The sequence below is a fragment of the Salvelinus sp. IW2-2015 genome, linkage group LG19 (genome assembly GCF_002910315.2).
Source record: "Salvelinus sp. IW2-2015 linkage group LG19, ASM291031v2, whole genome shotgun sequence".
In the NCBI taxonomy this organism is placed as follows: domain Eukaryota; kingdom Metazoa; phylum Chordata; class Actinopteri; order Salmoniformes; family Salmonidae; genus Salvelinus; species Salvelinus sp. IW2-2015.
In genome coordinates, this window is record NC_036859.1 from 22,445,976 (window position 1) to 22,590,154 (window position 144,179).

Sequence of the window (144,179 nt, forward strand, 5' to 3'; positions counted from 1 at the left end):
GTCGGGCACTGATGTTGGGTGATTAGGCCTTCAGCATTGTCATGCTGAAACAGGAAAGGGCCTTTCCCAAACTTTTGCCACAATTTTGGAGCAACAGTATCGTCTAGAATGTCTTTGTATGCTGCAGCTTAAAAATGATCCTTCACTGGAACTAAGGGGCCTAGACCGAACCATGAAAACAGCCCCAGACCATTATTCCTCCTCCACCAAACTTTACAGTTGGCACTATGCATTCGGGCAGGTAGCGTTCTCCTGGCATCCTCCAAACCCAGATTCCTCTGTCAGACTGGCGAGGCGTGATTAATTACTCCAGATAAGGCGTTTCCACTGCTCCAGAGTCCAATGGCGGAGAGCTTTCCACCACTCCAGCCAATGCTTGGCATTGCGCATGGTGAACTTATGCTTGTGTGCGGCTGCTTGGCAATGGAAGCCCAATTCATGAAGCTCCAGACGAACAGTTCTTGTGCTGACATTGCTTCCAGAGGTAGTTTGGAACTCGGTAGTGAGTGTTGCAACCGAAGACAGACGATTTTTACTCACTACACGCTTCAGCACTCGGCGGTCCCGTTCTGTGAGATTGTGTGGTCTACCTCTTCACCGCTGAGCCATTGTTGCTCCTAGATCTTTCCACTTCACAATAACAGCACTTAGAGTTGACCGGGGCAGCTCTAGCAGGGCAGAAATTTGAACAAATGACTTGTTGGAAAGTGGCATCCTATGACGGTGCCACGTTGAAAGTCACCGCACTCTTCAGTAAGGCCATTCTACTGCCAATGTTTGTCTAAGAAGATTGAATGACTGTGCGCTCAATTTTATACACCTGAGCAACAGGTGTGGCTGAAATAGCTGAATCCACTAATTTGAAGGGGTGTCCACATACTTTTGAATATATAGTGTATGTGTACTTCGACAACGTAAGTAATTTATGTCAACAAAGTCTGCTGAATTGAGAGAGAGAAAGAGATGAGATGCCCCATGGTGTGATTGACAGCTGGGTCCTATTTTCTCTCCCTAAAATGGAATATAATGATGTTCTCAGGCTGTGACTCCGGGGGACTCTGTAAGCTCACCCACAGAGAGGCGGTGCTACATGAAGGACTCCTGAGGAGCATCTTCAAGCACACGGTCCACTTTAAAGGATTGCAGTAAGTCCACTCTATAGGGTTGCAGTAAGAGAGGAGGATGGCTGTTACCATGGTGCTGCATGGGGAGAAAATTGAGCTAGAAGAGCTGTGCTGGAGTGGAATGGTGGAAAAATCGAAAAATATCTGATAAAAGGGATAGTCATGTGTTACATAAGTTAATCACCTTCTGATAACTGACAATTGCTGACTCTTATACCAGCAAAAGAAAGAATCTGCTCACTCAGTTAATAATTTAAGTTACAAGCCATGGGAATTGAGGGGTAGAACTAAACACGTACAAATAATGAATTAGAGTCAAAGTAGGATGAAACGGAAAATGAAATTATTTTCTGTATATAATACTTAGACAGGAACTCAAGGGGTGACAATGAAAACAGTCCTGCAAATAACTAATGTTAAATTCATTGTTCAAGGAAGCTGTCCCATACAAATTGTGAAGATATCAAAGTAATCAAGATAAGACGCAACTGTGAAAGTCAGGGAACAGACTACTTAATTTCAGTCTTACGTTCCTCCTTTTTAAACCAAGAATAACTCAATGCAAAGAAAGTTCTCTGCAAATAATTTATTTAGGTATACAAATACAGAACATCTCTTGGTCATTTCTCAGAAAATAGGTACATCTTGGCATTCTAGCAAATCCACTTGATTTCATGTGTTGGACGTGTTCTGGTTGCAACATGTATCATGATTTAATACAAAATGAAAGTATTTTGGAGACAGGATTTGTATTATCAAATACATGTTCACTGACAAAAGAGAAATATACTGTAACATGAGTGAAATGTCTCGAAGTCATTAGTCAATCTTCCATTGCATTTTCAAACTCAAAATTCTTGACTCTAGCCATGCCACTGAAAGCTTGATTGCAGAAAGAAAACAAGTCCAGTTAAAAGATGTTGCCATTGCTTGAAACATCAAACAGTCTAAACATAGGGGTAAACCAAAGACTATTGAAAAGGATGACAGATGTATACATTGGGTTGAAAATGCATTCATACAATGAGTTATTTTGCATTTTATTTTGACTTGTGCTTTGGCCTGCAACTTAGCTTCTTGCTGGATGTACCTCTAATGAAATACATTTAACAAGTTTATTAAAAAGAACACATATCAATTAAATTTCAAATCATGTTAAGAGATGTTCTATTAGTCATTAACTTTATTCAAATAGAGGCTTTCAAAAGATGAATCTACTTTTGTGCAGAAAAGCCCTCAATCTCATTCTGAATTACATACATCCACAATCCTAGTGTATGATGTACTCAAAGTCTTTTCCAAAGTATTCTTGCTCATTAAAATCAAATGACTTTGGTTTTATTAATTCTCCCAATCTGGTAAGCACCTCAGATCTAGAATTGCAAAGTTTCTATTTGACCAAGAACCTATACGCTCCAATCCCCGGACTGGCCATGAAAGAGCCGTAGTTTCCAGAGGCTTTGATGAGATCTGATGGACCTTAAACAAGCTCAAGTACCTATAGAGAGAGAAAAATACAGGTGAGCAGAAAGAATAAACCATGTAGCCCACATTTTTCCTAGGCTGAAAAACCTGATACACTTCACGCAGCCACTCCAAAAAATCCAATGACAAACTTAATGACGTCCTCCAGTGATTTTTTAAAATGTTCCTGTTGAAAAGTGATAACCCAAGTATACATACAGTAAAGTACGCACACTAAAGGGTAAAGAGCAAAATAGTGGTTTTTAGACTAACTTCAAGTAGGGCATTCACYAGTTGGTTTGATGGGAAGTTGTGATGTCAAAGAGGAGCAATAGAGTACAAAAGAGGAAATATATTTTGTTCTTCTGTATTAGGCAATGTCATCTCTAAACCTCCCCTCCCCCCAGATATGTTTATTGCGGATCTACACTGATCTCAAAAACGACCTCTCCAGAATCCATATGACAGAAATCCGTCGCAGTGACGGAGATCTTTAACCCCCGAGTTCCCAAACTAGAGAAAGACCATGCTAAATACATTAGCAGAGTCCAGGGCCCGGTTTCCCAAAAGCATCTTAAGGCTAAGAACCTTAGTAGGAGCATCGTTAAATATCCGAGATGGGCCATCTCTTTGTTATCCATCTCTCTGTGACTGCCAATAACTTCAGAACAAAGTTAACAAATGTTGCCAATGTCTTCGCAATTGATATAAACAAGCAATGTATTATAAAATGATAATTCAAATGAAAAATGTTAATGCAGTCATCTTGAATTAACAGTTGACTATAGGCCTATTTCAATCACATTGAAATACATTTCATGTTCAATCAATTGTTCTATTTTGCTATATGGAGGCTACTGTCTGCAATTTGTCTTAACATATGTCATGAAGTGTAGCCTAACGTGTGCAATGACGTGCCAAATTGGTGATTAAGTGCACTATTATAGAGTAAGCATTAGAATAAGCCGCCTGACTATTTGCAGCTGTAGGTGATATCTAGGAGCTGATCCATCGTCAGTATTGTGAAATAATTCTAATGTTAAAGGTAAGATTTGAATGGAGAAAGCTGATCTGAGAGCAGCACTCTCTTTCGATCCCAACAGTATCAACTCATGCTCCAACAACGCACTTAGCGACCATTCTCTCTGCATGGTGTTTTGGGAAACTCATGTTACATCTTCAGCTGTCTTCAACACTCGTAAGCTTAAGTTCATCACTATTGGGAAACTGGGCCGAGTAAAATACAATCACAAAACAAACCTTGATTGTTCCTTGACTGTTTGCAGCAATCAGCACATTGGACTCCTACAAGAGAGGACACAAACCATGAAACTGTTAAATTGGTACTCATGGTTGATTGACACCATTATTATWAAATTTCTTGATTATGCTTTTACTAAATGACAAATGTGGCCTTAAAGAGTCTGTATAAATGTATCCATAACATTCAAACGATATCATCTGGTAATTAACTTCTCATTTGGTGGATAACATTTTTTTTAAATTCAGTACAAAGAGAAAGGAACGATGTTGCTACCTCACTCGCCAAACAAGGTCCATGAATTAAGGAGTAAACTGAAGAGGAAATTCAGCTACTCTTGGAGAGGTCGTTATTAAAATGCTTCATTATTGCTGAAACCAACGCGTTTCGACCCATAGCCTTCATTAGGGTTTTTCAAAAGGTGGTTAATTTAAGCAYTGACAGTGTATGACTGTTGCCAGGTATTTCAACCCTGTGTTTTTCTATTTACCAACCATGGAAATTGTAGGTGAGTTGATGCGTTTGGGATTATGAACATTATTTTAGACCAAACTGTTTGTGTTTTGAGCCATTCTTGTGTGGCAGTTACTTGTCCTTGGGTGAGAGAGTAATAACATGCTCCACTGGACAGTGGTGTCCTTCTGCCTGGAGGAACGCCCTAGTTTCTTATAGACCCTAGACTGGGACCATTATTAAGGTCACAAGAGAGGCATTTGTTGTCAGAAAATATTTAGTTTGCAGCCATTTCGAGAGGCGTAACCGTAACGCAGACATATAAAGAGGATATCAGACATGAATCCCCACTGATCTGACTGACACACAGTTCTCTCACTCACCCCGTCAGGCATAGCTCTCCAGCATACAGCGCTGACAAACTCGTTGGTGTCATCCTCTTTCTTGTCTTTATCCAACACACTCTTCACAGTGTCAAACTTGAATGTCAGCAGTGTCTTGGACAGCCCCTTGTAGTAGAGATAAAGTGAGTTGTTCTCACTTCCTGCAGAGAGAAGAATGATTGAACTCCAAAATCTGGCAGTATATCAGATCTTTTAGTACCATATCATATCAAAGTACTCACTACATTTGAAAGCACCCAAAATGCATTCTTAAACAACTGAACACATCCACGATTGGTCAATCAATAGACTGTCCACAAACACATTAAATCTAAAACCATATATGAATGTCAATCTGATTGTGTCAATCTGAGTAAAAGCATTTTCACATCCACTGAAGGACTTTTCCAGCACCACACAGCATGCTGCTGTCAATGTGGTCCCACTTACCACARGCAACATAGTCTCCATTGGAGGCAAGGCCAACAAAGTTCTTCTCATTGATGTGGCCCTTGAATGAGCGCAAGCAGTGGGGCTTGTTTACATTCCACAGCTTTAGCTGGCTGTCTGTTGAGCTGTGTGATACAGAGGAGGAATTATGAAGGCAGAACAGCAGAACATGCACTTCGACTACCAAATATGGTCTTTATCAGATCAGGGACCTAATAGGAAAATGCTGTGACATTTTGGGGAACATTTACAATATGGTCAAATGTAAAGTGTGACATCTCTGAATGTAATTTGATTGAGTTGACTTACGCAGATACAATTTCCTCTCCGTTGACAAACTTAGCATAGGACACAGCTTTCCTGTGACCTTTGAACACCATGATGGGCTGTTTAGTGTTGCGGAGGTCGTAGTAGTGGACACAGTGGTCTGTGAGAAAACACAGAAAATGACAGTAGTAAAAAAAATCAACATTTTTTTACAAAGTGCAATGCATGTTTCAATTCATCCTTCACCCAAATCAAGACCTTGGAAAAGGTTTGGAAGAAGAAGTAGCATCACAGATCAACCGACCTGCACATCCAAAAGCAAGGTGATACCTCGATGTCGGACTGAACTTTACACAGCACACATTTGCTTTGGCCTCGATGCTGGCGACTGAATTGTCAAGGTTGGTAGACCATAACTTCACTGAAAGAAACAAAAACCAGATGCAAACCTAGATTAATAACAAAACACCAGAGATGTTGAGACTGGCAATATGTTCCCTTTAAACCCAGCAGGCATCTTGTTTATTAGGACCTTGGGAGAAGTGCAAACAAACAACTGCATCGTTTCAACATTACCTTTCGCATCATCAGAACCAGAGGCTAGAAGCTTGGGATCCATGAGGTTGAAATCGACACTCCAACATCTTTTCTCATGCTCCTGGAGGAACATCACAGGTGTGAAACAAACATAACTGACTTTTATAACTGAATAGATTTCCATCTATAGAGCAGTGTAAATTCCACCATAGCTAAAATCTCACTAGCCCAAGAATACTGGGGTACATACTTTAGCAAAGGTTTACTTTGAAGACAGAGTGGATGAAATATGTATTTCATACAGTACATCTGCAACAGTGTCTGTTTCCATTTAGTAATGGATTGAGTGTAGTGTCCAAAGAAAATCAAACAAAGGTAAAAGCTTCTGGGTATAGTAGGAGGCCTTAGCAGCAACAATATCCACAGCTGTGGTTTGTTTGTTCCATTGTATTAGAGTAGTTGTATTTGAAAGGGGGGAACCTCGGGGAATGAGCGCGCCAGGTGCATACCTGATAGACCTTTGACCTTTGGCCAGTGAAACCATCCCACAGGATGACTGTTCCCTCGTAGTCGCTGCTAGCCAACAGATTCTTGTGGTAGCTGCTCCAGCTGATACAGCTGAAATACAAAACGCATGGGGATGTAAGAGCCGAGACCTGTTCTTCCATGTTTCTATGAGGATTAATGATTATCCTAGATAAAGAAAACAGATCCATAAAATCTATAACAGCATTTAAAAAAATACCCAGAATAGGGAACCCACTAAGGTAATGAACATTGTTTAAAAGTGTGTCATTTCTAGTGTAATACAGAGATGGTAATTCTCAACGTTAAGACAGGTTGAAAGGTCACCTGATTTTGGAGTTGCACGTCATTTCATTGACAGGGTAATGAATGTCCACAGCATCCTGGATCACCGTTCCATACTCAAACACCTTGATTTTCTTGGTGACGCCAGCGATGGCAAAGTAATCACAGTCACGATCAAATTCAATGCTGCAGAAACAAGAGCGCAAAACATCAACCTCAATAGCCAATAAGAAGTCACATCAAACAAGTAACAATGGTGAATTTAGTTGCGTGCAATGTAACATTATTTCATAAGAAGCATGGTAGCATCTTAAATGGCCCCCTATTCTCTATAGAGTGCACTACTTTTTACCAGCACTATATAGGGAATGAGGTGCCAACTGTGAACCACACTAAGTCTCCCATCAGATTGCATTAGTACTTTTCCATAGAGATAGAGCTAGCAACAGACACCGTGGTGCCTTCTGCTACACTCTGGTAGCAAATGGAAGATGTATTGTGATACAAGAGCGCTCTCTGTAGGTCAAATTGGATACTAACCATTAGGATGGTGCTAAATCTAACAAAACAATAAACGCAACATGCAACAATTTCAAAGATTTTACTGAGTTACAGTTCATAGAAAAATCAGTCAATTTAAATAAATTCATTAGGCCCTAATCTATGGATCTCCCATTTGGGAGCCAGGCCCACCCAATCAGAATGAGTTTTTCCCCACAGAAGGGGTTTATTACAGATAGAAATACAACGTTGGAGGCAGCTTATGGTAGAGAAATTAACATTTAAATCTCTGGCAATAGCTCTGGTGGACATTCCAGCAGTCAGCATGCCAATTGCACGCTCCCTCAAAACTTGATGGATTATCTTGGCAAAGAAGAAATGCTCACCAACAGGGATGCTTTTTGTGCATATAAAAATCCCAGACATTTTCCTTCTGTTGTTTGTTCATGAAACCAACACTTCACATGTTGCATTTATATTTTTGTTCAGTATAATTAGCTAAGCCATCAAAGGCTTTGTGTTTGACAGTTGAGGGTTGACGTTACCTAGAGACAATACTGGAGCCGTTGTAGAGATCACTAGCATAAGACAGGGTCGCCAACGGCCGCACAGAGTTGTACCGTGTGAACTTTGAGAGACACTCCATGAAATCATCCAGTTGATTTAGGTTCCTGCTGTCATCTAAAACAAGACATGACAAACAATAACTATCTAACCCTGAACACCATTAGAAAGTAAACCATGTTTTAGTTGTTTATTATCAGATTCGTCCTTATGTCTTGCGAGCGCCATGCAAGTCAGCCAGAGGGCAGGAGCCTCAAGCCTAAAATAGATTCTGCAAGATAATGCAGCTCAGTCAGCTAAAAGTTAAACCTAGAGGGTTGTTGTTACGGTAATTTGTGGAAGATGCCATCACCCTTCCTCTTTTGGAATACAAGGACATTACTTTACCCAGAGAAGCCTTTTAAGTAAAAGTCGACGTAAACCTAGAGGGTACCTGTTAATCGGGTCATCCGGTTAGAGAAGTAGCATTGCTCCAGATCTTCAAAGTGCGCTGTGAGCCTCTTTCTGCGTGAAGCCAGAGTACTGTTGTACCACGTTTGCCTCTTACCCTTTGGTAAAATAGAAAAGACACAGACAGACACTAAACACATGCATCTGCAGAATGTGAACCTGAACCACCAACATCAATGATTCACAATGGCTGTGTCTCGATTCTCCAACCTTCTCCCAAAGTGTAAACTTGCACACTTTCTTGCATGGATTTAACAACACACCACCCAATGCTTACACCAATCCTATGCTTTTAAATCCATGACTAGAAGAGTGGAGAACAGGGATGCAGCCTATGGCTCAGAAAACTAAAGTGGGTCAGACTTACCTGGGAAGTTCCACCAAAACCTGGTGGTTGACTCACATACTCTGTCGAATCGATAAGACTACTGTAAAGGCAAGAATTTGTTCGTTACCGTAAATATATATCAGTGTCTCCTGTAAAAGCTCAAACTTTTCACAACGTTTAAAGGAAATTCCTACAAAGATCCCAAATGTATATTCTGAGTCAGATAATTACTTTGGTCCTTTCACAAGACTAACTAAAGAACAGGACAGAATTTTGTTTTACCTGGGTGCAGGTGAGGGAGCCTCGAAATTGGGCACAGTGCTGTCCAAGTTACGATCCATGTCACTCATTGGTGAGTACAGTCCACTCATTTCCTAGAAAATGCACAATGTATTTCGTTTTTTTTTTTTACTCCTCAACAGACAGCCTTTACCTGCATTTCTGAGGCCGTTTTTCTGGGACACAGAGTTTTTGTCCAGGACTAGGCTTAARCTGTGTCAAGGAAACCAGATCTCTGACTTCTAATCCATTTCAGGAGGACAGAAATGTTAGGATAGCTAGCCATGTATATTATTTTACCTCAACACGCTTGATATCCTCCTCCAAAAAGTTTAGCTCCTTCTGCAACTGCTCCAGTTGCTGAATGGTAAAACACAATGTCACTCAATAACTAATGGTTATTTCCTCACATAGATTACTACTGTAAGTAAATATTGAAACATTAAGATGAGATCCAAAACAGATATGGGGCACACCTCTCTTTTATTTCTTCTTGCTTCTTTGAGGAATTCCATTAAGATCTGACGTTGAGCAGCTTGTGATTCCTATGGGAATAAACAGACAGAGTTAATGGTCAATCAAGGTATGACTACAAAACCACTTAATAGGATTAATTAAATGTAATGTTATGAATAAACAAAAGAAAGTGTATATTTGATCTGCAGTTATTTTTMGGGGGGTTCAAGTTTCAACTTTATTTGTCCCAGAGGGCAAATGGTTTTGCAGCAAGGAGCGCATTAGAAGAAATACCTTGCTGCTGGTCGCTGCACGAGCATGSACACCTGGGTTCGATAAGGGGCTATGTTATGGTTAATGTGGTATAGTTTCGGTGAGGTTATGGTAAAGGTTAGGGAAAGGCATAAAAGTTAACATTMGGTGAGTGTCCCGCTGTCCGCCCACCATTCATTTTCTGCTGGTTAAATATATAGTGCTTAAACAAAATATGCATACCGCTTCCAGCTGTTTCTTTTTCTGAACAAGGAGTTCCAGCATCAAGTTGACATTAGCAAGATCTAGGTTTTCTTGGTCTGTGCCCAGGACGTCTTGAAACACTTGCCATCTTGACCCATTCTAAAAACAGGAGAAATATACAATTAGGCAGGTACTTTTGGGATATTGGGTTAACTGTTGGGTTCCTTCACTATTAGACCTCATACACACCAACAACAATTGCTAGGGTAAAGTTAATGGCAGTTTCCTGGACAGACTAAGCAGAATCCTGGACTACGAAGCTTTTTCAATTAAGATTCTCCATTGAGCTTGCTTTTAAATTGAAGACCAGGCTAAATCTGTGTCTGAGAAACTGGCCCATAATGTTGTTGTCTGCATTTTGTACTAACATTTGACCCAGGTCTGGTTTCTTGTGCAAGTGTGTGTGTATGAGACCTGATCAGCTGAAGCACTTACCGGATGGTCCATCTTCAGACGTTTTTCATCTGATCTCTGTTTTTGTTTGAGAATAAGTTCATTGACTGTAACAAATCAAAACAAGAGTTAGAATTACTACTGAGGAGGAGTGATGTATTGGAAAGGTTCAAAGATGACTTTTGACCAGGGCCCATACAAAAATAGTCCACCAAATATGGAATAGGTTGCCATTTGGGACAAAGCCGGTGACAAGGCTGTAGGGAAGCTAGCTACACCACAGCCACCAACATATGTAGGACATTGTTTTGAAATCTAATCTATATCAAGAGACAAACCTACCAAGAAAGTTTGGATAGAGCTGATCCACGTTGTCAATGATGTAGTTACATTTTGGGCACCTATTGCTGTCCTCCAAACTCTGGCGAATGCACTTGTAGCTGAACAAAGAAATAGAATGGGAAAACCAGCACAGGGAAAAATGATTGATGCATTGGTGGAGGATACCAAAGGCACTAGTTAATATTGATGAATGGTACTAAAAGCTATAGAAATTAAATGGATGTACTGTAGCCTTGCCAATGTCATCAAGTTTGCTTACCAGAAACTGTGTCCACATTTTGTCATGTGTGCCTCCTCAATCATTTCAAAACAGATCGGGCTATAAAAAAAAAAATCAATGCAACATAATTTGGTTAATTAGGAAAATTAACCTTACTTTTACAGTGTTCAACTATTGAAGTGAGAATAAATAAGTGCGAATAACCAATGAGTCTGGTTTACTGATATGCATTTCTGAGCTTTTGTAACTACCAGGCTAGCTAGCTGCCAAACAGACATTGTAAACAAGAACGCACTCAAATTGAGCTAGCGAGCGACATATAATTAGCAACCTAGACAGCAAGCTATTTAGCTAAACAAGTTCGCCAAGTAGCTAGCATTTTGCAGGAAAACTCACCACACAAAATCGTTGCTTTTATCTTCGTAGGAATTCAAGAGACCATTGTAGAGAGGTGCTTGGTGGAGAGGACGTTTTCTGCTGGTGCCAGATGAGGATGAACTGGGTCTGCTAAGTGTGGCTAAGCTTATTGGAGACTGGACAGCCGCTGCAGGTACGAGCAATCCATCGCCAGTTGTAGCCAGAGTCCGTGAGGGCACAACATTTGAAGAATTGTTCACATTCGCACTGTCGTTACTGCCTACGCTGGTGGCACCGTTAGCATTGGTAGTGCCACCGGTACTGCTGCTACTTGTCCCAGGCCCCGCTCCACCGCCAGTTTGCTGTTGACGGTTGCTTGACATAATTCAAGCCTGATGCCCAACTCTTCCAAGGCCAAAGACTTGTTGTAGTTCACCGCATCCGGGCTCAGCTATTTAGTTAGCTAGCTAGCCAGCTAATGTTAGCTTACTAGCTAATGTGTGCTAGCGAGCTAAGATAAAATAACAATGTACGAATACACACAAGCTCGCTGTTAGCTAACTGCTTTAGATGCAATTGTAAGCTTTTGTCAACAAGTCGACCATAACAAAGTTGCAAGAATTATACAATCTTCACCGCTGTCTGTCTACGTTCAGGGAATTAGAAACCATCTCCTGGATCTCCTCGGTTACCCAGATGTCTGACACCAAACGAACCTACATTCCTGGCAAAGATTCATTACTGCCCCCTACTACGCAGGAGTAGTGCGTTATAGCTGCGAAGGTGAACCCTGCCTGCATTGAATGAATGCACCCACACCAATAAAATAGGAGATGCAACAAAATGTAGAAAATCATTTATATCATGTTTTGTACTTACATCTAGGATAGTATTGTGTTTTTGTGAAGTATGTAATTGACTTTTTATTATTTTGTATACGTACAGTACCAGTCAGAAGTTTGGACACCCTACTCATTCAAGGGTTTTTCTTTATTTGTACTATTTTCTACATTGTAGAATAATAGTGAATACATCAAAACCATGAAATAACAGATATGGAATAATGTAGTAACCAAAAAAGTGTTAAACAAATCTAAATATATTTTATATTTTAGATTCTTTAAAGTAGCCACCCGTTGCCTTGAACTCTGTGAAGCATTTACTTAAACTCTGTGAAGCATTTATTTGGACTGCAAATTCTGAGGCTGGTAACTCTAATGAACTTATCCTCTGCAGCAGAGGTAACTCTGGGTCTTCCTTTCCTGTGGCGGTCCTCATGAGAGCCAGTTTCATCATAGTGCTTGATGGTTTTTGCGACTGCACTTGACGAAACTTTCAAAGTTCTTGAAATGTATCGCATTGCCTGACCTTCATGTCTTAAAGTAGGGATTGACTGTCGTTTCTCTTTGCTTATTTGAGCTGTTTTTGCCATAATATGGACTTGGTCTTTTATCAAATAGAGCTATCTTCTGTATACCAACCCTACCTTGTCACAACACAACTGATTGGCTCAAACACATTCAGAAGAAAAAAAATCCACAAATGTACTTTTAACAAGGCACACCTGTTAATTGAAATGCATTCCAGGCCATGAAGCTGGTTGAGAGAATGCCAAGAGTGTGCAAAGCTTTCATCAAGGCAAAGGGTGGCTACTTTGAAGAATCTCAAATATAAAATATATTTTGATTTGTTTAATAATGTTCTGGTTACTACATTATTCCACATGTGTTATTAAATAGTGTTGATGACTTCACTATTATTCTACAATGTAGAAATMAGCAAAAATAAAGAAAAATCCTTGAATGAGTATGTGTGTCCAAACTTTTGACTGGTACTGTATATACTTTRCACAAAAATCAGTCTGTAAAAATCTGCAAAGGTTAGATATTGACAGTGCCTAGAGAAAGCATTCACATCCCTTTACTTTTTCCATTTCTTTTGTGTTAAAGACCCCATTTGAAATGGATTCAATTGAGATMTTGTGTCACTGGCCTATATGAAATACCCCATAATGTCAAAGTGGAATTATGTTTATAGACATGTTGACAAATTCATAAAAAATGAAAAGCTTAAATGTCTTCAGTCAATAAGTATTCAACCAATTTGTTATGGCAAGCCTAAATAAGTTCAGGAGTAAAAATGTGCTTAAAAACTCACATAATAAATTGCATGGACTCACTCTGCATGCAATAATAGTGTTTAACATGGCTGCAGGTAGCCTATTGGTTAAGAGCGTTGGGTCAGTAACCGAAAGGTGGAAAATCAGTCGATGTGCCCTTGAGCAAGGCACTTAACCCTAATTGCTCATGTAAGTCGTTCTGGATGAGAGRGTCTGCTAAATTACTAAAATATAAAATGTAAAAGGATTTTTGAATGACTACCTCATCTCTGTACCCCAAACATACAATTATCTGGAAGGTCCCTCAGTCAAGTAGTGAATTTCAAACACAGATTCAACCACAAAGGCCGGAGAAGTTTTCCAATGCCTCGCAAAGAAGGGCACCGATRGGTAGATGGGTAAAAAAAAAGCAGACATTGTATATCCCTTTGACCATGGTGAAGTTATTAATTACACATTGGATGGTGTATCAATACACCCAGTCAATGCAAATATACGGGCATCTTTCCTAACTCAGTTTACGGAGAGTAAGGAAACCGGGCAGGGATTTCACCATGAGGCCAAAGGTGACTTTAAAACTGTTACAGAGTTAATGGCTTTGATAGGAGAACTGAGGATGAATCAACAACATTGTAGTTACTCCATAATACTAACCTTATTGACAGAGTGAAAAGAAGGAAGCCTGTACACAATAAAATGTAGCAAAGAAATTAACTGTCCTGAATGTCCTGAATACAAAGCATTATACAGTATATTTTGGCAAATCCAACACAACACATCACGGAGTACCACTCTTCATATTTTCAAGAATAGTGGTGGCTGCATCATGTTATGGATATGTGTGTCATCGGCAAGGACTATGGAGTTTTTTATGATAAAAAGAAACGGAATAGAGCTAAGCACAGGCAAAATCCTAGAGGAAAACCTAGTTCAGTATACTTTCCAACAAACACTGGGAGGCAAATGTACCTTTCATTAGGACAATAACCTAAAACTCAAGTCCAAATATACACTGGAGTTGCTTACCAAGATGACATTGAATGTTCCTGAGTGGCCTAGTTACAGTTTTGACTTCGGCTTGAATATCTATGGCAAGACTTGAAAATAGCTGTCTAGCAATGGTCAACAACAAATTAGACAGAAGAATTTAAATATTGCAAATATTGTACAATCCAGGTGTGCAAAGTTCTGAGAAACTTACCCAGAAAGACTCATAGCTGTATTCGCTTCCAAAGGTGATTCTAACATGTATTGACTCAGGGGTGTGAATATTTATGTAAATGTATTTCTGTATTTCATTTTCAATACATTTGCAAAAAATGCATGACATTTTTTTCTCTCCACTTTATCGTTATGGGGTATTGTGTGTAGATGTGTGAGAGATTTTTTTTTATTTAATAAATGTTGAATTCAGGTTGTAACACAATAAAATGTGGAATAAGTCAAGGGGTATGAATACTTTCTGAAGGCACTATATGTTTTTTGGACGTAAAGTTGTCTTGACAAGTTGTGGAGTTAGTGGTGGTGACCATACCTGCCTCTCATGAAGTTCTGACAGCACACAGCAGAGGGCATGATCACCTCTGTCACACTCCTCATCAAGGCTCATTCACGTGACAAGCAAACCATCTCTGTCCATCCACGCTTTATACTAAAATCTCTTTATTCATTCATCTATTTTCTTATATTAGAAGCAATTGGTGTCCCTGTTTTTCCATATCTACTCTCATTCAGTCAAAGTGGAGTATTGTGCATGTAGGCCTGCACAGCGTTCACAGCAAATAATGTTTCCAGTGTTTTCACTTGTGGAACAGATTTATGAACAGTTCCCTGTGTAATTCAATTAAGATGGAAAAAGGCATACTCAGGCAGAGGAAAAATACTGGATATCTTGTAGAATACATTCGTTTCTCTCAAGGACCACCATGGCAAATGTTTATCCTTCCCTGTTCCTTCCCTTTCAAAACAACCTATCTGATTTGTATGTGCATTCATTTATCTCTATTTATGATATTTTTGTATATCACTGTAGCAAATTCATGCCAAGCAATGTTTTATTGTTAAAAAGGTTGGGGAAAATCCCAAAACAGAGGCTAGAGGTGCAATTATTTAATTTTTTTGCCATGATGCTTAAAAAGTGAAAGGTACAAAAGTGCATAAAGTGAGAAGGTGCTTAGAAACTAAAGTTTATGTTACTTAATCATCATCAAGATAGAACCTACTCTCCGTCATCTCATACAAAAACAATATTAGTACCTTATTGTTGTTCTTGTGTCCTTCTTTCTGCCATAATTAGCATTTGAAACACAACAGAGACAGTATACCTCTCTGAAGTAGCCAATTCTTAATTACAACAAACAGCCAGAATGCATTCACTACTCACACAACAACAAGTAGCCCACACCTGCTACACATGTTTTATCCCTTTACTGTTGATTTCAATGGTTTGTCACTTGTTTTGCTGTGTTTGCAAAGCAACATTATAATTTCACTTGGTAAATTCCCTATTAATAAAGGCCCTGTGCAGTTAAAAACATGATTTCCTGTTTTTTTTGTTCTTGATGCTATTTCCACACTATGAGGTTCGAAATAACACTCTGAAAATGTGAAAATGATATATAGACCTAAGATTGTTCTGCAATTAGGCAAACGTTCTATACATAACTTTTTTCAATTTATGAAAATGCTYTCAATTATTTTTGTTTGAAGTTGGATTGAACAGTGTAAAACAATCAGAATGGAGAAATCCCCATTGAAATCATGTATAATTTATGTTTTGCAACCCTAGGGCCATGCACTGCTCATAAAGCATATTTTATTATTAAAAAACATAAAATACCGTCAAATAACATTATACCATCAAAACTGTGAAAAATATCACCCTGCTCTATCCCCAAATAATTGTTTTACCTTTGACTGTTGATTGGGTTACCACTTACCAATATTTTTTCTGTCACAGCATTCTATAATCACAAGGTAAGGTGGGAGAGGGCAGTGAATATTCCGTTTCAATCTAGCAAATTATGGTATAGATATCAACGTTTTTCCGATGTAGTGCAGCTCATATTTTGTTTGTCTGTCCATTTCTTTCTGCAGACAAGCTCCCCAACCCATCCAGGATGGGTTCCCTGGGCATCCCGGAGCTGGACCCTAATGTACTACACAGACTGCAGTACCACTCTGTTCTTACGACCCAGATAGCCCCAGCACCAACTGACAAAGGTCCTATAGGTCAGATACCTGTAAGGACTACCAATGTCTTGTTTTGGTCATTCAGCCAATCACAGATAGATGAGTAGCCCCTGTCAATTGACAACTCCTTATAAATCTTTCAAAGGGCATGATTTAGCCACCACATGTACTGAAAAAGAGTAATATACTGTATAGACCCAAGATTGTTCTGCTATGGGAAAAAAGTTGTATACAGTTGAAGTCAGAAGTTCACATACACCTTAGCCAAATATATTTAAACTCAGTTTTTCACAATTCCTGACATTTAATCCTGGTAAAAATTCCCTGTTTTAGGTCTGTTAGGATCACCACTTTATTTTAAGAATGTGAAATATCAAAATAATAGTAGAGAGAATTATTTCTTTCAGCTTTTATTTCTTTCATCACATTCCCAGTGGGTCAGAAGTTAACATACACTCAATTAGTATTTGGTAGAATTGCCTTTAAATTGTTTAACTTGGGTCAAACTTTTCTGGTAGCCTTCCACAAGCTTCCTACAATAAGTTGGGTGAATTTTGGCCCATTCCTCCTGACAGAGCTGGTGTAACTGAGTCGGGTTTGTAGGCCTCCTTGCTCACACACACTTTTTCAGTTCTGCCCACAAATTGTCTATAGGATGGAGGTCAGGGCTTTGTGATGGCCATTCCAATACCTTGACTTTGTTGTCCTTAAGCCACAACTTTGGAAGTATGCTTGTGATCATTGTCCATTTGGAAGACCCATTTGCAACCAAGCTTTAACTTCCTGACTGATGTCTTGAGATGTTGCTTCAATATATCCACCTAATTTTCCTTCCTCATGTTGCCATCTATTTTGTGAAGAGCACCAGTCCCACCTGCAGCAAAGCACCCCCACAACATGATGCTGCTACCCCCGTGCTTCATGGTTGGGATGGTGTTCTTCAGATTGCAAGCCTCCCCCTTTTTCCTCCAAACATAACAATGGTCATTATGGTCAAACAGTTCTATTTTWGTTTCATCAGACCAGAGGACATTTCTCCAAAATGTAGGATCTTTGTCCCCATGTGCAGTTGCAAACCGTAGTCTGGCTTTTTTATGGCGGTTTTGGAGCAGTGGCTTCTTCCTTGCTGAGCGGCCTTTCAGATTATGTCGATATAGGACTCTTTTTACTGTCGATATAGATACTTTTGTACCTGTTTCCTCCAGCATCTTCACAAGGTCATTTGCTTCTGTTCTGGGATTGATATGCACATTTCGCACCAAAGTACGTTCATCTCTAGGAGACAGAACGCGTCTCCTTCATGAGCGGTATGATGACTGTGTCGTCCCATGTTGTTAATACTTGCGTACTATTGTTTGTACAGATGAATGTGGTACCTTCAGGCTTTTGAAAATTGCTCCCAAGGATGACCCAGACTTGTTGAGGTCTACAATTTGTTTTCTGAGGTCTTTGCTGATTTCTTTTCATTTTCCCATGATGTCAAGCAAAGAGGCACTGAGTTTGAAGGTAGGACCTTGAAATACATCCACAGGCCKACCTCCAATTGACTCAAATGATGTCAATTAGCCRATCAGAAGCTTCTAAAGCCATGACYTAATTTTCTGGAATTTTCCAAGCTGTTTAAAGGCACAGTCAACTTAGTGTATGTAAACTTCTGACCCACTGGAATTGTGATACAGTGAATTCTAAGTTAAATAATCTGTCTGTAAACAATTGTTGGAAAAATTACCTGTGTCATGCACAAAGTAGATGTCCTAACCGACTTGCCAAAACTATAGTTTGTTGACAAGAAATTTGTGGAGTGGTTGAAAAAATAGTTTTAATGACTCCAACCTAAGTGTATGTAAACGTCCGACTTCTACTGTAAATATGACTTTTTTCAGAGAGTGTAGTAGTTGACCCATGCCCTATAACCAATTAGTAGGAATTGTCAACGGGCAGGGCTATGGGTCTATCTGTGATTGACTGTATGACAATGTCAAAACACATTTGTACAGTGTGTAAGGGCAGTGGTCACCAACCATCCTCCTGGAGATCTATTCTCCGGTAGGTTTTCACTCCAACCATCACATAGCACAACAGATTCCGCCAAGTAAGTTCTTGTTAAGAAGCTAAGTGTAATTATGTGGGTGCAATAAGTATGAAATACTAACTCTTCCATCTTTCCTGTCACAGGATGTGATTATAGTTGACTATAGTAATGTCAGTGTTGGAGAAAGCTTGTGATGACGATGTAAATAAAACCACTACTGGTTTCTATTTTATACCATCGATGACTACTTTGTTGCTTCTCTATACCTCCTATTCGATTATGTTTAGCTAACACCCTCTTACTTTCACCATGATCTGTTTTCCTCTCAAAGAAACACCTTGAGCACATGTAAAACAAATACTTACAAACTTTCATTCTAACCTTGTTTACGGACTGTTTATGATGTTATGTAAATAACTGACAAGAGAATGTATCTTGAATGACAACAACCTTTCATTGCAGTCTGGTTTCTTTGTTCAACCTTCAGCAGAAAACATTTAAAAAATTGTAATTGAAGAGTGTTTACGCATATTTTTTTTAAATAAGTTAAAATCTCCAGTATCATCACAAAGTTTAATTCGTAAAATTATTAAATAGACTTTGTGATGATACTGAAGATTATACCATATAATCTGCCGTCTATTCATTGCAGAATGCAATGAGTATAGGCCAGGATGGTCCACCATGCAAACAGGCTGTTCTGGCCCTGCATCTTCTGGTGATCTATTGAAAACTGTACAACAATGATATAGCAAATTAAGATGCATTATGTATGCCTTCTGTAATGATGACAAGACAAGGTAGCCAACTCACCTATGGAAGTTTGTTGTTTTCAGGGTCCAATTCCAGCTCCAACTGACAGGTAGAATACGATGTGCCTTTGTTGTTGTTTTTTTTGAAGGGTTGGGCTCTAGACCATCCTATCAGCCAATCAGGGCTGTGAATGTAAATATCACATTTCATATTCAAATGTTTTTCCTAACAGACTGAGCAGTTCAGTGGCTCAGAGATGATGATTAAACATATATTTTTGAGTTATATAAAAAAAAGATAAACACACACAATGAATTATTAGACATAAAGTGATGATGTAACAATAGAAAGACTGCATGGGGCTTTAAGTTACATTTGCCTCCAAACAATTGTGGGCCCCCTCTTTCATTTTCTACCAATGCTCTTGAAAGGGTCCCCTCCTCCCTCTCTCCATTTGTCCATCCAGCACATCAGGTTGGATTTTCCCCCATTCCTTTTCTGGTCACTCAGATAGGGGTTGGGGTTGGGCAAGCTCAAATGAAGGATAATCTCCTAAAGGTCCTTTGCAGTGGGGGATGAGGCCCGGCAGCAGCCATTCACTTTTTTTTACACCGTTGCAGCTGGATCTCAAAGCACTTCGATAAAAAGCGGAATGTTTTGCAGGCAGATCCTCAGGCTGGTTGCGGAATTCTTGCCTCCCACTGTTAGGAACCTTTTTACCCCTTAAGGGGCCCCTGCCATAACCGCCAGTTGCTTCTAGCTGGGCTGTTTGCAAATTGAACCTGACAAAAACAGTGGGGGTGAAAAAATGGGTGCATTTAGACGTAAAACAGCTGCAAATCTACGTTTGATCAATAAAGAGGTATGATTTCTAGTAAGTTAGTTACATGAGTGATATGGTCCAAATTCTATTACTTTGTGAGCTCTGTTGGACTGGTAGCACACACACCTGCACAGCTGAAATCTTTTATTATTACAATGGCATTGTTCACTGTGAAAAAATACATTATAGCCGAATCAGTAAGAATCTCACTCAAACTAACTTGCAAGGCTGCATGCAAGCTGGCTACTACGTGTTTGTTAACCAATTGCTTAGTTGCAGGAAACATTTAAATAAGCAGAATTGAATAAAGAAACTGTAACAAAATGAGTTTGTTCAAATCTAAAGACACATGTCACCCGCCCCACGCAATATTAGTGTTCTAAGTGTCGACAGGTGATCGTGATCAGGTCACGATCAGATMTGAGCATGGAGAGATGGTTCAGGGACTTCCTATAGCAGTCCCGTGGTGTCATTCCTGAAAGATTGATAGTAGAGTGGACCACAATCCCATCAATATGGCCAATGCTAAGCAGCTTCAATATCCAGATACAATTACAGTAGGCCTATTTACAACAGTTTTGAAACCATTATCATCTAATTTGGTAGTTACTTGGTCTTATCAAAGTTCTAAAGGACAGTTCATTCCTGGACAACAGGGCCATGAGAAGAAAACCCACAAATTCAACCACACATAATGGCAGTAAAACAAATTAAGGAAAAAAAGTTAAGGGGCCAACCCACATTTAATAATATGTACAAGTCCATTTTTGTAGTTGAATGTCCTATCTCAAATATTATAATAATATTTTTGTACTAAGGCAAAGTCATCAACACAGTTACCTTTAGAGAGACTCCCACATAAGATGATGCATATATTTATCATTAAAGTTAAAGCCCTTCTTACACTATTACCGTGGCAACAAGCTAATTCATTTAAAGAATGGGGCATGGTTTATATAAGGCAAGTTACAACTAAATGCAAGTGGTATTTTCTATTGCAATTAGAGTTGACTTGGCAAATAAATCTCAAGATCAGAGTAAAATAGTTTTTTAAATCTTATGTATTAATGCTYTAAAAAAAAGAATAAGTAAAAAAAAGCTCAGGTTTCTGCTGTAGAGGTTTTCAAGCATCCTCAAGACCCCCAACTCTGGTTTGCTCAGTTTGCAGGTGCATCACATTATATAGCACTAGTGATTCCAAGCATGAGAACCCCTAGTTTTTATAATACCAACTTTACCTGCATACATAACAATTTAGGCTATGTAGGCATGCTCGTTTTTATTCCAATTAATTAAATACATAGGTTTATCCTTTGTGTCTGTAAACTACTTTTCTCATGTGTCAAACAGATGTGTCGTGTGTGAGAGAGTGGTGTTCAGATGGTGTGAGACTCAGACAGAATCACTGTTCAGTGGCTGTTGTGCACTAGCCTATTCATAAAAGTGCCTCAAAGAATACGGTTAAGGAGGACGGACAGTGCATACAACTCGACGTCAACTGTGTGTAGAGTGACTGCCTGAATAGAGAGGTTTACTTTCCTCACTTACTGTATGTGTGTAGGGGCAGGGTTAGTGATGTCAGTCTGAAAGTAACATATAAAACGTTTCAGCGCGTTGTTTTGATCTTGTGAATAGGCTGTGGAAGAGGGCGAGACTGGCGGTTCATCAGCGCAGAAAATATATTAACAATTTCAAATGGGGATACAAGAGGACTTTACGCGCGCTTGAAGGTGATTTAACGAACAATTTTTCTTTGGAAAGTCTATTACCAGGATCAGCATTTAGTCTGATTCCCATTTACTTGCACTCATCTCTTGTCTCATACCTTGTATTGTTACTTTGCAACTAAATGCAGAGAAAGGAAATAGCAAGTAAAAGAACAATAGACAATAGTTTATGGCTAGCTTACTTATATTTCTGCCATTGTGTCGCCTAATGACTGCATTTCATTTAATTTCACCTGAGGTTAATATTTCAATAAAGCTTATCTTTACTGTATATGACTTTACAGTATAGCCCTTGAATTATAAATATTGTCTTAAAAGCATCAGCCAGCTTGTTCATTATTTTTGGCCACCCCTGCATCCTACTCACTGGGTGAATGTTAGGTTAACAACAACGGACACTATCGAAACAGCGCACAAGGGGGAGATTGGTGGCAAGACCTGAAATAACCTTTATTTTGCCAGGTATGGATGAAAACATTGAAAGCATTACTTGAATGGGCCTATACTGAAAGAAGATAAAGAGAAAACCCACCAGTGACAATAGAATTCCCACTGAATTCTTTGGACAAACACGTCGACATAGTAGACATATTWAAAAAATTAATTCCAAATTCTAAATTGATGCTGCAAATACAGTAYCCTAATAACAATAGTTTCCTCATTTGTGTTCAATCAGGCGGTATCATGGCAGGCTGCTCTGACCGTCACTTTCCTTAATAGGCATGACCCGTTTACAGTGTAGCAGGTTTCAAAGGCGAGTTGATGTGATGCGCGCAGGTGAGGCTAGATGTGAGTCAAGTTGACGTTTTCCTTTGACCGGTGAAATAGCCAGAAGCTTTTATAAACCAAATATAAGTTGAACCTCAATATGCAATAGCCTAAAGATTTTGCACTGTCAACGTCACATACTGCTACAGTTCCGCCCTTTGAGTGCACTCTATTTAGCTGCGTTTTGAAGTCGAGAAGTAAAACTGGCATCTGAGGAAAATAGGTGTGACAAACCTGCCTTGTAAACACATGTGAATTAAAGTGTTAGTCTAAGTAAATGTTTAATAAAGGGCATTGAATGCAGTGCACTAAATAGACCAGCCCAAACCAAAATAGGCAATTGCTTATGCAAAACATAGGCTACCTGCTTAAAAAGTTTTAATCCTTGGATTTATTATAARACTATTATTTTAGAAATATACAGAGTTACCCAGTTATCATTTAATGGGGAATATGTGTTTTAATCAAATCAGATCTTGTTGCTAGTTTATTCAACTTTTATATCTTAGAAGGAATAAACTAAAAACATTCCAAAATATCAATTCCAAATCTAAACTCCAAAATGTTGTGTCTCAGACTACTGGCTGTTGTCCTCATAATGATCAACACATGGTTGCTAAACTCTGCTCAATCAGATCATATCCAAAAGTACAAACGCACATTGGCTCAGAGAGCTGACAGTGAAGTGGCTCACTTAGCAAGTGAACAGTGCAGGTCCACTCGACAGCCGAGACAAGTAACATACTCAGCATCAGTTCTACATCTCCCTCCAGTGGCTCACCCAAGCAGATACACCACAAGGCAAAGAGGTCTCTATCATATAGGTCCTCTTGAGAAGTCCTCTTGTTCAGGTGGGTGCAATTCTGATGCTAATTCTAACCCAGGACTGCATAGTGCCTCTCATTGGGGCAATGGTGAGAAGAAGGTTAATCGGGGAAACTCTGAGGCAGTGCTACCCAAAGACAAGGAGGAGAGACATGTTAAGAGTATGGGGATGGTCAGTTCTCCTCACCTCGACTCCAGTAGAAAGCCTCCCAGTCAGCCTGAGATGACAGTGGATTCAAACATTGACAATGACAAACCAGAGGTTGATGGTGTGCGCTCTGAGGGCCAGGACAAGCAGTTGCCGCTCAAGAAGCAGCAGAGAGTTCCGACTGACACGCCCACCTTCCACAGAAGGGTCCGCCGTAGCCCGGCAGTCTCCAATGGTGAAGACAGTCGGGCAGCTTTCCCTGAAAGCATAGTAAACTCCCGGGGGATATTCTCTACGTTTCGACAGCTCAGTGACTATTCTGCTGAGAGTGAGGACTACCCTGGGGATCAGGAGGGACCACCTAACCCCGGCCCCGCCAGAATGTTGTGGGGTGCCCAGATCCCAGATGTCCACCCTAAGTGGATGTCTGCTTTGTACTTTAATGGACAGAAGGAACAACTGAGGGTCAATCCAACAGCTGGTATTGAGCTTCCTCGGGCTAAGTTCAGTGTTGAACTGTGGGTCAAACCAGAGGGTGGGCAGACTAACCCAGCCATCATAGCAGGTGAGTGATATTCCACAACATTCTCTCTCTCTCTCTCTCTCTCTCTCTCTCTCTCTCTCTCTCTCTCTCTCTCTCTCTCTCTCTCTCTCTCTTTCTCCGATACACTCAGCACAATTTTAGTCTTGCATTGCACACTTAACATGTCTGGGTTTGTTTAATTCATCATTCATATATTAATTTAATGGTTACATTTAATTGTTAAAAAGGATCAAATTCAGTGTGAAGACCACACATGACATGGTTGGGTAGATGAGAGGAATTGGGAAATCAGCCGTTATGTGGTGGAAATGGGTTATTAAGGGGTGAAATTCCGCTGGGCACACCACGTCATTTTAACTTAGAAATGTGGGTCATTTTTGGTTGAGACATTGATCAATGAGATTTGAACTTTTATTCACCACTCAATAAGACAGCCAGAAGTTTGTTGAATTCTCAATTTGTTATCACTATGCTTTCAACCATCTAAAACCACAACCAAATTGCAATGGGAATTTTTTTATGTGTTAACACTGGACTTTCAACCWTTTCAAAGCACAAAAAAAGTTCAAATGGGAATACAATGTCAGATATTTTGTATTTATACAGCAACTTAATGTGTTATTACTGTTCTTCATCAAATAGCACAAACAAATTACATGGATTGTAGTTTACATTAAAAGTACATAGTGCAAATGATCAATGCAGTTCGAGATTCTACACAGATATTTATATTGTGTAGATCTCAGTGGAGGCTGCAGAGGGGAGGARAGCTCATAATAATGGCTGGAATGGAGCGCATGGAATGGCATCAAACACATGGAAACTATGTGTTTGATGTATTTGATACCTTTCCACCTATTCCGCTCCAGCCACTACCACYAGCCCGTCCTCCCCAATTAAGGTTCCAACAACCTGTGGTAGATCTCCACAGACCTGCAACCTTTGCATGCTATCTTGAACATGCACGCTTTCTATAATTACATAATAATACTTTTCTAGTTACAGTTACCTCAACATGTGGCCATGGATGAGTTACTAATTTTAAGGTTAAATACAATTTGTTTGTAAGATAGCCTTAACTATAGGCTATTTACTGTATTACATGTATTACAAGTCTTATCAAAATGTTAGGTTGACAATGGAACCAAATATCAAGATTTAAAGGAGATGTATCTAATGCTTGGATAGTTTAATCAGAGCCACTGCCTTAATCCTATTCTTTAACTTTTATTTTTGGTTTAGTTGGGGATGTGTATAAAGTTAATAGGCTATTTACCGTATTGAAAAAGTGAATGTGAATTGTGTTTGGTTGTCAACACAACCAAATATTAACGTTTTAAGGAGATGTATATTTTGTGCCACTGACTTAGTCTGACTTTAATTCCAGTCTACAAATGAATAATTGATATGTTGGAATCGCATCTCTATCTCAACCAAAAATCTAAGTTAAAAAATAGGACTAAATCAAATCAAACTTTAAAGGCACGTTAAATAAAGTTTGATTTGATTTAGTCCTGTTATTTAACTTAGAATTTTGGTTGAAATGGAGACTTGAATCTAACCTATTCATTATTAACTTGAAGATTACATTTGACATCAACCAAAACTTTAGGCCTATATGTATTGTCTATTTTTAGTTGAACCCTGGGTTGAACTAAAACAATAGCTGTTGATAACTTTGCAAATGTTAAATAGGCCAAAATATTATTATTATATATGACTTATAGAGTATAGTTACATTTCATTTGCTCAGTTAAACCTACCATTTTGGAATGACTTCGATAGCAACAATGGATCTATTTAGTTATTATGAGATCTCTCAATAATCATTCTCACGGTATCACATTGATAGCAGTCAGTGACAAATATCACATCTAAGTAGGGCTGGGCTTGGTTACCCTGGATGGGAAACTAAATGTAGATAAATCAACTCTCCAATAGGAAGTGCTGCCCAGCCTATAGTTTTTTTTCTGATAATGGATATAACTTTGACGTTCTGACGTTGTTTCAAAGGTACAAATTCAACATATTTTATACCAGGTTTGTATATGTTGAAAATAGGTTACCACGATGACATAATTCTGTGGTTGAAAGTTCACACTCAAAACAACAGTTGATGACTTTTTGCAAATCCAATGTATTTTCCACATACTGTAGATTCCATGTCACAATAAGTTGACAAATGACGCTGAAACAACATTAGTGGCCGCCACCTGCAGGCTTGTTGTTTTGATATCACGTTTTGAGAGGGTTAATGCTTAGTCATAGACTACCCAGCAAGTAGATCCATTGCCACATGTGATGAAAAGTTCAATTAATACATTTTAAYTTATCCCAATCATTGGATTAATATCAAAACTAAATTCCTTTTTACAAGCCGTTTCCTCTGCTGTCTGTGAGGTGGGATAAATCAAAGATGTCTAGTCTAGTTTAAAACTTCAAAAAGGAGGAGTAAACTGAATTGCAAGGTTTATGTGGAGGTTCAATTTAAATAACATTGTTATTGATAGTGTAATCTCCTCGTATCCTGCAGGCGATATACCCACTCTAGTCCAACAGCAGAATAAGGCTAAGGGTTGAAGGCAATATGATATAGGCAATTAATTATTCATTATTTCACTGCATGAATGTAGAAAATCAAGAAAAGAATCACAGTATTATTTGTATTGGGATGTAATTTATTGAATGATGTGGGAAATAGCCAGGATCAATGATTGAACCAGGACTTCTCATATGTTAAACTAACATGCTACTGAAGGGGGTTAGGCAACCACAAGTCCACAAGAGCCACAATGCCTGCAGGTTTTCATCCTTGTCTTTTAACCAGGACTGGAGGAAGCAGCTGTGTACAATTGCTCAATTAAGGCTAGGATTCAATCCGATCGCGCTTTGTCGGCTATGTGCCATTTAAAGGTCATTTTCCGGTTGAACCGGCATATGCAGCGTTTACCGTGAATGCGGTCTCCGCGAACGCAGGAACAGTGCCTTTAAAAAGTGCATAGCCGACAAGTGTGATCAGATTGAATCCCTGCCCAAGAATCATCGAGAATAGAACCCCCCTTACCAACCCCTCTATCTATGCAATTGCAATTCTGAAAATAGCCACACTTAATAGTTGTGTTTAGTAGGACTGTAGATACACTCTTAGATAAAATGGTTCCACATGGGTTCTTCGGCTGTCCCCATAGGATAACCTTTTTTTATTTTTATTCCAGGTAGAACCATTTTTGGTTCCAGACAGAACCCCTTTGGGATCAATATAAAAACCCTCTGTGGAAAGCGTTCTACATTGAATCCAAAAGGGTTCTACCTGGAATCAAGAGGGTTCTCCCTGGAACCAAAACAGGTTTGTCAAAGGGTTCTGCTAGATAGCACCTTTTTTGCTAAGAGTGAAGCTACACTACTCATTTGGGAATTGCTCATGTTTCCACCTCCTTTTAGTTTCCCTTTTTATTTTATTTGTATATCCTCGTCACATGTCACTTATATTCATCATGACCTACAAGCTTTGGCCTCAATCTTTAGTGACCCTTATGTGACATTTCACAAATTAGTTTATTCCACAATTATATTATAACTTTTTTTTCTTCTATTAAAATAATGAATTTCTGAACTGGGTTTGATTGGCAAAATTAAAATTTTAACAGATAAATTACAGACTAGTTTAATCTCTTATAAATCTGCCTCTCTATTGTTGCCAGATAATAATACAGTATCAAGACTTTTACTTGGCAGAGATGCTGTGTTCTAACCACTACGTTGAGTGAATTAAATGCTTAACCATGATATTGGCCAACCCTCCTGAGGGATATTTTCATACAATTTCCCAGCTTTCTTTTCAATATCCCAAAAATGTCACGTTTTTGTGTGTACAGTGTGTATGGAAGGAAGGTGAAGGGGTTCCCTGACCTTTAGCTGTCCCGGCATAGAGCATCTGGAAGCCAGATGTGAGTCTCTCTTTTTGAAAAACAGCTGGGAATCAGTGCCTTGTTTAGGGAAATACCTTCAACCCCTCAACTCTCTGGGTAATTTGGCTTTAATTACATTGGAAGAGGATGCTGAATGTTTATGTCTTTTTACAAAATAATATTTGTCTTCCTTTTGTGTAGGGGTTTTTGACAACTGCTCCTACTCCTTAAGTGAGAAAGGATGGTCAGTAGGTATTCGGACAGTAGAACCCGGGGGGAGAAAAGATGCCAGATTCTTTTTTACACTTCGTACCGACCGCGCTCCCAAAGCAACGACTATCTATGGGCATCAGCGCTACCACCCTAACTCCTGGACTCACCTGATGGCCAGCTACAATGGTCACAATATGACCCTCTACATAGATGGTGCCAAGGTTGCGGAGAGCCGTTTGCAGTCTGGTAACCTCTACAGCCCATTCATGGAGACCTGTCGAACACTTCTTCTCGGTGGGGACCAATCAGACCTTGGGCACAACTTCCGAGGGCACATCGGAGGTATTGTGTTATGGGTGCTTCCTCGCACTCACGAGGACCTCCTGAAAGGGCGCTCTCAGATTGATAAGAGGGAACCAAACCTCGCTCTCTGGGCTGACTTCTCTGAGGTAGAGCAACATTGGAGTCCTCATAAGGATGGCTACCACCCGTCCATAGTCATTATCCCTATCCCTGAGCTGGAACATGTGTCCCCCTTCGTGCCCCCTCCCTGTGGGTTAACAGCCTGTGACAACACAGACATCATCCTCGGCTACAATAACCACTGGCAGCTGCGCACAGAGAAGAGGATCAGCTACCGCATTGTCAACATCTGTAACGARGACGGAAGTCGTCCCACCGTCTCCCAGGCCCAGATCCAGCAGCAGCACCAGGCACTTGTCGAAGCCTTCCGTTCCCACAACATCAGCTTGGAGCTGAGCACGCATACCATCCAGAACACATCTCTACGCCAGCGCTTCATCCTAAGCAACTGCCGGATCAGTAAGATTGGTAACAGGCACTGTGATGCGGAGTGTGACCACCCACTGACGGGCCATGATGGTGGGGACTGTCTGCGCCTGGGGCCCTGCTACAACTGGAAGAGGCGGGACGGGGTCTGCAACACAGAGTGCAACAGCATCCACTATGACTTCGATGATGGGGACTGTTGTGATCCGGAAGGCACGGATGTCCTGAAGACCTGCTTCGACCCAGAGTCCCCAGACAGGTGAGATATTTTCTTTCAAAAAAATTTGGGGCAGGAATCCTCAACCCTGCTCCTGGAAATCACTGGTCTATGAGTTTCTCCTGTAAAACTTTACATTAGGTGCTCTTATACCTGTGCTCTTATATCTGTAATTACTTTAGTAAGTAGGGAAAAAATATGAATAGTTTCTGCGTTGGGCAGTTGTCCCAATCGTTTAGACATACAGTAGTAATGAGTCACAAACAATACCTTTATGCATTTTGGGGTCCAGAGCAATCTTCTATCTAATATCAAATTAAATTAATCTGTTTATAATGATGTTCTTTACTAGTACTGACAAAGAAAAAAATAGGTTTTGTCTCTGTCATCCTTAGCCTTCCTTAGCTGCCGCAACCAAAAAAAGTATTTTGCTGCCTGCCCCTGTAATTATTATGGGACTTTGTGCATGTTGTGAGTTTTTAACGATAATGGCGGTAATGATATTGAGGTTCTACAGAGACCTTGGGAGCTTAACGCCTAATTAGCGATATCTTGATTTACTAAAGAGGCCTTAAGTGTCTGTCTTCAAGGCACACAAATTTAAACTCTGGAACAGTTTCTGAAAGCAAGTGAAACTGGGAATGGAAAGAGAAGCCAAAGTATACAGTTATTATGGCTAAACAATGAAAGCAGAAGTCTCCTCCGCTCCGTTCTATTCATTTTGACAGGCAGGCTTATTTGCGTTTCAAACAAAACACATGATGTATTGCCATAATATCTTTTTTGCTTAATAGTGCACAGCATGTAGGTAGAAATACTAAACTTGAGTATGTTGTCTGATCCATTTCACAGATGTGAGAGATCAATAGCCCATCTATATACATATAATGTTTGGACAACCCTACTCATTCAAGGATTTTTCTTTATTTTTACTATTTTCTACATTGTAGAATAATAGTCAAAACATCAAAACTATGAAATAAAACATACGGAATCATGTAGTTGGTTACTTAATACACATATGGAATTATCGTGTAGTAACCAAAAAAAGTGTTAAAAAAATCCAAATATATTTAATATTTGAGATTCTTCAAAGTAGCCACCCTTTGCCTTGATGACAGCTTTGCACACTATTGGCATTCTCTCCACCAGCTTCACCTGGAATGCCTTTCCAACAGTCTTGATGGAGTTCCCACATATGCTGAGCACTTGTTGGCTGCTTTTCCTTTACTCTGCTGTCCAACTCATCCCAAACCATATCAATTGGGTTGAGGTCGTGTGACTGTGGAGGCCAGGTCATATGATGCAGCACTCCATCACTCTCCTTCTTGGTCATAGCCCTTACACAGACTGGAGGTGTGTTGGGTCACTGTCCTGTTGAAAAACAAATGATAATCCCACTAAGCGCAAAACAGATGGGGTGGCATATTGCTGCAGAATGCTGTGGTAGCCATGCTGGTTAATTGTGCCTTGAATTCTAAATAAATCACTGACAGTGTCACCAGCAACGCACCCCCACACCATCACACTTCTTCCTCCATGCTTCACGGTGGGAACCACACATGCAGAGATCATCCGTTCACCTACTCTGCGTCTCACAAAGACACAGGGTTTGGAAGAAAAAATCTCAAATTTGGACTCATCAGATCAAAGGACAGATTTCCACCAGTCTAATGTCCATTGCTTGTGTCTCTTGACCCAAAAAAAGTATCTTCTTATTATRGGTGTCCTTTAGTAGTGGTTTCTTTGCAGCAATTCGACCACGAAGACCTGATTCACGCAGTCTCCTCTGAACAGTTGATGTTGAGATGTGTCTGTTAACTCTGTGAAGCATTTATTTGGGCTGCAATTTCTGAGGCTTGTAACTCGAATGAACTTATCCTCTGCAGCAGAGGTAACTCTGGGTCTTCCTTTCCTGTGGCGGTTCTCATGAGAGCCAGTTTCCTCACAGRGCTTGATGGTTTTTGCGACTGCATTTGAAGAAACGTTCAAAGTTCTTAACATTTTCCGGATTGACTGACCTTCATGTATTAAAGTAATGATGGACTGTCATTTCGCTTTGCTTTTTTGAGCTGTTCTTGCCATAATATGGACTCGGTCTTTTACCAAATAGGGCTATCTTCTGTATACCACCCATACCTTGTCACAACACAACTGATTGGCTCAAATGCATTAAGAAGGAAATAAATTCTACAAAATAACTTTTAACAAGGCACACCTGTTCATTGAAATGCATTCCCGGTGACTACCTCATGAAGCTGGTTGAGAGAATGCCAAGCGGGTGCAAATCTGTCATCAAGGCAAAGGGTGGCTACTTTGAAGAATCTCAAATGTCAAATATATTTTGATTTGTTAAACACTTTTCTGGTTACCACATGATTCCATGTGTTATTTCATAGTTTTGATGTCTTCACTATTATTCTACAATGTAGAAAATAGTATGAATAAAGAAAAACCCTTGAATGAGTAGGTGTGTCCAAACTTTTGACGGCTCTGTATATTTCAGGAGGTTGGTTGCACTTTAAATGGGGACGGGATTGTGATAATAGCTGGAGTGGAATGGGTAGAATGGRATCAAATACATGAAACACATGGTTTGCATGTGTTTGATGCCATTCCATTTACTCCGTTCCAGACATTATTATGAGCCGTCCACCCCGTCCACTGATTATATATCTTGATATACTGTGCATTTCCGAGCCTCCTATGCGTTGCAAAGTATCATAGACTGCTTAAAATGAGCTACAATTTCCTGTAGATTATTTACAGTTGAAGTCTGAAGTTTACATAGACTTAGGTTGGAGTCATTAAAACGAATTTTTCAACCACTCCACAAATTTATTGTGGTTAGGACATCTACTTTGTGCATGACACAAGTCATTTTTCCAACAATTGTTTACAGAGAGATTATTTTATTTATAATTCACTGCATCACAATTCCAGTGGGTCAGAAGTTTACATACACTAAGTTGACTGTGCCTTTAAACAGCTTGGAAAATACCAGAAAATTATGTCATAGCTTTAGAAGCTTCTGATAGGCTAATTGACATCATTTGAGTCAATTGGAGGTGTCCCTGTGGATGTATTTCAAGACCTACCTTCAAACTCAGTGCCTCTTTGCTTGACATCATGGTAAAATTAAAAGAAATCAGCCAAGACCTCAGAAAAAAATTGTAGACCTCCACAAGTCTGGTTCATGCTTGGGAGCAATTTCCAAACGCCTGAAGGTTCCCCGTGCATCTGTACAAACAATAGTACACAAGTATAAACACCATGGGACCATGCAGCCGTCATACCGCTCAGGAAGGAGACGCGTCCTGTCTCCTAGAGTTGAACGTACTTTGGTGCGAAAASTGCAAATCAATCCCAGAACAACAGCAAAGGACCTTGTGAAGATGCTGGAGGAACCCGGTACAAAAGTATCTATATACCCACAGTAAAACGAGTCCTATATCGACATAATCTGAAAGGCCGCTCAGCAAGGAAGAAGCCACTGCTCCAAAACCGTCATAAAAAAGCCAGATTACGGTTTGCAACTGCACATGGGGACAAAGATTGTACTTTTTGGAGAAATGTCCTCTGGTCTGATGAAACAAAAATATAACTGTTTGTTCTTAATGACCATTGTTATGTTTGGAGGAAAAAGGGGGAGGCTTGCAAGCCGAAGTACACCATCCCAACCGTAGAAGCACAGGGGTGGCAGCATCATGTTGTGGGGAGCTTTGCTGCAGGAGGGGCTGGTGCCCTTCACAAAATAGATGGCATCGTGAGGAATAAAAATTATGTGGATATATTGAAGCAACATCTCAAGACATCAGTCAGGAAGTTAAAGCTTGGTCGCAAATGGGTCTTCCAAATGGACAATGACCCCAAGCATACTTCCAAAGTTGTGGCAAAATGGCTTAAGGACAACAAAGTCAAGGTATTGGAGTGGCCATCACAAAGCCCTGACCTCAATCCTACAGAAAATGTGTGGGCAGAACTGAAAAAGCATTTCCGAGCAAGGAGGCCTACAAACCTGACTCAGTTACACCACCTCTGTCAGGAGGAATGGGCCAATATTCACCAACCTTATTGAGGGAAGCTCACATTCTTAAAATGAAGTGGTATTCCTAACTGACCTAAAACAGGGAATTTTTACTTGGATTAAATGTCAGCAAATGTTGAAAAACTGAGTTTAAATGTATTTGGCTAAGGTGTATGTAAACTTCCGACTTCAACTGTATATGTTAAATTGGGGCTCCTTTCCCAAACTGATTGTTGGGGTTTATATTTTCATTTGAAGCAATATTGTTGCTGAGATTACTTGGGCACTAATAATACATTTGGAGTGCAGTCAGTCAGTGTGTTGTTTTGCACAATGAGGGAGTGATGGTATTTGTACTTTAAAGAGCAACAACAGCAGCTAAAAAGCCAGGTCCCTAGACAGATATAAAATTAAGTGTGTGGAAGGCATGAGCGTAGAACTGACTTCTGATTTATAGCTTGCAATGATGTAATCTCTCTTTATTACTTGCCAAAGTTTTCCCTACCTCTTACCCTTCACGAAAACTGTATGAATTGCGAATCCACCAGAGATTCAAATGCTTCATAAAACAGGGCTCTCTGGAATATCTGCAGCGCAGGTCTTTAAAAGGCTCTTGACCTGAGCTGGTTGGAAAAGTGCAATCTGTTGACTGCAATCCAGAGTTTTAGAATAATTAATGCAGGGATGACATTTTGATGGCATCTGTGGAGTGTACAATTTTATCTTTGGCTCTGGGATTTTTGGTATTTTTCTGTTTGAGTTACGGTCCAGGTATCTGCAGCTCGGCAATAGAACTCAATCCCTAGCCAATTGCTGTCACTACACAAATGGGTTGTTCAAGCAGACAGAGAGACAGCCATGAGGAATGGCCAGGTACATGAAGATTTTGGCAACATAAGAAAGTGACAGGAAAAACGAGGAGGACATTTTAGCCATTAATGCTGGGATATTCCCCTGCTGCTGAGGGGATCCAGAATTGGTGGTTTGAATCTGTTTGCAAGGCAAACTGGGTGGTTCTCAAAAATCACTTTTTCTCCAACAATGAAAGAATCAGGGTTTAAATTAAGCATGAACAGAATGGAAAAAAGATACATGGCCTTTGAGTACGGTTCTACAGTCCCAGTTCAGATTATCCAAGAAACACAGACGATTTTGAACATAATTCTATAAAATTTGTGCGGTATAACACTTTTTAAAGGAAGTAGGCCAGATGTATTTTTTTGGAGTGCCAGTGTTGTAAGACGTTTGTTTATGAATATTAGACTTCTCAACAGACTGAATGTTGTCCAAAGCTATACTGAATGGATTATATCAACCAAAACAGTGCTTCAACATGTAGAATTCAACATAAACAATCAAGGATTTATTAAAAACAATCCATCTGTATTTCATATGTTATGAATATGCATTATGAAGCTCATTTGACTTAWTGATAAATTGGAGCAGATTGGCACAGCTTTTGCTTGTTTAATGAAACTTGAATGTAAGGCAGGCTACACTTGGTCAGTTCTTGGGTGGTACACATCCAAGAAACAGTAGGTGGTTCAATTAATGGGCTAGACTATTTGGCAGGTTTCGAAAGGGCATTTCAAACGAATGGGCCAGTGATAGGTGCAAAGGCTTTCCAGCTATAACAGCACAAAATAAAAATTACGTGACATATTCTAGAGTAAGGATTGTGGAAACAAACTGTCAAATTGACCCAGATTAAAAGCAGGGAATGCAAGAAAAAAAGAAATGCTAATGACATATACTTCTTCTCCCTGCTGCAGAGCCTATATGAGTGTAAAGGAACTGAAAGAGGTGTTGCACCTGAGCAGCACAGACACCCTCAATGTTTTCTTTGCCAACAACTCAGCCCGTGAAGAGTTAGCAGGGGCTGCAACCTGGCCATGGGCAAAGGAGGCCCTCAACCATCAGGGTAAGCTACTGCTATACCCCTTCCTTCTGTCTTTACCTGAATCAAACATAAAAGTAATTGAGCTACACAATCCCTTCAAAATGATATGCATGCTAAAACATGCCAAACTGGATTACATTGACGTCCACTTGTGGTCAGTAAAAATTACACCAAAGTAAAAAGCAGAAGAGGTGCAGGTAGGCATTGCCCTTGTCTTCAAAATCTGGTTATGATTCTCTCTCTCCCCCTCTCATTCTCACTCTCCCTCTCTCCCTCCCTCCCACTCATTCACTCTCTTCCTTCTTCACTCTCCCCCTCACTATCCTCATCTCTTGCCCTCTACTCTTTGTTCTCAGTATTAGCCGTAACAAGATTAATGAGCCTTAATCCGGGGTATAAAAGAAAACACTTGTAGCGTGCATAGATTTCCCGGCAGATTGCCTCCTAATCATTAGGGCTTTCCAGTGTAAAGACAATCCCGACAACAACCAAACAAAAACCAGAAATGTCAGGGTAATGCCCTTTTGCCATTTATACATCGCTGCCAGCCCATTTGACTGTTTAAGCACTCGTTAAAGCTAAGAGTTTTCTCCTCACATCCAGCTCTTTCATAAATCCAAACTTTACCTGAAGTGGGAAGGTCTTTTTCTAATTGGTTTGGCTGGTATTATTTTGGCTGTGTATTACTAAAGAAATTGCTCTACCAAATAAAAAAAGACTGTACTATGTTACAGTCAAGTTGCTTCTTGTAAATTATCCTTTAGTCTTCTATTCTCTTCTGTGTATTCTCTTCCATCTACTGAAGAGCTTTAAATCACTCACAAAGAGTGCTTGGCCGGGGAGTGAAACCCCTTTAAAGTATTATTCTCTGTTCAATCAGGTTTGTTGTTGTGTTCCCTCTGGGTTGTGTCTTACCTCCTGGCACATTCATTATGGGCCCTGGGGATGGCGTGCGGAGCATTCCAGCACAGATGTCCTTTTCTTCGTCCTCAGAGTTGAACTGCATCAACAAGCCAGTCAGTGTTTTGGGCTGGGCTTTCTCTGATGTGTCCCTGATGGACCGTTGTCTTGCAGGTTTCCCTCCCCTCTTTGAACCCCACAGCTCCCACAATTGAGGATATTTCACTCAAAGCCATGAATGATACAGGGAAAGACGCAATGGTGCCATGACTGTAAGAGAGAAGAGAGACTTTGTAGTGTCAGTTGTGTAGTTACTTTTCACAGTCTTATTTTGTAACAAATTGTCAAGCTTGTATATCAGATGACACAGGAATATATATAGTGGGGTCCGAAATGATTGACACCCTTGATAAAGATGAGCAAAAATTACTGTATAAAATAAATGATTAAAATACTGAGCTATATTGTATGCTCAAAAAATTGGGGAAATTGTATACTTTTATACTTGTTCAATTGCTCAGAGAAAGAGGTTTTGTTTAACAATACTTTTTTCTCTCAAAAAGGTAGGGTTCAAAATCATAAAATGAATTCCCTTCAATACCTCAATACCTTGTGAGAATAAGGGCACTGAGCCTTGTTCTAAAATGTTTTATGAGTTGGAGAACACAGTGGGAGGGATCTTAGACTATTCCTCCATACCGAATCCTTCCATATCCTTGATATCCTTTGTCAGCACTTATGGACTGCCCTCTTCAATTCAAAGCACATGTTTTCAATGGGTATCAAGTACAGAGACTGAGATGGCCATTGCAAAATGTAGATTCATTTTTTTTTTTTTACCAATTAACCATTTATTTGTGTATTTTGATGTGGGTTATTGTCTTACTGGAAGATCCACTTACGGCCATGTTTCAGCCTCCTGGCAGAGGCAACCAGGTTTTTGGTTTAAATGTCCTGGTACTGGGTAAAGTTCATGATGCCGTTGACCTTGGCTCCAGGACCAGTGGAAGCAAAATAGCCCCATAAGATCAAAGTTTCAAATCCAAGGTGAGATATTGAAAGGCATTGAAAACAGGGGTGTCAATCATTTTGAGAAAAAAGTATTACTTATTGAACAACATCTCATTCTCTGAGCATGGTCCACATTAGTATGTATTAGTATAAAATCATTTCCCAATTTGTTTTGCATATAATATAGCTCAGTATTTGAATTATTTATTTTGTAAAGTCACTTTTGCTCATCTTTATCAGGGTGTCAATCATGTCAAGGCCACTGTATGTTTACCCAGACCTGATGATTTATGTCTGAGGACAAACCATGAGAACCTTTTTAATGAGTCCTATCAGAAGTCTTCATCTGACAAGAGGATCCTCTACCAATTAACTTCGATTGTACCAGAAAATATTCTCCACCGAAGTGAATGTTGAAGCAGAACCCTGAAATACATCTGTCAATATTTACAGGCTATAAATGTGCTATTAAAGTGAAGTTGTCTCAACGGGCCCAGCGGAAGTCCTCACAAATTGAATAGTGTTTCTAATTAGAAAACAAATAGCATTTGTATTCTATTCCAGCTCTTAAAGTTAATAATGAGCAATAACCACTGCTTCCATATTCCATAAATTACATCATAAGAAATTATGCAAATTATTTCTGGGGAAAGCACTATACTTGTTTCTTACATGCTGAGTTAAAACTGCTGACGGGTTGCCTCATGTCTAAGTGGTTATAAATGTCACATCGTTTAAGGTTTTTATGACATTAGTTGGTTATAAAACCAAGTGTTAACATGGTATTATTCAGAAGCTTGTCAGACAAAATGTGTTCGACTGTTTGCTTGAGATGGCAAGCTTGACTAGCTAGTCAAGAAACACACAAAAAACATTGACACAGTCAATGAAATAGACATAAATAGAGATTGTGTCTGATTCATCTTCGCCCCKAAAAATAATGTCCCACTGTGATCATGGAGCTAGATCGTCTGGGATAGAAGTTATTTACGGGCTGTAAGAAATACCACCTAGCTATTTGGGAAGCAACAAAGGCAGATTATTTCAGCTATCTCGCCACCTGTTGAGTTCTGTTAGAGTGGTAACATGACAACGATATCATCCGATCCTATCCACAGGTGGAATGGTCCTCAATCCATCCTACTTTGGCACTGTCGGACACAATAACACAATGATCCATGAGATGGGCCATATCTTTGGACTGTATCATGTCTTCAAGGGGGTCAGTGAGCGGGAGTCCTGTGATGACCCCTGTCAGGAGACTACTCCCTCCATGGAGACAGGAGACTTATGTGCAGACACGGCTCCTACACCAAAGTCAAAGGCCTGCCATGACCCTGGCCATGTAAACGACACCTGTGGGATAACGCTCTACCAGGACACACCGTACAACAACTACATGAGTTACACAGGTAGGTCTACTGTAACCTCTCTGCAATGCTGTCAACATAAGCTAGGCTGCATCCCAGTTCATCCCTTCATAGTGCACCACTTCTGACCTGGGCCCTATGGGCCCTGGTCAAAAGTAGTACACTATAAAAGGAATAGGTTTCTGTTTGGGACGCATCCCTAGAATGAGGCTGTGGTGCTGTATTCCTACTGCAAGACCACAAAGGTCTACTGTATATACAGTATTAAGTTACGTCCAAGTGTATTGCATTTGGACTAGGGATTGCATAGTATTGATAATTCATCCACATCAAACTTGAGTGATCAAGATTCTCTTGGCTGTTTAATGATGATTTCCGCTGGGAACATTGACTCTACTCTACTTTCACTTCTTCTCCTGAGACGATAACTGCACCAACCATTTCACACCAAATCAAGTGGCTCGGATGCATTGTTATATGGATCTAGTCTACGAGAACTGGCTGAAAGGGAGAAGGCCCACCCCCATCCCTCTCAAGCCCATGGTGATTGGACAGAGCTCAGACTCGGTCTCCATTCATTGGCTTCCACCTGTAAGAGGGCCACTTCATCAAAGGTAGAATAATTGTGTAGCTACATTTTTTCCTCATATCAACAGTAATGAGATAGGATGCATCCCAAATGGTTTAAATCCCTATATAGCTCACTACTTTTAACCAGTGCCCATAGGGAGCCCATAGTGCACTATAAAGGGAATAGGGTGCCATTTGGGATGCAGACATAGATATTCATGAATGATCATGACAATTTCAAATATTTTCTGATACTTACATTTGAGCACCTCTATTGACAGTTCTCCTACAGTGGATAGTGTAAACTGCAGGGACTGTGAGGCAGATGGTGTGTTCCATCAGTATGCCTATGAGGCCACATCGCCACGGGTCTGTGACTCCTCCGGATACTGGACACCTGAAGAGGCTACTGGTCAGTATTTTTCTTTAGCCACTCATGGGCCTGTGTGACTCAGATTGGTGGCACATGCCACTTGCAACATCAGGGTTGTGGGTTCAATTCCTGATGTGGCCATCCATAACAAAATGTATAGATGCACCTCTGTAAATACTTTTGTATAAAAGTGTCTGATAAATGGCATATACTATGATAATTACATTGGCCACTAGTAAACAGTCTAGGAAAGAAGTCTCAGAGATTGCACACTCAGTGACATGTCTCTGACACCCCAAACACATAATAAAGTAGACACGTATTCATTGTCTGAAAAAAATGACTGATTTTAGTGTCCGTTTTGAACATACACAAAACATTCAGTTACAGTTTAGTTTCTGCCTTTCTACCAGGGGGGTCCCCTGTTCTCCTGTGGGTAAGGTGCGTGCAAGGATAAAGACTGTCTGGAGAAAAATACGATAATCATTAAATGATACTTGCCAGGCTAAATAACTTATTTTGTTTTAGCCATAAGAAAAACACGGTGCTTGGCAGGGTCAACTTTTGGTAATGTTGGGTGCTGTGGAACATTAAACTGTCATAAAAACAATGTATCCTGTAGCGCTTTGAAACCTTATGCTTCATGTACCAGTTCCTTATTATCCCAATCAAGATTATTTGAGTGTACAGAAGACCAGTCTTTTGACATGACGTGTAAAACGTTTAGAAAATTCTACGAAAATATTTGGAAATTCTCAGATGGAATTTATGCTTTGAAAAGAGACAGAGAAATCAAAATCAAGTTCAAATTAAATCAAATGTTATTTAGCACATGCTTCATGAACAACAGGTGTACACTAACAGTGAAATGTTTGCTTACAGGCCCTTCCCAACAATGCAGAGAGAAAAATATAGAAAATATTAACACTTGTAATAAATACACAAAGAGTAACGATAACTTGGCTATATACACAGAGTACCTGTACCAAGTCTATGTGCAGGGGCACGAGGTAATTGAAGTAAATATGTACAGTATATATACTGTAGGTAGTGGTAAAGTGACTTGGAAACATGATAGATAACAGTAGCAGCAGCATATGTGATGAGTTAAAAGAGTTAATGCAAAGAGAGTCAATGCAGACAGTCCAGGGAGCTATTTTGTTATTATTTAGCAGTCTTATGGCTTCGGGGTATAAGCTGTTCAGGGTCCTGTTGGTTCCAGACTTGGTGCATCGGTAATGCTTGCCATGCGGTAGCAGAGAGAACTGTCTGTGACTTGGGTAGCTGGCGTCTTTGACAATTTMTAGGGCCTTCCTCTGACACCACCTGGTATAGAGGTCCTGGATGGCAGGGAGCTCGGCCCCAGTGATGTACTGGGCCGTACGCACTACCCTCTGTCATGCCTTGCAGTCGGATACCATGCAGTTCCCATACCAAGCGGTGATGTATCCAGTCAAGATGCMCTCAATGGTGCAGATGTAAAACTTTATGAGGATCTGAGGGCCCATGCTATATCTTTTCAACGTCCTGAGAGAGGAGGCATTGTCGTGCCTTCTTCACAACTGTGTTGGTGTGTGTGGACCATGTAAATCCGTTAGTGATGTGGACACCAAGGAACTTGAGGCTCTCGACCCCCTCCACTACAGCTCTGTTGATGTGGATGGGGGCGTGCATGGCCCCTCCATTTCCTTTAGCCCACAATCAGCTCCTTTGCTCTTGCTGATGTTGAGGAAGAGGTTGTCTTCCTGGCACCACACTGCCAGGTCACTAACCTCCTCTCTATATGCGGTCTCATCGTCAGGCCTACCACTGTCGTGTCGTCAGCAAACTTAATCATGGTGTTGGAGTTGTGCGCGGCCACGCAATTGTAGGTGAATAGGGAGTACAGGAGGGGACTAAGCACCCACCCCTGAGGCGCACCCACCCCTGAGGCGCACCCACCCCTGAGATGCCCCCATGTTTAGAGTCAGTGTGGCGAATGTGTTGATGCCTACCCTCACCAACTGGGGACGGCCTGGTCAGGAAGACCGGAGGATCCAGTTACAGAGGGAGGTTTTCAGTCCCAGGGTCCTGAGCTTAGTGATGAGCTATGAAGGCACTATGGTGTTGAACGCTGAGCTGCAGTCAATTAACAGTATTCTCACATAGGTGTTCCTCTTGTCCAGGTGGGAGAGGACAGTTGGAATGCAATAGAGATTGTGTCATCTGTGGATCTGTTGGGGAGGGATGCGAATTGGAGTGGGTCCAGGGTGTCTGGGATGATAGAATTGATGTGAGCCATGACCAGCATTTCAAAGCTTTTCATGGCTACAGATGTGAGTGCTATGGGGCGATAGTAATTTAGACAGGTTACCTTGGCATTCTTGTGCCCAGAGACTATGGTGGTCTGCTTGAAACATGTGTAGTTGAAGTCGGAAGTTTACATACACTTAGGCTGGAGTCATTAAAACTTGTTTTTCAACCACTCCACACATTTGTTGTTAACGAACTATAGTTTTGGCAAGTTCTTTAGGAGTTCTACTTTGTGCATGACACAAGTAATTTTTCCAACAATTGTTTACAGACAGATTATTTAACTTAGAATCCACTGTATAACAATTCCAGTGGATCAGAAGTTGACATACACTAAGTTGACTGTGCCTTTAAACAGCTTGGAAAATTCCAGAAAATTATGTCATGGCTTTAGAAGCTACTGACAGGCTAATTGACATAATTTGAGTCAATTGGAGGTGTACCTGTGGATGTACTTCAAGGCCTACCTTCACACTCAGTGCCTCTTTGCTTGACATCATGGGAAAATGAAAAGAAATCAGCCAAGACCTCAGAAAAATATAAAATAATTTAGACCTCCACAAGTCTGGTTCATACCTTGGGAGCAATTTCCAAATGTCTGAAGGTATCACGTTCATCTGTACAAACAATAGTACGCAAGTATAAACACCATATGGACCACGCAGCCGRCATACCGCTCAGGAATCAGACGCGTTCTGTCTCCTAGAGATGAACGTACTTTGGTGCGAAAAGTGCAAATCAATCCCAGAACAACAGCAAAGGACCTTGTGAAGATGCTGGAGGAAACAGGTACAAAAGTATCTATATCCACATTAAAATATTGACATAATCTGAAAGGCCGCTCAGCAAGGAAAAAGCCACTGCTCCACAACCGCCATAAGAAAGCCAGACTACGGTTTGCAACTGCACATGGGGACAAAGATTGTACTTTTTGGAAAAATGTCCTCTGGTCTGATGAAACAAAAATAGAACTGTTTGGCTATAATGACCATCGTTATGTTTGGAGGAAAAAGGGGAGGCTTGCAAGCCGAAGAACACCATCCCAACCGTGAAGCACTGGGGTGGCAGCATCATGTTGTGGGGCTGCTTTGCTGCAGGAGGGACTGGTGCACTTCACAAAATAGATGGCATCACGAGGATGGAAAATTATGTAGGTATATTGAAGCAACATCTCAAGTCATCAGTCAGGATGTTAAAGCTTGGTTGCAAATGGGTCTTCCAACTGGACAATGACCACAAGCATACTTCCAAAGTTGTGGCAAAATGGCTTAAGAACAACAAAGTCWYGGTATCGGAGTGGCCATCACAAAGCCCTGATCTCAATCCTACAGAAGATTTGTGGGCAGAACTGAAAAAGCATGTGTGAGCAAGGAGGTCTAAAAAACTGACTCAGTTACCCCAGAATTGTCAGGAGGAATGGGCCAAAATTCACCCAATTTATTGTGGGAAGCTTGTGGAAGGCTACCCAAAATGTTTGACCCAAGTTAAACAATTTAACGGCAATGCGACCAAATACTAATTGACTGTTGGCAAACTTCTGACCCACTGGGAATGTGACGAAAGAAATAAAAGCTGAAATAAAAAACTATTATTCCGACATTTCACATTCTTAAAATAAAGTGGTGATCCTGACTGACCTAAAACAGGGAATTTTTACTAGGATAAAATGTCAGGAATTGTGAAAAACTGAGTTTAAATGTATTTGGCTAAGGTGTATGTAAACTTCCGACTTCAACTGTAGGTATTATGGACTGGGTTAGGCAGAGGTTGAAATTGTCAGTGAAGTCACCCGCCAGCTGGTCAGCGTATGCTCTGAGAACACGTCCTGGTAATCAGTCTTGCCCCGCAGCCTTGTGAATGTTAACCTGCTTAATGAAAGGTCCTATTCTCATCGGCTACCGAGCGAGCGAGATCACACAGTCATCTGGAACTGCTGGTTCTCTCATGCATGGTTCAGTGTTTCATGCTTCAAAGTCAGCATAGAAGGCATTTAGGTTGTCTGGTAAGCTTGCTTCACTGGGCAGCTCGCAGCTGGGTTTTTCTTTCTAATATTTGATAGTTTTCTAGCCCGGCCACATCCGATGAGCATTAGAGCCGGCGTAGTAGGATTCTGTCTTAGTCCTGTTTTGATGCTTTCCCTGTTTGATGGCTCATCGGAGGTTGTCATAGGATTTCTTATAAGCGTCCGGATTAGTGAGAACTCTCCATGCATTACTTTTAATAACGATAAATACAATTACAGCATTAGCCAGGAGAAAAGAGTGGAATCTATAATTCTGGGGGAGACACACAGTCTGTTGGCTTTTGTTGTGTACTGTAGTGTAGTTTATGGGAGAGAGTTATATTACCTGCTTGTCCATGTTTAAGCCATGGAGTTCATTCATGGGCCTTGAGAACTTCTGTTGGAACAGGAAAACAAAAGTTTTACAAATTAAAAAATTTAAGAGGCTTTTTGTACACTGAGTGTACAAAACATCATCATATTGAGTTGCACCCCCTTTGCCCCAGAACACCCTCAATTTGACAGAGCATGGCCTCTACAAGGTGTTGAAAGTGTTCCACAGGGATGCTAGCCCATATTGACTCCAAAGCTTCCCACAGTTGTGTCAAGTTGGCTGGATGTCTTTTGAGTGGTGGACAATTCTTAATACACACAGGACACTTTTGAGCATGAAAACCCCAGCAGGGTTGAAGTTCTTGACACACTCAAACCAGTGTGCCTGGCACCTACTACCATATCCCGTTCAAAGGCACATAAAACTTTTGTCTTGCCCATTCACCCTCTAAATGGCAGATATACACAATCCATGTCTGAATTGTCTAAAGGCTGAAAAATCCTTTAACCTGTCTCCTCCCCTTCATCTACACTGATTGAAGTTGATTTAACAGGTGATCAATAAAGGATCATAGCTTTCACCTGTATAACTCTTTTGAATGCCGAAAAACATTGGTTTTACATTTAACAATAAACTTGAACTTTTCTCCAAGAGTTGCTGAATTTCTTCTTCACTTCAGTTTGCTCCTAAATTCATACACATTGGTTGAAGAGCGAGGTCACTGTGTTTCCTTCCCTTAACTAGGCAAATTCTTATTTACAATGACGGCCTACTCCGGCCAAACCTGGGCGATGCTGGACCAATTGTGCGCTGCCCTGTGGGACTCCCAATCACGGTCGGATGTGATATAGCCTGGATAAGGTTGATTAGTTATACTATACAGCCGACAATGCGGTTGTTAAAGGCATTTTCCCAGATGCAGAGATCGCATTCATGGTAAATGCTGCGTATGTCAGGTCACGCATAAATTACCTTTAAAATAGTTCGTTGCGCTATAACGCTCCTTACATTAGCAGCCAAGTCTTAGAGCAAAACGTATTATATTTTACAAAAATCCTTGCTACTCCATTAGTATGATATGTTACGTTTGGTATGACAGTAGGTTACCTAAGGCAAAAACTAAAGGAGGGTGGTCTGGCGGGATTGATGGGTAAATGTATAATGTGAATTTCTAGCAACCCAAAGGTTGTCTGTTCAAATCTCATTATGGACAACTTTAGCATCTGAGCTAATTAGCAACTTTGCAACTACTTACTACTTTTTAGCTACTTTGCAATTACTGAGCATGTTAGTTAACCCTTCCCCTAATCCTAACTTTAACCATTTATCCTAACTCTTAACCCTAACCATAGCCCTAACCTAACGTAGCATATCATACTAATGCATTCAAACATAATATATCATACTAAAGCAGTTGAACATGAAATATACTACTAAAGCAGTCAAACATAATATGTCATACTAAAGCAGTTAAACGTAGCATATCATATTATACAAATGACAGCATTCGCACGAAACTGAAAGCGCGAACCACTGCTTTTAACCAGGGCAAGGTGAAATATAACCGAATACAAACAGTGTAGCTATTCCCTCCGCAAGGCAATCAAACAAGCTAAGCGTCAGTATAGAGACAAAGTAGAGTCGCAATTCAACCGCAGACACAAGAGGTATGTGGCAGGGTCTACAGTCAATCACAGATTACAAAAAGAAAACCAGCCCAGTCGCGGACCAGGATGTCTTGCTCCCAGACAGACTAAACAACTTCTTTGCTCGCTTTGAGGACAATACAGTGCCACTGACACGGCCCGCTACCAAAACCTGTGGACTCTCCTTCACTGCAGCCGACGTGAGTAAAACATTTAAACGTGTTAATCCTCGCAAGGCTGCAGGCCCAGACGGCATCCCCAGCCGCGTCCTCAGAGCATGCACAGACCAGCTGACTGGTGTGTTTACGGACATATTCAATCAGCCTTATCCCAGGCTGCTGTCCCCACATGCTTCAAGAGGGCCACCATTGTTCCTGTTCCCAAGAAAGCTAAGGTAACTGAGCTAAACGACTACCGCCCTGTAGCACTCACTTCCATCATCATGAAGTGCTTTGAGAGACTAGTCAAGGACCATATCACCTCCACCCTACCTGACACCCTAGACCCACTCCAATTTGCTTACCACCCCAATAGGTCCACAGACGATGCAATCGCAACCACACTGGCCTAACCCATCTGGACAAGAGGAATACCTATGTGAGAATGCTGTTCTGCGATTACAGCTCAGCATTTAACACCATAGTACCCTCTAAACTCGTCACTAAGCTCGAGACCCTGGTTCTCGACTCCGCCCTGTGCAACTGGGTCCTGGACTTCCTGACGGGCCGCCCCCAGGTGGTGAGGGTAGGTAACAACATCTCCACCCCGCTGATCCTCAACACTGGGGCCCCACAAGGGTGCGTTCTGAGCCCTCTCCTGTACTCCCTGTTCACCCACGACTGCGTGGCCATGCACGCCTCCAACTCAATCATCAAGTTTGCAGACGACACTACAGTGGTAGGCTTGATTACCAACAACGACGAGACGGCCTACTGGGAGGAGGTGAGGGCCCTCGGAGTGTGGTGTCAGGAAAATAACCTCACACTCAACGTCAACAAAACAACGGAGATGATCGTGGACTTCAGGAAACAGCAGAAGGAGCACCCCCCTATCCACATCGACGGGACAGTAGTGGAGAGGGTAGTAAGTTTTAAGTTCCTCGGCGTACACATCACGGACAAACTGAATTGGTCCACCCACACAGACAGCGTGGTGAAGAAGGCGCAGCAGCGCCCTCTAGCTTTGGGATGTTGACCCCTGTCACAGTGCTGTCCTTCACGACATCAGCAATCTCAGACAAAGTGTTCACTCTGGTCTTTCTGAAGCACTGCTTGATGAGGCCAAAGCACCAGCCGTGGGCAAACTTGGTGTGGCCTGTGATCAGGAAGTGAAGGTCCAGACTGTGGTGGAGCTTGTGCGTGGTCTGCCAGGCACAATACCAGAGCACAAACTTGTTCTTGTTTTGGCCACTGCAGTTATCACAATTCAGGGCCACAAGTGCTTCCCTAACTCCGTAGTTGGTGGAGAAATGGTGCATGTAGTTGAGGACTGCGCTGCTGCCTTTGCTGGATGACGTGCCTTCATCAATCAAGTAGTTGACTTGTTATGGTATTCCTTCACAGCAGACACCAAACAAGCCACACTTGCGAGGAGTTAAAAAGTAGATGGGACCTGGCTGCATAGGGTCAGAAGGATAGTGCACCTTCAAATAACAAAATAACATTAAGATATAACATTAAGATATATCATATATCATATAATTTTTTTATAAATCATTATCAGGTAACTTTCATTTACCTACAAATGTGCAGAGCAGCAGCACTGCATACAGAAACATCATCTTGGAAATTGGAAGTTAAAATGATAACACACAGCCCGACTACACGTACCTCTGGAAAATACAGAAATAATGTAAGATCAGGAAAAGTAGTGCCAATCATGTTGTAGGTCAATTAAATAATCAAAACGTGTTGTTTATGCTTTACATACCAAGTGTTGTCATCGATTCCTTGTAGAGATGCCACACTGCTGCTTTTGTCACATGGGATGGCAGCAGCCTTCCACCAAAGTGTTTGTGTCCTGGTAATAATATTGCATTATCCTCTGCGTAGTTGTTGATGAAGTTCACCACTCGCTGCAAGTCCTCATGCTTCAGGTGTAACCTGTGCTTGCTTGGGCCATCTCTCTTTTTGATGGGAGGCATTAGACCATTCTCCTTATATGACTGGTGGAGGACAGTCAGGCGTGTTCTACTGATGCTGAAAGACAAATTCCAAATACAAATATTTTGGCATTATTATACAATAGATAGCCGTAATCGCCGTCAGACAAACCTGGCTAACTTGATGGGTCATGTGATCATCTGGCGAAGTGGAGTCTTTTGTTAAGACATGCTAGCTAAACAATGAACCATAATCCTAATCCATAGAGCACTAGCAATACAAACCGATTGTCAAAGCTAGCTAAAGTTAACCAATTAGGTTCAATATTAGTTAGTTAGCTAGCTAACATTAGGCTATAACTAGCCATGCGAAATGGCATTCTGCGATAACATTACTACACACAGATCATAAACGTAATGTTAGCCAGCGAACCAGCCATCTAACGTCAGCTAGCTAGCTAGCTAACAGTAAGCTTTAACTTGCAATGAAAAACACTTTCTGACTAAATTTGAAAAATTCTAAAAGTATTTGGTTTTAAATATACTTAAGTATCAAAAGTAAAAGTATAAATCATTTGACATTCCTTATATCAAGCAAACCGGATAGCTCAATGTTCTTGTTTTTTTTATTTACAGATAGCCAGGGGCACACTCCAACACTCAGACATTTACAGATAGCCAGGGGCACACTCCGACACTCAGACATTTACAGATAGCCAGGGGCACACTCCGACACTCAGACATTTACAGATAGCCAGGGGCACACTCCAACACTCAGACATTTACAGATAGCCAGGGGCACACTCCAACACTCAGACATCATTTATGAACGAAGCATGTGTTTAGTGAATCCACCAGATCAGATGCAGTAGGGATGACAAGAGATGTTCTCATGATAAGTGTGTGAATTGGACAATTTTTCTGTCCTGCTAAGCATTCAAAATGTAACAAGTACTTTTGGGTGTCAGGAAAATGTATGGAGTAATAATTTTCTTTAGGAATGTAGTGAAGTAAATGTAAAAGTTGTCAAAAATATGAATAGTAAAATAAAGTTCACACTAACCGTGTGCAATGCCATAAGAATCATCTTAAGCTTTAACCCTCATCCAAACTCTGACCATTTTACTCGTCCTAGCAGAGCTGGTTAAGCTGTTTTCATGTTATCCAGAGTGTTGGTGGTTGTAACTGTGCTCCTGGCAACAATTTAATTGCTCTTTTTTGCTGACGTTTACTGACACCAGCCATATTCAACCGGTGTTGACCGTTCGTAAATTCATCAGTTATTCTGCGCTCTGGCACACTCAGACGAGAGGAACATTTATTTCAGGTAAAATACTGTATCTAGGCTACATKATTCTTTTCACAGAAACATATCCTTCCTTTGATGTGTTCCTCCACTGAAACCCAAGCATTAATTTTCAGACCTGGGGAGTCTATTTCATCTTGAGAAAGGGGAAAAGTAGTGACATGGTTAAGTTGCTGAAAGTAGGAAGGATGATACACTAAGATCTTGAAGCACTAGGCTTTCCTACTAGGCTTTCCTGTGGGAGCCGTTTGCCACATCTGATACAGTGATTAATCTGGGCCTGTGTTGAGGCCTTTCTCTGTTTATCTGACCACTTTAGTTTTATGGTTTGACTTGGCGTGCTGATGTTTACCCTGTACAAATCCACACATGTGAAGGAGCCACATTGGGTGCAGATAGCAGAAGCTGGGGAAGCTGAGGACGCTCAGGCATTGGCTGGCTGGGGCTACTGCTGCAGGCTCTCTCCCTCTATCCCTCTCCATTCGGCAGTTTATTTCAGTGCTCTGCTGAGACACACGACCTGCTCCTGTTCCTCTTTTACCACCAGGAAATGAACATGCTTTATAAATTGTTTTGTGAGCCTGTCTGTCCCAATTAAGAAATTGATTCCTTTCCTGTGTYAAGTTGCACCTGGGTATGTTGTGTTCTAGAGGGTGGTTAGGAAAATACCAGTCCAGTCCAAAACCAGGTCATGTGATTTTCCCAGTCTCTCTCTACTGTATGATTCTCCCTCAGAACATAGCTTGTACTCTCTACTAGCCCTCTTTAATAATAGTACAGTAATGGTTTTTCAGTGATTCAAATCATTTCACAACTTCAGTAAAGATACTGCACTAATTAAAGACAACAGAGTGCCTACCTTTGAAACCAATGAATTCTAGCTCTCTGCATTTTATCAGTGTGGGTGGGAAGGTACTGTGTATGTCATGAGTTGAGAAGGCTTAGATGTAGAAAAAAGTTGTAGGCCTATCTGCTATATCTGTTGTCACTTTTACCTTTCTTTGGTTGCATTCCAAAGGGCACCATATTCACCAGACCCCTATGGACCCTTGTCAAAAGTAGTGCAATATAAAGGGTATAGGGGGCCATTTGGGACGCATGTACAGTAGGTGTATATATTGTAAGACCAGTGTGTGTGTGTGTGTGTGTGTGTGTGTGTGTGTGTGTGTGTGTGTGTGTGTGTGTGTGTGTGTGTGTGTGTGTGTGTGTGTGTGTGTGTGTGTGTGTGTGTGTGTGTGTGTGTGTGTGTGTGTGTGGTGTGTGTGTGGTTGTTTGCGCGGGCGGTCGTGCGTGCGTGCGTGCGTGTGCGTTTACAGGCCCTCCAGATGTATACCAGCCATGTGAGCCCAGCCTACAGGCCTGGAGTCCAGAACTCAGCCTGTATGATGCCAACGTGACGTCTCCCTGCCCTGAAACCGAGGGTTGTGTCCTGATGCTGCGCTTCCTCCACCTTGTGGTCCCTGACAGCCTCACTGTGTGGGTCACCTACATCTCAGCCGGTGGGTCCCGGATTCATTCTAGTGGTCTCCAACAGTGTACATTTAGCATTACTGAAACTCTCCACAATACAAGCCACACGTTGTGTCTACCTGAATGATAATGCTTTGGCTATTCATCTGAGCAGGTAATGTGAAGTTACACCAGTTATTTGTCCTAGGTATTTATGAATAAATAAATGGCCAAGCATGTGCACTACTCTGGAACTGCTTGATTATACAGCTTATATCCACCATGTTGTCTCTACAGATAACCAGGTGATTACCAACATCGAGCTAATAACAGACACAGACGAGTCTCTAGACATGGGTCCACAGCACGTCTTCTGTGATGTGCCCCTCACCCTACATGTGCACACCGAAAAAAGGGTGGCAGCTGTCAAACTGAGCACCTTTGATGAGAAGATGGAGATTGACGCTATTCTGCTTACTTCTGGCCCCCATAATCCTCTCTGCTCCAGTTGCCAGCCTCTGATCTACCGAGTTGTCCGGCAACCGCCGTTTTCAGGCGATCTGGTCCAGCAAACTCTGCTTACATTTACAGACAGGTACAGTAATATTTACATTGACAGATATAGAGTACCAGTCAAAAGTTTGGACACACCTACTCATTCAAGGGTTTTTCTTTATTTTTACTATTTTCTACATTGTAGAATAATAGTGAAAACATCAAAACTATGAAATAACACATGGAATCATGTAGTAACCCCTTTGCCTTGAACACAACTTTGCACACTCTTGGTATTCTCTCAACCAGCTTCATGAGGTAGTCACTGGGAATGCATTTCAATTAACAGGTGTGCCTTGTTAAAAGTTCATTTGTGGAATTTCTTTCCTTAATGCATTTGAGCCAATCAGTTGTGTTGTGACAAGGTATGGGTGGTATACAGAAGATAGCCCTATTTGGTAAAAGAACAAGTCCAAATTATGGCAAGAACAGCTCAAATAACCAAAGAGAAACGACAGTTCATCATTACTTTAAGACATAAAGGTCAGTCAAGCTGAAAAATTTCAAGAACTTTGAGAGTTTCTTCAAGTGCAGTCGCAAAAACCATCAAGGGCTATGTCTCTCATGAGGACCGCCACAGGAATGGAAGACCCAGAGTTACGTTTGCTGCAGAGGATAAGTTCTTTAGAGTTAACTACATCTCAGATTGCAGTCCAAATAAATGCTTCACAGAGTTCAAGTAACAGACACATTGCAGCATCAACTGTTCAGAGGAGACTGCGTGAATCAGGCCTTCATGGTCGAATTCTTGCAAAGAAACCACCACTAAAGAACACCAAGAAGAAGAAGAGACTTGCTTGGACCAAGAAACACGAGCAATGGACATTAGACCGGTGGAAATCTGTCCTTTGGTCTGATGAGTACAAATTTGAGATTTTTGGTTCCAACCGCTGTGTCTTTGTGAGACGCAGAGTAAGTGAACGGATGATCTCTGCATGTGTGGTTCCCATGGAGGAGGTGGTGCGATGGTGCTTTGCTGGTGACACTGTCAGTGATTTATTTAGAATTCAAGGCACACTTAACCAGCATGGCTACCACAGCATTCTGCAGCAATACGCCATCCCATCTGGTTTGCTCTTGGTGGGACTATAATTTGTTTTTCAACAAGACAATGACCCAACACACCTCTAGGCTGTGTAAGGGCTATTTGACCAAGAAGGAGAGTGATGGAGTGCTGCATCAGATGACCTGGCTTCCACAATCACCCAATTGAGATGGTTTGAGATGAGTTTGACAGCAGAGTAAAGGAAAAGCAGCCAACAAGTGCTCAGCATATGTGGGAACTCCTTCAAGACTGTTGGAAAAGCATTCCAGGTTAAGCTGGTTGAGAGAATTACCAAGAGCCAAAGCTTTCATCGAGGCAAATGGTGGCTACTTTGAAGAATCTCAAATATTAAATATATTTTGATTTGTTTAACACTTTTTTGGTTACTACACGATTCAATATGTGTTATTTCATAGTTTTGATGTCGTCACTATTATTCTACGATGTATAAAATAGTAAAAATAACAACAACAAAAAAATTAGTAGGTGTGTTCAAACTACTGTACTGTATGTAGCCGCACACTCTGGAATTCGGCAAATACTTTGACCTTAGTCTGGAAATTTCTCCTGTGTGGACACAGATGTATTGTTTTGAGGTCATGTACCACTGCTCCAAGAAGTGGACCTAAGAATACACACACACACAAAAAAAATCACGATCAATGTATAATTTATGTCACTTACAAAGACCATACATAATCGTCTGTAGCCCCAGAAACTGAGATTTGTGTCATTATCAAGTATTTCGGTGTGGCACAGTTTTCGCAACACAGAACCAACTGTATTCAACATTCCCTTTAGCACTAGCCACTGATACAAATCAACATCAAGGGCATTATTTCATTAAAAGTTTTCAGAGGATTCCGGCGTACGTCAAACCATTTTAATCTCATGCAGTGAGAAAAGGTGTTAAATTGATTGTCTGCATCCAATTTTGCATTACACATAACATAAGTCAGTCCCCTAAACATTAAGATATTTCCCATGTCATATACATTTTTTAAATTCTGTTCCAGCTTACTTTTATTCATTAGAGTCAGCTTGTATTTGGTATTAGTGTCATACACATTTTTTTGTGAATGATTTTGTAATTTTCCACTAACACTTTCTGGGATATTGTTGCTTTTCAAGCACTTGCAGGAGTAGGTGGATGTGCTTAAGAGGTCACATTGAGGAATACATTTGGTTTCATCTCTAAAAGTTRCACAAGTGGCTGTAAGTGCAAAAAGATGTAAAAACCAAGGGGAATTCAGTTATGTGGAGGGAAGAGGAGGGCAGAGAGGTTGTGTTTGGGGGAAGGCAGTCTCTGGAATATAAACCAAATTTGACCAGCAAAAACAGTAAACACCTGTGGCTCTTTGGAGCTGTTGCTCAGCCATTTCCTCTTGCTGAAGGCTCTGTACTGTATGCTCATCATGGTTAGTATATGATAAGTGAGAGGCCTGTCATTTGGAGGAGGGGGTAAAGAGAGAGAAGTGGAGTGCATTGCAGGAGAGAAATGAAAGAAAGGCTTAGAATTGTGACTGTGAGTCTACACTGCCACCAAGAGGTATAGCTGGCAAAACAAGATGGTTTTGCACTTGATATCCTAATCCTTAAATATTTGACTCTCGTTTTTGGTCTATTAGGAGTAAAAAAAACACCTTTGGGGTATGTGTGAAATAGGTGTAGGATAAAGTTATGTTGTTAGTCCATGGACAAGGATGTATTATTTTCCTCTGACCCTCATAGCCTAGTTTCTGCTAACTAGTGGCTCATAAACATTTGACTTGTACATTAATAACTGATTGTATCATTCCCAAAACTACCCTAAGTCTAAGCCCTCAAAAAAACACACAGGCTCCTCCGGTGGTATGCTGGATAGAGCGGGCTCTTAGAGTTGATCCATAATTGATAAGGGTAATTTGTAGTGGGAGGAAATCAGACACGTCTGAGAGAGTAGAGGATGTGCATTTTTGTAGGCATTCTTTACAGCTGGCCGGAGACAATGGTAATCTAGGAGGGCTGCCGGGAAATCAAAGGTAGGCTCTTTTTATAGTTTGGAGCTGACTCAAACAGATCAATAGCTCTGGGACAGGAGGTATGATATCACTGTACCCACCGTACCTCCTGTTTAGGTTTAAGGTCACGGCTTCCTACAGCAAGCTTAGATGACTAGGTGACTCTGGACACAGATACACAAGAGCAATCTGTTTCTTATTGTGTATCTATGTGCACTGTCGTTTCCATATAACCTTGCTGTTCAAAATGGTTATTTGACAATAATAGCTATCGGTTTAGTTTAGTCATTTGTATCTCTATGCAACAATTCCACCTGGAAATAATCTGAAATGTCAATTATGTCTTTAAAACTAAAGGAATACAATTCCATGACACAAAAATGCTGTTTATACTTGAATGTTACATGTTTTGATGTGTTCATACAGTGATATTGAAAAGGACATGGAGTACCAGTACAGAGTTCAGGTGGAAGCAGACGGTCTTCTCAGTGAGCTCTCCCCACCTCTCCTCTACACCCATGGAGCTGCCTACTGCGGTGACGGACTTCTCCAGGGGTCAGTCAGTTTACACAGTATTCACATCCCAGATGAAGTGCCTTGAGAAAGTATTCATACTCTTTGACTTATTCCACATTTTGTTGTGTTACAGCCTGAATTTAAAATGGATAAGAAATTTAAAAAATCTCACCCATCGACACACAATACCCCATAATGACAAAGTGAAAACATTTATTTAGACAGTTTTCCAAATTAGGTTTACGTCAAAACTGTATCTCGGCCACTCAGGAATATTCACTGTCTTCTTGGTAAGCAACTCCAGTGTAGATTTGGCGTTGTGTTTTAGGTTATTGTCCTGCTGAAAGGTTAATTCATCTCCCAGTGTCTGGTGGAAAGCAGACTAAATCAGGTTTTCCTCTAGGATGTTGCCTGTGCTTAGCTCCATTCAGTTTCTGTTTTATCCTTAAAAACTCCACGGTCCTTAACGATTACAAGCATACACATAACATGATGGAGCCACCACTATGCTTGAAAATATGGAGAGTGGTGTTCAGTAATGTGTTGTATTGGATTTTCCCAAACATAACACTTTGTATTCAGGACAAAAGTGAATTGCTTTCCCATATTTTTTGCAGTATTACTTTAGTGCCTTTTTGCAAACAAGATGCATGTTTTGAAATATTTGTATTCTGTGCAGGCTTCCTTTCATTCACTCTGTCAATTAAGTTAGTATTGTGGAGTAAATACAWTGTTTTTATCCATCCTCAGTTTTCTCCTATCACAGCCATTTAACTCTGGAACTGTTTTAAAGTCCCCATTGGCCTCATGGTGAAATCCCTGAGTGGTTTCCTTCCTCTCCTGCAACTGAATTAGCCTGTATTTTTGTAGTGACTGGGTGTATTGATACACCATCCAAAGTGTAATTAATAACTTCCCGATGCTCAAAGAGATATTCAATGTCTGCTTTTATTTTTATTTTTACCCATCTCCCAATAGGTGCCCTTCTTTGTGAGACATTGGAAAACCTCCCTGGTCTTTGTGGTTACATCTGTGTTTGAAATGCACTGCTTGACTGAGAAACCTTACAGATAATTGTATGTGTGGGGTACAGAGATGAGGTAGTCATTCACAAATCATGTTAAACTCTATTATTGCACACAGAGTCCATGCAACTTATTATGTGACTTGTTAAGCACATTTTTACTCCTGAAGTTATTTCAGCTTGCCATAACAAATGTGTTGAATACTTATTGACTCAAGACATTTCAGCTTTTCATTAAAAAACTGTAAAAATTCAAACAAAAAACAATTCCACTTTGGCATTACGGGCTACTGTGTGTAGGCCAGTAATTCAAAAAATCTAAATTTCATCCATTTGAAATTCAGGCTGTAACACAACAAAATGTCGGAAAAGTCAAGGGGTCTGAATACTTTCTGAAGGCACTATATGTTATTTTTTCTGTCATCCATTGTAGACCACACCAACAGTAGAAGGAAAATGGCCATAATATTATGCATTCATTAATACTATTAATTGATATACAGCAATATTGTAATCATGGTAAACAAGTCCACTTTCATTACTCTGGACAGTTTCAAATACAAATACAATTGTCTATATCAAAGGAGGATTTTAAATGAACATTTTACAATGAATGGATTCACATACAAGGCATAAAGCTTAAGTTACAAAGCATTAACAAGCATTAGAAAGCATACTTCTGAGCCTAACTTAGAAGACAAAGCATGAACAAAGAGATGCCTATTAAGCCAGAGGCTTAGAAGCCCAGGAAGCCTGGATACAGGATGAGAGAGAACAAAGGCATGTAATAAAATGTATAACACCTGAAGGTGTAACCTTTCAGCCCAAAACCAACCACCATTGACCAACCAAGTTTACAGAGTAACCTGACCACCATGGCCCAATCTCCACAGGGTGTCACAGAAATAAAGGCTTGTGTCGGGTATGAGACCAACGTAAATAAGACAGAATTCCTGGAAGACAATAAAACCTTCTTGCATAGAGTAATTCAGAGGTCACCCTGTACAGATACAAGTTACCACATATATAATACATCCATATAGATAGCATCAGAGTTATCCTCAGTGAACAACTTTCAGATAGAATAATACTATAGTATCCATGTTTGATTTCTATCATATTCACTAGTCAGTCCTCTGAATACTGTAATAGACAGATACATTTTGGCCACTCAGAGGGCGAAGGGCTGACTAGTCCTTGGGCATTGTTCTTTGTGCACTCCTTGTGTTCCTGAACCACTTGCCATGCAACTCCCGGTAACAGAGAACATATAAATTAGGGCAGAGCCTACAGTACATTATCAAGTGTGCAAGTGAAGCCAAACTACAGTATACTCATATAGGTCATAGTTATTGGTCTCTCTCAGTGGAGAATGTAGTGAAATCAAAGGATATGTGTGTTTGTAATGAAAGTGTATGGACTATGGAGATGACTGATCCTTGCCGTCTCTGTGTCTGTAGGACAGAGGACTGTGACGATGGCAATCTGTTGGATGGTGATGGCTGCTCTAAGAAGTGCCACATGGAGTCAGGCTTCAACTGCAATGGTGAGTGAAGAACAGACAAGAGCACTCTCCTAATCCTGGTCTCAGTCTACAGTCTGTGGAATGACCACAACAGAAACTCACCTAGACCAGGGGTGTATTCARTACAGTACGTCTTGCAACAGAGACAGGTCACAACTTAAGTAACTAAGTAACTAAGTAAAGAGTAATCACTTATCACACACATTAATTGTTATTTTATCTAACATATATACTGACAGGGAGTTGGATTGGATTCTGTGCCTCGACAGAATCCAGTCTCGGAGCTCTACGGACAATTCCTTCGACCCAGTGGTGGAAAAAGTACCCAAATCTCATACTTGAGTAAAAGTAAAGATACCTTAATGACTGAAGTAAAAGTGAAAGTCACCCAGTAAAATACTACTTGAGTAAAAGTCTAAAAGTATTTGGTTTTAAATATACTTAAGTATCAAAAGTAAAAGTATAAATCATTTCACATTCCTTATTTTAAGCAAACCAGATAGCATAATTTTCTTGTTTTTTTTATTCACGGATAGCCAGGGGCACACTCCAACACTCAGACGTCATTTACAAACAAAACATGTGTTTAGTGAATCCACCAGATCAGGCACCATAGGGATGACAAGAGATGTTCTCTTTATAAGTGTGTGAATTGGAAAAATGTTCTGTCCTGCTAAGCATTCAAAATGTAACGAGTACTTTTGGGTATCAGGGAAAATGTATGGAGTAAAAAGTACATAATTTTCTTTAGGAATGTAGTGAAGTAAAAGTAAAAGTTGAATATTCAAAAACATGAATAGTAAAGTAAAGTACAGATACCCCAAAAAACGACTAGTACTTTAAAATACTTTACACCACTGCTTCGACCTCATGGCTTGGTTTTTGTTCTGACATGCACTGTCAACTGTGGGACCTTATAGACCAGTGTGTGCCTTTCCAAATCATGTCCAATCAATTGAATTTACCACAGGTGGACTCCAATCAAGTTGTAGAAACATCTCAAGGATGATCAATGGAAACAGGATGCACCTGAGCTCAATTTCGAGTCTCATAGCAGAGGGTTTAAATACTTATGTAAATAAGGTATTCTTGTTTTTTTGTATTTTATCCCCTTTTTTTTCACCAATTTTGATCTTGTCTCATCGCTGCAACTTCCCAAATGGGGTCGGGAAGCTAAGATTGTGTCATGTGTCCTCCGAAACATGACCGCCAAACTGCGCTTCTTAATACCCGCCTGCATAACCCGGAAGCCAGCTGCACCAATGTGTCGGCGGAAACACCGTTCAACTGACAACCCGAGATCCACCTACAGGTGCCTGACCCGCCACAAGGAGTCGCTAGAGTGCGATGAGCTAAGTAAAGCACCCCCCGGCCAAACCCTCCCCTTACCCGGACGACGTTGGGCCAATTATGCGCGCCCTATGGTACTGCCAATCARGGCCGGTTGTGATACAGCCTGGGATCGAACCCAGGTCTGTAGTGACACCTCTAGCACTGCGATGCAGTGTCTTAGACCGCTGCACCACTCGGGAGGCCAGCTGTTTTTTTATTTGTAATACATTTGCTAAAAAAATCTAAAAAACTGTTTTTGCTTTGTCATTATGGGGTATGGGGTGTGTCGATTGCTGAGTATTTTTTTTCATCTAATCCGTTTTAGAATAAGGCTGTAACGTAACAAAATGTGGAAAAAGTCAACAGCCTGAATACTTTCCGAAGGCACTGTAGATGGGAGCGGTTGAGGGTAGCTGAAGGATGGGATTAAAAACAAACAAAAGATAACTATTGTAAAATACATTATTTCTGTAAAATGTACAGTATATGGTATGTATAAGCTGGAAGTAGAAGCCTAAGTGTTGTTGTCCATTAGTTTACTCCAATTAGGGGAGGGGTGGTAGGGTTAGGGGAAAATAATAAAATAAGATATAAAATATATATATATATATATATATATATATATTCACTAAAAATATATATTGTGGATTGGAAATAATGTAGACAATTACATTGATGGAAGCTACAATCTATCTGCAATATAAAGCTGATCTACCACTTTAAAACGGGTTAATGAAATAAACAAAATACTGTCATTGTAGTCATTTTGCGCTTAACCATCTCAATTTATCCAAACTATGCATTATGCATACATTAATCTAATATAATTCAAAACAAAATCATATGAACTCAAAGACTAAAGCAACACTCACCCAGAGATGTGAATTGTGAAGGATATTTTTCTTTCCTGAGGTAAGTTTACTACAGCTAGCTTGTTTTGATTTCCACAACAAAACAATGCTGTCAAGCTGACACTGCCTTGTCTCTGGTTTTCATTCAGAGACTTGGCATGCTAAAAGTAGACATTGCACAGTAACACCAGCAAATGTCAACCTCATAGTTGTGGTGTTGCCTATAATTTGATCCACCATGCTGGGGGATTCTTTTGTACACTTCCTTTATCATCATGCTCTTAGTTAAAGAAACGTGTTTTCTTAATAGAAAATGTGTCATTTGAAACACAATATAAATCACAAGGAAGTAGGCCTAACGGTTACAGAGTAACTAAAATAATTCAATGGGATTTACATGATTTATTCTCACATACTGTATTTTAGCAAGTTGTCAAAGTAAGTGAAGGGACACATTTTGAGTATGTCCAAAATGACAGCCTATTCTCTTCATAGTGCACTACTTTTGACCAGAGTAGAGTAGGGTAGAGTATTACTTTAAATCCCAACTTGGGAAATTGTTTCATCACCTCAAGCATCATCAATGATTTTGGAGACAAGACAAGGATAAATTATTATATACATAATAATTAATACAAAAATGAAGCAGTGGATTATAAAGTGAATAGGGTGCCATTTGGGATGCATATCTTGGGAATCTATTACTTAGCTAGTACGTCAACACCCCCTCAGTTTTGTCAAGGGAGAAATAATGAATCTATTCCATGAAGGTTCAGAGATGCCGTGACTGAAAGTGTTATATTTTCTTTGGGAATAAAAGGCATGACTAGCAGGAAAAGAACTTTGGCAAAAAAACAGATTATAAATTGCAATTTATAAAATGGAATCATTGCACCATTCAAGATAGTGCCTCATTCTCACTCAGTCATGCACATATTTGCTTCCATGTTTGGGTATTCTGATGCTTGACAAGTTAACTCCTACAACACAAGACTGGATCATGATGTCAATGTATCTGAAGCATGAACATCAACTCGTATTATCCTGAAAGTGATATTGCTTTGACAAACAACTGAAGTAAAAACACATTTATCATTGTCACAGGGGTTGTTGTCTTTTGTACTGTATATTATGGTCAGTGCACAATATCCAAACAACCTGCTATGATGATAATGTGGTTTGATTCCATATTGTCTAGACTGTTTCTTTTTGAGACATAGTTCCTTGGATTATTTATGCCAATTCAACACCTTGTCAGTGACTAAACTCTCCTACCCATGCAGCTGTATGTAACTAACAGGGCCAAATCCAGCCTCTGATGTTAAAGTTCACACATTATAAATGTTTGGTGTATTACATAATGCTTTGCTGTTTTATTCTCTGTCTGAACCATTGTCACACCTCTTTATTGAACTACATCTTTCCGGGGATGTTTTCTGATGACAGCATCTACTTATTGTAATACAATGCAATCTCCCCAGCAGACTGTTCCTTTGGAATGAGTCCCAAATGGCACCCTATTCTGTATATAGTACACTACGTTTGACCAAAGCCCTCTGAGTCCTGTTTAAAAAGTAGGGAATAGTAGGGAATAGCACTATGAAGGGAATAGTTTGCCATTTGGGACGCAAGATGTTCACCACATAGCTTTCCCATTGTTTCCCCTAGGTGAACCCAGCCTGTGCTACGTCTTTGAGGGTGATGGTGTGTGTGAGGAGTTTGAGAGGGGATCCAGCATACAGGACTGTGGTTACTTGACCCCTCATGGGTACAGTGATCAGTGGGCCTCCACCGCAGCAGCCTCCCATCAGGACCAAAGCAGCTGCCCTGCCCTGGCAGCCACCGGAGAGCCCTCGCTTAGCAAGGTAGCAGTGCTTTCCTCTGCCCTGTCCCCCACCTCCTGGATACAGATGTTATCTTTCTGTAAATGTGACAGTACTGAGTGTTTTGAATGTTTGGTAACACTTGATTTYGATAGTCCCAAGTAGATGGTTTGTAGATGGTTTGTAGATGTTCAATAACTGTCAATATATATATATATATATATATATTATTTTATTTTACCCCATTTTTCTCCTCAATTTCGTGATATCCAATTGTGATCCAATTACGATCTTGTCTCATCACTGCAACTCCCCAATGGGCTCAGGAGGCGAAGATCGAGTCATGCGTCCTCCGAAACATGACCCACCAAGTTGCGCTTCTTAACACCCGCTCGCCTAACCTGGAAGCCAACTGCACCATTGTGTCGGAGGAAATACCGACAGCCGAGTCAGCTTGCAGGTGCAGGAGTCGCTAGAGCCAAGTAAATCCCCCCCGGCCAAACCCTCCCCTAACCCGGACAACGCCGGGCCAATTGTGCGCCGCCCTATGGGACTCCCCGGTGTCAACAACATGTCCACTAACCCTAACCCTAACCTTAACCCTTATCCTAACCTTAAACTTAACCCTTATCCTAACCTTAAACTTAACCCTTATCCTAACCTTAAACTTAACCCTTACCCTAGCCCCAACCCTAACCTTTACCCTTATTCTAAACCTAACCTTAACCCTTACCCTAGCCCCAACCCTAACCTTTACCCAGCCCCAACCCTAACCCTTACCCTCAGCCCCAACCCTAAACCTTAACCCTTACCCTAGCCCCAACCCTAACCTTTACCTAGCCCCAACCCTAAACCTTACCCTAGCCCCAACCCTAACCTTAACCCTTACCCTAGCCCCAACCCTAACCCTTACCCTTATTCTAAACCTAACCGTAACCGTAACCTTAGCAAGCATTTGCTTATGAACAGATCGTTTTTTGATAGTATAACCATCTGTATATCATGGGACTATCCAAATAAAGTGTGACCGAAGGTTTTCAATAATTACTGTATGATTCCCCTTGTATTAAAGTTGTGCAAGCCCCAGTACCTGGAGATGAATGAGAAGCCGTCACATGACATATGGGTTCCATGCACGGCCCAGTCGTACACTCAGACCTACTACGATGAGGAAGATACAGTATGGCTAAAGGTTGAGTACTCCAGTCCACCACAGAGGATACTTGGGGCACCTTTTTCCCTTTATAGTGCACTACTTTTGACAAACTTTTGATAAACTATTTACAACCCTCTCTAAAGTAACGTTCCAACGGTCATTTGTTATGTTTCACGCCACATCTTTGTACTTTCTCCCAATTTGTCATGCCACGTTTGTCACAGTATTGTCCTGTTTCTGTTGTCATACTTTCATTACCATGCAATCTAATTACCATTGAAGTGGGGGACATTTAGGAACCGATTATTGAATAGTTGAACTCATTTGGTTGTTGTCATAATAACTCTAATTGTTTGCCCAGGTGGGATTTACGCAACCTGGAGTCGCCGCGTCTGTCATCATCTATCTGGCCTCGGACGGAGCCTGGCCTGGAGAGCAGTGCAGGAAAACAGTCACCATCCAACTGTGTGATACTGGTGGCAGAAACCACTCCCTGGGTATGAACTTGAACTACTGACCCTCAAAGGATGTTTGCCTGTTCGTTTTGACAGACAAAATAGCTGACTGACTGTTTGAATTAACATTCAAAGATGCCTCAAGATGTCTTCACATATGCAGCATGTAGGGTTAGGGTTATGGCTAGGGACATCTCAAGTCATGATGGCTGGTTACAGTGATGACCTTATGATATTTAAAAAGTGTACTGAGTAAGCATCCATGTGTTATTCCTGTCTGGTGCTCTACCTCAATTCCTCGCATCCCATCTCCTTGGCTCCTTCTCAACTGTAGTTGAGGATAAGGTCCAAGGTCCCTCCCCTTGGACCTTCTTGTCCAATATGTTTTCAGAAGAAGATGAGGAATTGAGGAAAGATTCATTGAAAAAGGGACTGTGTCTGTCCTCAGGTTCCTTTGAGCTGTCATGCCAGCAGAATCCTCTAGTGGTGAACGTGACACACAACCTGAGTCAACCCTTCTTCCTGACCACCGCTGTCATCCTCAACTTCTCCTCGCCCTTCGTTGCCGTGACGGGAGTCGCTCTGCGCACGTCGTGTCACTTCAGCGCATTTGCCCTCACTGGGTGCGCTGAGGGTGGGGTCTCATAGGGCTTCCACATGCACACACACACACATACATGCACATGCATGCATGGACATACATACATGTACAAGCACATATGTGTACACACACACTCTCAGTCAGGTATACATACACACACACATACCAACACATATAATAGCACACACACACACACACATGCACCACACACAAACACATACACGCAACAAAACGTGCAACAAATCAAATCAAATCAAATGTTATTGGTCACATACACATTTTGTAGCTGATGTTATTGCGGATGTAGCGAAATGCTTGTGTTCCTAGCTCCAACAGTGCAGTAATATCTAACAATACACAACAATACACACAAATCTAAAAGTAAAAGAATGGAATTAAGAATGATATAAATATTAGGACGAGCAATGTCGGAGTGGCATTGACTAAAGTATAGTAGAATAGAATACAGTATATACTGTACATATGAGATGAGTAAAGCAGTATGTAAACATTATTAAAGTGAATAGTGTTCCATTATTAAAGTGACCAGTGATTCCATGTATATGTTATAGGCAGCAGCCTCTAAGGTGCAGGGTTGAGTATCATAATTGTGTACACACACACACACACACACACACACACACACACACACACACACACACACACACACACACACACACACACACACACACACACACACACACACACACACACACACACACACACACACACACACACACACACCACACACACACACACAGCACACACAACACAAAACACACACACACACACACACACACACACACACACACACACACACACACACACTAAGAGTGTGCTATGTGATACCATATCTGTTGAGGATTCAAATAATCAACATTACTCAGCTCATACTTTTCCCTCTGTGTTTCTTCTCTCCCTCTGTGTGTGTGTGATCGTGGTGGCCCAGCTGTTCACGGCGGCCCTGCCAGATGGACACATGCAGTCCTCCTCAGTTGGAGCATGCCTCTGTCACCTGCAGCCCCGAGACAGAGAGGACTGAGACCTCTCACTGCACTGTCCACTGTCATCCAGGTTTCATCCTCGCTGTGCTCAGTGGCAAGGGTAATCCACCCTTTCAGGTAAGCAGAACTCTAGGATTAGACCAAGGTTTTACCCCATCAGGTAAACACAACCCTAAAACTTCCAGAAATCACTCTATTTTTAAGAGACTGTGCATTATAGAAATCATATATAAAATGTATATTATAAGACCGCTCCACTTTATCCCCCTACACATCAACATTGAATTTGAGAGCATTTGAAAGTAACATGAAATAGTACTAGCCTCAAATGACTGTCGAAATATAGATCGTAGAGGAACTATTACAAGTAGCAGCAGTAGTATACAGTATATTTGTATTACTGTAGTAGCATGCCATATCCCGTCATGTCTGTGTAATGGTAATGTATTAATCTTCCATTGAAAGCAAGAAACAGAGCTTCAGTGTCTAAATGGAGCATGGGACCGTGTTGTGAGCTGTCAGCTAATTGACTGTGGGCCCCCTGACCAGTCTCACGTCTACTTCGCTGTCTTCAGTTGCCCCTGGGGAACAACATTTGGCAAGCAGTGCTCTTTCACCTGCAACCCCCCCGCCATGCTTCAGGGTATGTATGGTCAACGGTACAATTATAATGATAGAAATTTACATACAGTGCTTTGTTTTCATAACAGTTTATAGGTTCAGATAATTATAGGTCCATTTATTATTTTAATGAAGTGGGAAGTTGATATTCATTCACTCATTTACACAACATGATTGGCACATTCTAACATTTTCTCAGAGAGATGAACTTGACCATGAGGCTGTCATTGCTGAGGGGCCTCAGTCTATCTAAACCTTAAATGGTTCTTCGGCTTTCCCCATAGGAGAACAATAACCTTTTTGGCTGCAGGTAAAACCCTTCTGAGTTCCATGTAGCACTCTTTCCACAGAGGGTTCTACATGGAACCCAAAAGGGTTGTACCTGAAACCAAAAAGGGTTCTCCTATGGGGACAGCCGAGAACCCTTATGGAACCCTTTTTTCCACGAGTGTATTACCTCATGTTGTACACAGAGTTGCTTGGAGTCTAGCCTGATGTGGCATCATGGCGTAGGAGTGTGTCTGTGTTTCTCTGCTCTAACCTATTAGAGGTTGTTGTGAGGCGAGGCTGTTCAACCAGCCCTGGGACTGAACTGAACAGCTTGGCAGTTGGTCTTGGTCGACGTCCAGTGGACAGAGGCCCTAGGCTTTGTGTAAATAGGAAAGTAGCATGCAGCCATAGCTGGTTGCTGACAGGTGGGGATAGGAAATAAGGCAAACAAGAGAGGGTTTCTATCTCTGGAGTTGCCAGCAGGGCCGAGTGGGACTCATGCTGGCAAGAACATTCTGGCTTAGTGCCCGCCTGCCATTTCATTTACCTCAGGGCCCCTGTCTTCTAGCTTCTACTACAGGGTTTACCCCTGTCTTCTAGCTTCTACTACAGGGTTTACCCCTGTCTTCTAGCTTCTACTACAGGGTTTACCCCTGTCTTCTAGTTCGACTACAGGGTTTACCCCTGTCTTCTAGCTTCTACTAAGGGTTTACTGTCTTCTAGCTTCTACTACAGGTTTACCCTGTCTTCTAGCTTCTACTACAGGGTTTACCCCTGTCTTCTAGGTTTCGACTACAGGGTTTTACTCCTGTCTTTCTAGGTTCTACTACAGGGTTTACTCTCGTCTTCTAGGTTCTACTACAGGGTTTTACTCCTGTCTTCTAGGTTCTACTACAGGGTTTTACTCTGTCTTCTAGGTTCTACTACAGGGTTTACTCCTGTCTTCTAGGTTTTAACTACAGGGTTTTACTCCTGTCTTCTAGGTTCTACTACAGGGTTTTACTCCTGTTTCTAGGTTCTACTACAGGGTTTACTCCTGTCTTCTAGGTTTACTACAGGGTTTACTCCTGTCTTCTAGGTTCTACTACAGGGTTTTACTCCTGTCTTCTAGGTTCTACTACAGGGTTTTACTCCTGTCTCTCTAGTTCTACTACAGGGTTTTACTCCTGTCTTCTAGGTTCTACTACAGAGTTTTACTCCTGTCTTCTAGGTTCTACTACAGGGTTTTACTCCTGTCTTCTAGGTTCTACTACAGGGTTTTACTCCTGTCTTCTAGGTTCTAGATGGCAACTCCCAAAACATTAGGAACACCTCTCTAGAATTGAGTTGCCCCCCCCAACATGCTGGCCCATGTTTGCTCCAATGCTTCCCACAGTAGTGTGKAGTTAGCTGGATGACCTTTGGGTGGTAGCCCAGTCTTGATACACACAGGAAACTGTTGAGCATGAAAAACTCAGCAGCTTTGCAGTTCTTGACACAAACCGGTGTGCCTGGCATACCCCGTTCAAAGGCACTTAAATATTTTGTCTTGCCCATGCATCCTCTGAATGGCGAACATACACAATCCATGTCCTTCTTTAACCTGTCTCCTCCCCGTCATCTACACTGATTGAAGTGGATTTAACAAGTGACATCAATAAGGGATCATAGCTTTCACCTAAATTCACCTGATCAGTCTGTCATGGAAAGAGTAGGTGTTCTTCATGTTTTGTATACTCAGTGTATACCACAACCTAGCTTGTTATTGACAGTACTTTGTTAAGCTGTGATCAATCAGTGAGCCCTTTCTGAATTGTTTGATGGATTACCGATATTGACCCAACATGCATGTTGATCCTAGTTCGTATTTACCCATTGACATGCATTACTAAATACTCAGCGGTTCCTCCTTATACAGCTGTACAGGTGTAGGATTTTAATTTTAGTTAGTTTGCTACAGCAGGACATAATCCTGCAGCAACAGGAAATGTGAATTATTATGTGGATTATAATTAATGGAAATGTTTGTAGGGGTGTGAAATCAAGTGTGAAATTTCAAAGTAGAAAATTKAGAAGCCTTTTAAACCTCAAATACACTACAAGTTTTACATTTCCTACACTGCAGGAAAGTTATCCTGCAAAAGGTAGGTCAAATTAAGATCCCACATCTGTATTGGATTTTGTTAATGATTGCAACACTAGAGCAAAGCTTAAAGACCTTATAAAACTTTAAACCATGTTAAAGATTCATTACATTTTATAGACCAATAAAATGAACACAACTTTTAGAGTATTATGATGACATATACATACCAACATAAATTTGTATGGGGGCCTTAGATAATTGAGCTTTACGCACCGGCAGGTATGGACACATACGGTACATTTGATCATATTGAAATCACTAATAGTCCACAAACTCACCTTCTCTCTTAGCAATTGAACAAAGAGACTGATTCCAGATGTCAGATTCATTAAGAGTGTTAATAACGAACCTCTACTCATCATTACCATTAAATGATATACAATTATGTGTGAGGTTTGAATTGATTGTGTGCCTTTATTTGTTTTGCAGGGGACAGTGATAGGTTGGTGTGCCTAGATGATGGTCTATGGTCCTTCCCTGAAGCCTACTGTAAGATAGAGTGCCCAGAGCCTCCTACAGTACCTAACGCCAAGCTCRTAGTACCCCAGTGCAATGGTACAGGACATGATGTGGGTACCGTATGCCGTTACAAATGTAACCCAGGTTACTATGTTACGGCCAGCCTAAACACAAAGCCAAGAAAGTGAGTAATGTGTTATGTATCACTTTTCTTTTGCTCCATAAACATGTTATAGAACCGTGTTAATAGCTTCTATTTTATGTAACAAGGAACAATGAATGCATCACATATTTCCCCCACGGATCCTGAGTTTAAATAGCACAATTCGTACATTTAAATGTATTTTCAGATCCATCAACCTTGCATACCTGTGTACGGTTTCTAAGCATAGCAACATAAACCTCCAATAAACTCCATACCAATGGTTACTTGCCTCATTATTGTTTTCCAGTTGAATTAATTGGGTAACTTCACCTCATTATCAATGTAATTCACGTGTTTCTAATGAGATGGTTTCCCATTAGTAAACCGCTGGTGCGAGTTTATTTCCTCCCTTTGTTGGAGTCAGCATTATCCCTTGACTATTGGGCAATATTGGCTGTCAAAGACAATGTTCTTGAATCTAGCTGGACCTTCTAAGACTGCTCAGCATGTTCTACAGGACTAACTGCATGTACAAACTAATATGTTAACATAATTTTTGCACCTGGACTTCTTTATGAGTTTTTCAACTCACTTTTAAGATATGTGAAAATCTTAAGCACCTTATTAATSCAACGTGTTAAAAGCTAAAAGCACTATAAAAATTGTTTTAAATGATCTTGTTTATTATTACTTTTGAGATGTTTTAAATTAAATTTGAAACAACATAATTTTGTGTGTGTGTGTCTGTGTGTGTGCGTATGTGTGTCTGCATGTGTGTTGTGTATGTGTTGCGTTCCCAGGAGGTTTCTGAAGGTGGAGTGTGTAGAGGGGGGCCAGTGGGAGGAGGGGGGCTGTGAACCCGTTCCCTGTCCATCTCTGCTTGCTGTCTTTGAGGGCATGTACACCTGCACCAATGGCAGGCACTACAACAGCCTCTGTACCCTCCTGTGTCCCCACGCCTCGGAAAACGTAAACAAAAGATGCAATCTAGGTCCACTTTCTGAGCTTGAACATCAACCCATCCCATTAATAAAGTACTATCTTATTCATTCAGTTGTTATCTCTCCTGACAGCACACAATTCGCTGCACTAAAGATGGCAGGTGGACAGAGGAGTTCACCATGTGTACAAGGTTAGCTGGATCCTGCCCACCTCCGCCTGATGTCAATCAGGTTCAGTTTGCCTGTGACGAGGGTTTCAATGTTGGTAAGTCTCCTTCTCAACTTCTCCAGCTTGAGGACACTCCTCATTACACTTACAGTAGTACTTTAATGTAGAAATGCACAGCAGTGTTTTGTACTGTAGTAATCAATAGACTGTCAGTATTATTTTAAAGACATAATGCATTGCATCCATTCTGTTGGTATTTGTTTYGTCATGAAGCTTCTACGATGTAACAGAACGTGTTTTAACATCTCATGATTATGTAATACTATACCTTAAAAAATATATATACATATATATTTTTACCCAGACATAAGTATTCTTAATTGTTTAGATATTATGAATCGTTCTGTAGCATCCCAGAAGGCATTGGAAAATATAACAGAGACATAGCAGGTAGCAGGTGGTAAAACACTTTTCAAGCCGAACTGCCAAGCTGTTGAACCACAGATGACTAGTCTCAACTTTTTTTATTTGCACATGAATAAATTCAACAGATGCAAATCAGGGTAGAAGGAAAGCTTACTTTGTGTCACTGCAGGTGCAGTTTGCTACCCAACATGCAGTGCGGCCCTGCATGACCCAGTGGTTTTAGTCAATGACACCACAGCAGACAACGTTAAGCACTGGATGCTGCCAGGCAGGGTTCAGGTAAGGTGTTTGACTGATGCAAACGTTGTGATGCTTTGTTATTTACGGAACGTTATTAGCATTGGCTGATATCCCCCTTGTGTATCTTTAGAGCTTCACAAACAGGTCTGAGGCTTGCTCAAATTATTAATTTGGATGAGTAATGGACTAAAACATGTGGTTGTCTATACTTCAAATTGAGCTTTTCCTGCAAAAAAGCTATATTTGCAGCTTTATTTTACTCTATGTATTAATATTATTCAATATAAATAAGTTAGGGCACTGTTAGCCTTACTGTGAACTCTGTAATGATCAAATGTTTATTGTGATTTCTGTAAGATTGACATACAGATGGCAAGTTATGATGGTATAAAGAATCGGATGGACCAAAAAAAGTGATATGTGACATCAGGGGGTATACTATTATAAATAGGCGCCTTTCATCAAGACTCTGTGGAACACGCAATCATCATGGCGGAATGTCTAGGAATTTCAATGATGTGTCAGAGTGAAATATACTGTTGTTTTCTTAAGAAGGGCAACCTGCCCAATATCATCTCAAAGGATCGCTTTGACATGAACGTTAGTGTAAATAGCTCTGTCATTTGACCCTGTATTGCCCTCAAACTCAACTCTGGACCTCAAAGCTGTTCTGCTGCATTTTTTCATTGTTCTAAATCAGGGACTGATTTAGACCTGGGATACCAGGTGTGTACAATTAATTATCAGGTAGAACATAAAACCAGCAGGCTCCGGACCTCGTAGGGTAAGAATTGAGAACCCCTGCTCTATTGGGTGGCCCTTCACTGAGCCAGCAGACTTAACTGCCTTCCAAATAGTTTGGAACTGATTTTGATAACTTGAGCTGTATTACTGGCATGTCATCTTGATCCAAGGCATTATGACTGTATCCCTTAACCAGACGACTTTTGGGACACAAAGGAGTATCCTGTTACTCCTACAGTCTTTGTCAGTCAATCAATATGATTAGTACGCTGTCATTCCAATTAAGGTAGAAAGAAAATGCCACAGACCATTATGAGAACTCAAGATGACAGTGCCATTTTGGCTAGATCACTTCATAACACCAAATATGGGCTTGTTGACTAAATGTTTTTGGTTTGGTGGGAGCAGTAGTGTAAAGTTGGAGCTGGATTTAAAGTTAGAAATCTTTATCAAGTGTAGTCATTGACATTTTGTATCACCAAAAAGAAAGTCCTGTGTACAGACATACTATTTCCTGTAAGCCTAGTTTAACTGAAATCGGTTTAGATCTATAGAGCTTGATGTTGATACTGATGACTAGTTACAACGTCTCAATCAATGTTACATTACAGGACATCGTCTGCACAGGAATGATGAGATGGCATCCTGACCCCAAACTCCTACAATGTATCCAGTCATGTGAGGTGAGTGTTCTATCATAGGCAAAATTGCCACCAGGGATGGGGGGACATGTGCCCCCCAATATTCAGAACAGTTCAATTACCCCCCCCCCACCCCTAATAATTTCTTTAACTTCTTATGGGCAGGTGGGACGCCAACATCCGGTGAAATTGCAGAGCGCGAAATTCAAACTACAGAATTATAAATATTTAACTTTCATAAAATCACAAGTATAATACATCAAAATAAAGCTTAACGTCTTGTTAATCCAGCCGCTGTGTCAGATTTCAAAAAGACTTTACGGCGAAAGCACATCATGCGATTATCTGAGGACAGCGCCCCGCATACAAAGCATGAAAAACATATTTCAACCAGGCAGGTGTGCCACGAAAGTTAGAAATAACAATATAATAAATGCCTTACCTTTGAAGATCTTCTTCTGTTGGCACTCCAAAAGGTCCCAGATACATCACAAATGGTCCTTATGTTCGATAATGTCCTTCTTTACATCCATAAAAACTCAGTTTAGCTGGCGCGCTTCAGTCAATAATCCACCCAGTTTCCCTCCATCAAAATGCATACAAAATGAATCCCAAACGTTACTAATAAACTTTTCCAAACAAGTCAAACAACGTTTATAKWCAAACCTTAGCTACCCTAATACGTAAATAAACGATAAAATGTAAGACGGAGAATCGTTATTGTCTTTACCGGAGAAAAAACACGCTCTCTTCCACGCGCTTGGAAACACTACAGCCAAAATGGGGGCCACCTAGAAAAACTACAATTTCTGGCTAATTTTTCAAAAAATCATCATGAAACTCTTTCTAAAGACTTTTGACATCTAGTTGAATGCCCTGGGAACTGCAATCTTGGAGGATTTTGCCTTATAATAAAAGTCATAGCCATTAAAAACAGTTGTAGGCTGAACATTTGTTTTTTTGGGATGGTTTGTCCTCGGGGTTTTGCCTGCCATATCAGTTCTGTTATACTCACAGACATAATTTTAACAGTTTTAGAAACTTTAGTGTTTTCTTTCCAAATCTACAAATTATTTGCATATCCTATATGCCTAGCTTCTGGGCCTGAGTAACAGGCAGTTTACTTTGGGCACGCTTTTCATCCGGATGTGAAAATACTGCCTCCTACCCAAGAGAGGTTAAAATAAACAAATAAAACTGTTTTGGTTGGGGTGCCCCAGCCAAAACACGCCATATAGCATATAGCATATGAACACATCATAATCAATGGCAAAATGTGTAGTATTGCAGGAAATTTGCTTTKACAATCAACTTTGGGCACGAACAACGGTCCAACTCCTCCCCTTTCTAAACGTGGTATGAGTTTGATGGTTCATCGATGTGTCTTTCTGGTCATGTGCGACGTGACCGACGTAGCTAGTTCATCAGCTAAGCTAGCCACTTGTAGCTAGCCAGTAACTCCTCCAGTATGTGTTGATGTCATTTTGGATGGAAGCTGTAGAGATTGGTAAGAAATGGCACTCCTGTAGCCAAATATCTTGTCAATAATATACTTTTTTTTAAGCATTAAATGACCTGTTATTATTGTGCATTGATCAATTATACAGTTTAAAGKCGTTATTTTTGCCGAAAGTCGACTTGTAAAGTAACTGTCCAGTGTTTCCAGATTTCTATTAAATATGACCTATAATTAATTACAATATGAGTGAAATAGTTTTCCTTCCAAAATGTTTTAAATAAGTATGTTAAAAAGCAGCTTTTCTGTGTTGGATTGGTGTGGGCGTACCCKAACAACAGAATGGTGTGGGCGTATACCTGTCATWAAAAATATTCATGCAAGTAGACCGCTCATCTGTTATCAGGAAATAGCAAGCATTTTTGAAACGGTCTGTTTGAGATACAAGTTTGAGTTGTTGTTTTTTTAAGTGTTTTTTTTCTTCTCCGATTTATGCTTTGGCCACAAATACGAGTATAGGATTAGTCAACAACATTATTTGGGTATGAGTTAATAGWATATTAACTTTTAACCTCTAACGAGTCACAAACCCGGATCCGGGATCCCCCCCATCAAAAAAGCTGACTAGCATAGCCTAGCCTAAAGCCACAGGGATATCATATAATAAAATGTTCATGAAATCACAAGTCCAAGACACCAAATGAAAGATACACATCTTGTGAATCCAGCCATCATTTCTGATTTTTWAAATGTTTTACAGGGAAGACACAATATGTATTTCTATTAGCTAACCACCATAGCAAAWYACACAACTTTTTTTCCCCACCATTRTTTTCCTGCATAGGTAGCTATCACAAATTCGACCAAATAAAGATATAAATAGTCACTAACCAAGAAACAACTTCATCAGATGACAGTCTGATAACATATTTATTGTATAGCATATGTTTTGTTCGAAAAATGTACATATTTCAGGTATAAATCKTAGTTTTACATTGCAGCCACCGTCACAACTCTCACCAAAGCAACTAGAATAACTACAGAGAGCAAACGTGAATTACCTAAATACTCATCATAAAACATTTATGAAAAATACACAGCGTACAGCAAATGAAAGACAAAGATCTTGTGAATCCAGCCAATATTTCAGATTCTTTAAGTGTTTTACAGCGAAAACACAATTTAGCATTATATTAGCTTACTACAATAGCCAACCACACAACAGCATTGATTCAAGCCAACAGTAGTGATAACGAATAAACCAGCAAAAMATATWAATTTTTTCGCTAACCTTCTCAAACTTCTTCAGATGACAGTCCTATAACATCATATTACACAATACATATATTGTTTGTTCGAAAATGTGCATATTTAGCGGCACAAATCGTGGTCATACAATGAGAATAGTAGCCAAGCTGCCAACAAAATGTCGGGAGAAATCTTGGGAGAGGCACCTAATCTAATCAATAACTAATCATAAACTTGACWAAAAAATACAGGTTGGACKGCAAATGAAAGATACATTAGTTCTTAATGCAACCACTGTGTTAGATTTTTAAAATTAACGTTACTACGACATACAGCGTGCGCTAAAGCGAGACCGCACCGAAATTAATTAATACTATTAATAATAGTTTTACATTTTTCAACAGAACAACGAATTAACATCATAAATAGTTCTTACTTTTTGATGAGCTTCCATCAGAATCTTGTGCAAGTGGTCCTTTGTCCAGAATCATCGTTGCTCGGTTGTAGATTGCCGTCTTCAACTTAGGAATTAGCAGCAAACATTAGCCATGTGGCGAAGACGTGTCCAACTCACCATAGCGCAGGACAAAGAATCTATCCGAAAATCGCAATATACTGATATAAACTGATATAACTCGGTTTAAAATAACTACATTATGATGTCTTTAACACCTATATCGAATAAAATCAGAGCCGGATATATCTAAGGCCTATAACGAGAGCTTTTCAGAATGCCATCCTGAGGTCCTCCTCTGCGCCATGACGAACGTTGAAAAGAGTGCACCTCCGGTTCCATGAGCCTTTATATGGCCTCAGATCTGCCTAGCAACACAATTCCAATTCTCACTTGCTTACTGACATCTAGGGGAAATCGTATGCAGTGCATGTCGACTCATAGATCACATGCAATTTAATAAACTGACCCTGGAACAGAGCATCGATTTCAGATTTCTCACTTCCTGACAGGAAGTTAGCTGCAACTTGAGTTCTGTTTTACTCACAGATATAATTCAAACGGTTTTAGAAACTAGAGAGTGTTTTCTATCCAATAGTAATAATAATATGCATATTGTACGAGCAAGAATTGAGTACGAGGCAGTTTAATTTGGGAACGAATTTTTACAAAGTCGAAATGGCGCCCCCCTATTTACAAGAAGTTTTAAAATTTAGATTTTCACTGGACACTTACTTTAAAACCCCACCATTTTCTCTCTTCCTCATTACAAAATGTGTAGAGTAGCGAAAAATGAGCGTTAAAACGGCTAAATGTTCTCTCCCKKAAAAATTMTAGAATAGTATTATAAAACTGCAAATCTTTTATTTAAATTTTTGAGGGAGATTGGGGGGCCTTCCACTTATCCTTCCACTTGTACGGTGTTTTCAAACCCATCCATATARCCCACAAAATACCCCTTAAGAGAGGCATAATAAGTCAGGTCAAACTGTGTAGAATTGCAGGAAATGTATATTAAAATGTCAACAACAACATAAATACACCCGGGTTTCCCGTCTGCTATTTATCCCTTGTGTTCTATACAGCATAGTGCCTGCCAGATAGGGTTCATATACTATACTATCGTTCAAAAATGTTGAGAGTTTTCTCTAGCCTCCCTGGAGTGCCAGATGGGTGGGGTTTGCAGTTTTGGGACTACTTTATTGGTCCATTATGACAAACAAGCACATATCAATTATTTGTAATGATTTCCAATAGTATTTGAACCCAGGTCTGGTGCCTGCTACAGTATTATACTGTACCAACATGATTAAAGATGAGACATGTCAAATCAAATCAAATGTATTTATATAGCCCTTCTTACATCAGCTGATATCCCAAAGTGCTGTACAGAAACCCAGCCTAAAACCCCCAAACAGCAAGCAATACAGGTGTAGAAGCACGGTGGCTAGGAAAAACTCCCTAGAAAGGCCAAAACCTAGGAAGAAACCTAGAGAGGAACCAGGCTATGAGGGGTGGCCAGTCCTCTTCTGGCTGTGKCGGGTGGAGATTATAACAGACATGGCCAAGATGTTRAAATGTTCATAAATTACCAGCATGGTCAAATAATAATAATCACAGTAGTTGTCGAGGGTGCAACAGGTCAGCACCTGTTGAGTAAATGTCAGTTGGCTTTTCATAGCCGATCATTGAGAGTATCTCTACCGCTCCTGCTGTCTCTAGAGAGTTGAAAACAGCAGGTCTGGGACAGGTAGCACATGTAATATATTTTGCCAATCTACGCTGCTCTGTTCTATCGCTACAGTCTGTTTWATCTCTCTATTGTGTTKGTCTTCAAAATGGAGACCCGAGCAATACATGCTTTGAAAAAGTATTTTCTTACCTGATCATAATCACCCCTAGCATCAAAACAATGGTGTTTTCTTTAAAGTAGCCTAAGCTTGATCTCAGAAAATATTATTTGAACAGACTTGCTCTACATTTATTGCAGAAAAAGGGATAACATGTTATACTTTAAAAAGTAAATTAAACCATGGCAATATATAGACTCTTCATATTATCATACTGTACATACTCCTACCTCAACCGAGAATATTACCACCAAGACCCACATTCAATTAATTGCAGATATAGCAAACAACATTGTGGGTTCACTGAGAATGTTTATGCTGTATTCTAAGGGAAGGTGTGGTTTTACGTCAAAATCCATTGTCCACGAGAGGAACAGCTTGTGGGTTTAAACATGGTTAACTCATCAGATTTACATTTAGATTTTGATTTACAATTTGGTCACTTAGCAGACACTTATCCAGAGTGACTTACAGAATGCATTCAACTAAGGTAGGTAAGACAAGCACATATCACAGTCATTGAAAGTAAAAACATTCCTCAATTAAGCAGTAAATTAACCCTAGTGCAGTTCCTTCACCTACAGGGGAATGAAATGGGCCCCAAGTGTGCTCCAACTATGGCAAGGTTCACTGCAAACTATGAACCTCTCTCGCTCTACCTTGTTAAGGCTTTATTTGTTGAAATACTGATCACTGGCGACAAAGCGTAATTTCTGAGGCTGACGGTGTTCCATTTCTCTCTCATCGTTTCCTTAGATTTTGTCTATTTTCAGGGATCAAATTCAAAGGCAGGCTTATTTTGATATATTTGTCCATTAATTTATTAGCTGTCATAGTACACTATTATTATACAGAACCTTTTTATTCAGAATCCACCAGACTTTAGTGTAAACTYGAACTATCTATGGAACACATTAACTGTTCATGTCTCATGGTATTAAAATATTTAATCTACCTGCCAACAATTTTTTCCTTCAATCTTCAGTTGCTTATAACCAGATACTCCATGACAACATTGTAAATTATACCACTCCACATGTGTTACAAATGCTCCCTGACAGATCTCATCCAGATGCTCCTTTTCAAAATAGGATGATGAGGTCAGTTAAAGGAATACTTCAGTGCTTGTGGAAACCATTTTTATGTCTCTGCGTGCAGTTTGAAGGAAGTTGCTAACTAGTATTAGCGCAATTGCTAACTAGCGTTAGCGCAATGACTGGAAGTCTATGGTAACTGCTAACATGCTAGTACAGTAGATACAATACACTTCCAGTCATTGCACTAACTCTAGTTGACATTGGCTCACAAAACGACCTTCATACTGGATGCAGAGACATAAAAATGGTATCCATGAGTTCTTCTGACTCCCGAAGTATCCCTTTAAGGCATCATAGACTTTACCACAAGTAGACCTTCATTATCTAGGCCAACATAATCGTGGTGCACAAAATGCATAAATCTCAATAGCAAAACAGTTGATCAGAAGAATACTCAAATGGTATTTTCCTTTCAAGAAATAAACAAGCAAAGGCTGAATGGACAGTAGAGAGCAGAGAGACAACTGAATAATGTAATGAGGGTGTGTCGAGACTAGCCAATCAGCCCTTCAAAAACAAACTATTTAGCCTACCCCATGTGCTCTACATGTAGACAGCCAGTATAAACTGTTCCCACATATTTATACTTTTGTATACTTTTTAGACAGTAGTTCTGAAATACCTGAAAATTGCATACTACGGCACATACAGTGCCTTCGGAAAGTATTCAGACCCCTTGACTTTTTCCACGTTCTGTTAGGTTACAGCCTTATTRTAAAATTGATTCAATAGTTTTTTGGGATCATAAATCTACACACAATACCCCATAATAACAAAGCAAAAACGTTTTTTTATAAATGTAAAAAAWMMTTTTTACTCAGTAGTTTGTTGAAGCACCTTTGGCAACAATTACAGCCCTGAGTCTTTTTGGGTACGACACTACAAGCTTGGCACACCTGTATTTGGGGAGTTTCTCCTATTCTTCTCTGCAGATCCTCTCAAGCTCTGTCAGGTTGGATGGGGAGCAGTTTTTTTATGGGGAAGATTTTATTATTTAACTAGGCAAGTTAGTTAAGAACAAATTCTTATTTTCAATGACGYCCTAGGAACAGTGAAACAGAAAATAAGAACTTGTTCAGGGGCAGAACGACAGATTTCAACCTAGTCAGCTCGGGGATTCAATCTTGCAACCTTCCYGTTACTAGGCCAATGCTCTAACCACCAGGCTATCTGCCGCCCCGATTTTAGAATAAGGCTGTAACGTCGCAAAATGTGGAAAAAGTCAAGAGATCTGAATACTTTCCGAAGGCATTGTACAGTATGTGCAGATATGTGCACCGTCATTGCTCTCTCTCACTCTGCTGTGGGTGCATGATGTACCACTTGCTAACTGTCATTCATATGGCGAGGGGATGAAGCTCACTGGTAGAACTCAAATTGCTATAGGGCTGGCCCTTGTGGGGGGAAATGTAGGGAAAATGGCACAGCACAGCTTCAAGAAAAACAATCACTTTCAAACAAGGGATTTTGTGGCTAATTGAGGTAAGATAGTAACTCTGCTCATAGATGACAGATGTATGAACTACACATTCACACATCCAGCCCAAAGCAGGAGGTTTAAAAAATATTTAGTAGTCACCAAAGTTCAAGAATATGTCTTTAAATAGTCAAATTTTACAATACCTTGAGTAGTAACTGTACCTGCAAGTTTAACATTTGCCAGACACACATTAATGTTTCAGGTTTGTTTTGAACCGCTAAACATGACTTTACATTTGAAAAGGAATTTAGAGGAGAACATAATTAGTGAGCGAGCTCTGAGGAAGTCCCAATCAGGAAGCGGTAATGTGGGCCCTTGAGCAAGGCAGTTAACCCCCAACAGCAACTGCTCCCCGGGCGACATGGACGTCGATTAAGGCAGCCCCCCGCACCTCTCTGATTCAGAGAGGTTGGGTTAAATGTTGAAGACACATTTCTGTTGAATGCATTTAGTTGTGCAACTGACTAGTTATCCCCTTTCCTTTCCCAAAACATTAAAAGTTGTTGCTATGGAGTTTATTTAGTTTGTTGTATCTTTCACTTAGTTTAATGCTAAGTCAGTCGGCTCTCTCTCCGAGCGTAACCCCTTCCTTCACTCCAACAGGATGTTTAGGTTTAATCTATAACCATGTGTGGCTTTTAAGTTGTAAGATTGTTTTCATGGCATGAAGAGATAATGTTTATGAGGAATCTACACCCTTGGTGTCGCTAATGATAAACTTAGTCCACATTTATTTTGGTATTGTCGAATTACTGAGTCATCCTGGACACAGTTGCATTGTGTTCATTTATGTTTCTTCAAAATGCTTTTGTCTTAATGGAAACAGCTGTGTTGTGTTTATGTTTCTTGAGAAATATATTTGTATGAATAACAATAACAAAGGGGTTCATTTAAAGTAAATTCTGGATTCTTTAAATACCAATTTAGATGACGCAAGTTAAAAAATGCAATGGACTAGAATCCCTAAGAACCCCTCTTAGACAGAAGCCAGGAAAATAAGTAAACAGCCAGGTTGTCTATCTGATTTTGGAGATATTTATTCGCTGTTGTAACTCAAACAGCTCAGCAAGCTATCAAAGGGATGAGTTGTCCCTCAGATAGCACACTGTATGGCATCTAGTTTACTGTAGGAATTACAGTGTACTAGAACAATGGATTTTTCAAAGAGAAAACACCAAGGTTCTGGGGAAAAGCCGGCCTCCCCTCCAAAGTCTGCTGGTGCAGACACGGCATCATAAACACCTTTGAACTTGGTACATTACACTGACACCGTAATAGAGCAGACATCAGAGTTCCAAGTATGTTCTAAGAGGCGGTACTATTCAATTTACTGACAGTTTACACAGGGTAGTTAGAAGTCGGGAGGTCTCTCTCTACCTTATTTCCCAGATTCCTGGAGCACTCCGTGGAAGTCTGATCCATCAGTCTTATCTATGACCCCTTATCACCTTTTAAATTACATTAATGGCACCTTTATCAAATAAAAAACACGATGACTCACAAGTGGAAAAGTCATGCCTCTTTCCAAATTGAGGACATTTGGGTGATAAGAAAGGTGTGGGGAAATTGTTGATAGAAATGGGCATTTGGACGAGTCAAGAGTGTCAACTTTGATTTTTTTTAATGGAAAGCATGGGTGTTCATACTGTTGATGTTACAGTATTTTTATTGTCTTGCTTTATACTGAAAGGGGTCAAGTACTGATGTTAGATCATGTTTAGAAGTTGTTACATTATGTAACATACAATTAAAGTCGGAAGTTTACATACACTTAGGTTGGAGTCATTAAAACTCGTTTTTCAACCACTCCACACATTTCTTGTTAACAAATTATAGTTTTGGCAAGTCGGTTAGGACATCTACTTTGTGCATGACACAGGTAATCTTTCCAACAATTGTTTACAGACAGATTATTTCACTTATAACCCCCTGTATCACAATTCCAGTGGGTCAGAAGTTTACATAAACTAAGTTGACTGTGCRTTTAAACAGCTTGGAAAATCCAGAAAATGATGTCATGGCTTTAGAACCTTCTGATAGGCTAATTGACATAATTTGAGTCAATTGGAGGTGTACCTGTGGATGTATTTCGAGGCCTACCTTCAAACTCAGTGCCTCTTTGCTTGACGTCATGGAAAAATGAAAAGAAATCAGCCAAGACCTCAGAAAAAGAATGTAGACCTCCACAAGTCTGGTTCATCCTTGGGGGCAATTTCCAAACGCCTGAAGGTACKATGTTCATCTATACAAACAATAGTATGCAAGTATAAACACCATGGGACTACGCAGCCGTCATAKCGCTCAGGAAAGAGACGCGTTCTGTCTCCTAGAGATGAATGTACTTTGATGCGAAAAGTGCAAATCAATCCCAGAACAACAGCAAAGGCCCTTGTGAAGATGCTGGAGGAAACAGATACAAAAGTATCTATATCCACAGTAAAATGAGTCCTATATCGACATGAGGAATGGGACAAAATTCACCCAACTTATTGTGGGAAGCTTGTGGAAGGCTACCCAAAACGTTTGACCCAAGTTAAACAATTTAAAGGCAATTCTACCAAACACTAATTGAGTGTATGTAAACTTCTGACCCACTGGGAATGCGATGAAAGAAATAAAAGCTGAAATAAATCATTCTTTCTACTATTATTCTGACATTTCACATTCTTAAAATAAAGTGGTGATCTTAACTGACCTAAGACAGGGAAATTWTACTAGGATTACATGTCAGGAATTGTGAYAAACTGAGTTTAAATGTATTTGGCTAAGGTGTATGTAAACTTCCGACTTCAACTGTACYTGTTGCAAAACAACAGCTTTATGTTAGGCACCATAGTAGAAATATATGAAGACCACAGTATTGTATTACAAATGCACCTGAAACCAYTATGGTCCATGAGCCAGTTTAAAAGCCTATTTGTCTTACAAAGGGAGTATCAACAAATTTTGCCAAAGAGTCTGTTTTAATTACCGGCCAAATTATTTTGTAAAAAACAAAACAATTAAATAGATTTATTTACGGCTTGGCAGCTTCGAAAGGCAAGGAAAATTGTTTTGGAGTGGGGGCTAGCTTTGAGCAGGGGAGAAAGTCTGCAGAAATCTCCCCAGCAGCTGCCATTCTACTGTGATGTGGATTCAGGTACAACCTGGAGTGTTTGAAATGACTCCATCGGCCCGGGGAAAGCCAACAGTATCTTTGGCAGTCACCTCTTATTTTCTTATTTTTGGCACAGCAACTTTAAGGTTAAGTTAAAAAACGTTAAAGGCTTTCATTATGACGCATTTAAGATTTTTATGTAACATAAATTTGACAATTGCGTGCCATTGCCGAGTTAGACAGAACTCCCCAAAGTTCTGCAAAAATGGTTAAACGCAGTACCCTATTCCTGTCTCACGTGCAAAATACTGAATCACAGCTCTGAGAGGTCAGGGATCAGCTCTTTACTAGGTGTTAATTAATTACATGAAAAGGCAATGGTATCCACTATTGGCGCTTCCCAATGTGGGTTTGATTGAATTCTGTTGATGTTGATGCCTGTAAGTAGGAAGTTGCCTTGTTTTTGATGATMTCATCTTTTGGATGCTACCTTTAATAAGAGTTTCCTTTTTTCCAGCCCTTTGGGGGAGATGGTTGGTGTGACACCATCAACAACAGGGCCTACTGCGAGTATGATGGAGGGGACTGCTGTCCATCCACACTCTCAACCAGAAAGGTAAATTAACCCATTTTTTCTATACTTAATTTTACATTGACATTTTAGGCATTTAGCAGATGCTCTTATCCAAAGTGACTTACACTTAGTGCATTTATCTTAAGATAACTAGGTGGGACAACCACATATCACAGGCCTAGAAAGTATAATTTCCTCAATATCGTAGCTGTCAGTAGAATCAGAGCTAGAAGGGGAGGGAGGTCAAGTGCAAGTGCTGGTTAAGTTTTTTTTGGTGAGGAGGATTATTTAAGATACTGTTTGAAGAGGTAGGGTTTCAGATGTTTTCGGAAGATGGGCAGGGACTCTCACTTCCATGTGAGAGTCAGTCTACTGCGGTGGGAATGTTTTTCTCCCACATACCTGCTATTTTGCTTACTGTATAATCATGGTGCCTATTCATTCCTGGGAGTGCTGCAGCCAGCTAACTGGAGGTCATTAGTCTCTATCATGTCTGTAGCTATGACTCATGGCGGTAGCACAGCTATTCCCGGTTCCCCCTTGAATGAGTAAGCACAGTAACGGAGTGCGTGTCATAAATACATCAGCAGCTAAATAGTATTTTATGAGGGGAAGGCTTAGTGTCCGTGGTCTTCTGCAACTCTAAAACACCAGTTAAACTATAAGGCTCTGAGTAAGTGAAATAAAACGTAAGCGACAGCATCCTGCCACTGTGGGTCCAGCGGAACTGTGGAGCAGTGGTGTTTATGCAGCCCATGGAAATGCTTCTGGTCTTAAAGGCACTTCTCTGATTTGCCACTTTGATTTGTAGAGTCTGGTTTTGGGTCCAAAGGTCCAAGCTAGCAGCAGAAGACTTGGATAGTAGACTAGGAAGATGATTCAGTCCACTCGCTTCCAGTTGAAGGAGAGACGTGTAATGAGCCTCGATGTGCTCTACATGTTTGTACAGTGCAATCCATTCATTCAATTAATGAGTTATCTAAAACCCATTTTATTCAATTTTCAAAGCAGTTTTGTGAAGTCATGATAAACATTGGTTAGCAACTACTCAGAAGTACATACAAAACAGTCCAAGATTTGGCTTTTGTTTGACGCAAGCAGGAAAAACATCCAGCCCCTGTTGTCCAAAGGTTGTTAGAACAAAGCAAAAGCAGCAGAGTATAGTTTTGTCCCAAATGACACCCTCTTCCCTACATAGTGCACTATATCATTTGGCTCACCACTGCCTCCATCAATGAACCAACATAGGGCTTAGGAAACACTTTGTTGCCAAACAAACACACGTTTAATGGGAGAGAGCAGTCTCTGATCTGTGTTTCTCTTCTTAACCTTCTGGAACAGTTGCTAAGTCTTCAATAAAACTATTACCTCCATTAAACATCAATGAAATCAATGCTAGGCTAGCCTCAGCATTTAGCTAGCCTCTCATGTTTACATTTCTTGCAACAGACTGCTAGGCAGGGCATCTGGGTTTATTTTGCAACCTGTGGTGATGGCTTGCTTCCTAGACAAGACCTGGCAACCCCTGTTGTTGATTCTTAACATGTGTTCATCCGTTCACCTCTGTGGTGTATTCCCTCCCCCGATATTCAAGGTTTCTCACCGTTGAGTCCATGGTGAACCATTTGACATCACTCCCTTCATTTATCTCTCTGAAGACATTTGTTTCTCTTTAAAATTGTGAAGAAATAAAACATGTGTAGAGCTCACACATATAATACTATGCAAACTATTGGATAGGTAGGATAAACAACTGGCTGCTTATGGGCATAGTTTGAAGTTTATTGCATTGTTAAATGTATGCAATTACATTGTGTATGTATTAGTTAAGTTGGGGAAATGACCTCTGGTTGTGGTTTTATTGCCTCTTGAGATTTGTTTGTTTCTAATCTCCTGGTTACTTGACTGATTGACAGGTCATTCCGTTTGGTGCCAACTGTGATCAGGATGAATGCACTTGCCGTGATCCAAACGCCGAGGAGAACAAGAGTAAAGCCAAATACTTGGAAGCAGGACTGTTATGAACGATGGATCGTTATGTGTGAACAGGGCCAAGGCTGGCTCACAATGAAACAACACCAGATGAACTTCACCCCTGGACATGATATATTTCCATTTTGTTTTCCTATTAGGGAGCAATGAAGGTAATCTCTTCTTAGACAAAAAATAAAAACTGTTTTAATATTGTAGCTTTTAGGATTACAACACAATAACTAATCTGTAAAGACGACTAACTTGTATAGAATAATATATTTGGGCAATCTCTAATTTAGTAGATGTGGTTATGGAAGACTACAGTATTATAACATCATATCACATAATACATATTTATGCATATCATAGGTACCTAACTTAACACCTTCTGCTAAGAGAGTTGTTGTTAGATGTAGCAGTTCTCAATATTCCATGCAGATATTGTGTAATCCTGTTCTGTGTGATATTATACTGTACTTTACACTTGATGTTGAATAAACCGTAATAAACACTGATTCTATCTCACTGTTTCTGGATCTCCACACCCCTCTGAAAATAAGGGGGACACATACTATATGCATCTCAAATGAAATGTTATTTGTCACATGCTCCGTAAACAACAGGTGTAGACTAACAGTGAAATGCTTACTCACGGGTCCTTTTCCAACAAGATAAATGTAAAGATAAAAAATTTAAAAAATTAATTGTAACACGAGGAATAAATACACAGTGAATAACGAATAAGAGTAACGAGTAAAAAATGACATGGCTATATAATTGAGGTAGCTATGTAGAGTTGAAGTCGGAAGTTTACATACACTTAGGTTGGAGTCATTAAAACAAATTTTTCAACCACTCCACAAATTTCTTGTTAACAAACTATAGTTTTGGCAAGTCGAATAGGACATCTACTTTGTGCATGACACAAGTCGTTTTTCCAACAATTGTTTACAGACAGATTATTTCACTTATAATTCGCTGTATCACAATTCCAGTGGGTCAGAAGTTTATATACACTAAGTTGACTGTGCCTTTAAACAGCTTGGAAAATTCCAGAAAATTATGTCATGGCTTGAGAAGCTTCTGATAGGCTAATTGGCATCATTTGAGTCAATTGGAGGTGTACCTGTGGATGTATTTCAAGGCCTACCTTCAAACTCAGTGCCTCTTTGCTTGACATCATGGGAAAATTAAAAGAAATCAGCCAAGACCTCAGAAAAAAATTGTAGACCTCCACAAGTCTGGTTCATCCTTGGGAGCAATTTCCAAACGCCTGAAGGTACCACATTCATCTGTACAAACAATAGTACGCAAGTAAACACCATGGGCCCACGCAGCCGTCATACCGCTCAGGAAAGAGACGCGTCCTATCTCCTAGAGATGAATGTACTTTGGTGCGAAAGTGCAAATCAATCCCAGAACAACAGCAAAGGACCCTGTGAAGATGCTGGAGGAAACAGGTACAAAAGTATATATATCCACAGTAAAACGAGTCCTATATCGACATAACCTGAAAGGCTGCTCAGCAAGGAAGATGCCACTGCTCCAAAACCCCAATAAAAAGGCCAGACTATGGTTTGCAACTGCACATGGGGACAAAAATCATACTTTTTGGATTGACGTCCTCTGGTCTAATGAAACAAAAATAGAACTGTTTGGCCATAATAACCATTGTTATGTTTGAAGGATAACGGGGGAGGCTTGCAAGCCGAAGAACACCATTCCAACCGTGAAGCACGGGGTGGAGAAATCATGTTGTGGGGGTGCTTTGCTGCAGGAGGGACTGCTGCACTTCACCAAATAAATGGCATCATGAGGATGGAAAATTATGTGGATATATTGAAGRAACATCTCAAGACATCAGTCAGGAAGTTAAAGCTTGGTTGCAAATGGGTCTTCCAAATGGACAAAGACRCCAAGCATACTTCCAAAGTTGTGGCAAAATGGCATAAGGACCACAAAGTCAAGGTATTGGAGTGGCCATCACAAAGCCCTGACCTCCATCCTATAGAACATTTGTGGGCAGAACTGAAAAAGTGTGTGCGAGCATGGAGGCCTACAAACCTGACTCAGTTACACCAGCTCTGTCAGGAGGAATGGGCCAAAATTCACCGAACTTATTGTGGGAAGCTTGTGGAAGGCTACCCGAAACGTTTGACCCAAGTTAAACAATTTAAAGGCAATGATACCAAATACTAATTGAGTGTATGTAAACTTCTGACCCACTGGGAATGTGATGAAAGAAATAAAAGATGAAATAAATCATTCTCTCTACTATTATCTGACATTTTAGATTCTTAAAATAAAGTGGTGATCCTAACTGACCTAAAACAGGGAATTTTTACTAGGATTAAATGTCAGGAATTGTGAAAAACTGAGTTTAAATGTATTTGGCTAAGGTGTATGTAGTCTTCCGACTTCAACTGTCTAGGTAGGGGTAAAGTAACCAGGCAACGGGATGGATAATAGACAGCAGGAGCGTGTGTGCTGAGTGTGAAAGTGTGTGTGGCGTCAGTATGCAGGTGTGTGCGTAAGGATGTGTAGTGTGTGTGTTGGGACGTCAGTGTAAGTATGTGTGAGTTTGTGGGTCCAGTGTGTGTATGCATAGAGTCAGTGCAAGAGAGTGCAAAAGAGGCTCAATGTAGGTATTCCGGGTAGCTATTTGAATAGCTATTTTGCAGGCTTGTTGAGCAGTCTTATGGCTTGTGGGTTGAAGCTGTTCAGGGTCCTCCTGGTTCCAGACTTGGTGCATTGGTACAGCTTGGTGGAGCAGATGGAGTGGAGCAGATGTAAAACCTTTTGAGGATCTGAGGGCCCATGACAAATCTTTTCAGCCTCCTGAGGGGGAATAAGCGCTGTCGTGCCCTCTCCACAACTGTGTGGGTGTGTGTGGACGATGTTAATTCCTTAGAGATGTGTACACCAAGGAACTTGAAGCTCTCAATCCTCTCCACTTCAGCCCCATCACTGTGGATGGGGGCACGCTCACCTGTCCGTTTCCTGTGTTCCACGCAGGTCTCTAAACTCATCCCTAAAGGCTGCCTCATCATCGTTAGTCATACCTGTTGGTGTCGTGGGTGAACAGAGAGTACAGGAGGGAACTAAGCACACACCGCAGAGGGGCTTCTGTGTTGATGGTCAGCGTGGCGGATGTGTTGTTGCCTACCCTCACCACCCGAGGGCAGCTCGTTAGGAAGTGAAGGATACAGTTGCAGAGGGAGGTGTTCAAGCCCAGGGTCCTAAGCTTGGTGATGAGCATGGAGGGGACTATGTTGTATGAACAGCCTTCTTACATAGGTATTCCTTTTGTCCATGTGGGTGGGAGTAGTATGGAGTGCAATATAGATTTGGAGTGGGTCCAGGGTGTCTGGGATGATGGTGTTTATATGAGCCATGACCATCATTTCAAAACATTTCATGGGTATAGATGTGAGTGCTACAGGAAGATAGTAATTTAGGCAGGTTACCTTGGCGTTCTTTGGCATGGGGACTATGGTGGTCTGCTTGAAACAAGTTGGTATTACGGACCAGGTCAGAGATACGTGGAAAATGTCAGTGAAGACACTTGCCAGCTAGTCAAATCAAATCGAATTTTATTGGTCACATACACATATTTAACAGATGTTATTGCGGGCGTTGCGAAATGCTTGTGTTCCTAGCTCCAACATTGCAGTAGTACCTAACAATTCACAACAATACACACACATCTAAAAGTAAAAGTAAATATATAAATATTAGATCGAGCAATGTCAGAGTGGCATTGACAAAAATGCAGTATAATAGAAAACAGTATATGCATATGAGATGAGTAAAGCAGTAAGTAAACATGATTAAAGTGACTAGTGTTCCATTATTAAAGTGGCCAGTGATTACATGTCTATGTATATAGGGCAGCAGCCTCTAAGTTGCAGAGTTGCGTAACCGGGTGGAAGCCGGCTAGTGATGGCAAAAGTTTTGGAAAACCTGGTGAACTCACAGTTCAAAGACTTTCTTTATAATAACTCAGTTTTATCTCAATTCCAGTCGGGTTTTAGAGCCAAGCATAGTACAATTACTGTTGTAAGGTTGTAGGTGATATTCTAGATGCTCAGGACATGACAAATCCCTATGTTTAACTTTTATTGACTTATCGAAGGCCTTCGACACTGTTGACAATGCCCTGCTGTTGTATAGACTAAAAAAGGTTAGTTTAAGTGTTGATGCATTGGATTGGTTCCAAAACTACCTTTCTGACAGAACACAGTGTGTAGCTAAGGAGGGTATGAAATCTGAGTTTCGAAGGCTTACAAAAGGAGTTCCCCAGGGCTCAATTTTACGTCCGATCCTTTTTACACTGTATATAAATGATAAAGGGAAGACTGTTGACTCTGCAAATCTCCATCTATATGCTGATGACACAATTATTTATTCTAGAGCATCTAATATTGAGAAGGCTTTTCAGGACTTACAGTTGGCCTTTGATGTTATTCGAAGGCAGCTTTTCCAATTGAAACTTGTGCTTAATGAAAGGAAAACAAAGTTTATGGTTTTCTCTTCCCTGAAAGTTAACAGATAGAGTCACTTGCAGATTTTAACTATAACAGGCCAGAAATATGATAGGGTCCCCTCCTATAAGTATTTTGGGATTTGGTTAGATGAAAAGTTTAATTTTAAACAGCACATTGATACCTTGACCAAGAAACTGAAGTTGAAATTTGATTTTTATTTCAGGAACAAATCATGCTTTTCAATGTTAGTCAGAAAATATATTGTTCAAAGCACTTTTTTATCTGTGCTGGATTATGGTGATATTGTCTATATGTTGGCCTCAGCAAGTACCTTGAAAACTCTGGACACATTGTGCTTTAAGATTTATTACAAATGCTTGATCACTTACCCATCACTGTGATTTGTATGCTATGGTGCAATGGACCTCTCTCTCCACCAGGAGGCTAAAGCACTGGGACACTTTTGTGTACAAAGCATTGATGGGACAACTCCCTTCGTATCTCTGCTCAGTCACTAAATATAGTCTTTGTTCACAGTCGCTGCTGTCCATGTCTGTTCCTAAGGCTAGAACTGAGATGGGGATAACATATTTTTCCCATAATGCCCCTTCATCCTGGAACATGCTTCAGAAGATTTTAAAGTTATGGGATTTAGTGTCTTTGCCTTTTTTTTAGACTCTGATCGACAACACTGTTTGTGATAACTGGAGTTGTTTCTAATCTTCAATTGTATCTTTAACTTGTGACACTTTGTCTTTTGTGTGTATTCTGTATTTTTTTCAGTCTCTCGTTCCCAGCTTTGATGCACCTGTATTGACCTCGCCTTCTGGATGATAGCGGGGTAAAAAGGGAGGATAGGGAGATTGAATATGTCTGTAAACACTCTGGCCCCATGGCCTTGCGAATATTAACCTGTTTAAAGGTCTTACTCACATCGGCTACCGAGAGTGAGATCACACAGTCGTCTGGAACAGCTGGTTCTCTCATGCATGGTTCAGTGTTGCTTGCCTCGAAGCGAGCATTGAAGGCATTTAGCTCTTTAGTATCTTGCATACATCGTGTGCCCCTAAGGATATACACTGAGTGTACAAAACATTAGGAACACCTGCTCTTTCCATGGCATAAACTTACCAGGTGAATCCAGGTGAAAGCTATGATCCCTTGTTGATTTCACTTGTTAAATCAACTTTAATCAGTGTAGATGAAGGGGAGGAGACAGGTTAAATATGTATTTTAAGCCTTGAGACAATTGAGACATAGATTGTGTATTTCTGCAATTCAGAGGGTGAATGGGCAAGACAAAATATTTAAGTGCCTTTGAACGGGGTATGGTAGTAGGTGCCAGGCACACTGGTTTGAGTGTCAAGAACTGCAAAGCTGCTGCGTTTTTCACATTCATCAGTTTCCCGTGAGTATCAAGAATGGTCCACCAACCAAAGGTCATGATGTGCCATCAAACAGGAAATGCGTCAACACAGGACTAAAATCGAGTCCTACTACACTGGCTCTGATGCTCGTCGGATGTGGCAGGGCTTGCAAACTATCACAGATTACAAAGGGAAACCCAGTGACGCGAGCCTACCAGACAAGCTAAATTCCTTCTATGCTCACTTCGAGGCAAGCAACACTGAACCATGCATGAGAGCACCAGCAGTTCCGGATGACTGCGTGATCTCGCCCTCGGTAGCCTATGTGAGTAGGACCTTTAATTAAACAGGTTAACATTCACAAGGCTGCGGGGCCAGACAGATTACTAGGATGTGTACTCAGAGCATGCGCTGCCCAGCTGGCGGGTGTCTTCACTGACATTTTCAACCTCTCCCTGACTCAGTCTATAATACCTACATGTTTCAAGCAGACCACCATAGTCCCTGTGCCCAAGAACGCCAAGGTAACCTGTCTAAATGACTATTGCCCCGTAAATGACTATTACCCCCCACATCTGTAGAGTCCATGCCCTGGCGAAATGAGGCTGTTCTGAGGTCAAAAAGGGGTGCAAGGTGCTGTTTTGTGTTTTGTGCACTCAGTGTATAAGTGAGAAGCTGAGCCGAGACTTAACATGTCTTTTGGCGTTGTTATTTGGTTTAAACCATCGCGTTTGAGGCTCAACAATCCCTAAGAAACACTCCAATCAGTGTGACATGAGTTAACTTGAGTTAACTGACTGAAAATGAACTAGACCTAGACATGGTGACTGATCAGGAAACTTTTTTTTTTAGAACATCCAACATTCCAAAATTTCATAATATATTGTTTATTATTCTTTGAAATAGCAAAGATCAAAGGGAAAAAGGGAACATTAGATTAGCCACATAGACATAATAGTATAACATGCAGATTTTTGTTAGTTTTCATCCGCTTTAGTTTCCATCAGCTTTATGATGTGTATGGTAACAATTCTGATGCACTTCTGATGGATAATAACATTTGTTAAGCATTATAATCTGTCCATTTCTGTAATCCACTTCATTGTATTGATAAAACAAACCTCTCCATTATTTTGGGAAACAGTCTCAGAATAAAAATATTGCAAACATACACAAAACATGTATACATAACAACACCTCTCATGTGCAAATTGAAACAAAAAAAAGCATACCTACCAATGTCAACCAATGGTTTTCTCATAATAAAAGACATATCCTTACAGCTGAGGCCCACTGTTATTAATGTTATAATAGAAATAATTTGTAATACAAAATGTACAGAAGCTAACCACTGTGCTGTTATTTGATGCATTGGTGAACCTATGAAAATATCTACAAGCATTTGTTTTCAAGTCCATGTTATGGGGATAACTATTGCATTATCAAAGTGTGTGAGGAGCGTAATTGTTTTTTAAAGAAAACACTCTGCATTTGGTTTATATTAATTGCAAGTGTGTGCTGCTTTGAAATGCTATTGTTTTAAATGTATGAAAACGTATTATAGTAAAACAAAGGTATCAAAGGTATTAGTGTTTTTACAGGATCACATCATGTATATTCTTAAGACACATACAAATTTAAATTTCTAAACATACTACGGATAAACAATATAAAACATTGATTTGCTGTTATCTTTCATTTTGTAATAGAAATGCTGATTCAAAGATAGCCATTTGTTGATTTCAGAATGATTAGGAATTCATTGATGTAGCAAATACTGTCATTTGAGTTTGGTAACTTTTAACATTTAGAGCCACACTGTCTGTACATGACCTCCCAACCTTCTGAAATGACCACTAATGTATATACTGACTGTCTAAATACAAAAGACCTGTACAATAGCTTAAATATGAATGTATACTTGAATACTACATTCAACATGTTACAGTAAATAACTAAATCTTCATAATCCTAATATATACATTTTTGGGCTTCAGGATTGTTGGTGCAACTTCCAAACTTCCAAACGTCCAAAAAGTCATGAAAAGTGCTGTCTAAATGCAATTAAGCATTGAGAAAGGTACATGTACACTTTGTTACTGTACATGTGCATTATTGTTATATCTTGCTCTAATAATATTTTAAATAAACCCTCCTCACCTCTCAAACCCAACCTACTTTGAAATCAGGTTCCTATAACAATAAATAAGGGTTAGAACACACAATAATTAAAAAGCAGACATGATGGTAATCCCAAAAGCACAATTACACACTTACAGATCCTCAAGACCCATTATTTGCTGTGTGACGTTCAACGTTCTTTGGGCTCCCCATAATCATTGTACATGACTGGCAGGTTCTGTTCGTCGCAGGCCTTTCGCACATCCTGGCCCAGGTCCACCCAGTTGAGACCAAAGGCCTTGGTGTCTGTGTAGCGGCAGGACAGGTACTTGAGGGACATCCTGCGCAGGCCGATCTTGGGCTCCTGGAGAAGATTCCTGCACCAGCCACTCAGGTCGTCCAGCTGGGAGAGAATCAGACCAGCTTTCCTACAAAGGAACACAACACTCCTCAGCAAACACAAACTACCTTGAAATCAGGTTCCTATAATATTACCTGCCACAGTGCTACACAGTATAGGCATAAAATGTACAGGTGTCTTAACATGGATAACTATTGGTAATTATGACGTATTGTTAACACATTAGTAATATACACAATTTACCTCAAATCAAATTATTTCCAAAGACAAACTGTACATAGACAGGGCCCTAACACAAAAGAAAATGTCTTAAAGCTAGAATCCATAGCGGTGAAACCTATATCTATGGAGGGGTTGAAGCTGCCACATCAGTTTGCGATATTACAACAACAAAGACGTTACTTCAAACAACGAACACTGTTTTCTTCTCCCTCTGATATCATTGCACATCATCACACGAACGATAGAACAGCAGTGTATCTGCAAAGTTTTACCACGATGCTGGATGCTTATATACTCAAAACAAAAACAATAACAAATGCGCATGGGGCGGCCAGTGGCGCTGTTTCGCCTATTGTGGATCTCGGTTTCTTGTAGAATTATCTCAAAAGAACAAGAAGAAAAAGTAAGATTGATGGAAATACCTAATACACAAATTATGGAATTCTGTCTGGATTGAGGTAAAATCTAAGTATTTGGTGTTCTCACCTTAAATGATGCAAATCAAAAGTTGGATAGAGCGGGTCACTCATAAATCACACGTTGCGTCTTCACCATCATTTTGACAATACGACACTCTAAACCCACATCTTCCTTGCAGGAAGAGACTGGGCATGAGGTGGAATAAATAATTGATTAACTTCTAAGGTCAATATTTTACTGTTATTTATCCATTTCATAACCTGTACAAGGTCTACCCATGTTCAGATAACAGTGACGACACTGCATATTTTTTTCACTAATTGGTCTGTTGACCAATCAGATCAGCTCTGAAAAATATCTGATTTGAAATAATCTGATGTGATTGGTCAAAAGACCAATTAGTGGAAAAAATATAAGAATTGGGCTGCCTGTATAAACACAGCCACTGAAAGTGATGAAGCTGTCTCCACGATAAGTGGCTGACAGAAACAGTAACTGTACAGGATGGAAAGAGTGTCTCACTCCTCAGACATGGCTTCACCTCACTCACTGGCCAAACCAGGACCACCAAACTGCAATGTAAATAGTGAGACGTTTTTGGGTAGACTCATACTCTGTTATTAATGAAAAGCACATTATTCTCTCTTAATACTGTCATCTCTCCCAAATCCTACATTCAAAGCATTCCTAAGAATATCCACAGAATCCAATGTTTTCAGACATACTGTCCCTCTTAACTTGCTATTCATTGTGACTCATCTGATTGACTCATTGTTTTGTTGTTAGTCCAGGCGCAGGGTGGAATGAGGACAGCTTGTTAGTGTGCTTTTAGTGTCACAGGGTGAGACTTTCCAAAAAAGGACAATATCACTGTTTCATTGACATACTGTAATGGACTGTCATATTTCCATGTATTTGCATTCAACAGGGGAAAGCTAAGCGGTGACTGTAATATTATACATCCTCATATTGAGATTTTGTATTTCAAAGTAGGGGCAGGTTAATCAGTTCTCCCTTGAATATTGGATACTACTGTGTCTGTAGCYGAGGAGGGTGGTGGGAGGAGCTATCGGAGGACAGGTTCATTGTAATGCCTGGAATAGAATCAATGGAATGGTACCAAACACATCAAACACATGGAAACAACATTGATTCCATTCCAGCCATTTTGCCCATCCTCCTATAGCTCTTCCCACCAGCCCCCTCTGGTCTGAAGCCTATGTTATGTTTACATAGAGATACTAAGCAACATCCCATTTGCATATGCTAGTCAAATAGGGCAGAACAACAGCTTAAATTCCCACAATTTATCATCTGCAGAGAACTCTTGAGAAAATAATATAACAGTACTTTGAAAGATGTAAAAATTCACAGACATATTGAGTCTTTAGTAAATAATCAGTGTGTCTGTACTAGGGATGCTGTCATTTATATCATCCTTCTAAATGTATTGTAATGACCTCGATAGATCATGAATGAGAGAATGTCCACAACAGTTCCCTAGTTCTCGAAATGAACGGTTGATTAACCCAGAACTCACACAGGCAACTGTCTGGCCGTAGCCTACGCCAAATAAATCTGATACAACAATAACAGGTATTCAACTCACTGTCGGGACATGAAGAGAGGGATAACAATGCAAGCATGGCAATATAATAGACATGTAGTGCCCAGCCCCCTGCTGTTCTACCAACCACAAGGATGTCTGGCACTGACACATTCCCTTGATTGGCAGAGAGTAGGGGGACTGGCATGCTGGACCCTGTGAAACCACACAACTGTCCAAGCGCGTCGCTACAATATATATTTTTCTAATACCTTGCCACATTTCAGTGGTTTAAGGAATTTAGATATTTATTTACTTAAAACAAAAACCTTCAGGTTTGTTATGCTTTAATTTGTCAAGAAATAACTATTTGGGCTTCAAATAGCAATGGTTGTCACCATAAATCCCAGCATGTATAGAAGTGGAAAATGGCTTCACATTTCCGAGGTACAGTACACTCACTATATCTCACTCTGTCAGGGCCCCTCTTTCAAATCTTCTTGACTCAGACAGCCACAGAGACCAGGGACTGGACCAAAAGAGCATCCATGATGCTAGGAAACCACCACTATGATGACTCTGTCTCTGTGTTACACAGATATACTATATGATGCGATACGATAAATGTATTGTCCATTTAAATAAACATTTTGAATGCATGCATTTTCATGTGTTGCGTGAACGTAAACTGTTGGACTTTTATGGTACAGTACCAGTACATACATTGCTGTCTATACCCAACAAACAGTTATGGGGTATATGTGTTGGTAAGACAGTCCACAACATGAGCTAATGGAAGAGTAATTGTGGTAATGTCTGAGGAAAATCTCTATAACTCCTAAACAGCCTTGATGAAATAAGGCCCTTTTTAACAAAAAAATGAAAAATCACAACAACGTGAGCTCCACTTATCATGTCATCAAGCGAAATCCAACCATAACAATACTTAGCATCGCAGGCAATTTCCTGATTAGGATGTGTCATAAAAATAACTGTCAGTTCTCAGGCTGAAAAGGCAAGGAGACAGAGTAGAGACAGTGCAATACTCATGATAGGATTTTCTCCTACCAAGCCAACATCTAACATTTCTAAGTCAACATCCAGCCTCATGCCTTTAGTGATGGGTAGTAACGTAGCGATGACAAGATTGGGACATGGAGAGAAGTGTTGGGCTCAGGAGACAGACTTTGTCAGTTTATGTTTGGCTTGAACATCACACAATTTTGCAGGAAAAAGAAACAAGAACGTTCTCTGACAGGGGCCAACCTAACTCGTCAGTGAGATATGATATGTACAAAAGTTGAGAGTGGAATATTTCCAATGCTTTATAAAGATAGATCCATTACTTCACCAGTTTATTTTAACATATTGTTTACTCTGCTGAAACAAGTTTACATTTAGTCAGGGGCTGAGTGGGTGACTATTATCTGTATTTTGACTAGCTAATGAAAATTTTAATGGTCCACATTGTTTGTGACAGGGTAACCCCAGTGAATTGGAGGATTTCATAACAAGGAAAGTCATTTCTGGAGACAAGCCCTGTTACAGGCAATGTTGTCTGCTTTGTATTGGTGTGTGTGGAAACCAAAATCTCATTGTTTTGATTCAAATGGTACATTGATCCTTTCAGAACTGCTAGAGAGGCAGGGGGTATGGAACAAGTAAACAAGTGATGGGGGGTCTCCAATTATAGGAACCTCCTGGTCTTCTCCAGGAGCCCAACGCACCCAACACATAAGGTCCATTGCAAACTGTGTCTAATCATGTTATTCTTATTCTAATTCTAAAGAATACATTACAAATACATCTCTTCAGTAACGCCTATAGCACAATGACATTTCCTGAGGCAGCAGGCTTACACAATCACAACACACCATAACAACATGGYAAATCCTTCCCAACACGCTAACAAGCTAACAATAGTCTTAAAGTATGGAGCAACTTAAAAGGTAGATATCTATCTACACGCTCTCCTCCTCTTACCTTTTCTCTTCGCTTGTGGACTTCAGGCCAAACCTTCATATCATGACCGCTAACCGCTACACAAAGCCTACATCGTTGTCATGTCATAGTCAACATAGCTACTAGAACTAACGCATTAGTAAACCCTCTACAATCATGCAGTACAGTGTACAGTCAGCAGCAAGCAGTTTAGCAGTTACACCGGCGGGCCCCAGTGGCAACAACTAAATAAAACCACAAACTTACCTRGACTTGGAAGAGTTCCAGTGTTGGATAGCCATAGCCAGCTAGCTAACATAGCATCCCTCTCTGTTTAAACAGGTTTTTGATTAGGCCAAACTAGCTAGCTGTATTTCACGCTAGCTAAGTAAGTGAAAGTGAAAAAATATATACTATGAAATATAGCTCTCTCTCTCTTGCTTCTCCTTAATTTTGGATAAAATTAATTTGTTCAAAACTGTTCAACTATTGTCTTTCTCTCTTTTTGAGTCAACTACTCACCACATTTTATTCACTGAAGTGCTAGCTAGCTGTAGCTTATGCTTTCAGTACTAGAATCCTTCTCTGATCCTTTTATTTGGTGGACAACATGTCCGTTTATGCTGCAATAACTCTGATAGGTTGGAGGAATTCCTCCGGAAGTTGTCATAATTACTGTGTAAGTCTATGGAAGGGAGAGAGAACCATGAGGTTCCTAGGTTTTGTATTGAAGTCAATGTACCCAGGGGAGTACGGAAGCTAGCTGTCCTCCAGCTACACCATGGTGGTACCCTACAGAGTTCTGTTGAGGCTACTGTAGAACTTAATTGCAAAACAGTGTGTTTTAATCAATTATTTGGTGACGTGAATATATTTAGTTCAGTTTTATCTAAAAAGGCTAACTTTTTTAATGTTTCACTATTTAAATTTTTCTGAAATTCACTGAGGAGGATGGGGAAGACCATGAAGAGCCTCCACTGGTTGAAATCTTCCTAGAAGTGACACATGGTTGACGGAGAGACATGTCAAAATGATTGAATGAAAGTTTGGCACTTTAGCGAGCCTTTATTCATATAAAAAAATGATATGTATTGAATTCTCCATGTGTTCTATATTAAAGAGCACTGCATTTAATATAAKAGGCTTTTAAAATTCAATATTGGTGCACGCAAAAGGCACTCTTCTCGTGGAATGACCCAGCCAGTGCAGCCATCCTCCTTAACACTATAATGGTGTTTAGTGAGATAATGTCCAATTGATTACTAGGTTAATCTAAACCCATGTTTATAGTCCCCCGACCCTCACCTCAAATGCACTTACTTTGGTGCTTACTTGACATGAATCATCCCTCTGAAAATTGGGGGCTGTTAATGTAAGTGTATTTTAATGGAACACTTCAGAAGCAAACCAATTACTTCAACGCTTCCAATATGGGCTCGATTAAAAACAACCTTTAATTTAAAACTAAGGCCCTGATTCGGAGTTTGCAGTCGAAGACGTCTTAATCAGTTTCACCTGCTTCACCGTGCATCTACCAGCAACCGTACCTACACATTTTATTTCGGACACATGGCTCTGTTTATAAAGCATTTAGCTACAATTTCACATTATAATACTTATCTGCACTGAGTAACCAGTAAGGGGATAGCGGAGGCCTTCCTGCCTACTGTAAATTGACAGACGAATGTCAGAGGTACAATTGTCTCCAATAATTTTGAATTAATTTCCACTTTACCCAATTCATGCAAACGATGTCTACAATCAAATCCTGTATTTGGAATCTATTATAGACCAGTATGTGTTAAAAACACATCCAAAATGACCTAAAAAAATCAAGTCTCAACAACCACCCATGTAGGGACGGATTGTGATGCTACTACACAGTCTGGTGGGCGGTAGTTGTGCTGTCCTAACCAATATGCCATGATATTCTTGGAGAGAGAGAGAGACAGAGACAGAGACAGAGAGAGACAGAGACAGAGACAGAGACAGAGAGAGACAGAGAGAGACAGAGAGAGACAGAGAGAGACAGAGAGAGACAGAGAGAGAGAGAGAGATGACGACGCACGACGAGAGCGAGAGAAGAGAGAGAGCGAGAGAGAGAGAGAGAGAGAGATATCTGGGCCCCAGTTCATCCTCCCATCTCCAGGTGGGCCCCAGTTCATACCTGGGCCCCAGTTCATCCTCGCATCTCCAGGTGAACTCTCCGAAGCTCTCGTAACGCTGGTTGTAGTGGTAGAGCACACGGTGCAGGGTGGGAGAGCCCAGTTCCATCAGCGTATTGTAGGCCGTCTGCTGCTCCTTGCCACTTGTGTAACCATTGAACAGGTTGTAGATCTTGTCTGAAATCTCTGCAACAACACAGATCTGATCTCAGTACTGTATGTGGAGCCAATAAATAAAATTAAATGTTATTGGTCACATACACATATTTAGCAGATGTTTATATGAAATTAGATGTAGTGAAATTCTTGACATGTGTGTCTCAATAAGTTTTCAGATTGGTAACTACTGTTAGAAAATTTGTCTAAAAACCAAGATACAGATACAGAAACTGTCCATCCATGCATGAGAAATCCCACCTTGTGCTTTGACATCATCCACAGCAGGACAGGGGGTCTTGATGGTGACCTCAGTAGGACTGGAGCGACGGCCTGTGTTGTCCACTGCCCAGAGCCTAAACCTGAAAACCAACATATATGACTAGTGTTAGTTCATTGCAATGGGAGTGCATGCTACAGCAATAATGTGTGCAACTGCTAACTAGTGCTTCAGGCTTTGAAAATAAAAATAAAAATGACCCTGAATTAAGTGGTTGAAATTAGATGCATTCAATGTTATTGTGACAAAATCATAACATTTTCTGATTGACTGTTGTAATGTGATAAAAATGCAACTAAAATCTGACAATAGACTAAATTTACAAAACAAGTGCGTGGATGTTAACATTTACTTGAAGCCTATCGCCATCTAGTGGAAGGAAACATTAACAACTACCACCTGCAGTGGTATCTGTGAAATAGTGTATTGTGTCTACCCCAAATAAATGTACTGTATGTATCCATGGTTATGAATACAATACAATACAGCCTGACAAATAAGGCACTGAGGTCACTGTCCAGTGTCAAGACAATAAGAGAAATAAAATAATGTGTAAAATTAGGTTTCCTTTTTGGAACCTACAGAGCCGGTATTTTTACATTCTCAAAGCTGAACTGAAAGATTTTGCGAATACACTTGAACAGATATTCTAAAGAAGTAATCAAGCATTTCACTAACTGTACAGCACAGGTATAGAGAGATTTAATGATAAAAGGAAATATTTTGAAAATAACTGAATTTACCTGTTGTAACAACTGTGCTGAACAGKCTGCCAACAAGGAGACTGACCAGAAGCAAAATTATGTAAAGATAAAGCGCATATGTTTTTGGTTGGGATATTCCTATTCCTTTACATCAGAACCATTTGAAGAGACAATGTGCTCAAGCTGAGAGTTTCTCCCACTCCCTCCTTTGTGTAATCTTTTCAGTGTGTCTACCCCATTTACAGAGCGTGTGTGAGGTAAGTGGCTGCATGTGTGGAGTTAGGGAGCTGAGTGTGAGTGCCAGAGGAGGGAGGGGGGAGGTGGAGGGGTGCCCGAGGAACTTATATCTCTCAGAGCATGGCCCAATTCATTACACCGACTGACCCTAAACACACAGTCAAGCGTTCCATGCGGTCATTACACACTGGCCACCAGGCAGCACAACATTGACCTCACATGGGACTTCCTCAGTGGTGAGTTTACATCACCACAATATCATCTTGCATTACTACAACCACCAGAGCAATGCAGACTGTAATGTCCAGTAGCACAGAAACAGCATAACCATAAGCTGCTTTCATTACACCTGGCAATGACCTCACTTAACTCCTCACGTTTCCCGGAAAGTGAATAGATTTGTCCTAATATCGAATTCAACGATATCATTTTTTTCCTATTTTMGGGGGAAAATACACAATACCTCCGAAATAGTTTGTTATCGGGCCATTTATAAACATTAGAAGTCATTATAATATAAATCCAGGGTAAATGTTGAATTTTGTGATTAAAAAAAAGAAAAATATGTATATTGAAATAACTTCTCAAATAGTGCACATTTTGTCAAGAACAAGGCCTTTCTCTGTCATGTTTGTCTGCACACCTAATCTGTTGATCTTGTGATTCTTGTTTCTGCTATTAGCATTAAGTGCTCCGTTTACGCACTTTCAAGCTGTTCCAAAGCATGAGCTACTTCCCCAGCTGTCTGAACCATATTTAAAACACCCCAATTTGAACCTTAAAGAAGTACATACACATGACTGGGGAGTGATTCCAGGCTCCTTGCACAAACTGGATGTTGTTCCCTTCATGAGACTGTGTTTCCATGGGATAACATCGACACATATGTACACATCCACGGAACATCCAGGGCAGGGCTTCCCTCAGTGCAATACACAATAGTGTTGTAATATGGTGTAAAAGTTCTAGGAGATATGCTTTCCCAGGATCTGCATTTAACCTAAGAAGAATAGCTAGCTAGTTTGATATTATCCATTAACCAATCTTCATATTGTGCAATTCCTCAAATTAATAATTGTCCCTTGTTGTCTTTTTCTTGGAAATCTTACATTCAAGTCACTGCTTGCTAAATCAAGTTCGAAGGAGGCAAGCAATGTGTTTACAAGTTGGTGAAGTATATTTTACGTATTTATCTGAGTGGTGATAATGACGATATAGTATTTTCTTAAATGCTATATCCACCAATTTTTCACATTTGTGTTAGCTTATGGGTACCTTCATGTGTGTCAAATATTTATTTTCTCAGATTTTTTATTCATATATTTAGGTGGGTATTAAAATGTTTTTTTTGTTGGCAACATATCTATATATCCATTGTTTAGCTGGAATGAAATGTTCACATACTGTATTATGTGGTGGTCTTACCTAGCTATCTTAAGATGAATGCACTAACTGTAAATCGCTCTGGATAAGAACATCTGCTAAATGACTAAACTTTCAAATGTAAAGGTTTTACATACAGATCTCAAATTACTGTATTGATTCATAAAAAAATATATATGTTTATATTGATGTCACAAATGTATCATTTGTACAGTTTGTTGTTTTTATGTAGTTATTTGTTACATTTGACTGTGTAAAACCTAGCAGTACTACTTATTTCTCTGAGAGTGAGGTGGCCATATAGCGTTTTGCAAAAAAACATGATTATTTTTCTCTTGAGTTAAACCATCAAGTGATAGATTTCCAACAAATACATGAATGTCATTGAAAAACCCCTGACATGATTAGATAGTGAAAAAAACACACCAATCTCTTTCATAAGTTATCTAAAGGGGCAATCTGTAGTTGCTACATCCAGTTTTGGACTTATAAATTAATGATATACAGTGCCTTCGGAAATTATTCAGACCCATGGACTTTTTTTACATTTTGTTAGGTTACAGCCTTATTCTAAAATTTATTAAATCGTTTTTTTCACTGTAGGGGTGGTGCCAGGTTTCGTCCCGACGTGACGCTTGGCATTCAGTCCAAAGAGTTGAATCTTGGTTTCATCAGACCAGAGAATCTTGTTTCTCATGGTCTGAGAGTCCTTTAGGTGCCTTTTGGCGAGCTCCAAGTGGGCAGTCATGTGCCTTTAACTGAGGAGTTGCTTCCATCTGGCCACTCTGCCATAAAGGTCTGATTGTTGGAGTGCTGCAGAGATGGTTGTCCTTCTGGAAGGTTCTCCCATCTACACAGAGGAACTCTAGAGTTCTGTCAGAGTGACCATCGAGTTCTTGGTCACCTCCCTGACCAAGGCCCTTCTCCCCCGATTGCTCAGTTTGGCCAGGCGGCCAACTCTAGGAAGAGTCTTGGTGTTTCCAAACTTCTTCCATTTAAGAATGATGGAGGCCATTGTGTTCTTGTGGACCTTCAATGTTGATGAAATGTTTTGGTACCCTTCCCCAGATCTGTGCCTCGACACAATCCTGTCTCGGAGCTCAACGGACAATTCTTTCGACCTCATGACTTGGTTTTCTCTCTGACATGCACCGTCAACTGTGGGACCTTATATAGACAGGTGTGTGCTTTTCCAAATCATGTCCAATAAATTGAAATTATCACAGGTGGACTTCAATCAAATTGTAGAAACATCTCAAGGATGATCAACGGAAACAGGATGCACCTGAGCTCAATTTCGAGTCTCATAGCAAAGGGTCTGAATACTTATATAAATGTGATATTTCTGTTTAAAAAATTATATAAATGTGAAAAAAATTCATAAAAACCTGTTTCGCTTTGTCATTGTATTGTGTGTCGATTGATGAGGGAAAAAAATATTTTATACATTTTAGAATAAGGCTGTTACGTAACAAAATGCGTAAAGAGTCAAGGGGTCTGAATACAACTTATAAATTCTTCATAAGCTTAGTTCAACTGTCACACCTCATGAATAAAAATATTTCAATTTAAGATTATTTACCAGAGTGCCGTCCTATTTCTGTTCTTTTGGATTATATACGGAGGATCCAGCACCCAATTTAAGTTTATATACTGTGAGGTGGAGTCATGCACCTTGTTTATCTTTTCATATACCCCATGAGATCCCACAATATAAGCTTGTTTTTCTCCAATGTTTGTAAATATTGTAAATGTAAAGAAATACTGAATGGCCTCAAAACATGGTTAAAACAATACATGTAATATAATGGATGGCCAGTCCTTTCATTCATATCTCTGTCTATTAATCTGAGAGTGGCTACATTTCTKCAGGCCCATCCCTCAGCTTTTGATCAAAACAGAGYCGGGYTGCCTACTTTGTTGTTGTTTCAACTGTAAAACAATAAAAGCTAATTTACCAACATTTCTGAAAATTGATATATAGCGTTTTGAAAAGAAACCCCACAAGAGATAAGCATCCATTGATAATGCTACAGCAACTTACATGTAACTGGTGTCTGGCTCCAGGCAGCGAATGATCATGCTCACGGAGGAGGTCAAGAGGTCAGGGATATCCCCAAGCATCACACACGGAGACTTGGCCCCAGACAGGATGTCATCCACAAAGCTCAACATCGTCTCTGTACGGGAGGAAATCCAATTCATCAAATAATCAGTGATATCATGTGTTGACAAGAGAGGATATTTGAACCTGCAAACATCACAAATAGTAATTCATAGCAACAGTTCTTGAAGGAGACTAGACAACGTTTTCGTATAGTACTTTGTAATTCTTCAAATCCATAGGCTAATATCTAAGGCTTTTACATTTTCAGTTTGGGGCACATTAGGAACATGTATGCGTACTGTCAGCCGCCAACACAACGTCTTCACAGAAACACTACTCTGTGAGCTCAAATAATATACAGTGCATTCGGAGGGTATTCAGACAACTTCACTTTTTCAAAATGTTGTTACGTTACAGCTGTATTCTAAAATGGATTCAATATTTTTTTCCTCATCAATCTACACACAATACCCCATGATGACAAAGTGCAAACAGGTTTTAAAAAAAAAAAACTGGGGCCTCCCGAGTGGTGCAGTGGTATAAGACACTGCACCGCAGTGCTAGCTGTGCCACTAGAGATTCTGGGTTAGAGTCCAGGCTCTGTCGCAAATGGCCGCGACCGGGAGAACCATGCGGCGGCGCACAATTGGCCCATTGTCGTCCAGGTTATGGCGAGGGTTTGGCCGGCAGGTATGTCCTTGTCCCATCGTGCACTAGCGACTCCTGTGAGGGGCCGGGRGCAGTGCACGCTGACACGGTCGCACAGGTGTACGGTGTTTCCTCTGACACATTGGTCCGGCTGGCTTCCGGGTTAAGTGGGCATTGTGTCAAAGAAGCAGTGCGGTTGGGCTGTGTTTCGGAGGACGCATGGCTCTCGACATTCGCCTCTCCAGAGTCCGTACGGGAGTTGCAGCGAATAGACAAGACTGTAACTAGAATGTAACCAATTGGATACCATGAAAAATTGTGGAGAAAAAAGTGTGAAAAAAATCATAATAATAATTAAAAAACAAGTATTAGGAACCTTTGCTATGAAACACAAAATTGAACTCAGGTGCATCCTGTTTCCATTGTTCATCCTTGAGATGTTTCTACAACTTGATTGGAGTCCACCTGTGGTAAATTCAATTGATTTGACATGATTTGGAAAGGCTCACACCTGTCTATATAAGGTCCCACAGTTGACAGTGCATGTCAGAGCAAAAACCAAGCCATGACGTCGAAGGAATTGTCCATAGAGCAGGATTATGTCGAGGCACAGATCTGGGGAAGGGTACCAAAACAGTTCATCAGCATTGAAGGGCCACAAGAACACATTGGCCTCCATAATTCTTAAATGGAAGAAGTTTGAAACCACCAAGACTCTTCGTAGAGCTGGCCGCCTGGCCAAACGGAGCAATCGCGGGAGAAGGGCCTTGGTCAGGGAGGTGACCAAGAACTCGATGGTCACTCTGAAAGAGCTCCAGAGTKCCCCTTTGGAGTTGGGAGAACCTTCCAGAAGGACAACCATCTTCGCAGCACTCCACCAATCAGGCCTTTATGGTAGAGTGGCCAGATGGAAGCCACTCCTCAGTAAAAGCAGTGGTGGAAAAAGTCATACTTGAGTAAAAGTATAGATACCTTAATAGAAAGTTACTCAAGTAAAAGTGAAAGTCAGKCAGTAAAATACTACTTGAGTAAAAGTCTAAAAGTATTTGGTTTTAAATATACTTATGTATCAAAAGTAATTGTAATTTCTAAAATATACTTATGTATCAAAAGTAAATGTATAAATAATTTAAAATGTCTTATATTACGCAAAGCAGACAGCACCATTTTCTTGTTTTTAAAATGTGTCGATAGCCAGGGGCATACCCCAACACTCAGACATTATTTACAAAAGATGCATTTGTGTTTAGTGAGTCCGCCAGGCCAGAGCAGTAAGGATGACCACGTGTTCTCTTGATAAGTACTTTAATTTTCCTGTCCTGCTAAGCATTCAAAATGTAACAAGTACTTTTGGTTGTCAGGGACAATGTATGGGGTAAAAAGTACATTATTTTCTTCAGGAATGTAATGAAGTAAAAGTAACAGATGTCAAAAATATCAATAGTAAAGTAAAGTACAGATACCCAAAAAGACTACTTAAGTAGTACTTTAAAGTATTTTTACTTAAATACTTTACAGCACTGAGTAAAAGGCACATGACAGGCCGTTTGGAGTTCACCAAAAGACACCTAAAGGACTCTCAGACCATGGGAAACAAGATTATCTGGTCTGATGAAACCAAGATTGAACTTTTTGGCCTGAATGCCAAGCGTCACATCTGGAGGAAACCTGGCACCATCCCTACGGTGAAGCATGGTGGTGGCAGCATCATGCTGTGGGGATGTTTTTCAGCGGCAGGGACTGGGAGACTAGTCAGGTTCGAGGGAAAGATGAACGGAGCAAAGTACAGAGAGATCCTTGATGAAACCTACTCCAGAGCGCTCAGGACCTCAGACTGGGGTGAAGGTCCACTTTCCAACAGGACAACGACCCTAAGCACACAGCCAAGACAGTGCAGGAGTGGCTTCGGGACAATTCTCTGAATGTCCTTGAYTGGCCCTGAGAGCCCAAACTTGAACCCGATCAAACATCTCTGGAGAGACCTGAAAATAGTTGTACAGAGACACTCCCCATCAAAACTGACAGAGCTTAAAAGGATCTGCAGAGATGAATGGGAGAAACTCCCCAAATAAAGAAAGATAAAGATGGGCCAAGCTTGTAGGGTCATACCCAAGAAGACTTGAGGCTGTAATCGCTGCCAGAGGTGCTTCAACAAAGTACTGAGTAAATGGTCTGGATACTTAAGCAAATGTCATATTGCAGTTTTTTTATACACTTACGGTCAAAAGTTTTAGAACACCTACACATTCAAGGGTTTTTCTTTATTTGTACTATTTTCTACATTGTAGAATCATAGTGAAGACATCAAAACTATGAAATAACACATATGGAATCATGTAGTAACCAAAAAGGTGTTAAACAAATCAAAATATATTTGAGATTCTTCAAATAGCCACCCTTTGCCTTGATGACCTTGAGCTTTGCACACTTTTGGCATTCTCTCAACCAGCTTCATGAGGTAGTCACCTAGAATCCATTTCAATTAACAGGTGTGCCTTAAAAGTTAATTTGTGGAATTTCATTCCTTCTTAATGCATTTGAGACAGATGAAACTGGCTCCCATGAGGACCACCACAGGAAAGGAAGACCCAGAGTTACCTCTGCTGCAGAGGATAAGTTCATTCGAGTTACCAGCCTCAGAAATTGCAGCCCAAATAAATACTTCACAGAGTTCAAGTAATAAACACACCTCAACCACTGTTCAGAGGGGACTGCATGAATTAGTCCTTCATGGTCGAATTGCTGCAAAGCAACCACTACTAAAGGACACCAATAATAAGAAAAGACTTGCTTGGGCCAAGAAACACGAGCAATTGACATTAGACCGGTGGACATTTGTCCTTTGGTCTGGAGTCCAAAATTGAGATTGGATGGGTGAACGGATTATCTCCGCATGTGGATTTCCCACTGTAAAGCATGGAGGAGGAGGTGTGATGGTTCTTTGCTGGTGATTGATTTAGAATTCAAGGCACACTTAACCAGCATGGCTACCACAGCATTCTGCAATGATATGCCATCCCATCTGGTTTGGGCTTAGTGGGACTATCATTTGTTTTTCAACAGGACAATGACCCAAAACACACCTCCGGGCTGTGTAAGGGCTATTTTACCAAGAAGGAGAGTAATGGAGTGCTGCATAAGACGACCCGACCAAATTGAGATGGTTTGGGATAGGTTGGACCACAGAGTGAAGGAAAAGCAGCCAACAAGTGCTCAGCATATGTGGGAACTCCTTCAAGACTGTTGGAAAAGCTTTCCAGGTGAAGCTGGTTGAGAGAATGCCAAGAGTGTGCAAAGCTGTCATCAAGGCAAAGGGTGGCTATTTGAAGAATCTCAAATATAAAATACACTTTTGTGGTTACTACATGATTCCATATGTGTTATTTCATAGTTTTGATCTCTTCACTATTATTCTACAATGTAGAAAATAGTGAGAAAAAAAAAAATTTTTACTCTAAAACTTTTGACCAGTAGTGTACATTTACAAATATTTCTAAAAGCCTGTTTTTGCTTTGTGATTATGATTGATGAGAAAAAAAAACAAATTTAATACATTTTAGAATAAGGCTGTAACTAACAAAATGTGGAAAAAGTTAAGGGGTGTGAATACTTTCCAAATGCACTGTACCATGCTTGTTCTCATTAAGGAGTGGCAGGAAAGGTGTTTTTCCAGCTGGGTTGCATGTGTCAAAGGGCATTTGCTATGGGGCTATGCATTTCAGCTCACTGGGAAAGATACTCTCTGAGGTGGTCATCCTGTATGACCTCCCTGAATCCTGCTCAACCCATATGGGTCACCAACTGGTAAAAACATTGGGTCAGGTAACAGTGAAAACATCACCGAAAAAAGACCGCTGTCACTGAGAAATATTTTACTTGCACAGAGACCTACAAAGGAGCGTGGTTTTAAATGCAGAAAGATGGAAATGAAAAGTGACATTGTGAAGGATTGTACCACTTAGCATATTAATTGCTAGAATTGGAATATCTGTCTAGCGTAAAGAAAGTACTGTTTAGAGCCCATTGGGAAGGGACGGTGGAAATACATTACGTTGCGCTTAAGTTGTACTCGCATATTTTTTCTTTTTTTAACCTTTATTTAACTAGGCAAGTCAGTTAAGAACACATTTTTATTTTCAGTGATGGCCTACAGGGGAACAGTGGGTTAACTACCTTGTTCAGGGGCAGAACGACAGGGATTCTATCCAGCAACCTTTCGGTTACTGGCCCAACGCTCTAACCACTAGACTACCTGCCTAGTGGTTAGAGGGTTGGATGCTGTTTTGTTCTAAGAAAACAAATGTAAAACGTTTCTATTCTTTAATGGGATTAAGAATAGAGTAAGAGTCCATATTTGTTTAAATTTGCACTTCATGACAACATACTGTAGATAACCATCTGTCATATACTTTGAGATATAAAACCACTCTAAAACTACTTTTGATGCTTCCTCTGAAGGGTTGTCTCTCAAAAAGATACAACAATTGACTAAAATAATAAAATATGGCTATGCGCAGACCTGATTGTTGACATCGTAGCCATGACATTTTTCAGATATGGTCAAATGGAGAACAAATACACTGCTCAAAAAAATAAAGGGAACACTTAAACAACACAATGTAACTCCAAGTCAATCACACTTCTGTGAAATCAAACTGTCCACTTAGGAAGCAACACTGATTGACAATAAATTTCACATGCTGTTGTGCAAATGGAATAGACAAAAGGTGGAAATTATAGGCAATTAGCAAGACACCCCCAATAAAGGAGTGGTTCTGCAGGTGGTGACCACAGACCACTTCTCAGTTCCTATGCTTCCTGGCTGATGTTTTGGTCACATTTTCGTGACATTGTCAGCTAACTTATCTACTGTATAGTGTGCAGCAAATTCACACTAGATGAAGAGAAGAATGCAGTAGGACATTCTGGCATTTAAAGCAGACTTTAATTTATTTATTTTTTTGACACACTAAAACMTTGTATTCTTGCACCCCCCAAAAAGCTGGCGGACATATTTGGCGGGTAGATGGCAAATGTGCCACCGATAAGTTTGATAACTATAAAATGTTTTGACAAAGACGCACAGTTGCCGAAAGCAGTAGGCCAATACAACAGAAGGGAATGTTCACAAAGTAAGATGATGTATCAGTGTTTGCTTGCTAACTAGCTAAAATTAGCTTCTCACCATCAGTTGTTTAGATGAACAAATAAACTATTTGTGAACTCAGGAATGTATAAGTTATGTAGACATGTTTTTAAATATTGAATTGGTGATCTTGCTAGCCAGCCAATGAGAAATGAAGCAAACAAATAAAAAATGAAAGAAATGCAGCTAGCAGCTGTTGTGTTTGCCAGTCCGCCAATGAACTGTGTGAAGGACCAGGGTTGTTCGATATTCAACCTGAAATAAACACTTTAAATCATTCAGTGTTAAAATGGGAGTTGTTGGAAAAGACAACTGTTTTGAGTTGGTAGACGGCTAATAGAGTCAACAGTCTCACACGGTTTTGAAACAGCAGTAAAAGTGCAGTAACTGCAGTCGACTGGGGTATTTTGGACGCAGTAATTGCAGAATAGGGGGCATTACAAGCATTACATTACATATTCGCATGGCTATGTAATAATAATGTGATTGTCCATTTAGCAAAATGAAATACACAAAGGTTCAGATATTGCGGATTTGGGGATTTTTACCCATGAGGCCAAAGAGGACGCTTTTGGTCATTGACTMCAGGAAAGGGTTAAAACATTCATGCTATCTTAATCGAATTACATAGGCCTGCCTACACACAACATGCAACTGTACAACATTGTGTGCAGCCCTTTTATGGACATCAGAATTGAAAAGCGCTATTGGCTTCCTGATTTTTGACAGACAGCAAAAATAAATAGATATGGCTTTAGTCCTGACAGGTACTTTCTCATACCACTTGGATTGCTCGTAATAGCTATCAAAAGTGATCTATTACTTCATATCAGGCTATTCACTGCTTAGCAATGCCAAGTTATGATCCTTCTAAAGTTATCCTTCAAAATAGTGTTTTACATGCACCATCTCTTTATAAATCTAACATTCTGCCCAAAAAATGCTACACAACAAGACTCCCATAATCCTCTATTCATCATGGTCCAGAATCTGAGCTTAATCATATTTCTCGTTGTAAGAGAACTGGGATAGTGGGATCAACCAAAATCTTGTGGTGTTAACAAAATATTTCCGTGACATTCTTTAGGACCAGGGCAGTTGCATTTCTTTTTCACTCTCWTCCCCTGCAGATAACCCTCCATTGACATGATCCAGTGATTGAAATAACCATCACTGTTGCCATAGAGAGCAATAGTAATGGGGTATTTTTGTAGGCACTAACTCCGTTGGCCAAAGCCTATGGGGAAATGACTGTTTTTTTGGGAGGGTTTATGGATAAACAACGAAAATAAGGTCTGTGATAAACATCTTATACATTTTGTTCTATGATATGATCCTCGTCAGCTAACGTTACTTTTTTTGTGAATTTATATCAAAACAAGCACATAAAGGCTTAATTCATAAAAGGTCATGTTAACGATAGTATCTCATGGAACAAAATGTATAAACTCTCCTAAGCCTGTGTTAACCTCAAGACCTTATTTTCGGTGTTTATCCCAAAACCCCATTCTGTCCCCATTAATTTCCCCCATAGGAATGGCTGAACGAACCAGAGGTAACTCATTTTAGTTTTTTAGGACTATAAGCTGTCGAGCTCTATTGCCAATGATCGTAATTAATTAAGTCCACCATACTGGGAGTGATTGCTTGATTGATAATTTTCCATGCCTTCTCTCACACTCTTCTCTTGTCTAGATGGTCCATATGGGGAATCCAGTCGTAATTAGGGACCCGATGTGAAGAACGCTCAGCCATCTTCAGCACCTGTCCGATTAACTATTGGAGTAAATTATATTGGCTAGAGGAACCAATTCTGCAAAACTGACTGCAAAACCTCAGAAGCTGAGTCAACCCATAATTCACTTAAAACCTTTTGGAACAGTGGTTTCTCTGAGCAATCAGATAATGCTAATGTAAACAACCACAGCTGAATGACAATCATTTGTATGTATTCAATTTACTTTAGACAGATGACAATGTGTCATTATTTAGCAAAGTTTGTCAAAAATAGCAATGCTAATGTTAGCTAGCTAAAATCTGGTGGTCTCCCCTCAATCTTAGCAAYCTAGTGAATGTTATACTGCATCTGAAGTCAATCTGGCGACATCACAATGATGACAAAAGGTTTTCCTACTAATTATCTGAACGTTTGTCTTTAAAGATTCACTATGCAGAAATTGCTCCGGCATTTCCTGTTTGCAAAAATTCTAATAGTTTGCCTAACTTCAGTTTTTGTGACGAAATAAGCAAGTATAGTGTAGAGAATCATTGTACCATCTAAACCGCTGTGAAATATATTTTCCATAACCAAAGATATTGTATTTTCAGTTGTCTGAAGCTAGTGTACAAAATTGAAAGTAAAAGATGCAAAAACTAAACTTAAGAACGGGAAGCATATAAACAGTGCACATAGAACCGATCTACTGCTTCTTAGACCTGCTTTCAATGGCAATGACAGATCTATAACTCARATTTCTATGTGAATTTGGTCAGGTCGCCCAAAAAGGGACATATTTTGCAGCTTTAAAGGAATAGCTGCCTCAAACATCATGGTTCTGTACCTTTGTGTCTATCTTTAAAAGTAGCCTAGTAGTTGGAAAGATACTATAAAGCACAATGTACTGCAGGTGTGTATTACATATGCAGAGGGATACATGAGGGTATGGATAATCTAAAATAACTCAACTAAGTTCAAATCCATTGCGAGTGGCTAATGATCAGCGTTGTGCTGTCTATGCTAAACTGTGTGGGAACATGCTCAAAATAATGAGCTAACGATGAGTCCACTGTGCTGTCATTGTCCAAGGCCTCATTATCTTGTCAACTGGTCGAAATGTAAGAATCCTAAGCGGTATGAAATAATCCTCTCGCAATTTTATTTTGAATTGCTTTAACCAGAGGTTCACATGCAACCTGATCTAGTCACATGCGAGGCTTCTATACAAATCACCAAGTATTGTGTGATTTTCGATGAATTCAGAGGAAACCAAAGTGCATTTATCCCTCTCACATCAGCTGAGGCTGACAATAGATTCTGACTAGCCCATCATATCTTGTAGAGAGACAGAGTCAGATAGCATGTGAAGTGGTATTCCTGGAAAAATATATTTTACTAACATATGTGATTTGAGACATTTGCATAAGAAAGTTATAGATGGACCAGGACCATGCCAACCTGACATATTTTGCATAAGGGAATACATGTGTAGTTGCTTTCATACCCATTCAACACATTTATTTATTTATCAAATGTATTATAATGGGAAAGAGCTACTGAGGAGTAGTGACTAATCCGAGTCTGACAAGGGAATTCCTGGGTTGCACCTCCGTCACTCGATAGCATCATGCCATTGTTATGAACGTTCTCAAGTCGCTCTCTGCTATAGTAGTGCCCAAAAGTTGACTGATGGCCAGTCATTCTGAATGAGGGTTAAGGACTGTTTCATTAGTGGCCTGGAAATACGATGACATTGCTGAAGTAAGAAAATATTTTGTAGGAAACAATTTTGCCATTATTTTTATGCAGTCAAATTTACTTTAGCTGGCAAAGTTAGTCAAAAATAGCTATCAATGCTAACATTAGCCAGCTAAAATCCGCTGGTCTCCCCTCAATCTTAACTAACTAGCTAACGTTATACTGCACCTAAAGTCATTCTGGCGACATCACAATGATGACAAAAGGGTTTTCTACTATTATCTGCCTCCTTTAGAAATGCAATTGTATTTCCAAGCCACTGTAATGCACTTTTGATGAAATCTTCATCAGCATCAATTGACAATACAATACAACTTTATTAATCCCCAAGGGGCAATTAGTTTGCATTGAGTAGAATGCTCAGTCAGGCGTCAGTCCTAAAACAAATGTTCAAAACAATATTGTGACAAAAGGTGCATCCCATGAACAGATAGGCTAGATGACGATGAAGAAGCAACACGAGAGAGAGTTTACTTTGGCACATTAGATATCAGTAGTCTGGTCCTGGAGCATTTTAACAATGTTTCCCACGTGAATCCACTTGGATTCTGTACTAAAGTGTCACATTTAATCTCCAACTCAAGTCTCAATCGTCGCTACATGAACATAGACATTGATTCTGCTAAGATGCAGATTCTGAACGCGTCACTGTCCGCAATTTTTTCATAAAAGAGAGAAAAATAAATGAGTGATTTAAAGGGAAAGACGGGGAGTGAAAGAAAGACCTAGGGCCTGAACACACACAAACAGAGACTCTTTTGTTTAATAAACAGGTAAACAATTAAACCTGAAAATTCCCTAATCCATCACATAAGTTCCCCCATGTCCAAAACGCTGGGAATTTTACCAGTTCTATTAAAACAGCAACTGCTAGGTACCAGCAGACTTGGCAGCTCCGTAAAGACTCAACAAATAACATCTGGCTCTTGTTGTCTACTTTGATTAACAAAAGGCAAGAGATGGACAACAACAGTTTGTAGAGCATTGCTTCTTGGCACTTCCTGGCTAAAAATGATTAACAGACTTGATCTCCCACATGGAACGTATTGTCTTTTTCAGAGAAACAGAGGAAACAAAGCTCTAATTGAAGTAGGGGGGAGGTGGTGTCATTTTTAAAAGTGAAGTTGCTTGGATAGAGGGAGGAAGAACATTTCAATCTGCGTAGACTTTCTCACAAAAAAGCCTTTGATAAGAACACTGCCTCTGCCATTTACGTCATAGAACCGCTTACCGCTTACAATTTATACTGTATTGCCTTCGATTATGGCCTTAGAGATGTGATAAATTGCCTGTTCTTGAAATCCGGCAAAATATTTCAACATTGAACTGAAGCTGATAGAATTTGAACTTGCATGTGTTCCAAAGCTGAATCTGAAACTGCCAAACCCCAAATATGATGTGAAAAAGATTTAAAAAGGGCAATGACACTGTTGGAGAGCATAACATGAGTGTTAGATGAAACCCAGTTGATATCTGATTAAAGACAATGTATAACATAGCCTAATGCATAATGTTTTAGGGTCTCACTTTACGTAAAAGTGAATATGGTCGAGAGGAGACTGAGAGGGGGCAAACACCTTATACAATCTTCTCAAATTGGTTGATCTGTTTTTGGTCCTGGATTGTGAACTGAATATGTATTGGTCTTCTCATCTGTCTAAAGAGTACTTTACTAATGTCATACAGTAGATCATAAATAAGAATCACATTATCACCACTCAATATTAAACATATGTTTATGACAAACCTTTCAATCCTTAAGAGTTCTGTGAACAGTTAGAAATAATTGTATTTCCTCTGGCTCAAACAATTCCCGCCATGCATAGAGCCTCACCACACTTGCATTAATTCTGTTTTTGAGTGGCTTCAACAGCAGTCTAAAGCAGTCTGAACCATTTACCACATGGTAGCATGGCGGGACTGACATCTGTGTGTTTTGCTCATGACTTTTGTTTGCATATAACACATGGAGGTTTTGATGGTGCGGTCCAACTCCCCGCTCTGTTGTGAGGACGCCMTRGTCTCTTGGCTCTCCTAATATCCCTTCTGGACCACTGACTTTCAACTTCATTTGTAAAGTAAATATTTGTCTGGGAATAMAGTGCGCTGTTGCCACTTGTCAGAGCTCGGCCTGAAAGTGGTTATGAGCTTAAGGGTTGTTTTTGTGGCATTGCTATGTTTGACATCTCTCACCTCATCAATGTTAGTTGTATGTTGTGATTGTCATTTCGCTGTAAATCTCCAAAGAAGTAGATCATCATGACTAAACTCAAATAAACTAAATAAAAGCTGTTACTCTTTATCTGTTCTGGAGCCACAACATAGGTTGCAATAGTGGACCGTAAGAGAAGAGTTTCAATGAACCAAAAAGCAGACACACGTCATTTTCACAAGTTAAACATATAGATTATATGTCAAATCAAATCAAATTTTATTTGTCACATGTGCCGAATACAACTGGTGTAGACTTTACTGTGAAATGCTTTCTTATGAACCCTTCCCAATGATGTAGTTTAAAAATAATAATAATAATAAAAGTCAAATAGTAACAAGAGGAATAAAATACAATATACAAAAATGTAGCTATATACGGGGAGTACCAGTACCAAATCAATCTGCAGGGGTACAAGGTATTTGTGGTAGATGTGTACATAAAGGCAGGGTAAAGTGACTAGACATCGGATTAGATAATAATATGAGTAAAATAGAGAACAGAGTAGCAGCAGCAAATTATGAGTGTGAAAGTGTGTATGTGTGTGTGTGTGTGTGTATGTAGTGTATGTGAATGTGTGTGGGTTTTATGTGGGAGTGTCAATGTAGTCTTTGTGAGTGTGTATAAATAGTGTGTATATTTAGTCTAGTGAGTGTGCGTAGGGTCAGTGCAAGATAGAGTCAGTGCAGATAGTTTGGGTACCATTATTTTACTATTTAGCAGTCTTATGGCTTGGGGGTAATGCTGTCTCGGAGCCTGTTGGTCCGAGAGCCGGTACCGTTTGCCGGACGGTAGCAGAGTGAACAGTCTATAGCTTGGGTGGCTGGAGTCTTTGGCAATATTTTGGGCCTTCCTCTGACACCGCCTGAAATAAAGGTCCTGGATGGCAGYGATAACACTGTGTACTTCAATAAAGACCTTAGCCCCTTYACGTCTCATGAACTCTGTCGGAGTTTGTCCCTGCCCAAGTGAGGGGCCAGTGTCTACGCTACTCACAGCTGGACTTTTGCTCTCTGCGTATGTGTGGGTCTATGAAGCCACCTAGATCCCYTGCCAGCCTCCGTAATGCACCTGCCCTAGCACCTGACCTTGCCCAACATATGAGGTGAGCTCAACAGCCGACAAAGCGCTCATGGAAACATTCCTTGGGTATGAAACCTTGCCTTCCACCACGGGCATGCATCCCTTTCAGGGGCTCTCTTGTCCTGCTGGGGAGGAAGTTTGGCACTCCGCCCCAAGCAGCACATGGGTGCACGTAATCTGTTTACGGATTGGATGTCATGTCCCACTGACCCCTGAGTAAACCCTGTCGTTATTGGGTGATCAAAGCAGTGACATCAGCCTGGCTGGGCCGGCTGTTTGTTTTCACATGGAGTCTGGCCCAGTTGTGATGACTGAAAGCAGACTTCCGATTTAGTCAGCTTCAACATCTGGGAGAGGGGTATGATGTCAAGTTGTGTGCCTGAATCCCATTATGTGTGAGATTAGCACACAACCAGCCCCTGTCAAGAGGGCCAGACTACAGTCATTAGCTATGATATATTATATGTATCTAGCTATAATATAGGGTAATGTAATCCGAGGCTATGGGGGAGTGAAAGTGACCACTGTACAGTACAACGTGAGGAACACCCCATTGTTTTGTGTAAATGAAGAAAACGGTTGTCTGGGTTCTCTTTTGAAAAATGGAAAAATGTGAGTCTCTACAAAAAGAGGGGTAAGATTCTGTAGTCATCTCTTTTTACATTCCATGGAATCAGATCTTTCCAGTAAACACCGCAAAGAAGCTGTTTTGAGTTTCATTCAAATCCAGGCCTAACAGAGATGAAGGGCTTAAGTCCACAGAAAGACAAAAAAACTGGTTTCCCTTCCAGTAAGTCTTAGCCCTTACAAAAGCACCTCCTCATCGATCACTTTTTCACAATCCCACATTTGGACTTGATATAACATTGTTCTTTTGATTTTTATGTGGCCACAACATGTTTGAAGTTGGGGTTTGGGATGGGCAGTATAGCCTGGAGAGAGGGGAAGCCATAAACAACTTCTAAACAAACTGGACAGATGGGAAAAAGGAAAGGAAATATCCCCTCTGGACATGGATGAATGATTCCAAAGCCTGAGGGCCATATAGCCAATCAAACAAGAGGATCTGTGTAAAGACACATTACGTGAAACGACAATAAGTTTGGTTGAAATGTGTCACTGTGGTGTTGCATCACCAGGATAACTTGGGATATGCAGCAGGTGCAAAACTAATCAGATAATTCATCAAAAATCTAACACAGACAAATGTTTCAATCGATAGAAAGAAAACATTCCCATCTGCACATCTTGATGGATTTGTTCTGTTTTGGCTGGTGGCTCCATGCAATCAATGTCACTTTTAATTAATACTAAATGAAACCTGTTAGCATCAAGACAAGCTAGATGATACCATATTGATGCCATAATATATTATGGACTTATATTCAAGTCCAATATTTTATTATACAAATAAAACTATAGAGACAGTGAACAACATAAGAGTTTTTCGTCTAACAAAATGCATATGTTAGAAGTGTAGCTATAGGATTCGATCATATTACATTATGAACAATTCCATAGCGCAACATAAGGCATTTTCGCCTAACAAAATGCATATGTTAAAATTGTAGCTATAGATTTCGATCATATTACGTTATGAACAATTCCATAGTACACAGTATGGCCTTGAGCATAAGGCAACAGTATGTGTATCACATTAGATGCCGGGATAAAACAAGCCTGGATCTGTGAGATAAAATGGAGAGCATTTCCAGAGAGAAGAGGCCCAGAGAGGATCACTGGAGTTCTAGTACGTTCATCTGAAGGTTATTCACCACATTCTTTTTCGGGGGGTTTAATCTGACAGGAGACTGAATGCTTAAATCAGAACCACTCCTCCCGACAACGTTCCTTCCAGATATCTTTCCCTTTCTCCTAGGTGGTCCCAGATCTGTACTGTCTGCATACCTCCATTCCACTACCCATGTTTGACATTTAAGGTGTGTGCTTTGAAGCAATCAATCAATCCACCAATCATTCCATAAGGATTTAAAAACACTAAAAACTAAAAGTTATAGTGTTGAGTGATTTGTACTTCATAAGTCATTTTCAGTATGTCAGACTCATCAGTTTCATTGGTCAATCATTTTTCTCATCATATGTTTGTCAGAAAAGCAACCTATTTCAAGCTTAACAACGTTCAGGTGCTCTAAGTGAATGCAGGCCACACTACTATTACCATTGATCACCATCTTGTGGTTACATGCAAAACTACAACAGGAAAAATGTAAATCATTCTAAGCATCTAGCATTTGCTGTGGTAACATATAGTTTGAAGTTGCCTTTCCTTGCCACTACATTACGTAACCATACACAGCTGTTTGTGTATTTAAACATGGGCATAATGTATGAAATTAACATAAATACCATAATTCCTCAAGGGATGTACCTGTCTCCACTTTGGAGTGGTCTGTCCTCTCTGTCACCTTCTCCTGGCTGATGAGGTAATCAACAATCCGCACCCCAATTAGTGGCTCAGTGTGATTCCATTCCATGATGACCAATGAACTGCTGGGCTCATAGGAGTGGGACAACCTGAGCCTGGTAGAGAAATAAAGAGAGTGACACCTAACTCCACAAATCATGACAAGACAAGCTCATCTTTAGATATCAATACATACAATCTTATTTGTGTTTATAAAGTTGTGTAAACTGATTGTTTTGAGTGACTAACCTAGGCTGGGGGAGAGGGGCACATGTTGGCAGGCCGTCCGTCCCGAATGCGTTCGAGTCGCAACGGCACCAGTCATCGATGACGTCACCTTTCCCAGAACACCACAGCATGCTCATCATGGCCTCCTGCAGTGCCTGCAAAGAGATAGGATGGAGCAAACACTGTCAATATCACACACAACCTGAGCCTTGGCATCAATATCATCTGCCCCTCTAGGGGGTCATGCAGTCTTCCTCTAGTTTAGCGATTCTCAACTGGTGGATTGGAGGTTTTGAATGTGTCAGTTTTTCTTTAATAAAAAAATACTTAAATGACTAAAACCAGGTAGAAAGTGATGAAATCATTTAGTATCTTAAAAGCATTTCTTTAATCACAGTATATCAATATAGAGCTATTAGCAGCGCTYTTTAGCGTTTTTGGTTGATGTTGTGGTCTCAAACCAGTGAGCTTAATAACATTCTTAATCAATAATTATTTCCTATTTTACAMTGTCATATAATTGCTACATTTACTATCAATAAAGCATTAKAAATAGTTTTCCAGATTGTATTTTGGCGAGGAGTTTTCATGATGCGACTGAGAAAACCTGGTTCAGTTTGGGTCCCGAGGCAAAACTAGTTCAGAACCACTGCTCTAGCTTATCTTTTCACAGTTTGACATACTGATGTAGGCTTATGTCTGGTATACACTACACGATTTCCCAACAATTTCAAGTCAAAGAGCAGCACATTTTGCGACCGCCATTGCCAAACAACTAGCTTATGTGTTTTGCTGTGGTACACTCCCAAAACAAGGGGTTCTCTCACTGCATGATTAAATGTATAAATTGACATCAAATTATTGGTGGTGAATGTTCTTTTATGCTCTGAATAAAATAATTGGAAAAGCACATCTTAGGTTGTTTGTTACAGGTGCATGGGAATCATTTTATGATATCTTCAAAGACAAAACAATGTGCATACTGCTCTTGGCAGTATCACTTTAGTTTATTTACGATTTTAGGAATCCACTCTGATCATGAAGATTTGACTATGTCTGCATAAATCGGTGAAAAAGAGAGTAAACCAAGGTTTTCAGTGCCTGGTAGGTCTCGTTGTTGGAGACCAGCTCGTAGAGCGGGGTGGCCTTAGTGATCTGGAGCAGGACAGGCTCGGCTGGACGCCCAGGCCCAGGGCTCATATGGCAGAGGTGGCAGGAGTACGGGCACTGGCCCTGGCTGCTGCAGTCCATGCGAACCCCCACCGCCATGCGCTTGGCACCGGAGTCCAGCAGGCTGGCGATGTATGCTGGGTAGGTCAGGGTCCGGGGCTCCTTGTCACGCTCCTCTGACTCTTCTGATGGGAAATTCCCTGAAAAGGGCATAGTTATAGTTACTGTGGGCTTTGGATATTAGGATTTATTGACATAACTGAATAACACATATTGTTACAAACAACATTTAAAATCTTGTCAGCATTTACAAAATAGAGAAGTTATAGGTGTTATTTTTCAATACAAATGTGAGTTATCATCACGATTCAGGTTGGGATATATCCACACATTGCATTTCCCTCAAAACTGGCACTGCATTCCATTCTATTTATTATGCTGTTCTCTCAAATGCACTTTGGGCAGTGCTGGCCTGCTGGCATCTTCAAAGACAACTCTGAAGAGCAAGTTGCGTTATTAAATGCAAAGCTTTGCCACTTTTTCTCTTAAAAAGCATTCAAATTACCATTCCTTCATACTGCTGAGTCGTGTGCATACACAGGCAATTTAAAAGCTCAACAGGCAACTGAGGAATAGCCAGTAGCGGGGTGCTGGCTTTGATGAAATGAGACATGGCTTTATGAGCCAACCGGGTAAGGGGGAGAAATACACACACAAAGTCACCCTTTACACTCCCACATAATGTAGTTCATATCTTAGAATGGGATCGAGATATAAAACTAAATCAGAATACACACCTCACTTTGTTTGTATATCAATGAATAAGAGTAGATGGCCATCACTCAAACAAGAGGACACATCACTGCCCTCAGTTCAAGCTTTCAGGGCCAAGTGAGTTCTAACGTGCTACAACATCATTCAACTTCCATAATCATTAGAAACGATCAGAAAGATGGGGTTTGCCCACTTATTCATAGATCACATTGCCCTTAAAGTGTGACACACATGACAATGGTGGGCTTGCCATGGGCGTTTGGTCCGGGCCTGGGTGCAGTTTGAGTGATTAAGCTCAGCTATGAATGTACTTTATATGCTGCTGATCAACTAGCAGGGCATGTCAGTCGTCATCAATTCGTGACAAGCTGGACCTCTGGTGGGTATGTCCCAAATGACACCTTATTCCCTATTTTGTGCAGTACTTACTTGCACTATAAGGAATATGATTCCATTTGGGACGACCATGGTCAGGCCTGAGGGGGTACGGTGGCCCTCTGTGGGTCGTGACAGTGCATGATTAATCAAAGAGAGAGGGTCTGTGCCTGGAGCCATAGCATGCACTCTGTCCATGTCAAACACAGCTGCTGAGAGACTCAGGTCACGTCTGACCGTTTTCACGTGACATGCAGGATGTTAACGGTGGCAGTTTTATAAGGACAACTTGAGTTAGGAGATTGGCGTTGACTTTTAGGCTTTGGAGTAAAATAGTGGATCAATGCTTAAGGAAATCGACTCAGAGAATCACTCTGGATATATAAATGATTTTGGAGAACCAAAAATACATTAATACACAACAATACATATATTTTAAACACTCTCTCTTACGTGCACACACACACACGCACTTAAATATGTCATGCACGCATGCACACATACACCATTTTGCTTTGACATGCTGCTCTACCTCATCAACCAGACAAACATAATGAATATCAAGATAAGGCTGCAAAGACAAATCACTTTCAAGGAAAGGAGAAAACATCCCATTAAATTCCATACATTCCATACAGGGTCTCGGGATGAGAAAGCAGAGGAAAATCCTGTCATCTGCAGCCCACCTTGAGCACGTCTCTAGGAAAATAAGAAACTTTTAATCTAAATTGTGTTGGATGCTTCCCGTTTCTGACAGTCAGATTGGTACCAATTACAAGATGTTGGCAAGGTGAGGATTTGAAGATTATTTGACACAGTATAGACCAGACAGAATGTGTTATCACTCGGAAAAAGTTGGTGTTCAGGACGGGTGTTCAGGACTGTTTTGCTAGCACAGACTGGAATATGTTCTGGGATTCTTCCGATGGCATTGAGTAATACACCACATCAGTCACTGGCTTCATCAATAACTGCATCGATGACATCATCCCCACAGTGACTGTACGTACATACCCCAACCAGAAGCCATGGATTACACGCAACATCCGCACTGAGCCAAAGGGTAGAGCTGCCACTTTCAAGTAGCGGGACTCTAACCCGAAAGCTTATAATAAATCACGCTATGCCCTCCTACGAAACATCAAACAGGCAAAGACTCAATACAGGACTAAGATCAAATCGTACTACATCGCTCTGATGCTCGTCGGATGTGGGAGGATTTGCAAACTATTACAGACTACAAAGGGAAGCACAGCCGCTAGCTGCCCAGTGACACAAGCCTACCAGATGAGCTAAATTACTTCTATGCTTGTTTTGAGGCAAGTAACACTGAAAGAAGCATGAGAGCATCAGCTGTTCCAGATGACTGTGTGATCACGCACTTCATGGCCAATGTGAGTAAGACCTTTAAACAGCTCAACATTCACAAGTCCGCAGGGCCAGACGGATTACCAGGACGTGTACTCCGAGCATATGCTGACCAACTGGCAAGTGTCTTCACTTGCCAGTTGGCAAGTGTCTTCATTTTCAAAATCTCCCTGTCTGAGTCTGTAATACCAACATGTTTCAAGCAGACCACCATAGTCCCTGTGCCCAAGCACACTAAGGTAACCTGCCTAAATGACTACCGACACGTAGCACTCACGTCTGTAGCCATGAAGTGCTTTGAAAGGCTGGATATGGCTCACATCAACACCATTATCCCAGAAACCCGAGACCCACTCCAATTTGCATACCGCCCCAACAGATCAACAGATGATGCAATCTCTATTGCATTCCACACTGCCCTTTCACACCTGGACAAAAGGAACACCTATGTGAGAATGCTATTCATTGACTACAGCTCAGCTTTCAACACCATAGCTGACCCATAGGGCTCCTGAGTGGCGCAGGGGTCTAAGACACTGCATCTCAGTGCTAGAGGCATCACTACAGACACCCTGGTTCAAATCCAAGCTGTATCACAACCGGCCGTGATTGGGAGTCCCATAAGGCGGCGTACAATTGGCCCAGCGTCGCCCGGGTTTGTAGGTCGTCAACTGACGTGCCTAGTTGAATAAAGGTTAAATAAAAAWAATTGTGCCTTCAAAGCTCATCACTAAGCTAAGGACCCTGCGACTAAATGCCTCCCTCTGCAACTGGATCCTGCACTTCCTGACGGGCCTCAACCAGGTGGTAAGGGTAGGTAACAACAAATCTGCCATGCTGATCCTCAACATGGGGACCGCTCAGGGGTGTGTGCTCCCTTTTCACTCATAACTGCATGGCCATCATTAAGTTTGCAGATGACGAGACAGCCTATAGGGAGGTGCCAGAACAACAACCTCTCCCTCAACGTGATCAAGACAAAGGAGATGATTGTGGACTACAGGAAAAGGACAACCGAGCATGCCCCCATTCTCATTGACAGGGCTGTAGTAGAGCAGGTTAAGAGTTCCTTAGTGTCCACATCACCAACAAACTACATGGTCCAAGCACACCAAGATAGTCGTGAAGAGGGCACGACAAAACCTATACCCCTCAGGAGACTGAAAAGATTTGGCATTGTTCCTCAGATCCTCAAAAGTTTCTARAGCTGCACCATCAAGAGCATCCTGACTGGTTGCATCACTGCCTCGTATGGCAAGTGCTCGGCCTCCGACCACAAGGCACTACAGACGGTAGTGCGTACGGCCCAGTACAGACTGTTCTCTCTGATACTGCACAGCAAGCGGTACCGGAGCACCAAGTCTAGGCCCAAGAGGCTTCTAAACAGCTTCTACCCCCAAGCTTCTACCCCCAAGACCCCTGAACATCTAATCAAATGGCCTACCCAGGACTATTTGCATTGCCCCCCCCCCCCCCCTTTTTACACTACTGCTACTACCCTGTTATATCTATGCATAGTCACTTTAATAACTCTACCTACGGTACATGTGCATATTACCTCAATTACCTCGACTAACCAGTGCCCCCGCACATTCACTCTGTACCGGTGCCCCCTGTATAAGCCTCACTATTGTTATTTTCTGCTGCTATTAATTATTTGTTACTTTTATTGTTTTTTCTTAGGGTATTTTTCTTAAAACTGCAATGTTGGTTAAGTTGCTCACTGTATTCGGTGCATGTGACAATGAAAATGTGATTCGATTTGATTTAATTTTTCAAGGGATGCAATACTTTTCCTCCCACATAGAGAAATACTCTCAGATCAACAGTAGGTGATGCTATAGTCAGTGTTTCTAGCAGCATTGCAGGATATAAAAAATATGACTGATCATATCACTGCAGATTCTTTTGTTCACCATACTAAGGGACGAAATAATAGGGGAATCTTTTACATTTTGTGGAGAATAGATGCTAATAAAACATTGTTATTATGATTCCAGCTGACTTACGCATTACAGAATTAAAATAGACAGTAAAGCTACAAAGGCAACACAGAGCACTGGTGGGAAAATCATATCAAAGAGAGTTTAAAAATATCATATTGATACTGTTTGAAAAAGATCACTAAAATTGACTACATGCAGTGAGCCATGTGGGCCCCCAGAAAGCCAAACTCTTACACGTGCAACCCGACCAGGAACAGAATACATTGGAGCTCTAAACAAATCTCTGTGACGGGCAAATCTTCCCAGGCAGACATTGCTTGTCCTTGATAATTCACAGCGGCACACTTTGCTACACCTATTTTTTTATTTGAACCTTTATTTAACTAGGCAAGTCAATTAAGAACAAATTCTTATTTTCAATGACGGCCTAGGACGTGGTTAACTGTCTTGTTCAGGGGCAGAACGACATATTTTTACCTTGACAGCTCGGGGATTTGATCTAGCAACCTTTCAGTTACTGGCCCAACGCAGTTACTGGCCCAAGGCTACCTGCCGCCCCATACGCAGCTAAGCAAAATGCAATAAAGCAGATACCTACTCTGAGTGGCAATTCACTGGGATATTCAACCTGATTGCTAAGACAGTGGTTGTGAATACCTTTTTCCCCACCAGTCAATACCCACCTACCAAGCAGGTGTGGAAGGGTAGAAGCTCTCAATTGGACTACTGTACATAGGCCTAAACCATATGGATGGCTGGGCTAGTATAACAGAATGGGGTATTTACATACTAATGCCTTCAGTCACTCCAGCCTACTTGGCCAGCGAACCTTTCAAGCTTTCTGAAGTTTGATTTATCTCTGCACTTTAGCTGGCTGGGCTGGCAATGTGCTTAACTAACAGCCTTCTCTGGCCCTTAATAGAAGCTGTAGCCACGGCTCTTTGCCGCGCAGGTGAAAGTGCCTACGTTTATTTACCCTGCCCACGGACGCACCACATTAAAGTGACATCTTGTTCATGGACTTTGAAGGGGACTAACGCGTCTGTCGGTCCTCAAATCCCACCAACACCTCCCTATACTTTGGTCTGTTAGGTTGGCCTGAGTTTGCAACGGTCTGAATTGAAGGCAATTTACTGAGGATTCGCCTCCAGGTGAGACATTATACTGGGGTCGCCTCACAGCTGTACAAAGAATACGTGCACAGTGGGAAGAATTTTTTGATATATTTTATTTTATATAGGAAATTATATAATTGTATTATATAATTCTCAATAACAGGCAATGATATAGTATTTTCCTATTGCAGAGCTTTGCTAGGAAATATTTATTCAGCCATCATGTCTCTATAACCCATTACAAACAAAGGCCTGAAACTTCATAAAACCATTGTTAGAGATGAGAGAAACAGCAGTGTACGAGCCACCTCAGAAGGTAAATGGATTATCCATACCGATATTAGTCTATTTGAGTGCCAAGATATACAGATCCAGAATATTAACAACTCCCACCATGGAACTGAACTTGATTTATGTTGCCATTCCTGACATTTCATTGGGTTTATTTTGCCCAGCTTGTGTTTTACAGGTTCACAGGGGAGAAAATACGGAAAGCAGTAGGAAACATAAGACCATAAAAGTCAAGGATGCAGTGTTTTTTTTTCACAGATAAGATCAATTTGACTGGGTCTGACTGACTGTAATATAATATTGTATGTTATGGGCTTGTCTGACTTAAATCTATACCAGAGGCATCCATTTCATAGCAAGCTGAGAGAGAATCAAGCCGAGGCAGCCCCATAGCAACAGACAGCGATACAGTATAATCAAATGTTTGCAACTCGGTGTTAGTGTCCCTGGGAGCTGCTGCGGATCTCAACAGTGGTGTTTTATTTTTTCCTCACCAGCAAGGTGCAGTCGTAGGCCTTATCAGTCCACATGAGGCTGGCAGCTGGCATTCTTTTCATGGACAGATTACACGGCAACACTACATTCACCCCCACAGTATCATTTACACTTTTGGCGGGCGCAGCGACCTTCATGGGTGCTGGCTTGCTGCAGCCATCCAAAAGTTTTAGCTACCTCCACTAATTAACTGAAAGAAAACATTGTAAAAAGGAAACAACAAAAAAATAAGCAATTCAATGGAATTCCAAACTGTGCATCCTCCCGGAAAACAACCAAATAGAGATGTCTATAAAAGCAATATACTGAGGTAGTACAACAACAGATCAATGTAAGGATAGGTTGCATTAGAGCTGGGTGACATTGATAAAAATCCATATTGCGATAAATTGCCTGAATTGATGCAATAACGGTAAATAGAGCGATACCTTTAACAATGTGCACCACATTTTTTATTGTATCATCCTTTAACTACTACTAACTAGTAGTTAACTACTAACTACTACTACTAGTTTGATGGTTGTAGCCATCAATTGTCCCATTAAGAATCACCCTTATTAGCAAACTTATTTCATTTCCAAACTTCACATTTCTTTAGTATAGACTTCTTATCGCAATGAACGATATCAGAAAACCTTCCCCATACAGCAGAGAAAAAGTTCTCTCCTGCTTAGACAGAGAGAAATATGCATAGCTCTGGGAGGAATCTGCTCATATTGTGGAAATGTCTAGATCACTTTTCATTAGAGGTTGTTGGTTCATGGGTCATTAAAACGTTAGGTTTTCAGAGGCTGACATTGATGTGCTGTATGAGTATATATTTTGAATCACTCTCATAATTTATTATGGCATCTAAGTGACAGGAAAAAGCTTCACGGGAAGCTTCAAAGCTTCCTTAAATAACGGCTGCAGTAAACTCCAGTCTGTACAAATTCATCATACTTGACTAAGGGGTTAGTCTATCCTTTGTTCTGCATAAGACATAAAGTAAGACAAATGAATTATTGGCGTAGAGATTCGATTTAGAGAGGCAGTATATTTGCTGATGGTCCGGAAGCACACAGTTGTCTCCCTGATGGTCTTGTCTGTTACTCAGAGGAGGAAGCCATCGCCATCCTCTTTGGGTGAAAAGATTAATTATAAAAAGGAACTCACAAGGGTCCCATCTGTCTGACCTCCAAAATGAGTAATATGGGCCAAGCGATGACTGCTACATCAGGTCCCTATCTCAAGCCCCTATTCTGTCAAGCACACTCCGAGGTCACCCTGTGTTGACATCGCAACCGCCCTGCACAGCTCGTCCTCAATCTTCACCAAAGCTTAACACCAACACCCACCACCACCACCACCACCACCCCAGCCCAGTCAACCCTGTTCTCTACTCCCCTATCTCTCCTGCCTTGGTGGATTTCAGTAAAGTGTTGTTATGTGATAGCTAGCCGGCCGAGATATCTCTCTCTCTCTCTTTAGCTTCTATGTACAGCAGACAGTGTACCTGGTGTAAGCTCTATCAGGTTATATATATAAGTATTAGGTCACATTCCTAAGTGTTTCAGCTTGGCCACAGAGACAGAGAGCAGCCGAGGCGATCTGTAGAATAATCTCGTTGTGGAGGATGAATCAATTTCAGGCAGGAAATATCAGTAATCAAACTGATAAAATAGGTTCCCTGTAATTACCATCTGACTTCTGAGCAGCTAGTTAAGCCAAGAGGGAGCACCTGGAAAAAAAGTCAATTAATATCTATCAGCAGCAAACTGATAGAATCCAAAATTAGAGAGCGAGAGAGAGCGAGAAAAAGAGAGAGAGAGAGAGAGAGAGAGAGAGAGAGAGAGAGAGAGAGAGAGAGAGAGAGAGAGAGAGAGAGAGAGAGAGAGAGAGAGCTCTCACCCGCCACACATCTGTCTTCCCCCTGAACCTGACCAATCTAAACTAGTGGGTATATCTTACAGATGGTTGAGGTTCCACTTCAGCGCTGTTTTAGTGCCAGGACATGACAAACGAGCTGTAAAGGCTAATTTTAATTGCTATTACAGAGCTTCATTCACACATGCGTTTGTAACATTGGAGAAGAATGTACTCTAGACCTGTGCCTTTGCTTGAGGATTGAACACTGGTCCATATGATTAAAGCCATGCCTCATTCAGTATTTGAGTTATGTAGAATGCTTTTCTAACAGCTTTAAACGGCCACAGGACATGTCACTCTAACACCTGATAACGGCGACACAGTATCAAATCGGAAGGAAGATGGTGGCCTCAATTTCCTTCGTGCAAACATTTCTGATGTGGTTGTGCACATAGAGGCATGGCTTACAGGACATTCCCAGTGTAAATGTAAAACCGCTTACATTGCAGAGGCAATAGGCTGTCTTAGCCACTTTACATTGAACAGACAAATCAATAGATACAGCGACTGTTTACCTCTTGTCAATTGTCCCACATGATTCAGTCTGTATCAGCAGAAAAACGAAGAAATGACACTGGTGTCATAGCTGATTTCCTAAATTTTGGACAATGATGTAGTATATCCTGAGTCCAGCCCTGAGATCAGCTGAGTGTTCATTAGAGAGTCATATTGAGTGAGAATAAGTTAAGTTGCCAACTTTTCCAATCATGCATCGGTCAGGGTGCAGACAGGCACTCCCAAATTAAAACCTACCCAATGTCATTACGGCCGCGTAGAAAACTATGATAAATTATTACTTGTCAGTGAGGATCACAAACAAGGATGCACTACTCCTACTTTGAGATATGACAGAGTTGAGTTGCAAGGGCAATCAGGGCTAATGTTTTCTCAGTCACGAGTCGTGACTCACAACTATGTGAGGAGTATTTATTTGCCAGTAGCGCAAAAGATACATTGTGTTGACAACTCAACCCAGCTGTGTTCTTTCAAGAGCTGCCAGCAAAACGCTTTATCGATATCATTACAGAGCACATGGAGATGGTTCAAGGTTCCTGAGACTCTTTTGATCTGTTTTACCATACATTTTCCAACACCGCAGGTGGAAAAATATAAAGATTTCCCAGGGCTTCTAGCAGCCAAACCTCCATTAACACAAAAAGGTCTATAGTATGGCAGGTATTTGTTAATTATTTTTGAGTGTGTAGTGAACGTTGAACCACAGAGATTCTAGTGATGTACCTGCTCACTTTRTGCTTGAAATCCACTGGCCTTGGAGGAGGTAGCTACAGTATCTCAGAAACATCTCCAGACTCTGGTTATTCCATCTTTGCCCTCCATTGGCCTGCCATCCATTTAGAGGGGCTGCTATATTATGCTGCTCTATGGAGCAGACATATTAGAATATTGGTCACTGATCGCTGTGACACTAGCTCATAAAAATGTCCATCTTCCTGAATCCTGTCTTTCTTTCATTCAACTTTCAATCACTCTGGTCCTGGAGAGAATCCATATATCCCAGTGTCCTGTCAAGACTTTTCACTTTAGAGAGCCAGAGGTGATGCCTCAAGTTGCAGTCATCACAGAGCCATTTAAATGGTAGTATGTTTTACTTCAACGCTGTGATAATTCTCTCATTAATCCGGCCAATCACACAGGAGTTTGTTAAAGGCCCAGTGCAGTCAAAAAACGTGTTTCCTGTGTTTTATATATACTTCCACACTAGGAGGTTGGAATAATACTGTGAAATCGTATTTTTTTTTATAATGTCCTTTTAGTGTAAGATTTCTTTGAAAAGATCGCCTGCAATTTCAGCATGTTTTGGTGGGATAGAGTTTTGGCCTGCCTGGTGTATATTACACTGAACAAAAATATAAACGCAACATGCAACAATTTCAAAGATTTTACTGAGTTACAGCTCATATAAGGAAATCAGTCAATTGAAATAAATTCATCAGGCCCTAATCTATGGATTTCACATGACTGAGAATACAGATATGCCCACTGTTGGTCACAGATACCTTTAAAAAAAAGATAGGGGTTTGGAAAGAAAGCCAGTCAGTATCTGGTGTGACCACCATTTGCTTCATGCAGTGTGACACATCTCCTTCGCATTGAGCTGATCAGGCTGTTGATTGTAGCCTGTGGAATGTTGTCCCGCTCCTCTTCAATGCCTGTGCAAAGTGGCTGGATATTGGCAGAAACTGGAACACGCTGTCGTATAAACGTCCATCCAGAGCATTCTAAACATGCTCAATGGGTGACATGTCTGGTGAGTATGCAAGCCATGGAAGAACTGGGCCATTTTCAGCTTCCAGGAATTGTGTACAGATCCTTGTGACATGGGGCCGTGCATTATCATACTGAAACATGAGGTGATGGCTGCATATGAATGGCACAACAATGGGCCTCATCTCGGCATGGTCTCTGTGTATCAATAAAATGCATTTGTGTTTGTTGTCCGTAGTTTATGCCTGCCCGTACCATAACCCCACCTCCACCATGAGGCACTCTGTTCACAATGTTGACATCAGCAACCRGCTCGCATACACAACGCCATGCATGCTGTCTGCCGTCTGCCTGGTACAGTTGAAACCAGGATTCATCTGTGAAGGTGGCCATCAAAGGTGAGCATTTGCCCACTGAAGTCGGTTACAACGCCAAACTGCATTCAGGTCAAGACTTTAGTGAGGACGATGAGCATGAAGATGAGCTTTTTGAGATGGTTAATGACAGTTTGTGCCGAAATTCTGTGGCATTGTGTTGTGTGACAAAACTTTTATTGTCCCCATTACAAGGTGCACCTGTGTAATGATCATGCTGTTTAATCAGCTTCTTAATATGCCACACCTGTCAGGTGAATGGATATTTTTGTTCCCTGTAGTTAAAAGACCAATAAGAAAGAGTTCCAAACCTCTGCCAATAACAGCTAGATTTCAGGTTTTCCACACCCAACTCAGACCACTTCCAGGAAGTCCTAGCAAAATTCTTGCTTGAGAAATTACTCTTTGCTCAGAAGCTATTTTTGTTTATTTTTGACCATTTCAATTAAAAACAATCACAGTAAGGTACTTAATTGTTACCCAGAAATAATTTGATATTGAGATAAAAATGGCTACAGTGGACCTTTAAGATTATACAATATGACAGGGCATTCAAGACTTCAAGGCTGAAAATCTCAAATGGCTTTTTATCAGTTTATTTCCTTATGCTTGTCTGGCATTGTCGTCTCTTGCATATCCTCCTATTGAAATCATACTATCTACATTCACTGCTCTTTCCTGCATTTCTTGTCTTGTGTTTTAGTAGGTACATATCTACCCAATGATTCAGCAGCCAAGAAGTTGAAACTCATGTCACCCCTGTGGTCCCCAAACCCCAGTGTTGCTATGGCATTGGTGCTCTCCCTGGGAGGGGGGTCTCCTGCACCACGCTGGGAGTGTGTGAAGTGTGTGGAGGCTCCACTGTCCCTGGGTCATCCGGGTTCACACCGAACCGGCAGTGATCCAGAAGAGCAGCTCACAAGCCCCCTCTGGGCCGGGTTCAGTCATGGGTCATTACACTCTGGAGACAGCAGAAATTTACAGCTGAGATGTGAACAACCTGCTCTCCTCTTCCTCTGACATGTCGTCGTCTGCTGCCTTGATGCCAGATGAAACGCAGGAACCTTTCCTTTCCTGCCTGCTGCTTCCGCACCTCTTTTCAGAGCAATTCACTGTTGCTGTGACGACTAGCTACTTAAATTTGTGACTCATTGATCTTGCCCGCTTTTATGATTAATAAATGTCAGTGTAATGTATGCAAACAACACATACAAAGGATAGCATGCATATTTACAACTACACATTTATTTGAAAGTGTATCTCACATAACAAGAGGGAATTGAATTCCAACATGGATCCTTGCCTAGAAGCATGAAATCCTTACATCTGTTCATCCAACATTCTGAAAAGGAAATCATGACATTGTCATCAGGTGGCCTTTTCTGATCTATTTGTTAACCCTTACKCCTCTGTGCTCATCAGCAGATCCAGCTTTGAACGGAGGGAAAGTGCCCCAAATGTGTGAAAAATATTTCATATTTTCAAGCCCCCTCCGATGGTTCAAAATGGCTGAACAGCGGTTAAAAAGTGGGACGTTTCCACCTTCCACAGACCTCCATGTCAGCTCATTCTGTCACAGATCAATATCAGCATGCCAGAGCCATTTTGCTTATGCTCTGTTGGCAAAGGCCATAACAGCCTCTGACTCGCCATTTCCCCCGACGGTGAAAAAATCCCCCCAGACATCCATTATTCACCACGGGTAAAAAAGGGAAACCACCTACTACCTTGCAGTATATTTTCACCTCATGATGGGAGCTGTGTGTCTGTTTAAAGATTCCCTGTCCGTCTGGTGCTACAAATCAGCATTTGAGCCGCCTGTGAAAAACATATCTGTTTCATGTACATTAATATTATTAGAGAGCGGAGCAGTGTATGAGGAAGCAGGTTGGTGATGAGGCTGTGGTGGAACACTGGAGCAGCCAGGACAGGACAGGGGGATGAGAGTAGGTTTGTGTCTCAAATAGCACCCTGTTCACTATATAGTCCACTACTTGTGTGAGCCCTGGTGAAAAGCAGTGCATTATATAGGGAATAGGCTGCCATTTGGGACGAAAGCTAGGGGAAGCTCAGACATCTCCGGGTAGGGTGGGTGGGGTGGGGGGGGGGGGGGGGGGGGGTCTCCTCCTAGAATCATTGCAGTATGTAAGTGTGGCGTCTTGCCCTCGGGCTTCCGTTCCCCTTCCCTCCCTAGAGACGCAATTAACAAAGAAATTACAGTGGAACACATCGCCCAAAGGCTTGTTTCTAACGCCGCTAAAAAGTGCTAATCACTTTTTTCATTACAGTAGAGAGAGAACGAGGGAGAGGGACAGAAAACGGAAACGCAGGGTGTACAGTGACGCAAAACTCCCAAGCTCACCCAATTTTGAAACGAGATTTGCATTACCATTATTGTTACCTGAGGTATGTAAATGCATCAGGCGCTGGCTTCATTTTTCCTGAGTTTGAACTCTAATTATTGCTTGATGCTAATTAATCATAATAAAGCTGCATCTCTAATTTAGTCATTCATTCTATACATGGATTTTACTCATGATTTGAAGTAAGTAGCTCTCTCTCTCTCTCTCTCTCTCTCTCTCTCTCTCTCTCTCTCTCTCTCTCTCTCTTCAAAACAAACTGCCATTTTCCATTACACGTCGCGATGGAAATATTCCTTTCAAATGTACCACTTTCCCTATCCCTTGTTTTCTTTAACGTTGTGGTCCATTATACTGCCATTAGTATCTCGTGGACAAATGAAACAGTGAAAATCTGTTAAGACTCACATTTAATTTTTGGATTACGAGCAGCAGTAGTTCGTGGTTTTGGGTTTTTGTCATTAAGTATTTGGATGAATCAGGATTGGGAGAAGGCGGTGCTTAAACTGGTGCGGTGATTTTCATATAGTAAAAATTAAAGAAAACATTTTTTTGGGGGGGGCCATGATAAATACGTGTGAAATTAGCGTACGGGAAGGGTTTGGCTTTTTTACTTTTCACAAAGGTAATCAAAATTGTTAACGGCATTCCCCKCAAAAGTAAAACGGTAAATTACAAACTTTCGAGAGAATTTTACTTCTGGGTAACCGAGATTATACTGCCATTTATTTAGACTGCTTCCAGTGATAGAATACAAAATAAAATGGGAGAATATGATTCACGAGTACTACAAAAATAAGGACCTATCGCTCCATTGTCAAAGGAGAAACAATGTATAGCTTCAATTCCCATATCACAGGGTGTGTTTTTAAATGTCTAAAGAGGAGCAGCAACTCTACTGGAGCTGGATTTTCCCAAAGTGTCAGCTGGTTAAACCATATGAGACTGCTGCTCACAATTACTGCAATTCTACAGAGGGACCACTTTTTCCCCACTGTTACAAAGCCTTCTGTTCTTAAACAAACCAAAACTGGCCAGGCAAATGTGGTRGTGGAAGCCAACCATCAACCAGTGGCCATTTTCCCCTCCCTCTCAATGTCCATCCATCTTTGTTAACAGAGGTTTATGTATTCCTCACACACCAGCATTCAACTTCACTTCTGAATCCTGTATTAAGATTGACTCTTCAATCCAGGAGATCGATGCTATCACTTAGGGCCTGACTGCAGCTCCTGATTACATGTCCTCAACTTACAGAGCAGCAGTGGTAGCTAAGGAAACAGCCGGATGAACCTTTCCTTCCATTGGCTCTGCATCCTGCRGCAAGCTCCACAGTTTACTGTGCTCATAGGGATTACTGCTACCTTTACACTTAGCAAGGGATTATTCAGCCTTGGAGGAGGCTTTGCAAGTCATCCTTGTGGAAATATGAGGAATTTTCTTCTTAGATCATTTGGAAAAGCACTACGATATTGAGAGTTTGTTCCAGGTATTGGATACTGCTGTGGATGAGCGTATGCTAATGATGTGGAATTACATTTTTAAGAAATCAATAAGGAGTTCTGTTGATTTTATGAGTCCGTTTTCCAGTCCAGGTTCTTGGTGAGGGCTGGTTAGCATGAGCCTCCTCTTGGTTTTAATACAGAGGTTTCAGCTATACTGTAAAGTCCATGGTTGTATCCCAAAATGCATCCTATCCCATATATAGTGCAATACTTTTAAGAGTAGTACACTATATAGGGAATAGGGGGCCATTTGGAATGCACAGATAGTGCCCCGTCATGCAGTGAAAATACGATTAAAGAAAACCGAGGATCAATTGGCATCAAACCAAATACGTTTAGATATCAGTCAATGCTTTACCTCTGATCCGACATTAAAGGGGAGTTAGCGTCTAAGATAGCACACTTTGTTCTGACAGTATTTTGTTGAATAAGCTGCATTCATGGTAACTGAAACACTAGGGCTAGACTTCAAAAACCTGGAAAATACAGTCAGCTAGCGATTGACATTATCTCTGAACCATGGCAAGGAAAAATATGTTCTTTTTACATATACTTCACACCTCCGCCTCCTTCTGATTCTTTTCTGATGCGGTGGTGCACCTCAGACAAACAATGAAAAAACCTGACAGGAATATACCCTGGGTGACTGAGAAAAAGATTGTCAGGAGCATCAAGGGCTCTGCAGCTATTTCCCTACAAATCAGTGATTCTACTTGGTTTCTTTATTGTCTGGGCTGATCTTCATCAAACTGGCTAATGAGTTCCATTGGAACTCCTTTCAAGAGTTGATTCGATTCCAGTAATAAATGAGGTGTGTACTCAGCAGGATAGTATCCTCCGATGGCTGCTCTCCATGGGGCAGCACCACCATGCTCAGAGGATGTCATTTTCATTACCTGCCATTTCACAGTGGAAGGGGGGGGGGGGGTGCTCTCATGTTTGGAATGGGAGGTGGCGACGGACCAAGTGCACATGTGTTGTTCCCTCCTGTAACTACTGCTTTATATACCACAACAACACCTTGAGGTGGTGAGAATATTCGGCACTTATCACATTAATATTTAATGGCTAAGAAGCTAAACAGTACATTGCACAGCTGGCTGTTGTTCATGGACAGAGCATCAAGAAGTAGGCCTAAGTATATAATTGATCATCTATTCAATTCACCTTCTCTCTCTCCATATCTTGTTTTTCTGACAAGAAGGAAATATGGATTTAATTGTTGTCATGGAGAATGTCAAATAGTCACACACTCCTGGTTTAGTATCCTCCTGTTATAGATCTGCTGCAGTAGTCATCAAGAGAGTAAATCCTATGATCAGATTCAGTCAGCCCTTCATACTTTGCATTTAACCTTGGTAAATGGAAAGCTGATAGAGGCTCATGCGCTGGACCTGCAGTTTATGGCCGAAAATATGGCACGGCAGTTAATACTGCTGAAGCAGAATTTCCCTACTGAACAAGTGTTGGTGTCCAGACACAACAAACCACAACAAGTAATGAACAGCACAACGAACAGAACATGGGTACTGTGGACCAAATGGCAAACTTACAAATGAACAAGCACATTACAAATTATGTGTGTTTTTGTGGAATCGGTTTGGTGTTATTATTCAAGTGATTTGTTGCCTTTGACAGGAGCAGCTGGACCCCAGGTCCAGGCTTAGCACTGTGTGATATCTTTTGACTGCAAGCAGCGGCAACCCAGAGCAACAGGACACATCGTTACAGAGCAAGACTTCCTGCCGTTATTTCCTGCATATGGGTGGGAGAGGGGGATGGAGGGAGGGATGGAGGGATGAACCCATCTCTTGATGTCCCGCTGCACTTCTCCTTGCATCCTCCCATCCTCCCTTTTTTTAACATCAAGTAACAAAGAATAACTATACAAGACTAAAGCTTAACACAACTAAACCCCTTATTTGGAGAGGGAGCTATGGGGGAAATGAGATTTAATGGTTGAATTGAATCCCCTTGCGTGGAGGAATGGGGAAATCGAGTTATAATTAGGTGAGATTGACAGCTTCTTTGAGGTAATTAAGCACAAGCTGATGAAATTCCCAGGTGGGAGTAAAACTGTGGCAGCTTGTGTTGCTGGCTGGAATTAAAATAATGATCTCATGGCGAGTGGAGACCAAGACAGAGTAAGTGTCTTTCTTGCTTATTTGTAAGTCTAGTTGTTTATGGTTTCACCACTTTGATGTGACCTTAGAGCAGGGATGGGCAACTGGCAGCCCAAGGCCTGTGGATCAATTTCCCTTAAAAATGTAAATAAAAATGTATCTTGTTATGTCAGTCAGCAATAGTCACTTAATTAGCCCATGTCAGCGACAACATTTTTTATTGGTAAATTAGTCTAAACTTGTAGTAGTCATGGTCGAATTACCGACCGGAGAGCCCTTTGTTAGTCACTATCACTCAGACATCACATTGAATAATGCAAACATTTCTCTCTACCCTATGGCAAAGTGTGAAGAATAGCAGGAAGTGAACTGTAAAACTGCAAATTATTCTATCCGCCCCATGGCAAAATGTGTAGAATTGCAGCAAACATTTTCTCTATACCCCATGGCAAAATGTGTAGAATTCCTGGAAATTAACTTTCCATTAAGGGGGCCGCTAAAATGTTTTGCTCGCAAGGCGGGGTTTGGGGGCAACCTTTTTCACTTAGGCCCCTAAAAAGGCTTGATTGCATGTGTGTGTATGGATGTGGGGACGCAGACCCGCGAGCCACTGCGGCCCCTCATGATGAGTTCAGTTTTTTTGTGGCCCCCACCCTAATCAAAGTTGCCCATCCCTGCCTTAGGGCAATGCAAGCCTCATCAACTTACAGGTTTATGATGGAATAATGGTTAGGCATGACAATATGCATCCAATTATAGGTTTTATGCAATTAGTCAGTCTATCTTGACTCAGTTCATGACCAAATGGCTTTATAAGGAGATGAAAATACATTAAATTATCACACTAATCCATAACAAAACACCAAACAACTTCATGGACATTAATCTATAAGGATTGTAAGCAGACACATTCACTATCAAGGTCTTCTTTGCTCTTCAAAAAGTATACATTAGTAGCCATTTACCCATATAGTCAATATCCAATAAAAAATGGATGAACAGCAAATAAGTACACGTGTTCTTCCCATCCGTATATCCTATCACTCTGCATTTCCTAAACTTCATTCAATGGCTCTTCCTTCATGTTGTTTACGGAGCATGTGACAAATACATTTGATTTGAGCACTAGGTTATATCCTGTATACACTATTCTGCCTGCTGTTGCCTAAACAACAACCACATATAACACATGAGGAGTGTTCTAGGGAGAGGGGAAGGGTATTTACACTATATTTACAAAAGTATGTGCACACCCCTTCAAATTAGTGGAATAGGCTATTTCAGCCACACCCATTGTTGACAGGTGTATAAAATCGAGCACACAGCTATACAATCTCCATAGACTAACATTGGCAGTAGAATGGCCTTACTGAAGAGCTGTGACTTTCAATGTGACACTGTCATAGGATAACACCTTTCCAACAAGTTAGTTCATCACATGTCTGCCCTGCTAGAGCTGCCCTGGTCAACTGTAAGTGCTGTTATTGTGAAGTGAAAACGTCTAGGAGCAACAACGGCTCAGCAGCGGTGGTAGGCCACACAAGCTCACACAATGGGACCGCTGAGTGCTGAAGCGCGTAGCACGTAAAAATCGTCTTTCCCTCGGTTGCAACACTCACCACCTCAACACCATCGAACACCTTTGGAATGAATTGGAACGCTGACTGCGAGCCAGGCCTACTCGCCCAGCATCAGTGCCGACCTCACTAATGCTCATGTGGCTGAATGGAAGCAAGTCCCTGCAGCAATGTTCCAACATATAGCGGAAAGCCTTCCCAGAAGAGTGGAGGATGTTATAGCAGCAAAGGGGGGACCAACTCCATATTAATGCCCATGATTTTGGAATGAGATGTTCGACGAGCAGGTGTCCACATACTCTAGGCCGTGTAGTGTACCTACACTACTGTACAGTAGTAGCACTCCTCAGCTGTTGTACAGTCGTGGCCAAAAGTTTTGAGAATGACACAAATATTAATTTTCACAAAGTCTGCTGCCTCAGTTTGTATGATGGCAATTTTCATATACTCCAGAATGTTATGAAGAGTGATCAGATMAATTGCAAAGTCCCTCTTTGCCATACAAATGAACTGAATCCCCCAAAAAACGTTTCCAKTGCATTTCAGCACTGCCACAAAAGGACCAGCTGTGATTCTGTCAGTGATTKTCTCGTTAACACAGGTGTGAGTGTTGACGAGGACAAGGCTGGAGATCACTCTGTCATGCCGATTGAGTTCGAATAACAGACTGGAAGCTTCAAAAGGAGGGTGGTGCTTGGAATCATTGTTCTTCCTCTGTCAACCATGGTTACCTGCATGGAAACACGTGCCGTCATCATTGCTTTGCACAAAAAGGGCTTCACAGGCAAGGATATTGCTGCCAGTAAGATTGCACTTAAATCAACCATTTATCGGATCATCAAGAACTTCAAAGAGAGCGGTTCAATTGTTGTGAAGAAGGTTTCAGGGTGCCCAAGAAAGTCCAGCAAGCGCCAGGGCCGTCTCCTAAAGTTGATTCAGCTGCGGGATCGGGGCACCACCAGTACAMAGCTTGCTCAGGAATGGCAGCAGGCAGGTGTGAGTGCATCTCCATGCACAGTGAGGCGAAGACTTTTGGAGGATGGCCTGGTGTCAAGAAGGGCAGCAAAGAAGRCACTTCTCTCCAGGAAAAACATCAGGGACAGACTGATATTCTGCAAAAGGTACAGGGATTGGACTGCTGAGGACTGGGGTAAAGTCATTTTCTCTGATGAATCCCCTTTCCGATTGTTTGGGGCATCRGGAAAAAAGCTTGTCCYGAGAAGACAAGGTGAGCYCTACCATCAGTCCTGTGTCATGCCAACAGTAAAGCATCCTGAGACCATTCATGTGTGGGGTTGCTTCTCAGTCAAGGGAGGGGGCTCACTCACAATTTTGCCTAAGAACACAGCCATGAATAAAGAATGGTACCAACACAACCTCCGAGAGCAACTTCTCCCAACCATCCAGGAACAGTTTGGTGATGAACAATGCCTTTTCCAGCATGATGGAGCACCTTGCCATAAGGCAAAAGTGATAACTAAGTGGCTCGGGGAACAAAACATCGATATTTTGGGTCCATGGCCAGGAAACTCCACAGACCTTAATCCCATTGAGAACTTGTGGTCAATCCTCAAGAGGCGGATGGACAAACAAAACCCACAAATTCTGACAAACTCCAAGCATTGATTATGCAAGAATGGGCTGCCATCAGTCAGGATGTGGCCCAGAAGTTAATTGACAGCATGCCAGGGCGGATTGCAGAGGTCTTGAAAAAGAAGGGTCAACACTATTGACTCTCTGTATCAACTTCATGTAATTGTCAATAAAAGCCTTTGACACGTATGAAATGCTTGTAATTATACTTCAGTATTCCATAGTAACATCTGACAAAAATATCTAAAGACACTGAGGCAGCAGACTTTGTGAAAATTAATATTTGTGTCATTCTCAAAACTTTTGGCCACGTCTGTAGTTCACATGGACTTGATAATCAATGCAAGGACAAGCCCCTGGGATGACAGTGGAAGTAAAAACATCCCGGGGCAAGGTGAACACACGCTCTCTAGCAGAGAGAGAGCGAGAGAGAGAAAGAGAGACACAGCGCTAAGGGCCATTGAAGATTGTGGTAGTAGGCACTGCCCAAGAGTAGCCGCCGCTGGATAGGTTAGCACTGGCCCCTAGCTACAACTAGACCTCCCTCTCTGGGGCCTGTAGCTCCATCTGCATCCCATTGGAAGAGAGAGATCCCTGCTAAATATTCATTTATCTCTCTGCCTGTTTCCTCGGATGCTAATCCATTTCTGAAATAGCATTGGCCTCTTTATATTTTCAGGGCTACTCCCTGAATCTCTGCTCTTGTATCGGGGGATCAAACATTTTCTGACTACTAAGCTTCCAGTACACAGCCAGATCGGTTTATTGGACAAAGCCATGGATACAACCTAGAAAGATGGAAAGAAGCTTTGGAGAGAATCAATGTTTGTAGGATCAGGTCTGTTCCCATGGGGGGCCCTTATCTCTCTATGGGTCTCTGGGGTCAGGTCCAACATGGTACTGAGGTCCAAGACACGTAGCACATGTTAAACCAGCATCAGGTCATGTTGAACGTCTGGGATTGACCTTTGGTTTGCTGGGTATTGTTACACTCAAAGGCTTAGTCAATATCACACGGGGATGGATAAAATACTAAACACACATTTGCATCTCCAATCATTTTGCATAATTATTCCCACACATCTTGCCCTTGCCATATACAGTAGCTCATCACAGCCCAAACCGCCATGTCTGGGGTAATTAGAAGAGCTCTCCATGCTCTGTTTATTCATGCAAATCAAATCTCAATGCATACACTTAGTAACATATACTGCACACACCAGAAAACAAAGGGCAAAATMAGTTTGTCAAGAATAGAGAAGAACATAAATATCTTTATTTAACTGCAGAGCTGCAGATGAATATTCTGAAGCCTTTAAAACGTATTATAGCTGGGGGCAGTATTGAGTAGCTTGGATGATTAAGGTGCCCAGAGTAAACTGCCTGCTACTCAGTCCCAGAAGCTAAGATGTGCATATTATTATTATTATATTTGGATAGAAAACACTGAGGTTTCTAAAACTATTTGAATGATGTCAGTGAGTATAACAGAACTCATATGGCAGGCAAAAACCTGAGAAAAAAATCCAACCAGGAAGTGGGAAATCTGAGGTTTGTAGTTTTTCAACTCTTTTCCTATCGAATACACAGTGTCTATGGGGTCATATTGCACTTCCTAAGGCTCCCACTAGATGTCAACAGTTTTTAGAACCTTGTTTGATGCTTCTACTGTGAAGTGGGGGCGAATGAGAGGTGATTGAGTCAGAGGGCTGGCAGAGTGCCATTAGCTGACCACACGCGTTCACGTGAAAGTTAAGCTTGCGTTCCATTGCATTTCTACAAACAAAGGAATTCTCCGGTGGGAACATTATTGAAGATTTATGATAAAAAACCTAAAGATTGATTCTATACATCGTTTGACAGTTTCTACGGACTGTAACAGAACTTTTTGACTTTTCGTCTGCTCGTCATGAATTTGGATTACTGGGCTAAACGCGCGAACAAAAATGAGGTATTTGGACATAAATGATGAACTTTATAGAACAAATCAAACAATTATTTGGAACTGGGATTCCTGGGAGTGCATTCTGATGAAGATCATCAAAGGTAAGTGAATATTTATAATACTATTTCTGACTTCTGTTGACTACACAACATGGCAGATATCTGTTTGGCTTGTTTTGGTCTCTGAGTGCTGTACTCAGATTATTGCATGGTGTGCTTTTCGGTAAAGATTTTTTGAAATCTGACACAGCGGTTGCATTAAGGAGAAGTTTATCTAAAGTTCCATGTATAACACTTGTATTTTCATCAACATTTATGATGAGTATTTCTGTAAATTGATGTGGCGCCTGCAAAATCACCAGATGTTTTTGGAACACTGAACATAACGCGCCAATGTATATGTGAGATTTTTTTAATATAATATGAACTTTATCGAAAAAAACATACTAATGTATTGTGTAACATGAAGTCCTATGAGTGTCATCTGATGAGTATCATCAAAGGTTAGTGATTAATATATCTCTATTTCTGCCTTTTGTGACTCCTCTCTTTGGCTGGAGAAATGGCTGTGTTTTTCTGTGACTAGGCACTCACCTAACATAATCGTTTGTGGTGCTTTCGCTGTAAAGCCTATTTGAAATTGGACACTGTGGTGGGATTAACAAGAAGTGTATCTTTAAAATGGTGTAAAATACTTGTATGTTTGAGGAATTTTAATTATGAGATTTCTGTTGTTTGAATTTGGCGCCCTGCACTTTCACTGGCTGTTGTCATATCCATCCCGTTAGCGGGATCTCAGCCATAAGAAGTTTTAACAGTGCTGCTTTCCCTACACTGGACTACATGCAGACATCACGCTTATCTCCTGAAGCACAGAGAGGGAGTCAGTTCTGCTGTCCTGTGCCACTGAACTGAACTCTGCACTGATCTCTGGGGAACACCACCATCCAAACTCAAGTGCATAATTGCTAAATACATATACCTTTTCTTGTGCTCTCATTTTCATATTCCTCCTCATCAGTGTGGAGTCTATAGGTGGGCCAGAACCACAAGCATTAATATTCACAGCACTTCCTTCAGCAGTCATCCAATCTCACCAACATATGTGATTGGAATCTAATGCAAGCTGCACAATACAGAATGCAATTAATCACAGGGAGCTCATCCCTTGGACCGGCACCATATAAGGGGAACTTTACCAATGTTTTGTACACCGGAATATAATAAATAGTGTGTTCTTGTGCTGTAGGTTTATTAGTGCTTTTTCTTGTATAGTAAGCTGCTATGATTGTAATGACTAGCAATGTGACTTAAAAATACTTTGTATAATTCTTTGCTGACACATCCAACTTGAAAACAGTAAGTATGTGTGTTGCAGTAATTGGACAAGGGGAAAGTACACATAGAGAATTATGTATACTGGTCTAAACTTAATGTATATTATTTTCTAAATTTTCTAAATGTACATTTGTAGCCAGTACAAATTGTCCAGCAGACAAATTAAGACTACCGCCTCAGCTCACATGACTGTTTTGTTGATTGTGCCTAAGGCCCATACAGAGTTAGGGGGGAAAAGCTTTCTAGTTCTCTGTCCCTTTAAATTATTTTAAAGCTAGGTTACATTTTTACATTTTAGTTATTTAGCAGACGCTCTTATCCAGAGCTCTTATTCAGATGGGACAACCACATATCACAGTCATAGTAAGTACATGTTCCTCAATTAAGTAACTATCAGCAAAGTCAAAGCTAGTAAGGTGGGGGAGTAAAGAACAAGTGTTAGTTCACAAAAGGGGAGGGGGTCAGAAATGGAAAATGAAGTGGGGGCTGTGAATGTTTTGACCCCTAGTTGCACCACACTTCCCCAAACCATCTTGCTGTTCAATGTATACATTTATGTTTCTTAAACTGTAGTACTTTGTTGTAAATGTA

The 144,179-nt window shown here is 40.6% G+C and overlaps 3 protein-coding genes across 6 annotated transcripts in view; 1 reads left to right on the forward strand and 2 right to left on the reverse strand.

The window, feature by feature from the left end:
- Positions 1-2,125: 2,125 nt before the first annotated feature.
- Positions 2,126-11,892, reverse strand: LOC111979409 (E3 ubiquitin-protein ligase COP1). Of its 2 annotated transcripts, none has more exons than XM_024009924.2 (20): positions 11,195-11,892; positions 10,838-10,897; positions 10,579-10,676; positions 10,279-10,343; positions 9,823-9,942; positions 9,348-9,416; positions 9,172-9,231; positions 8,875-8,966; positions 8,632-8,692; positions 8,248-8,362; positions 7,796-7,931; positions 6,792-6,935; positions 6,449-6,557; positions 5,979-6,057; positions 5,707-5,823; positions 5,445-5,562; positions 5,136-5,260; positions 4,686-4,846; positions 3,849-3,893; positions 2,126-2,622 (listed from the first exon to the last, which is right to left on the reverse strand). In XM_024009924.2, exons 1-20 carry the CDS (start codon positions 11,536-11,538, stop codon positions 2,605-2,607), a joined length of 2,136 nt encoding a protein of 711 aa, XP_023865692.1. In that variant the 5' UTR covers positions 11,539-11,892; the 3' UTR covers positions 2,126-2,604. The 2 variants fall into 2 exon arrangements, with proteins under 2 accessions (XP_023865692.1, XP_023865691.1); XM_024009923.2 differs by having other exon boundaries at positions 5,979-6,060.
- Positions 11,893-21,552: 9,660 nt separating this feature from the next.
- LOC111979640 (pappalysin-2) lies at positions 21,553-84,907 on the forward strand. Of its 3 annotated transcripts, XM_024010245.2 has the most exons (23): positions 21,553-24,107; positions 28,196-29,255; positions 35,013-35,161; positions 38,170-38,463; positions 38,843-39,035; positions 39,273-39,403; positions 50,362-50,544; positions 50,792-51,089; positions 54,521-54,649; positions 57,095-57,180; positions 61,011-61,207; positions 62,238-62,357; positions 62,683-62,818; positions 63,225-63,399; positions 64,327-64,498; positions 64,847-65,024; positions 67,827-68,040; positions 68,802-68,970; positions 69,075-69,207; positions 69,707-69,816; positions 71,133-71,204; positions 82,362-82,460; positions 84,335-84,907. In XM_024010245.2, the coding sequence occupies exons 1-23, from the start codon at positions 23,132-23,134 to the stop codon at positions 84,440-84,442; spliced, it is 5,382 nt and encodes a 1,793-aa protein (XP_023866013.1). In that variant the 5' UTR covers positions 21,553-23,131; the 3' UTR covers positions 84,443-84,907. The 3 variants fall into 3 exon arrangements, with proteins under 3 accessions (XP_023866013.1, XP_023866014.1, XP_070304993.1); XM_024010246.2 differs by lacking the exon at positions 62,238-62,357; XM_070448892.1 differs by lacking the exons at positions 67,827-68,040; positions 68,802-68,970; positions 69,075-69,207; ... (2 more) ...; positions 82,362-82,460; positions 84,335-84,907 and having other exon boundaries at positions 63,225-63,410; positions 64,847-64,964.
- Positions 84,908-87,968: 3,061 nt separating this feature from the next.
- LOC111979548 (astrotactin-1-like) overlaps positions 87,969-144,179 on the reverse strand; it is a 229,425-nt gene continuing 173,214 nt past the window's right edge. The window contains 7 exon segments of the mRNA XM_070448910.1: positions 87,969-92,795; positions 99,025-99,208; positions 99,440-99,540; positions 103,827-103,962; positions 118,843-118,994; positions 119,128-119,261; positions 120,208-120,476. Coding sequence (XP_070305011.1) covers positions 92,558-92,795; positions 99,025-99,208; positions 99,440-99,540; positions 103,827-103,962; positions 118,843-118,994; positions 119,128-119,261; positions 120,208-120,476 — 1,214 coding nt within the window. The 3' untranslated portion in view covers positions 87,969-92,557.